The sequence below is a fragment of the Lycium barbarum genome, chromosome 12, assembly GCF_019175385.1.
Source record: "Lycium barbarum isolate Lr01 chromosome 12, ASM1917538v2, whole genome shotgun sequence".
NCBI classification, from domain to species: Eukaryota; Viridiplantae; Streptophyta; class Magnoliopsida; order Solanales; family Solanaceae; genus Lycium; species Lycium barbarum.
In genome coordinates this window covers 82,544,614-82,688,792 of record NC_083348.1, presented here as the reverse complement: position 1 = coordinate 82,688,792, position 144,179 = coordinate 82,544,614, and the positions used below count along the sequence as shown (strand labels likewise).

General features: G+C 34.8%; 8 protein-coding genes, 1 long non-coding RNA gene, 1 other non-coding gene and 2 pseudogenes across 16 annotated transcripts; 7 read left to right on the top strand and 5 right to left on the bottom strand.

Moving 5' to 3' along the window:
• The first annotated feature begins 2,236 nt into the window (after positions 1–2,236).
• On the top strand, positions 2,237–14,302 carry LOC132621137 (GDSL esterase/lipase At5g45920). Of its 2 annotated transcripts, XM_060335280.1 has the most exons (6): positions 2,237–2,480; positions 2,778–2,993; positions 5,106–5,173; positions 5,274–5,438; positions 6,910–6,952; positions 13,896–14,017. In XM_060335280.1, the coding sequence occupies exons 1-5, from the start codon at positions 2,382–2,384 to the stop codon at positions 6,911–6,913; spliced, it is 552 nt and encodes a 183-aa protein (XP_060191263.1). In that variant the 5' UTR covers positions 2,237–2,381; the 3' UTR covers positions 6,914–6,952; positions 13,896–14,017. The 2 variants fall into 2 exon arrangements, with proteins under 2 accessions (XP_060191263.1, XP_060191262.1); XM_060335279.1 differs by lacking the exon at positions 6,910–6,952 and having other exon boundaries at positions 2,241–2,480; positions 13,896–14,302.
• LOC132621138 (uncharacterized) lies at positions 9,878–13,874 on the bottom strand. The gene is made up of 2 exons (XR_009575429.1): positions 10,689–13,874; positions 9,878–10,444 (listed from the first exon to the last, which is right to left on the bottom strand). It is a non-coding gene; the product is annotated as an uncharacterized LOC132621138 (long non-coding RNA).
• A 47,012-nt stretch (positions 14,303–61,314) lies between the features above and the next one.
• On the bottom strand, positions 61,315–69,687 carry LOC132623875 (uncharacterized protein At4g18490). Of its 5 annotated transcripts, none has more exons than XM_060338683.1 (16): positions 69,115–69,687; positions 67,399–67,465; positions 66,746–66,872; positions 66,250–66,435; positions 65,294–66,112; positions 64,937–65,125; positions 64,740–64,868; positions 64,502–64,603; positions 63,875–64,054; positions 63,610–63,784; positions 63,435–63,511; positions 63,316–63,355; positions 63,012–63,197; positions 62,044–62,154; positions 61,869–61,946; positions 61,315–61,685 (listed from the first exon to the last, which is right to left on the bottom strand). In XM_060338683.1, the coding sequence occupies exons 2-15, from the start codon at positions 67,463–67,465 to the stop codon at positions 61,881–61,883; spliced, it is 2,454 nt and encodes an 817-aa protein (XP_060194666.1). In that variant the 5' UTR covers positions 69,115–69,687; the 3' UTR covers positions 61,315–61,685; positions 61,869–61,880. The 5 variants fall into 5 exon arrangements, with proteins under 5 accessions (XP_060194666.1, XP_060194665.1, XP_060194664.1 ...); XM_060338682.1 differs by having other exon boundaries at positions 61,315–61,679; positions 69,115–69,686; XM_060338681.1 differs by having other exon boundaries at positions 61,315–61,946; positions 69,115–69,686.
• A 4,337-nt stretch (positions 69,688–74,024) lies between these two features.
• On the top strand, positions 74,025–87,365 carry LOC132622322 (factor of DNA methylation 3-like). 2 transcript variants are annotated; one of them, XM_060336912.1, is made up of 6 exons: positions 74,025–74,209; positions 75,918–76,004; positions 76,121–76,888; positions 78,069–78,213; positions 86,625–86,840; positions 86,954–87,365. In XM_060336912.1, the coding sequence occupies exons 2-6, from the start codon at positions 75,984–75,986 to the stop codon at positions 87,139–87,141; spliced, it is 1,338 nt and encodes a 445-aa protein (XP_060192895.1). In that variant the 5' UTR covers positions 74,025–74,209; positions 75,918–75,983; the 3' UTR covers positions 87,142–87,365. The 2 variants fall into 2 exon arrangements, with proteins under 2 accessions (XP_060192895.1, XP_060192894.1); XM_060336911.1 differs by lacking the exon at positions 75,918–76,004 and having other exon boundaries at positions 76,063–76,888.
• A 3,062-nt stretch (positions 87,366–90,427) lies between these two features.
• On the top strand, positions 90,428–101,982 carry LOC132621564 (uncharacterized). Its single transcript, XM_060335886.1, has 6 exons — positions 90,428–90,674; positions 92,497–92,580; positions 95,656–95,871; positions 99,197–99,422; positions 100,795–101,010; positions 101,204–101,982. The coding sequence occupies exons 2-6, from the start codon at positions 92,542–92,544 to the stop codon at positions 101,386–101,388; spliced, it is 882 nt and encodes a 293-aa protein (XP_060191869.1). The 5' UTR covers positions 90,428–90,674; positions 92,497–92,541; the 3' UTR covers positions 101,389–101,982.
• On the bottom strand, positions 90,757–92,302 carry LOC132621563 (26S proteasome regulatory subunit 4 homolog B-like; annotated as a pseudogene).
• Positions 101,983–107,635: 5,653 nt separating the features above from the next.
• Positions 107,636–109,750, top strand: LOC132624850 (phospholipase A1-II 1-like). Its single transcript, XM_060339581.1, has 2 exons — positions 107,636–108,447; positions 108,974–109,750. Exons 1-2 carry the CDS (start codon positions 107,818–107,820, stop codon positions 109,589–109,591), a joined length of 1,248 nt encoding a protein of 415 aa, XP_060195564.1. The 5' UTR covers positions 107,636–107,817; the 3' UTR covers positions 109,592–109,750.
• An 892-nt stretch (positions 109,751–110,642) lies between these two features.
• Positions 110,643–112,729, top strand: LOC132624545 (phospholipase A1-II 1-like). Its single transcript, XM_060339309.1, has 2 exons — positions 110,643–111,479; positions 112,140–112,729. Exons 1-2 carry the CDS (start codon positions 110,643–110,645, stop codon positions 112,722–112,724), a joined length of 1,422 nt encoding a protein of 473 aa, XP_060195292.1. The 3' UTR covers positions 112,725–112,729.
• A 2,505-nt stretch (positions 112,730–115,234) lies between these two features.
• LOC132625290 (U6 spliceosomal RNA) lies at positions 115,235–115,337 on the top strand. The gene has a single exon (XR_009576729.1). It is a non-coding gene; the product is annotated as a U6 spliceosomal RNA (small nuclear RNA).
• A 2,227-nt stretch (positions 115,338–117,564) lies between these two features.
• LOC132624544 (GDSL esterase/lipase At1g28610-like) lies at positions 117,565–127,918 on the top strand (annotated as a pseudogene).
• Positions 127,919–130,715: 2,797 nt separating this feature from the next.
• On the bottom strand, positions 130,716–132,630 carry LOC132622776 (phospholipase A1-II 1-like). The gene is made up of 2 exons (XM_060337438.1): positions 131,838–132,630; positions 130,716–131,485 (listed from the first exon to the last, which is right to left on the bottom strand). The coding sequence occupies exons 1-2, from the start codon at positions 132,507–132,509 to the stop codon at positions 130,901–130,903; spliced, it is 1,257 nt and encodes a 418-aa protein (XP_060193421.1). The 5' UTR covers positions 132,510–132,630; the 3' UTR covers positions 130,716–130,900.
• Positions 132,631–136,061: 3,431 nt separating this feature from the next.
• Positions 136,062–138,253, bottom strand: LOC132622676 (phospholipase A1-IIgamma-like). The gene is made up of 2 exons (XM_060337328.1): positions 137,447–138,253; positions 136,062–136,810 (listed from the first exon to the last, which is right to left on the bottom strand). Exons 1-2 carry the CDS (start codon positions 138,077–138,079, stop codon positions 136,193–136,195), a joined length of 1,251 nt encoding a protein of 416 aa, XP_060193311.1. The 5' UTR covers positions 138,080–138,253; the 3' UTR covers positions 136,062–136,192.
• Positions 138,254–144,179: the final 5,926 nt, after the last annotated feature.

The window sequence follows — 144,179 nt, the reverse complement described above, 5'->3', positions numbered from 1 at the left end:
AGAAGAGTAGGAAGACCATAGAGTGATGGGGCCCATAATATAATTGTAATAAAATACTCTTTTACACGCCATGTCATATTTATGCCTCACTCATTCTAAAGTTTTTCGAAGACTAGTAAAACCAAGAGTCTGGAACCAAAATGCCCCCAAAAAAAATATTTTGAACCAAAATATCCCAACAAAAAAAAAGTTACCAAAGTACCCATAGCGCAGTATTTTATTGCGCTATAGCACTAACGGAGACGGAGCCGTTAAGTGCTATAGCGCAGTATTTTACTGCGCTATATAAAAAAATTATTGTTTTTGGTACTTCTATAACGCAGTGAAATACTGCGTTATAGAAGTACCAAAAAAAATAATTTTTTCTTTCTATAACGCAGTAAAATACTGCATTATAGAAGTACCAATTTTTTTTCTTTATATAACGCAGTAAAATACTGCGTTATATAAACAGTACAAAAAAATAAATTTGGCCAACTTTATTTTTTGCAACACTTAGTGTTATTTTTCATACTTTGACCAATAATTAGTCGTGTGTCAAGATTCCGAAACGTCAATATTTTATATAGAACCTAATATTTTTTTCTGCGTACAATAATGTAGACTCAATACATCAAGGATACGTAAACGTTGGGATCGTCATTTTAGGGGTTGGAAAGGTACCCGAAGTAAGTTTTGTTTGAAAAAACTTAGTGTTTTTTCCATACTTTGAACAAGGATTAGTCGTGTGTCAAGACTCCGAAACGTCAATATTTTATATAGAACCTATTATTTTTTTCGACGTACAATAATGTAGGCTCAATACATCAAGGATACGTAAACGTTCGGATCGTCATTTTAGGGGTTGAAAAGGTACCCGAAGTAAGTTTTGTTTGGAAAAACTTAGTGTTTTTTCCATACTTTGACCAATGATTAGTCGTGTGTCAAGACTCCGAAACTTCAATATTTTATATAGAACTTGATATTTTTTTCTGCGTACAATAATGTAGGCTCAATACATCAAGGATACGTAGACGTTCGGATAGTCATTTTAGGGGTTAAAAATGTACCCGAAGTAAGTTTTGTTTGGAAACTTTAGGGTGTTTTATTTTTTAAGATTTTGATTTAAGCGTGTTATTTTTTAATCAAGACATAACTTTATTTTGAACTTGCGTATTTTTTCGAGATCTATGCGGACAAACTGCCACAAGGCGGTTTGGCCGAGCCGATTTTTAAAAAAATGTCTTTTATCCCATTCAATTTTGATTTCCCCCCAAATTGGCGTGAAATTTTCAGTTTTATTTACTTATAAGATGATGATACGCAATAAATTTCAACGTAAAAATCCCGGGGTAATGTAGCTGTGAATGTCAATTTCACTTCTACGGTTTCAATTTTTGAAAATAAAGTTGACTAATTTTCTCGACATATAAAGTTGACTAAAATAACCTTACAGTCAAACACTAAGTTTTATCAAACAAAACTTACTTCGGGCACCTTTTCAACCCCTAAAATGACGATCCGAACATCTACGTATCCTTGATGTATTGGGCCTACATTATTGTACGCAGAAAAAAATATCAGGTTTTATATAAAATATTGACGTTTCGGAGTCTTGACACACGACTAATCATTGGTCAAAGTATGGAAAAAACACTAAGTTTTTTCAAACAACCACCTTTTCAACCCCTAAAATGACGATCCGAACGTTTACGTATCCTTGATGTATTGAGCCTACATTATTGTACGCAGAAAAAAATATCAGGTTCTATATAAAATATTGACGTTTCGGAATCTTGACACACGACTAATTATTGGTCAAAGTATGAAAAATAATACTAAGTGTTGCAAAAAATAAAGTTGGTCATTTTTTTTTGTACTGTTTATATAACTCAGTATTTTACTGCGTTATATATAAAAAAAAAAAAAATTGGTACTTCTATAACGCAGTATTTTACTGCGTTATAGAAAGATTTTTTTTTTTTTTTGGTACTTCTATAACGCAGTATTTTACTGTTTTATAGAAGTACCAAAAAAAATAAATTATATAGTTTTACTGCGCTATGAGTACTTTGATAAATGTTTTTTTATTTGAATATTTTGGTTCAAAATGATTTTTTTGGGGGCATTTTGGTTCCGGACCGAACAGAGGATGTAGCAAGAAAATTACACTTCGAAGGTGGTTGACATCAGCTTTAGGTAAAAAGAGAAAACAGTAATTGCAGCTTTTAAAGTACAGCATTTACTGCACCTTTCAACTTCTAGACCCTCCCCTACCACCATCATCTTCTTCTATATAGTCCAATCCTTTTCTGTTTCACATAATCTTAAAAGCTAAAATCTTCCTCTTTCTCCTTCTTTTATCCTTTTCACTTTAATCTGATCATTTCAAAAGGAAAAAAATGAGACCAAAGATTTATCTGTTTGGAGATTCCATCACTGAAATGTCCTTTGATGATGGTGGCTGGGGTGCTTCTCTTGTCAAGCACTTCAACCGCACGGTATACATCCAAACACCCCTTTAATTTCTCTCTTCTTCTTAATTACTCTATCTATTTCAATTTGTTTGTCTCACTTTGACATAAACATGTTTTTTAAAACTTTTGAATTTTATGATATTTAAATAAAAATACGCAAATGTACGAAAATATCTTATAATCTTTAGGTGAAAAGTTAGAATTAAAGAATTAGTAGCAAAGAAGAGACACATTCTTTTTTAAATGGACTTATAAAAAGAAAAGTGAGTATTTCTTGACTTTTTTTGATGATTTTTGTGTATGGATTTTTGGTTTATTTAGGTGGATGTTGTGCTAAGAGGGTATAGTGGATATAACACAAGATGGGCATTAAAGGTAATAGAGAAAGTTTTCCCGGAGACTGAGGAATCTCCATTGGCTGTGACAGTGTTCTTTGGAGCAAATGATGCGTGTCTTGTTAATAGATGCTCTGCTTTTCAACACGTCCCTATTGATGAATACAAGCAGAATCTTCACTCCATTGTCTCCTTTCTCAAGGTATCAATTTCTCTTACCACACGTGCACCAAACTTCATAAATCCAACCTCGTGAATCTGATCATACATTGGGATTTGCAGTTTTTGAAAATTGTTAAGAGTTTGTAGAAGATTTTTTCTACTACTATCTATCTGTTGTTTCTTTGTGCTTTGATTATCATAGTATTTTATTTTGAATATGTTGCTTTGTCTGTATTATATGCTATGGCTTGTTTGCTTTTGTAGTGGCTTTTTCAAACTGTCTTGTTTATGTGTTGCTTGAGCTCAGAGTTTTTCGAACATAGCCTTTCTATTTTTATGAGATAGGATTAAAGATTAGCATACACTCTACCAAGCTAGTGAGGTTGTTGAAGATTTTGACTATTTGTTGCTAAATAAAGTATGGTAGCGACGGCAGCTGTAATTGTGCTGGATCACGTGCGTGGGTTGATTTTTTAAAATTTTGTTATGTAGCCAGTCAATGCATTTACTGTTAAATGTATAAGCTAAGCAAACACGCTATAATACTTTTCCTTTAAAAAAACAAAAAAATGTTGTCTTCTTTGTTCACAGATAAATAAGATAATCGAAGTACAAGAAATCACATCTAGTAGCAAGAAACAAAGGGCAATAGACTATAGATCGAAACAACAACTACCTACTAGCCTCCAAAACTTGTGGTTCAAAATAAGGCTTGAAAATTTGTGTGGCTGTAAATCATTCATAAAGTGAATTTGTTTTCAAATTAGGAAAGAGGTTATTCATTTTGGCACGGACTAAAAAGAAAATAGGTTCAAACAAATTGAAAGAGAGCAAGTATATAAATTTCTGCATAGCTTAATATGGGTATTTTGATACTATCAACCAATACGCTGCATGAAATAATATGCCTTATTTCTTTAATTTATGCGTCCAACCAAACACTATATTATTTTACACGAATATGCATGGATTAATTATGCCAACACAATCAACCAAATGAGCCCTACATGACTTGAAAAGAAAGGAATTAAAAAAGTTTTAAGTGGGCCTTGGTGGATCGTTTAGTGCATGTAGTTCTCAAGGTAAAAGCACCAACCTCTCTTTTGCTTACATTGATGAGTAGGGCTTGAAAGATCAGTATAGGCATGATGCAGTGCCAAGTAAAAGTGTACGAATATGAGGTCCAGTAGTTGCTTTTGTTGCTCCCCACTTGTCTATTTTTACTAAATTTGCTGCTTCTTTATGCAATGCATTGTGCCCCGTCTTTTTCACTAGCCTTTCCATGCACTTCTTGGTGGTACTATTAGGTCGTTCGCATTGCCTAGATAATTGTGGTTTCCTTTTTACACGTCACAACGCAGTTCTGAGCTGTGCCTTTTCTTCTTTTTCATCTTTCATTGATCCGAGAAATATTTCTCTCGCAAATAATTCCGAGTCATAGACCAGTCATGAGTCAACCTGAATCATTATTCACTATATGTATCGTCATCGTTTTTGGCATGGCAATATAATAATGAAGAATTGAACACGACAGTTCATACTTTTTTTTTCTTGTTTGTTTATGTATTGTACTACGTTCTTGTTGAGATGCATCACAATATGGCCCTATATGCAATTTATTAAGCATGTAATCCTAGTCACATATAGTCAGTAGATCATCCCTTTAACTTATGAAAGCTACTATAATTAATTCTGACTATGGAATTCAATTGATGAACGCCAAATGTGTGGCTTATACCAAAGATATATATGTGAAACATTCTGAACAACATTGTAAAGATTAAGTTTTGAATCCATCACGTTTAGATGACGAATCTACCTCTACATTTGGATGAGTTTTTTGGTTGAGGTAAGATGAAATCAGTAGTTTGTCTATATCTAATTAGTCATTGACTATAACCCCGTCATAGAAATCAAATCTGAAATTGGAGTATAAACATAAGTTATCGGTGTTTGCTACATGGTGTTTGTTTAATTAGCTTAAACATGATCCCTCTCTCTCTCTCTCCATTTTCAACATTTCAGCTGTTTCAGCTTGTTTTTGATCTTATGATTTAATAGTCATCCATGTGCTATCATAAGTGTGTGTATATTCTGTACTTAAGTAATGGAGACCTATGCTCATATTGAAGATTCACTTTGCTATTTGTAGGGGCGTTGGCCGACTACTCAAATTATCCTCATCTCACCTCCTCCAATTGATGAACCTGCGCGACTCCTGTAAATCTCTTTCCATGAATATCATGATTTTTTTGACTAGTTATACTATTAGTGCACTTTGCTTGAAACTCTGATATTTAATTTATAAAAATATATGTAGATATCCTTTTACCGAGAACAAATTGCGACTGCCTGAGAGGACAAATGAAGCTGCTGGAAACTATGCTAAAGCATGTCTAGCTGTTGCAGCTGAATGTGGGGTTGTAGCTGTGGATCTGTGGACCAGAATGCAGCAAATTCCTGGCTGGCAAACAGCTTGTTTAAGGTATTAATTCCCTCCCCTGTACAAGAAAAGAAATTTTATGATTTTACTTCATCGTGATTCATTTAGTTGTCGGCTTCTGCCTAGAAATGATACATGTTAAGGCTAAAAGGATATTATTCTGATCATCTAAGCTGTTTCCTTATCATAAATTTCATTTCAATTCTTGTAATGGTGTATTTGCATCCTACATATCGGCAAGTAGAGGTGGCAATTTCAGCCAATATTTAGAAAATTAGTCCATTTAACTCACATTTTGATGAGTTAGGTCATCATATTTCTGTTGGTTAAATATGAGTTTCAAGTCTCTTTTTAACCCATAAAAATATGGGCAAATATGGGTACTCATATATGAACTCGAAAATTTTTTGTGATGGGTGAGACATGCCATGTCATAGTTCTGTGAGGCTTTTATTAATTGACAAGTGGATATTATGGGTCCCACTCGTTATGATTTTTCCTTCTCATCCTAACCCCTTTACTCATTATCTCCATTTGGCTAAGCTTGAAAAAACATATGAGTACTTTTTATTTATTTTTTAATTTATTTACATAGGGCCATGTAATTGCACAAATTTAAATAACACAGCAAAATCAAGACACGGTGAAAATTAATAATGTCCTGAAATTAGTATTTCCACAATTATTAATCAAAGTCATTTAAATGAAGAAGGATAAAAATTATAATTTACTGTTGAGTACCCCATCCAGGACAAAGTAAGTGTCTTTTGGCCTTTAGCACACTCTTTTAAGGAAATAGTATAACTCCTAAAAAATAGGTATTTTGACTAATTTATACTTAATTAATTAGTACTGATTTAATATAGATTTTTGATTACATAAAATTCACTTATCTAAATAAGGATAAATTTGAAAGAAAATAATTAAGACCTTCTTAATTATGTAAAAGGAGATTTATTTTGGACCAGAATAAAAAGACCAAAAAGACACTTATTATGAGCCGGGTTATGTCTGAGCAAAAGAGTAAACACCAAAAGTAACCTTCTTGGAATTTTGCCAACTCAGTAAACTAAAGTACCATTGCCCCCGAGTGGATGTAGTTTTTTGATATCATGTTCATCCAAATTCGGCATTTTTTTTATGATAAGTATGAATTTATGTTTAAAATCAACTAAAAATTTACAACAAAAAGTAGATATAAACTCATTGATAACTTATGTATTTTCATCAATGGCAACAGATTCTATAGAGTTCGAAGAAGAGAAATGAGAGATTTTAGAGAGAGAAAGTTACTGCTCATTTAATTATGTTAAAAAAGAAATGAATTGTACACTCAAAGCTAAGTAGATTGTATTTTCTTATACATCTGTCAACAGCTAACTAGTCTAGATATTTTATCCTCCACTAACCGACTAGGACATAATTTTAGATTTACAGTTTGGTCCCTAACTAACTAACTAACTAACTCTTTTTGCATCAATCTGCTTGATTATCTCAACACCCTCCCTCAAAGCTGATGCTTGGAAGAGATCCTTTAACCCCAGCTTGAAGATCAGGTAATCATGTTGTACTCTTTCAAGGCTCTTGGTCAGCAAATCAACTAATTGTTCCATAGTTGATACATGATGAGTTTTGATCAGCCCCAACACAATTTTCCCCCGACAAAGTGACAGTCAATGTCAATGTGCTTTGTCCTATCATGAAATATTGGATTTGTTGCAATTTGGATTGCAGCTTTGCTATCGCAAAACAAATTCACAGGCAGTTGCACTTAGGTCCCTAACTCTCCGAATAGACTAGTTAGCCAAGTTAATTCTGCAATAGTTGAAGCCATGCATCTAAATTCAGCTTCTGCTGAGCTTCTAGCAACAGTGTCCTGTTTCTTACATTTCCGGGACACTAATACATCACCAAATCTTACCAAATAGCCCCTTACAGATCTTCTTGTTTGCAAGCAACCACCCCAGTCTGAGTCACAATAGGCTTCAAGTTTGCCTGTCCCTTCAGATGGCATTAATAGGCCCAAACCAGGTGCATTTTTTTTTTATGTATCTCACTATTCTAAGTGCAGCATCCCAATATGGCTGTTTAGGTTTGTGCATGAACTGACTGAGTGTTTGCATAGCATAAGAAATATTAGCTCTAGTCATTTTTAGATATAGTAGTCTTTCCAACTAATCTTTGATACTGTCCTGGATCTTCTAGCAGTGCATCTGTTTTCTTTGATGGAGAGTATATCACTGTTTCTTCAGGTGAAGTCTCCTTCACAACTGAGTCAAACTCTATTGAAGTTAGCTTGATATTTGTTTCTGTAGGAGTACCAACAGGTTTTGACCCTCCAAGCCCTAATTCTGAGATTAACTCCAGTGCATATTTTCTTTGATTTAAGAGTATCCCTTTTGCTGACCTTGCAACTTCTATGCCAAGAAAGAACTTGAGTTCTCTCAAGTCTTTCATCTTGAACTTCAACTTCAAGTCATTTCTAGTCTTCTGAATGTGAAACAATGAGCTTCCAGTGACAATCAAATCATCTACATATACGAGCACCACCACTAGATCATCACCAAACTTCTGTGTAAAGAGAGAGTAATCAAAGTGAATCTGTATAAATCCCAGCTCAACTAAACCATCTGTCAATTTTTTATTCCATTGTCTAGGGGCCTGTTGAAGGTCATATAAGGATTTATAAAGTTTGCAAACCTTTCTACAAGACCCTCCCTGGGTTGCAAACCCTTAAGGAATATCCATGTACACTTCTTCTAATAATTCACCATGCAGAAAGGCATTGTGAACATGCATTTGAAATAGATGCCAATGCTTGACAGGCCATAGCAATGACAGATCTAACAGTTACCATCTTGGCAACTGGGGAGAAGGTCTTATAGAATAATCAAGACCTTCCCTTTAACTGTACCCCTTGGCCATCAACCTGGCCTTATATCTTTCTACCTTACCATCAGCAGTATACTTGACCCTAAACACCCATTTGCACCCAGTGGGGGTCTTGCCAGGAGGCAAGTCAACAATTGACCATGTGTGATTGTCTTCTAGCGCAATAATCTTAGATTTCATGGCCTCAATCCATTTAGGGATTTGAGCAGCTTTGGAATAAGTTTGAGGTTCCTCAATGGCTGAATAAGAAGCCAGTGCCATACCATAAGAGGAAGAAACATTATCGTACCATACCATAAGAGGAAGAAACATGATCATAACTACCATCTGATAGAGGATAGCAACAACTGGCACTACTTTTGTGTTGAGTGATATAGTCTTTCATCCATATTGGAGGTTTGACACCCCTACAAGACTTCCTAGGAGATGGTTTAGAAGGAGCAGAGATAGTAGGAGTAGGAATTGGAGGAGAAGGAGAGGAAGAAGTGGGAACTACTAAAGGATCAGAAGTTAGTGATATAGGGATCAGAAGTAGGTGAGGGATCTAAACTAACTGAGGGAGTATAGGAGACAGGATTGGGAGATGGAGCAGTGTTGGGAGAATCATTATGGAAGGTGGTAGTATCCACAATGGGAAATAAGGAAGCAGACTCAGAAATAATCATATGTTTATAGGGAAACACCTCTTCCTTAAACAAAACATCTCTACTAATGAGAAATTCTTTGGTATGAAGAGTGTACATTTTGTACCCTTTATGTGTAAGAGAATAACCAAGAAACACAGCTGGAAGAGCTCTAGGAGAAAACTTATCACGCCTTTTGAGAGTAGTAACATAGCCTAGACAACCAAACACCTTCATATGGCTAAGAGTAGGAAGATGACCATGTAGAAGGTCATGAGGAGATCTTCCTTTAAGGACGGCAGAAGGAATTCTATTAATGATGTAAACGGCAGTGATGACACATTCACCCTGAGATTTAAGAGGAACACCAGATGGAACCTAACAGCTCGAGCAGTGTTTAGAATATGCCTATGCCTTCTCTCTGCTACTCCATTTTGCTGTGAAGTATACACACATGAGCTTTGGTGAATGATACCTAAGGAACACAGCAGCTCAGTCATGAAAGAGTTAAAAAATTCACACCCATTGTCTGTCCTAAGAAATTTAACTGAGGTAGAATAAACATTCTGAACCATTAGGAAGAACTTCCTAAGTACTACTACAACTTCAGACTTAGATGGTAATAGAAACAACCAAGTATACTTGGAATAATCATCTACCAGTGTAAGAAAGTATCTTTGACCCTCATGAGTAGGAACTCTATAGCGGCCCCAAACATCACCATGAACAATATGAAAGCAAGATGTAGACATGGAATTACTCAAATGAAATGGAAGCCTTGTTTGTTTTGCAATTGGACAAACAGTGCAATGTGGTGTATTTACATCATGTGTAGCATGTTCAAACAACTTTATTTTCCTGAGACAGTCAATAGGCATATGACCTAGTCTCCTATGCCAAACAGACACGTTTATTCTACTACAGTGGCGTACGCATGATTTTTCGTAAGCAGTGTCGACATTTAAATAAGCGAACAAATTACTGATTAACAAAAGATAATTCAAATCATATTAATAAAACATAGCTCATGTAAATTAATACAACTTTCCTAGAAATATAAATTGCATAGGAGCTGTGTAGTGTATGCGTGGCTGGCTGGTATGTATATCCATTTTTTACCACAGAGTTTTAGGATAGGCACTGATAGAAACTCAAAAACAGATGACATCCGGTGCTGCGAGGATTCGAACACATGACGCATAGGAACCACAGGATGCGCTTCACCATCGAGCCAAGAAGTTTTATTTGTCAATTGAAATCATTTTAAATTACTTGTACTCTATTCTATTTTAACATATTCTCTCTCTATATATACAACTAAATTTTCCCGACCAAGGGGTGCCGAATGACAACCCTTGGTTTAACATGCGTCCGCCCCTGTTCTACTAGCATTATTGAGATAGTCTTCCTTAGTAACAACAGTCAAAAACTTGAGAACTGAGGTCTTCTCTTCTTTAACTTGAGCTGGCACCTTACAGCAAGATGTCAACACATATAAGCCACCTTCTAGTTCACCATTCCACTGAAGAGGTCCTGGAAGAGACAAAAATCAGGAAAGAACATAGCTACACACTGTAGTTCTCTTGTCAGTTTGGAGATAGATAGCAAATTGTACTTGAATTCAGGAATATACATCACATTTGAGATTTTCTGACCAAAAAAGGACAACTGTATTCCCTATATGACTAACAGTTGCTAAACCTTCAGTAGGTCGGTGTACTTTGCCAGTTTTAAAGTGCAATTGAATTGCTTCACTTAGTATACTAAAACATTTTACCATGTGGTTTGATGCTCCTATGTCAACTATCCATTTGGCTAGACTCTCAGAGAACTTGGGAAAATCAGCCATACTTGCAGCCATTGCTGATTGCTGAGTTAGTAATGCCACTTGACTTGCCTAGCATCTGCAGGATCTGATTATACTGCTCCTGTGTGAACTGAGAGATGTTGATGTGGCTTTGTTCTCCTGAATTGTGTCCTGCAAAGTTAACAGATGAGCCAGATGTGCTACTACCGGCCCCATTTAGCTGACCCTCTCCCACAAAGTGAGATGAGTTCCTTGGTGTGAACTTCTTCTTAGGTTTGTGATCAGCTGGATATCCATGCAACTTATAGCAGTTTTCTCTAGTATGACCTCTAAAATGATAGAAGTCACAATATATGTCATTTTTCCTTGGGTTTATATTGGTTCCCTGAAGTAGAACCTGAGCTTGAACTTGGTCTATATTGAGTTCTTGCGGTAGAAGCACTTGAGGAATAGCTGGTGTGATAGCCTAAACCAAGTATTCCTTTATTGTTATAGTGAGGTACTTGCACCAGGATTGAAACCTCCTTTGTGACTGAAAAGAGCCGTTCCTTCACTAATTCCTGGCACATGACGAGAGTTAACCAGTGTTCTTCTGCTTTCCTCAGACAGAACCATAGCATATGCCTTGTTAATGAAGGAAGGGTACTGGTTTTTGATTGCTAGACTAAGCATAAGTTTCATTTAATCCCATTAAGAACTGCAAAAGCCTTTGATATTCAAAGTGTTCAATGTATTTGTGGATTTGTCACAACCACATCTAGGGCATGGCATAATAGCATCAAATTCAGCCCATAGCTCCTTCAATCTAGGGAAATAACTAGATACAGACGATATTCCTTGTGTTGAAGTGGCTATTTCCTTAAGATCTGTCCATACTTTATATGCACTAGAAGCATGTATTATTCCATTTAGCAATTCAGTACTCATCGATTACATAATCCAAGACAAAACAATAGCATTACATTTTTCCCACAAACGAACTATCAAACTTTTCCTTTGGATGTTTTCCATCAACAAAACCTAATTTGCTCTTGCCTAGTAAACCAATTCGCATTGAACTACTCCATCGAGCATAGTTATCTGGTCCAGTTAGCTTAATTGAGATTAAGGAGCTACCTGATGTGTCGCGACTCTGAAGAAACAGTGGCTGATGTTGATCAATGATCAATAACAGTAGCAGTGCTCGTTCCAGCTCCAGTACTCGTATTGCTGTTGATTTCTTTGATTTCAAATCTAGTTTATATGCAAAATCTAGATAGTTTTGATCAATTGTTTCTAGGCGATTCAATCAGAATTATCAGATCTGAAATTGATCGAAACAATTTCAATTTTAAAGCGAAGAAAAAAAATTCGAAGTAAGAACAGAGAGATAATATGAACTCTTATCTGTTTCGATGAAGAACACGCAGCATAACTTGTGTATCTTCATCAATGGCAACAGATTCTATGGAGTTCGAAGAAGAGAAATGAGAGATTTTGGGGAGAGAAAGTAATTGCTCATTTAATTCCGTTCAAAAGAAAGTAGTTGTATTTTCTTATACAGCTGTCAACAGCTAACTAGTCTAGATATTTTATCCTCCACTAACCGACTAGGACATAAAAAGTGAACTCATATAATTTAAATTCTAAATTCACCTCCAAATATACCAAACATCAAATAGAGAAGATAAATATATAAAAAATTTGGGTGACGGAAAAAATCCATGACTAGAAAACTGATCTAGAAAATCGCCATGGTGTAGTGCTTCCATTACGTTTGAAGAATAAACCTCCATGAAATTAAATGAAGAAGAGGCGGGATGATAAGTGAAGAGAGGATTCAGCATCCCAAAATAATAAAAAACAAAATGTGAAGAGAGGCCAAGGAGAAACAAATAGGATGAAGTGCTAATAGAAATGGGACCCACACACTACTTTTTCGAAAAGTAATTCCCTTACATGTCAAGTCATATTTGTGCCACAACCACCATAAAAATTTTCGTGAACTCACTAGACCAATCACCGAATAACAACTCATTTTCTAAGAAAAATATTTTCCTATTTTTAAGGGAAAATGTTTTCTTGATCGATAAAAAACACACACCAACGCACCCCCCCCCCAACCACCTGCACCTACCCATTCCATCCCTGTCCTTGCTCCCTACCACCCCTCTATGCCACCCTTTACTCCCCCTCACCCCATACCCACCCCACTACCACCACTCCCCGCACCCCCTCGAATTTTCTATTTCATATATTTTATTTCACTTTTGAGAAAATTTTATTAAAAAATGAGAAAAAAAATTCTTACCTCCCACCCCGACCTTACCCCGCCTCCCCCCCCCCCCCCCCCCACCCGCCCACATTTTCTATTTCATATATTTTATCTTACTTTTATAAAAAATTATAAAAAAAAATTTTTACCCCACCCCCGAATTTTCTATTTCATAATATTTAATAATCAATATATGAAAAAATTAACTCAATTTGACAAAAGAAAAAATTATAAACATTACACTTGAAATAATATTTCACTTATATAATATGGGCTAAATCATAACCAACCCACCCATTGATCACCCAATCCATATTTTACCCACATGAAATATGGGCAGGTTGAAATCCAACTCATTTTTATTCAAATCATTTTCTACCTGCCCAAATCCAACCAAACTCACCCATTTGTCACCCCCATCGGCAAGCATTGTCCCTGCTCGTATTTAGATTCAATTTACAAACATGATTACCGGAGAAAATGTAGTACATAATTGCTACTTGATCACAATTATATTCTTGTAGCTTTTCATATTTTAAAAATTCAGTTTATAAAGTTTAGTGTGATGCAAAATGATATTTTTAGATATACTGTAAACTCTTTGTTTGATCATAGGATTCTCCTTTGCTCCGTCTCTTCTTGCATACTGGTTTTAAACGATCTTAACTTAAATGCACTTACAATGTAGAGAATATTTACAGTGATAAGAGTGAATTACATGTTGTAGCTTCTAACTTGCTTTATTTCCAGATTTACAAATTTCACTAATCATGAGTTGTTATCTATAATTAATCATGAGTCGTTATCTGCAATTATCTCTTAGATGATCGCGTAGTTTAAAATTTCTTTTACACTGTCAGCTTGTAAAAGTTAAATTTCTTTTCTAATAGTCTCGTTGCATTTATCCACTTTTGATTTTGTAGCGATGGTTTGCACTTGAGTCAAACTGGCAACAAAATTGTGTTTGAGGAGATCCTCGAGGCTCTTAAGAAGAAAGGATTGAGTTTGGAAACTCTACCAATTGATCTCCCAGACATTACTGAAATAGATCCAAATGATCCCCTCAAGTCTTTTGAAGGAATATAGTGTATTTAAACCCCTCTTCCCTTTTTCTTAGTCAATAATATATTTTGGAATAGCCTTTTCCTATATTTTGAGAAGAAAAAGACCGCGTATTGTTTATTGTGAAATTATGGATGTTCAAGTAATATTGGTTATCTCATAGTTGGAAGTTAATTTGGTTGAGGAATAACTCTTGTTTGTTGGGGGTAAAAGTTTAACGGGCTGATCTGTTTTCATCCTGCAATTTAAGGTATTTCAGTTTCTCCAACGTATTCAACTTGACAACTTGTAGGCTGTGTTGACACACTTTAGACGAAAGTCTCTGCTCTTCTCTTTTAGTGCTTTACTATTAGTTGGATCTATAAATTACAAACATAGACGGATGAGGCTCCTCTCCATTTCTCTTCTCTCCATTTTTTCTAAGTTCATATTTGGATGAGAGACACATGTTATAGTTAAGAATTAAGGGTTGAGATCTAATTACCCAAATTAAGGTTCTAACCATAGTTAGAATAACAAGTATTTTCTTTATTTTACTCTAAAAATATTGGCAATCACAAAATTCTATCTAAAACATTTTCTCACCTGCAAATTAATCCTAAAATTTTCTCACTTTTCCTATTTTATTACGCGCTCTTTGTTTTTTTCCTTTTCTTTTGAACATGATTTTTTTTTTTTGAACAGCTCTTCTTAATTTTTTTGCCCTACGTCCTCTTTACATTCTATCAAAAATGGGAGATTTGGATATGTTCCCAAAAATATTCTAGTCATAATTCATATCGTCCTGCTTCTTGCTTATTTACACAACTTATTCACTTCATGATTAGTTTATGTGAATGTTGTACATGATCCTAAATGAAAATATTAAAAACTAAAAATATTTTAAAACTTACCGCTAAACTAAAAAGAGCACCTAATAAAATAGGAAAAGAGAGAAAAATTTAGGATTAATTTATAGGTGAGATAGTATTTTAGCTAGAATTTTGAGATTGTCAATATCTTTTTAGTAACTAAAGGAATTATTTGTTATTTTAAAACTATGATTAGGACCTTGATTTGGGTAATTAGATCTCAACCTTTAAATCTTATCTATGACATGTGTCTCTTATTCAAGTACGAATTTCGAGGAAAATGGAGGGAAGAGAAATGGAGAGGAGCCTCATCCTATGTAGACGATGGAAAAAAACTTCACTACAAGATTGCCTAGTAAAATTAAACGATCAAGATAATCAGGACCTTAAGGGAATGGGATCACGTACCTGCGGAAAAAAATCCTATTACGAATGCTAAAGAGAATTGAATCGATTGTACATATAGGCTTCAAGAGTTAAAAATTTATTGTAATGATTAGAAAACAAAGCTAGAATATATGAAAATGTCTTCAAGTAACGAAGAAAAAAAAAAGGAGAAGAAGCAAATGAGAACTTGCAAAATTATATGGAAAAACACTATAGGTAACAGGTTTAAAGGTTAGAAAATGAGAATAAGAGAAATGGAAGAAAAATATGGTAAAAAGAATATTCCTACCGCCCCAAAATAAGAGTCGCTTTAGCAAAAAACTTTTTTCCTGAAATAGGTGTCGCTTCAGGAATTCAAGATAAAAAATAGTACTAATTGTTTTCAACTATACCCTTATATTGAAGGATTACTTCTTAATAGAGCCACTTCTCAAGAGACATCTAATAAATAGAGGTAATTTAGTAAAGTATACCTTATATTTATTATTTTTCTTAATGGCTGTAAAATGAGCAAAAGTCACTTATGTTGGGACTGTGGGAGCAGTACTAATACATTTGACAAAAGAAAACTAGAAAAGTTACTCCAGGTTGTAATTACCACCAGTTTTCATCTCCATCTTGAGAATTAGGGTACATAATTGCATCCCAACAATTGTACCCAATATAACTATGTGATCAAACCAACATGTCAAACTATGTATTTACATCAATTATTACACAAATTCAATTCCTATGGATGGCTTTCCAAAGAAACTCTAATTAAACAAGCATAACAAGACAGGGAAGTGTCAAATTAAATATGACGCGTTGCTTTTCTTCCATATAATCATAAGCCGTAGAGATTAAGGGGTCGTTTGGTTGGAAACAAGTTATTCCAAAATAAGTGGATTAGTTATTCTGGGATTATTTATCCTTATTCCTCGTACCAAACGAGCCCTAAGATACTCCATATCTTTTTTTTTTCATGCAGTCAAGACTTGTCATGCCTACAACTGTCACGCCCCGAACCATGGTCTGGGCGAAACATGGCACTCGGTGCCTTACTGCATGTGACCGAGCGAACTACATGGCTTGCTGAATCATCATGAGGCATAACATGAGCGGAATATAAGGTGAATGCATGATGAGCCTTTATAAAACGTAGTAAGTCATAATACTTAATAAAAATACTTGTTTAAACATGAGTGCGGAAATAACATGAATGAGCCAAAATGGCTATACGACTCTGAATGTCTGACATAACATAACTAACTTGTCTAGTCTCTGAACATGAAAAACATACTCGCTGGAACAAGGCCCCCAGCATACCTTAGATGCATAACTAATCATAAAACAAAAGTTGACTAAACCCTGAATGAGATGGGGCTCACCAATAAGCAGATACAAATGTTATCCTACTGAGCAGATGTGTCGTCCTGTATATCAGTACTTGTATCGTGAAATGCAGGCCCCTAGGCAATAAAAGGGGACGTCAGCACATTGAATGTACTGGTATGTAAAGCAACGGGATGAAATAACATGGGACATGAAATAATAATAATAGGAACTGAAACCTGGTCATGAACATGAATACATATATTTATATATAACATGGTAAAAATATCATAGGTAGGGAGAGCAATAAATTATAACCGATCCATGGTTTGGTGCTTGCGTCCCGCCAGCAGAACACTCAGTCCTTGCCAGGGAACATGAGATTTGATAAAATATGAAAGGATCCAGTCATTATGAGAGATCGTCCGGGACATGGGTGGAGCGATCCTCATCCTACGGTGGCTACGTAGTTTCAGGCTATCTGAAGCCCTCCTCGGTAATTAAAGTAACTCCCAAAAACATGAACATGTAAAATAAGTGGCACTTGCTGCCCATGGTTTTCATGAATATAACTTGCTTGTACATGGATATCATGAATTATAGCTTGCTTGCATGAACTTGTAAAACATGTATAGTATTTTCTTGAAATAGCATAATATATCATAAACTAGCATGCATGAACCCATGGAATGAGATATATGGATTTTTCATAGATTACGGATAGATTCTTAATAATCATAAAGAAATATCAAGAACTCAACGATGGAATTATAACAATTCATAGATAATATAATCATGGACATGGACCTAGGGTTATCATGAGCATGGTATAGAAACCCTAGTTTTCGTAAAGAATCATAATTTATGGATTATGAGGCGTGGGGAAGAACAATGATGTTCCTACACGTAGATAGTAACTCTACATACCTTAGTCGCTCAAAAACTTGAATTAAAGACTTGAGCTTTGAAGAAGATTTCCAAAATCTTGAATTCTTGAACCTTGAGATGGGTTTTCTTGAAAACCCTAGTTTTGGAATGATGATTTCTTGTTTAGATTACAAGGATATGTATTAGAATTGACTTCGAATAATTAGAGTAGGCTTACCTTGGTGTTCTTGATAATGGAAAAGGGTAGGAGGTCGTTCTAGGTCTTGAAGGAATGAAAAATAATGATTTGAACTGATATGGACGAATACATACTGTTCTGAAAAATTAAATTTTCGGCCCAATTAAATACTGGCCGTATTTTGAAATACAGACGGCACTGCGTCTTTTCAGTAAAATGGCCATAACTCTTTGCACAGATGTCCGTTTGACCCCCATAATATACCGTTGGAAAGGTATTTCAAATCTCTACAACTTGCATCAAGGAAATTTTCCCAAATTCCAAATAAATTTTGAAATACGGGCCGTATTTTGAAATACGATCCGTATTTAACCATTTGACATCCAAATGTCAAATTCCAGAATGCTCAGAAATCCTTGGTACCAGTTTACGACTTGAATTACGGCCCGTATACTGAAATACGGTCACTGTTCATGGGCGTAAACCCCCATCTTACAACTGAACAGGGAAATTCCAATTCCCACATTCTTTATCTGATTTTTTCTAAGTCTGGGATCATGGTCAAAGCTTAGGTTAAAGGTACGAGATGTTACAATATCTCCCCCTTGGGATCATTCGTCCTCGAATGATGGGTCATGGTTAAGAATATGGCTGGACATGGCTTGAATACGTGAACATAAAAGAAACATGACATAAAACATAAGAGCCTGACATGGTTACGTGGGAACATGGTCATGGATCATGAGAACTGAATACGTGATTACATGGAAACATGTACATGGGGAACATGAAACTGAGTAGCACCTACATGAATGAGAATCATGAAACATTTGTCCTCGATTTATGACTAGTGGTTAAGAATCGCTACTAACTCTGGAATCTACAAAATTTATGGTAGGACTTCCTTTATAATTCGGACCCTCACGACATTTCTCAAACGCCTGCCAGCTAACTAAAGTACCAACACAGAACTCACATGGTATCTTAATAGGCATGATGTGACATAACGTGATTACTGAATCTTGAATGTAGCTAACATAAATACTGAGCTAGCTTGAACACATGGATATTGGCTAAATGATTACATGATTACTATACATGGGGTTTAGAAGAAAATCCGTAGGCACGAATGACATGAGTACTGGAATAGGCACGAACATGACATGATTACCTGGGCGTGAGACACATGACGTGGGACATAAATGCATGAAGACTGGATGGCATGGATACCTGAGTGCTAAACTGTCATGGGATACGAATACGTGTAAACATGGATATCATAACATGGGATCTGAATGTCGAAAACATGATTGTTACAACATGAGGGTTGAATACTAAGCGCGGGTAGGATTTGGATACTTAGAGACTTGATCATAGACGTTCGTATGTCGCCATGGTAATATGAGATAGGAGTATGACTTAGGCTTTGAATGCAAACGCAACTTGATGTGAATGCGACAGACTTAAGTCGTATAACAAGAATATGATCCTAACATAGGTATTCATAAATGTCTAGCTTAGGCATGACATGAATACGTCGAATCTGAGTAGAATACTCCTGAGATAAGTACCACAGGGTACATGAACAACAACAACAACAACAACAAGGTACATGAAAAGATGTATATTTGAATATAGGAATGCACCTTACTTCTGATTATCTTGTTAGCTGTTAACCATGATTATGAATACCTTAGCTCATCTTGCTCATTCTTGTGAGCGAATTATAGAGGACTGGGAGAAAAGGAATTATTGGTACTATTCATATAAGATACTTTGCTTTAGAGAACATACATGCCATGGTGCATTGTACATGGAGGACGTAACGTGGAACATGCGTACATGGGAACGTGATTCATATGGCATAAAACGTGAATAGCATGACATGGGGCATGGGACCATGAAAAATATGGCGTTTATATGAGTACCTACATATCGTGGCGTATGGACTTGAGTTCATGAGTATTGAAGTAAGACTAAGGCATTAGTCTGACTTGCATAGAGCACAAGTTGCAAGCTAACTCTGGGGTACTCAGAGACCTAAGGCATGGATAAAGTATTACCTTTAGAACTTAGATATGCTGAAATGATGGGACATGATTCAACATAGCTTACTCTTATCAGCGTGAGTAAACGCCCTTGTTATAAATAAGACACATGAAAGAATGGATTATAGGCATGTATAACTCGTTCCTCGAGCATCTAAGACATGGGTAGAAAGTCACCTTGAACATAATGAGGCCTAGATACTTAGCGAAAGGAAAAAGGAATCATCTCATCATGATCGTAAAACATTAGCTAAAGAAACATAAGCACGGATTACATAGAATCATGGGTAGGACATCCATCTTGGTTCACCTTCATTATTATCTCACAAAATCGTTCTTACGATACCGCTATAAGTGGAATGCATAGCGAAATGAATCGGGGCATGAGTATGTGGTAACGTGGATAACATAATCATAGGGGTAAAGATCATCATCAGATTTGAAAAGCACTTAGATGCTAGAACATGGACATGAGTATAAAAGCATGATAGATACGTGAGACCTGAATGCGATTTTTAACTTTAGACATGAGCAAACCAGAAGTGCCAGACATGAAAGGACATTCCCTTGCATAACTTACTATCGTATGAAGTCTTAATTCTTGTATCTTAAACGCGTAGTATCAATCTCTAACATGGGCATGATATGGGTACGAAAGGCACGAGTAGAGTACGTCTGGGTATTAGTACCATATAGTACATGAATTACTCTGGAATTGGAACCGTTATACCCTTAAAACCCGTTATTCGCTCTAGAACTTTATCTTACAACATAATTACCTAGTACTTGATTTCAACAGCACGACAAAGATCACATTCTACGCACCTTATCTTGGCTACATGAAACTGTGACCCTCTGACATAATCTCCTTAACACCTATCAACTTACAAAACACATAGTTTATATCGGCACCTTATCGCACGATTTCCCCCTTAGTTCAAAAGCTGACGTTTAAAGCCTGTGGATCCATTGAGTTAGCGATAAGTGGTCATCTAGTGGTTCTGCTAATTTCCTCTAACATACTGACGACTTATTTCTTCGGTTTACTTCAAGCAAGTCTTACTTACTAGGAAAACTGGATTACTTAAATGAACGGGGTTCTAATGTACATAACTAGCATACTAGCTTTGTCAGTCTTGGGGAAAACTCTTTTCTGATAACTCTTAAAGGCTCTTCTTCTGTAGCTTGCTCTCTTACTACTTAGATGATTTTCTTCTTTCACCAATTTCTATACCTCAAATTTAAATTAAACCCTTTGGGTTCTAACACGCCTTCGGTGTATTCAGACAGTTACCCACTTAGTAGTGCTAACTTGACTAAGGAACTCAAATCGTACTTCTACTAACTCTACTGAAAATTTCTAATTCACCGTATCTATTCAAACTTACTTACTATGCTTCTGTTAACCACTTGCTAGCATCATATCTCTAATTCTTCTCTGAGCACTAAAGTGAAGCATAAGGTTATTTCTAACTTTTCCTCCTTATCTGACTCTATTCTGGGGTTGTGTACTATTTTTTCTGAACTATGGGCATGGATCACACTTAGGGAAATTTCATCTCTATCAAACAAGGAATTGGAACAACTAACCCCAAACTCCCTATACACTTTCAAAATTATATCATACTATACACATCAGGGATAAATACTTAATCACATAACCTAAGAGGGAATTGTCATATCTTTTATCTCATAGTAATATCTGCCTCTTGTAGTAACTTACTAACGTCATCTCTCTAGGTCTGATCTGAATAAGCTTAAATAATTTAAAACTAACCCAAAAAAAAATCAATATCGTCTGCTCGTGGTTTTCTTATCGCATCAGTCCCTTCCTAGTCATGTGCATAGATCATATGGCAAAAATATATATATCCTAGAAAAGGTCGAGACTTTCTAGTATTACAGGTGGTTGGCTCTTAGGCTATTTCCTGCTCAAAACTACTGTGGATAATTTATGCCTGCTGCGGTTAACTTCATAACATCCTACCTCATGGGGTCTTAAATATGAACCATCACCCTTATACTATATCTCCATGGTCAAAGAGTCCAAATAAATTTACTCTATAGGGTATATAACCTACGTGTGCTACCATACCGAAATTTGTCTTTCAAATGGTACTAACACCTGATAAACACACCATGCACTATTTGGCAAGTCTTGGGTCTCGAATTTCCTTCTTGCCGCTTACACATTTGATACGTTCAGAATTCGATGGAAAAAGAATGTTACTTACTACTCTAAGCTTCATGGCACGAGTTAGAATAATTCATGATGACTCTATCTGAAAGCAACACATCGATAATGATTAGATTTACATCTTCCTCATCTATTGAGATGAGGCGTATTCGGTAGAACGAGAAACAACACACGAGTCCGAGTGATTTCTGAGAACATAGCTCTATTGCACGATCTAAAGTTGAAAGAAGTGAGACAAACTTAAATGTCTTGGTGGTCAACTGTTTATATGTATGGCATGCACACACATATAAAAGTGACCCCACTAGATACGGTTTCATAGACTCCCTAAGACACTTGAACCTAGTGCTCTGATACCAAGCTTTGTCACGCCCCGCACCATGGCCTGGGCGAAACACGGCACTCGGTGCCTTACTGCATGTGACCGAGCGAACCACATGGCTTGCTGAATCATCATGAGGCATAACATGAGCGGAATATAAGGTGAATGCATGATGAGCCTTTATAAAACGTAGTAAGTCATAATACTTAATAAAAATACTTGTTTAAACATGAGTGCGGAAATAACATGAATGAGCCAAAATGGCTATACGACTCTGAATGTCTGACATAACATAACTAACTTGTCTAGTCTCTGAACATGAAAAACATACTCGCTGGAACAAGGCCCCCAGCATACCTTAGATGCATAACTAATCATAAAACAAAAGTTGACTAAACCCTGAATGAGATGGGGCTCACCAATAAGCTGATACAAATGTTATCCTACTGAGCAGATGTGTCGTCCTGTATATCAGTACCTGTATCGTGAAATGCAGGCCCCTAGGCAATAAAAGGGGACGTCAGCACATTGAATGTACTGGTATGTAAAGCAACGGGATGAAATAACATGGGACATGAAATAATAATAATAATAGGAACTGAAACCTGGTCATGAACATGAATACATATATTTATATATAACATGGTAAAAATATCATAGGTAGGGAGAGCAATAAATTATAACCGATCCATGGTTTGGTGCTTGCGTCCCGCCAGCAGAACACTCAGTCCTTGCCAGGGAACATGAGATTTGATAAAATATGAAAGGATCCAGTCATTATGAGAGATCGTCCGGGACATGGGTGGAGCGATCCTCATCCTACGGTGGCTACGTAGTTTCAGGCTATCTGAAGCCCTCCTCGGTAATTAAAGTAACTCCCAAAAACATGAACATGTAAAATAAGTGGCACTTGCTGCCCATGGTTTTCATGAATATAACTTGCTTGTACATGGATATCATGAATTATAGCTTGCTTGCATGAACTTGTAAAACATGTATAGTATTTTCTTGAAATAGCATAATATATCATAAACTAGCATGCATGAACCCATGGAATGAAATATATGGATTTTTCATAGATTACGGACAGATTCTTAATAATCATAAAGAAATATCAAGAACTCAACGATGGAATTATAACAATTCATAGATAATATAATCATGGACATGGACCTAGGGTTATCATGAGCATGGTATAGAAACCCTAGTTTTCGTAAAGAATCATAATTTATGGATTATGAGGCGTGGGGAAGAACAATGATGTTCCCACACGTAGATAGTAACTCTACATACCTTAGTCGCTCCAAAACTTGAATTAAAGACTTGAGCTTTCAATAAGATTTCCAAAATATTGAATTTTTGAACCTTGAGATGGGTTTTCTTGAAAACCCTAGTTTTGGAATGATGATTTCTTGTTTAGATTACAAGGATATGTATTAGAATTGACTTGGAATAATTAGAGTAGGCTTACCTTGGTGTTCTTGATGATGGAAGAGGATAGGAGGTCGTTCTAGGGCTTGAAGGAATGAAAAATAATGATTTGAACTGATATGGATGAATATATACTGTTCTGGAAAATTAAATTTTTGGCCCAGTTAAATACTGGCCGTATTTTGAAATACGGACTGCACTGCGTCTCTTCAGTAAAATGGTCATAACTCTTTGCACAGATGTCCGTTTGACCCCCATAATATACCGTTGAAAAGGTATTTCAAATATCTACAACTTTCATCAAGGAAGTTTTCCTAAATTCCAAATAAGTTTTGAAATACAGGCCGTATTTAACCATTTGACAGCCAAATGTCAAATTCCAGAATGCTCAGAAATCCTTGGTACCTGATAACGTCCAAATCCATCCTATTAATTTGGTTGGGCACGGTCGTATGCAAATATAATTTACCCAACTATGAGTCGGGGTCGAATCCCACAGAGAACAATATGTAGGTGATTTAAGCAGATTAGGAATTATCACTAACAATAGCTATGCCCGAACGCATCAATGGTTGTTTTTGATAAGGTTTTTATAAAATATGGAAATATAAATTCTAATCTACAAAGCAAGTAAATTGATCAATGGCAACAAGAATAGAAGAAGGGAAACTACTTCTCAAGTAACGATCCAATCTATTTCACGAATTGTAAATAATAGCAAGTTTATGTTATTTAGCCTCGGATAAAGACTCTAAATTAACTTCTTCCGAAGATTAACTAGACTACCCAATTGAAGATCCCTCAAGCAATTAGGAGCATTAAGAACACCCGAATATGGCTACAAGTGGTATTGCCTATTCCTAGGTCAACTTCCATTAGATGAGGGTTAACGCCCCAAATTCATGTTAATTATTCTATCCGAACTCCGTTCTTCCTCTTCCGAGTTTCAAACAAAGTAAATGGGCGAGTTCAAAGGTTAGCTAATCCAATGAAAACATTCAAGAACAAGAATAATTAAAATAGCAAAAACTTACTTGATTAAGAACAATGCAAATGAATAAATAAGCACAACAAGAGTATCAATCTTAATTGTCACCAAGAGATTTCCATCAACAAGGATTAAAAAGAAGAGAGAACATTTTTGTAGGAACCCTAGCCTCCAACTTGTGGGAGCTGCCAAAGATAATCTGATATTTTGCCCTAGTTTTCTATTTATATGAACTGGGATGGAAGGCATCGTCAAAATCCGAGTTCTGGTTGAAAATTGCCGAAAATCCTTCATCGCGATCGCGCCATGTGTATGCGCGATCGCGTGGATGACGTCAGCTTCCCCTGCTCCCTTAATCGCGATCGCGTGTAGATCCTGCGCGACCGCGTGGAATTAACAACGCGCGTAGGCGCGATCGCGTTACATTCCAGCGCGATCGCGTGGAGTACAATTCCCGCGTGGGCGCGATCGCGTGGGTACTCTGCGCGATCGCGTAGAGTAGTTTTCCACGGCTCTTTTCCAGAACTTCCAGTTGATTCCAGTTTTGCAACTTTTTTGCTTGTTTTCCACACTTAGGCTCTAGGGACCTCGTATTACCTGAAACATGACAAAAACTACGTAAAATGACATAGACTTGCTTAAAAACAAGTAAAACTTATAGTTAAAAAGCATCGATTGTGGTGTAAAATCACGCCACATCAACACCCCCAACTTAATGTATTTGCTTGTCCTCAAGCAAGCCATACAAAACCATGACTCAATCTAACACCTAGATATTATAGAATAACAATGTCTACATTGGTTTTGACTCTGAACTACCGGCATGCATATTTTCCTTTAAACGACCACCCCCAACTCTCTACTTTAAAACAATATGCATAACTCAAGAACACTACGACTAACAATGAAGCTTCAATGAATGACACTACATTATCGAACATATTATGGTGCACACAAACGCTACTTTAGGTGGTCACTTTATTTTGTTCAATTCTCATCCTTATGCCCTCACATAGACCAAAGAATGTCCCAACACACATATATACGACAAGAATGGGACGAAGACGAAAGAGAAGAGAAAGACACTCACACTCACAAAGAAATTCATATCTACACATGCAAATACCATATGCTCGCCCTTATTTTCTATGTTTTCATCCTAGGCTCGTTCGGTTGTGATCACATTAGGACTTGTTTCGGCTTGTAATGTAGGTTTAGGGACAGGTCGGATACTTTTTGGAAATTAGTGACTCACCCTCCTTGAACACTACAACATCTTGTCACCTTAATTCGCCTCTTTTCTTTCCACCCCTTTATTTTCTTTCAGTTTTCGACCTCGATGTGGTTTTACTTCTAACCAACTTACAATTCTTTTTGCGTTACAATTTTCTGTTTTTTTTTTTTTTTTGTAAACTTTTTTTTTTATTATTATTATTATAATATATATATATATATATATATATATATATATATATATATATATATATATATATATATATATATATATATATATATATATTTATACGCAACTACCACATCGAATCTCCACTAGCAAACTCCACCACCCCCCAACTTATGTTTTTAACATGTACTCCACATTTAATTCACCCCCAACTTAGGCATTTTGCCTCATCTAACTAGTAGCATCAAGGAGGGAACGGGTGCGAAGATGGATTAATTTCACAAAGGGTAAGGTTTCATAATTTGCTAGCCAAGAAAAAGGTCAAAAAGGCTCAAAAGGGAAACTAAGGGTATTTAACACTTTTGGTAAGGCTTATTTAGGCAAAGTGACTATTTCAACAAAGAAAGCCTAAGATCATTTCACAACCAAACTAACTTTCGCATTTCAAACAAGACCAACCGGGCAAGTTCTAGATTATACATGCATAAACAGAATCAAACTAACACTTCACACACACATCGGCATAAGGACAATAATTTTTACACTTGTGACTTCCTAAGTAGTAATTCATCACACACAACACCCCAATAATCACAATGTCATATAAAGAATCAATCATGTCAGACAATAACTGTTCTAAGTATGCATTTTTGAAAATTTCGAGGGGTCCAAAAATTTCAACAAAACACAATACATGCCATTAGTTGCCAAGTAGTACCAAATAAAACAAAATTACTCTATTCAACCTAAGTAACACCCTAAACATGCCAGTTTCAACAAAATAAAACCTCCCTCAGGAAAAGAACTCTGGCAAAGAAAAGCCGAGGAGGTTCCTACCCCTAACTAAAAAACTTGCAGTGTCCTCACTGCAGTACATCAACACAGATTTTTTTTTTTTCATACCTCCTAGCACTGCGTGCTATGGTCATCTCTGCTCACCCTCTGAACTGGAGCTGCTGGGCTCTGGCAGGACAAAATCGTCCTCATTTTCCTCCTCTTCATGTTGTGCGCCGCATACACTCCTCAGAATGCTCATCATTTTGTTCAGGAATTTTTTTAAAGTTTAAGTACCTACAAAACAAACACAACGCATATGAACACCTACAATGATGTATAATGAGGAGTTGGTTTAAGGAAATTGGTCCCCCAAGTTTTGAGCAGCTCTGCGCGAGCATTCTGTTTGGGCACTGCCATTTTTCCTTCAGCGCGATCGCGTAGCAACCAGGCGCGATCGCGCCAATTTGAGATATTCCTTTAGCGCGATCGCGCAAGGAACTGGCGCGATCGCGCAAATTTGAGCCATTTATTCAGCGCGATCGCGTCTATTATCAGCGCGATCGCACTGAGTCATTTCAGATTCTCAGAAACATTTTCACAAACAGGTTATGGGCATCATTTTTGGGGCTTCAATTCAATGATTTTAAGCACGTATTTTGCCCCATTTTTTTTTTCATATATCAGCACCCATCTCTCAACTCACATCACTCAACAACAAACAACCATTTATATAACAAGAAATTCAACAATTTTATCATATATTCATGCTTAAACAAGTGGAAGAAAATTTTTCTTTCACAATTTCTAACATGGAAAGATGATAAAAACAACCCTAGGATCAAGACAATGAAAGAATTACATACCTTGTGGTTGCAAGTTGAAGAATTCTTCTTAAAAATTGAAGTTGAATTTGAGAGAAAATTGAGAGAATTTTTGAGAAAAAGTGAAGGAAATGATGGGTTTCTACCGTTTTGCCTTTCTTTACTCTGTTTTGAAAACTGAAAACGCGCCTCTGCGCGATCGCGTGGTGATGTGGCGCTATCGCGTAGAGTAATTTCTCTTTTTTTTTTTTTTCTTTTTTTACCGCGATCGCGTGGGTTCTTTGCGCGATCGCGAAGAGTAAAATTCGCCCAAATTTTTCCAGATTCAGAAAATAAGCACAGAAACCAGTCTAACAAATTACAGAAACCAGCAGCTACTGATTTGTGGCTGTTCTGAAAACTCCACCTATTCAAAACAACTCCAAAAATTGTGAAATTTTGCAGATTAGTCACAAATCATAAACTAAACAATTCTAAAAAATCAAATTTCAAAAATGATTAAAAAATTTAAAAACGATGGGTTGCCTCCCACCAAGCGCTTAAGTTAACGTCGCGGCACGACGGATACCAACTTTACCGCTTTTCTCGCCATTTGGAGCTTATGAATTGGGCACCTAACTTGGAATCAAGTTTGTGACCACGAGCAGCGGGGGGTGGTAAATATCTGATCACGCCAAGTAAAATATTGTTCATTCTACACTTCTTGGCTTTCAAGTGAGGAACGTCATTTTGCCTTGTTGAAATTTTCAAATTGCAGAATATAAGGCTCTTGAACTTTTTGAACTATGGCATCCTCTTTTTCCCCCGGATTGGGGTCAACACCAACCATATTGTTCAGAACAATGGTTGACTCCCATTCATTTTTTTCTTTGGCATTCCCAATAAACTCATCTTCATGATTTACCCTTTTATCTTGAGCATTGGGTAGTTCATAATGATTTGCCCGTGGAGGATTTTCTTCTTCTTTCATCAAACCAAGTTGGAGACTAGTTTCCAAGTACTCTTCAAAGGCTTTTTGATTTTCATTACCCTCACCTAGTAGACACTCCATCATGAGTTTGAACTCACCAATTTGGCCATGCTCACAATAAAAGTCATTACTAAACAAGTTTTCATGGAAAGATGCCATTTTTTTTTTATATATAAAATAAAACACAGAAAACAACTACACAAATATTTACGGGTTCGGATCAAAGCAAGTTAGCTTATTTCCTAGATTAGCCAAAATACACCAATTGTTCCCCGGCAACGGCGCCATTTTTGATAACGTCCAAATCCACCCTATTAATTTGGTTGGGCACGGTCGTATGCAAATATAATTTACCCAACTATGAGTCGGGGTCGAATCCCACAGAGAACAATATGTAGGTGATTTAAGCAGATTAGGAATTATCACTAACAATAGCTATGCCCGAACGCATCAATGGTTGTTTTTGATAAGGTTTTTATAAAATATGGAAATATAAATTCTAATCTACAAAGCAAGTAAATTGATCAATGGCAACAAGAATAGAAGAAGGGAAACTACTTCTCAAGTAACGATCCAATCTATTTCACGAATTGTAAATAATAGCAAGTTTATGTTATTTAGCCTCGGATAAAGACTCTAAATTAACTTCTTCCGAAGATTAACTAGACTACCCAATTGAAGATCCCTCAAGCAATTAGGAGCATTAAGAACACCCGAATATGGCTACAAGTGGTATTGCCTATTCCTAGGTCAACTTCCATTAGATGAGGGTTAACGCCCCAAATTCATGTTAATTATTCTATCCGAACTCCGTTCTTCCTCTTCCGAGTTTCAAACAAAGTAAATGGGCGAGTTCAAAGGTTAGCTAATCCAATGAAAACATTCAAGAACAAGAATAATTAAAATAGCAAAAACTTACTTGATTAAGAACAATGCAAATGAATAAATAAGCACAACAAGAGTATCAATCTTAATTGTCACCAAGAGATTTCCATCAACAAGGATTAAAAAGAAGAGAGAACATTTTTGTAGGAACCCTAGCCTCCAACTTGTGGGAGCTGCCAAAGATAATCTGATATTTTGCCCTAGTTTTCTATTTATATGAACTGGGATGGAAGGCATCGTCAAAATCCGAGTTCTGGTTGAAAATTGCCGAAAATCCTTCATCGCGATCGCGCCATGTGTATGCGCGATCGCGTGGATGACGTCAGCTTCCCCTGCTCCCTTAATCGCGATCGCGTGTAGATCCTGCGCGACCGCGTGGAATTAACAACGCGCGTAGGCGCGATCGCGTTACATTCCAGCGCGATCGCGTGGAGTACAATTCCCGCGTGGGCGCGATCGCGTGGGTACTCTGCGCGATCGCGTAGAGTAGTTTTCCACGGCTCTTTTCCAGAACTTCCAGTTGATTCCAGTTTTGCAACTTTTTTGCTTGTTTTCCACACTTAGGCTCTAGGGACCTCGTATTACCTGAAACATGACAAAAACTACGTAAAATGACATAGACTTGCTTAAAAACAAGTAAAACTTATAGTTAAAAAGCATCGATTGTGGTGTAAAATCACGCCACATCAGTACCAGTTTACGACTTGAATTACGGCCGTTATACTGAAATACGGTCACTGTTCATGGTTGTAAACCCCCATCTTACAACTGAACAGGGAAATTCCAATTCCCACATTCTTTATCTGATTTTTTCTAAGTCTGGGATCATGGTCAAAGCTTAGGTTAAAGGTATGGGGTGTTATTTACGGAAAAGCACATTGTGTGACCATTGGGGGAAAAAAGAAAAGCCTCAATTTAAGTAAATGACCTGAGTTGGCCATTCGACTCAAATTAATGTCAAGCGCTAGCCCAACCCATCCACTACAAAAAAAAAATCAAACTTGTATGTGGCGCCTGAACGAAAAGTCGTCACTGATAGTTCGCTACAAAAAGAACAGGACTATTTGTCGCGACTAACGTCACCACAAAAGATCGAAAAAACTTCATATTGAGCTTTAAAAAATATCCAAAACATGTATAATTAGTAAGTATACATTAACTATATATTTATTAAACATAAATTATACATCAATGATACATTTTCTAATTATATGTTGATTGTGCATTTATTATACACAAATTATACAAGAATGATATATTTTCAGTACATATACTTTAGGGATACATATTCTATACGATAATGATACACTTTTTATACGTATGATACATTTTTTTCTATACATATACAGTTGTGATACATATTCTATGCAACAATGGTATAGTTTATATACGTATGCTATGTTTTCTATACATATACAGTAGTGATACATATACAACAATGACACAGTTTATATACATATGCTGGAACTAGTTGAAAAATTGCTAGAAAATAGAATTATTTTGAAAAGGGTAAAAAATGACTTTTAAGATTCTTGGGCCACCGGATGTCAATAGTTTCACCAGAGTGGCTATTTGTGACTTTTCCCCAAACTTTTATGTATATATACATTATAATAACTAGTGTCATTCGGCCCGTTTTAAACCTGGGCCCAAATCGTCGTTAAAATTTTAATTTGTAGATGTTTTTTAGTTTTTCTGCTCTTGTTTATTTGTTTTTGTAACATTAGTTTGACAGTTTAGAAAAACTTCTAAAATATTAAAGTGCAAAAACATATCTAAAAGTTAAAATAAAACATTTTTCTTAGTTTATATATTAGATTTAAAAAAAAAAATCCAACAATTGAAGTTCTTGTATTTTCTATTTTACTAAAAAAATTTGAGATTAAAGTCTTCGATGATCCACATTGAGCTTTTCATATGTTCAATTAATTTAGTTTATTTCTTTGAGTTGAACCCATATTGGCTAACTTATTTTTGCTAAAAGATATTACAGTATTCAATTAATGTCAAAAATATTTAATGAGAAAACATTATTGTATGATGAATTCAATAATGTTTGCTTATAATAAATATAGTTGATATTGCAAGATTTGTGGACGTTCTTTCAAATTAAATCACACAAAAAAATTACTTACAAGTCAATAAAATTAGACTGTTCTTACTTTAAGCTTTCTTTTCACTTTCAAAAGATGTATGTTAAAGAATAAAATTTTATTCCGTTTTCTTAATTTAATGAATCATTTTATGAGATCTATATTATTATAACTTTTTCATGTCGAACTTAACTATTTTATCTTAAATTATATAAAATATTGATTATCCGGTATTTTGCAATGTATATTACTATTAAAAAACTAAAAAGTATACTTTTTGCAATTGTGTAGAATTATTACTGTTTGGAGATCAAATTGTATTTTCTTTACAAAGTGTTTTTTCAAACATTCTCGGAATATATGTAAAAATAATATTTTATTGTTTCTCTTTTAATATACTGACTTATTAGATAAATTTTATGTTAAAAGTGTGCACACATAAAATTTGATTAATTAACTATCATACTTCGAAATTTATTTTTCAATTGGGACGGAAGGACTATAGTTTACATTTTGATGCATTTTTAAAGTATTTAACAATGATATAGGTAAAAATTAAGGTGGGTTAAGCTATTTACTGGACCCAAATTAGGGGCAAAATGTATGAATTTACAGTTCATTGAACCTGTTATCATTGATGGTGAACGAATTGCCCAAATCCAAGAGAGTGAAATCGAGCGAGAGACTACTAAATGGAAGATGACCTTAATTCTGTATGTAGTAGGTGATTCCCCATCAATTGGTGCTATTGCTAGGTTTATAGGGGCCAATTGGAAGTTCACATATAAACCGAAACTTTACTACCATAATGAGGGTTATTTTGTTGTGATGTTTAATAGTATTGAGGACAAGGAGGAAGTCTTATTATCAGGACCTCATACTATTAATAGCAAGCCAATTATACTTAGGTCTTGGAATCCAGACTTCAATTTTGGAGATGAAGTGTTGAGGACCATTCCACTTTGGGTAAGATTGCCAAATTTGCCAATGAATTGTTGGGGGAGTCATACGCTAAGTAGAATTGGCAGTGTCCTGGGGTGTGCTATATATGCTGATGAATGCACCACAAGTATTGAACGAATCTCCTATGCTAGAATCCTGGTGGAAATGGATGTCACAAAGCTTTACCCTATACTGTTAAATTAAAAGATCTAGAGGGAAAATTCTTTGTTCACGAGGTAGAATATGATTGGAAACCCATTTTTTGCCCCAAATGCTTAAAAATAGGACATATATGTCAGCCAGCTCCAGAAACAAAGGCTCCCGCAAATGAGAAAGGCAGAGGACCTCGTCCATGATTCAACAAAGTATGAATGTCGCATAACAAATATGTCACTCAGGCGCCTAAAGTAGGGGATAATACAACACAACCGAGCAACCTTACACAAATGACTGCAAATGCCCAGATTAAACAGCCTGGCAACACAACACAGGAGGTTAATCCTATACCAGTGCAAAGAAATGTACCAGTTACTCAGACAAGGGATGCACCTGAACCTGTTGGGCAGACAACAAAGCATAGCAATCTAGCAAAAATTCCCCAGCAGTTGAAGCTTAACATAGTGAGCCAGGCCAGTATTTTCAGTCCTTTGATGTCTAAGATCAATAGGGAGCTACTGGATATTGGTTAGATGTCTGTACAGGAACAAAGGAATAAAGAAGGTACTACAAGTTCCCAAATTCCGTACTCAATAGATAAGGGCGGTCACTTAGAATGTGAGAGGGTTTAATAAAGCACAGAAGCATAAAGAGTTCAAGAAGTATTTAGTAGATAATAAAGTAGATATTATAGTTGTTCTAGAGCATAGAGTAGCAATGAAAGATGTTGTTCCTATAATAAATAAAGTGGCAAATGGATGGGACTCAGTCTCCTACTACTCAACTACAGGCAAAGGCAGAATATGGGTACTATGGAATCCAAGGTACTGTAAATTCTCAATAGTTCAAATGCAGGATCAACATATTCATGGGCAGGTGCAAGATTATGACTCTAATAAAGTTTTTTTCTTCACAGTTGTTTATGGGTTGCACACTGTAGTAGATAGAAAACCCATTTGGGATGACCTAATCACTCTTTCTCAAAAAATCACAATCCCATGGTTAGTAATGGGTGATTTTAATGCTAAGCTTGATATTGAGGACAGAATTGTAGGGTATCCTGTACAAACCATTGAAATAGTAGACTTCTCAAACTTTATCCTAACTTCTAGTATAATGGACTTGAAGGCTATTGGAAGGGAGTACACATAGACAAATAACCATGTTTTTAGTAGAATTGATAGGGGGTTAGTGAATGCATGTTGGGCTCATATGTGGGATACTTTAGAGGTCATAGTTATGGAACCTATGTTCTCTGACCACTCTCCTTTGAGTGTGACACTGGATGAGAGGCAAGACAGGAGAACTAGGCCTTTCAAATTCTTTAATTGCTTAACAGCACATCAGGACTTTAAAATGATTGTCCAGCAGAGTTGGCAACAAAGATGTCCTGGTCCTCCTATAGTGAGGGTGTGGAAGAAGCTAAAAAGGTTGAAACATAGTCTCAAATTGCTGAATACAACAGAGTTTAAGGGGGTGGAAGACAAGATAATATTGACAACACAGAAGTTGAGGGACATACAAACTCAGATGCAGATGCCTAATGACCATCAACTGTTGTTTGATGAACAAGAAATCCTAAAAGCTGAACTTGAAAAATGGTACAAGATTCAGGAAAGTGCACTGAAACAAAAGGCTAGAGTTAACTGGTTGAAGCTAGGGGACTCTAACACAGCCTATTTCCATGCATGTATAAGAAACAGAATGGATCAGAATCATATCAAGATTCTAACAACTGGAGATGGCAAGCTTATACAAAGTGCTGCAGAGGTCCAAGAGGAGGTGGTTGGCTTCTATAAACAGTTATTTGGAATAGCTGCTTCACAACTCCCTATTGTCAAAACTAAGGTAATGCAATAGGGTAATAACCTATCCAGAGCACAACAGCTGAATGTGATATCCAGTGTTACCTTACCTGAAATAGTTGAGGCTATTAAGGATATTAAGGACAATAAATCACCAGGGGGTGATGGGTATAATGCACTATTTTACAAAAAAACTTGGGATATCGTTGGAGAGGATATAATGGAAGCAATACTGGATTTATTTAATACTACTTCTCTCTACAAGACAATCAATTGTACATCAGTAACCCTTATTCCAAAAGTGAAACACCCTACCTCTATTAAAGAGTATAGACCTGTATCATGCTGTAATGTTCTATACAAGATTATAGCCAAGATCATTACCAAGAGGATGAGTCAGGTACTTGAAGATCTCATTGATGGGAGTTAGTCAGCATTTATCCCTGGAAGGCTCATATCTAATAACATAGTATTGAGCCATGAATTGGTAAAAAGGTACTCTAGGAAAGGAATTTCGACGTGATGTATTTTGAAAATAGACTTACAAAAAGCATATGACTCGATTGAGTGGGTGTTCTTAGAGCAAGTACTGATCAGTCTCCAGTTCCCTGATACTTTTGTCAAATGGATGATGGCCCGCCTAACTTCTGTATCCTATTCTATCAACATTAATGGTGCTCCCACAACACCCTTTGCTGCTAAGAGAGGATTGAGACAGGGAGACCCCATGTCTCCATATCTCTTTGTCATTGCCATGAAGTACTTAAACAGGCTGCTTAAATCCCTCCATACTGATAAAAACTTTCACTTTCATCCAAGATGTGCTAAAATGAAAGTGATTAAACTAAGCTTTGCAGATGACATGCTTTTATTTAGCAGGGGGGATGCTCTTTCAGTGCAAACACTGTTCCAATGTTTCAATCAATTCTCTCAAGCCTCTGGCCTTAAAGCAAATCTCCAAAAATGCTCTATCTATTTTGGAGGTGTGAATCCAACAGTTCAGACTCAAATCCTAGAAGTTCTTGGAATTCCTAAAGGGGATCTGCCTATTAGATACTTGGGTGTGCCATTGAGCACTATGGGTTGGGGAGATGAATTACAATGGTGTGTGACTAGGTACAATGGGAAGAATAGTGCAGCAACTCTGTTCAGAATAGTGCTGGCAACAACGACATACCACATTTGGCTGGAGAGGAACCAAGTTGTGTTCCAAGGTAGAAGAAGTTCAAGTAATCAACTTGTCAAAATGATCATCCAAGAGGTCTATGTAAGAGCTAGCACACAGACAAGATTAGTTAGTCGACTTAGATCTCTTAATTGGTATCCTTGTTAGCATGTCTTAGAATTATATATGAGTGAATTTCTAGCCTGTGAGTAGTGAAGAGAGCTAACTGGGCATGTCCAGTTAGTAGAGCTCAATCCTTTCTCTTTTTTCTTTAAGTCTTTGATTTGTAATTCTCCACTTTGGTAATAAATAAAAAGTTTATTTACCAAAAAAAAATGATATAGTTATTTGTATTTATTCTTTTTACTTAAAACTTAATCCTACCTTAAGTGAAATTTTGTTAATTACTTATGTTTGCCAGCATGTATGACACAAAATTACAGGAGAAAATAAAAAACTTTACACTTAATTGGACGAATAAGAATTTACAATAGCAAATGATAAATGGTAAATTATAATAATAAATAATATTATAAGAATAATATTTTAATTCAATAATTAAGCCTATATTTAAATAGAATTTAAATGAGAGGATAATTCTTTATGTGTCTATAATAAACTCTTAAGGAAAAATATAATTTGAAACAAGTGTAATAAATTTTCACATAAAAAGACTCCAAAAGGAGTATGTATGAGTATGCTTTGTGGGACCATCATATCCTTTTTCATGACATCATCATTTTTAGTGGCATGAAAAAAGTACTTAGGAGTCATTTGGACATGGTTTGAAATCATGTTTGGACATGCAATTTGGATATTTTAAGTTGTATTTTCTCTTATAAACATAAAAATCTCACAAGTTGTGAAAATTATCAAAACATTTTCAATTCTTATACGATCTTACCAAATGAGCAAGTCATAGCTCATAATAAAATTAATACGTTACTAGAAGGTCTTTCTAAAAAATACTACTCGACCGTCCTATTTCGAAAAATCAACACGACCCTCCGTACGTATGTCTTGTTGTCACAAGTAGATATTAAAATAGCAGTCAAATTATTAGGAGTATACCGTGAGAAAGAAATTGATGTGAGAAAAAAGAGTTAAATTTTCCCAAGAAGCATAGAGAAAAAAATATATTTTCATCCATATATTGATGGAAAAATACATCTATTGAAGGCCAAGTTAGATGATACAACTTCACATGTGCATTCACTGAGACAAGATTCAGAGGCTGTCTGCTAAGTGCTAATGATGTTGAGGATCTGGTCCTCCAGGTGCCACTCTCTCTGTATTCTTCATTACCCTTCTATGATTTTGCTCCATATTCTTTCCAAAATTATTCACTAATTCGCTTAAGATTTGTTTGCTATCTATCTGTCTCCTGATGTTCTCAAGTCCACGATAACTCGTAGCTCTTGAAACTGAGATATTTACTTGTGAAACGAATATTAGTACAAGGACTAAAATTGAGCTTAGCATAGAATTGGATTTGGCCATATATATAGGCTTGATCAGAAAATTCAAAGAGTTATGGGAGATACAAGAGAGCTTGCAAAGGTGGCAAGTTTGATCAAGTAAGAAATCAAGAAATATTATCCATATATATAAGGCAATCCAAAGTGAAGTGTCCAAAAACAGTATTCTTTCAAATCATATAAAGGTATACAAAAAGAATTTTGGATCTTTCCATCCTGAGAGATTTGGGATACTACGTTTTAGTGTAATGATATTTTGCACTCAAGTTAAGTTGATTACATGAAAACTAGATATATAATCATCAAGCACTACAAGAAAAAAGATATTTGGCAACAAAAATTTTTATGTTACCATAGATTAATTATTGTTGCAAAAAATACTTTTGGCAACAATTTTTTTTTTTGTTGCATAAACTTTTCGCAACGGCTGTTATTGCAACGATGTGACAAATTTTTTTTGTTGCCCAAAATACTTTTTTACAACAATAATGAATACTATAGCAACAAAGTGAAGTTTTCGTTGGACCCCACTATTACATTTACAACTTTTGTTGATTCCATAAATAGTTGCCTCTTTATTTTCCCTCTTCCACTAGCTAGCTACCACATTGGTTTAGGATGACTAATCTCTTTGTCATCATTTCTTGGATGGTTCTGAACATAATTTCTAGCACCCACAATTCAACATTAACAATAGAACGTTACAGAAAGAAAACTGGCCAGTCCAATAGTAGAGAGTGTTTGTTAATTATACGAGACAAATGGTTCTTAATCCACCAATATCGACTCGGTGTCTAACTTCCATTAGTCAACACTAACAGAAGTTGAGGACTTATTCCTTTAAGATGCGCACACAACCGTGAATGGAGTTAAACATGATCGAAATTAGTTATTCCTAAATTAAGTCGCTAATACGATTGAATTTTAAAGCTAAGGTTGTTATGTAGAAGAACGACTCCTGAACCCTGAAGCCCTTAACTTGTTTTAACTAGTTGATAGCAACCCCCAACTGGAAAGGTAAAATGGTAATTGTTCATCCATCTTTAAACATAAAAGGTTTCGAATTTAATTCCTGAAAATTAGGGAGAGCGGGGTTTTGTCCGGCATACATACCTGACTATACTTCATTTCCCACTTTGGTCCAACAAACTCAGGGATTTGTCTTCGGACTATCTCACATCAAACCTAAAAGTATGCATACAATATGAATTTGTGTTATGTCTGTTATATATCTTTGCACTTGAATTCTCTCTTTTTGAAGTGAAATTTGTCCAAAATGTCATATTATTCCCTCAAAAGTTTATAAACTGAGAAGTCTTTCAGTTCTTCTTCTTGGCCCGGCTTTTATTAGCTCACCTTCTGTCATAAGCGTCACACATATAGCCTACGATATGGACTTCTCCTGAGAATGCCTGACTGTCAAAAAAATAGTTCGTGTGCTTTACATACAGTGAGCGCCATACCAACTTGATGCTCTAATCATGTAATAAACAATAAAAAAGAAGAATGCATAAGACAATGTTTACTTTAAGTCATAAGACAAAAGGTATGCGTAGGCCTAAAAGTTTTCCTTGTCATATTGTTCTTTGCATTTTCATTCGAATCGCCGCTCCGCATTTAGCAATGCCAAATAGACAAAATGAAGAATCTCTTGGTCATGGGATACCTTTTGAATATTTTAATAACAGTCATCATCCAGGTACCTAAATAGGCAAATTGTCGGTAATTGTTTTTTCTTGAGAATGTGCTTATCCAACTAATAGTTTTTGGGGTTCTAATACCTTTTTAATAAAGGACACGATGATGAAGCCTTTTGTTGTCAACAAGGTGCTTGAGGACATCGAAGAAAGACGAGGAAGATTTAAAAATAGCAAGTGGATATGGAGGCCAAATGACATATCGTACATGATTTACTATAACCTTTTTTGTGAGTCAACATTGTAATCCGAAAGAATTACCATAAAGTTTAGACCACATAACATTATCTTTCTGATGTGGAAAGACAAAAAACAAAATGACCAGATTCCTGTCGTGTTCTTCTAAGTATCTTTTCTTTTACGATATTATCATCGGTAATATTATTAAAATTTAAAGCACTTCCTTTTGGTTATTTGCCGGTTGCCTCGTCCGTTTATCATTACACGGGCTGTTGGAATGTCTTTTATTTTTCATATAATGCGGAATGATGCTTTGGTTTTTGTACAATTTCTCATGGAAAATAATATAACGATCACCTAAATTTTTGGTGATCATAATTCTTTGACGATGTTGTTCTGTGAAAATCGCCATGAATTTTGGAAAAAGTAAACTCTCAATAGATTCCCAAAGAAGTGAAAACTTAATTGATTGGGATTTTCTACGACTAATGCATCTGAACAAAATCTTAAGAATGATATATAAGATCCGAAATGATAATGAAAATGATTATCCAGAATGATTAATACTGTGCATATATCATAATGCTCCAATATTGGATGAAAATTCCAAACGTCATTTTTGAACTCAACGGTGGAGATTGTGTTTGGAGGTTTTGAGCAGCAAATTATGAGCCAGAAACAGTAGCTCATTTATGGTGATTAGATCCTCGTTGTAGATCACTTGTTTTGTTGATGGTATTTTTTTCTTCTTGTTTGGCACTTGTACTGTGACCATTTTGGAAGAATTTTGTGACCCTCTCAATATAGTGGATTTTTTTTTTAATCCTTTTAAATCCAAACTGCCAAAAATACAATGGATCAACACATAGATCCCAAACAAAAATCATTAAGAAAATACTTACCATCATTAGTTAAATTTTAATCAGAATAAAATTACTTTTATAGTAGATTATTTGTGACATTTTCCTTATGTAAAAGATCGTGCTAATCCATCTCACACTATATCCTTCATTCGCTGCTTTTTGACACTAATAATGTTAATTTGTTGAGGTCAAATAGTCTTGAGCCGCAATTGTACCATCAACTTGTTTAAATGAAACAGATTAAATGACTACGCACAAAAAGTGAAGAACTTTAAGTCCCACTTGACAAGTGACAACTAACATTTAATGTGTACTGTATATATGTTTGACTGATTAATTGCCTGTTGTGATACGAAAAACTTTATGATGGGTGAGACATAAGTATTACTTGGCATGTGAGGATAATTTTTTATTGAAAAAAAATATATGGGTTCCACTTTTATGACCCTCCGTCGTCACTAGTGCTATTTCTCTCTTCAACCTCACCTTTCATTCATCATCAGCCCTCCTTTTCTCTATTTATTTCACTCTCATTTTCTAAATTAGTTTTCTAGTCATTTTTTTTTACCCAATTCTTTTTGTATTCATGCATATATTTATATTATTCGTTTGATGCTTGGTACATGTAAATATATCTGAGTTATTCAGGTTTTTTATTTATTAAATCAAATCAATTGTGTTGATTTTTTTATATCTATAAATAAAATTAAATCTATAAAATCAAGTTTTTATTGGTCTTTTCGATTTTTTTTTGAATTATTTGATTTTTTTTTCTTGGTTCGATGTGAAACATTTTATAACAAAATTAATTTGCTTTTTGTTATCAAGGCCAAATATGGTGTTAAAATGTTAAGAAACAAAAACTATGACAAAGTTAAGAACAAATATTTACAGAGTAGATTATAATTTTAAGAAATTGAATATATATAATGTTGGGTTGATTTGTCTTAATTTGGCCTCTTGTTTTTATTCAAATCGAGTCAAATCAGTTACGATTAATTTTTTTCCTCTAAATCATTTTTTCTTTTCTTTTTTCAATTAACTAATTCATCAATTTGGTTCTGTTTATCGATTTCCTTTATATACCCCTACTTAGTATAATGGCATTTTTTGTGCACTGTGTTAGCAAAATACCGGGAAAATTACTTTATATACCGTCTACTTTGCCAGTAAGATCCTGTTCTTTTTATTATTTGGTCTTTTAGGATTTAGCTATCTCTCACAGACATACACCATCTCACACATACACACACTCTCATCTTCCCAAATCAATTCTAATCCATTTTTTTTGTTAAAAAGGGAATCTTGAAACTAAGCACAAAGCCACCCTCAGCTAGCCAAAACTCCAACCATTATCCACCTTAGCACCAAGCAATATAAATACAAACAAAAAATTCCAAGACAATATGAAACTCCAAACAAATTGCACTTTGTTTCTAAGATTATTCAAAAAATTGATTTTAAGACACTGAAAAAAAAAAGAATTAAAATATGTTTATCCATGTTAGGAAGCATGAGATGATGAGAAAAAGTGCTACTACTAATGAAATCGAATTATACATATAGTTATTCTATAACTTTTATGTATGTATAAATCTATATAGCAAAGAAAACATCAGCAAACAAAATGAAAATAAATAATTTAGTGTTTTTTTCTTTGCGATTCTGAAATATTAGCAAAAAAGAAATTGTGAGATAGGGTTTGGTTAGTATATGGTGGAACACCGCTGGGGTTTTTGCTGGGTAGGGGGTGGTTTTTAGGTGAAGGAATAGCTACAGAGAAAGAGAGAGAATAATAGTTCAGGTGGGTCATGGGTGAATAATATTTGGCCACTTTTGGGGCCCACACTTCACATATTAGTCCTCACACAAGTATTACGTGGCATGTCTCACACATAATAAAATTTCTCGAGTGATACTTATCAAAACAGTGCGGCTTTGGATGCTATTGATTAGCAGCAGATAACACCACTTTGCAGTTAGTAAAGTAAGACTAGGTGGAACGGCAAGTTGACATTAATTTCCACTTTTTTTTTTTGGAACACAAGAAAACCATAATTATATATCTGCTTTTATCCTAGTGTCCCTTTCCTCATGAAGAAATTAATCTTATCAAACTAAAGTATGATGTGTTTTCAAGATCGGCTCTGCTGGATTGTGAAATTTGAGTAATGAGCTATTAGTTGTTTGCCTTAGCTAGATTTTCTGATCTACGTTATTCAAAATTTGCTTTGTTAGCTTTTACCTAAATTTGATTATTTCGATCCTAATGGCAATGGGAGTTATGACATTTTGGAAAAGGCACAAAACCCTGCTTAATTATTAGCCTTCTAGCGTACCAGGGTGCACCATTTCTTTTTAACTTAAAATTTCCTATTACAAAATACCTCACTACAAATTAATTAATAAGTATTCATTGAGTACGCAATACTTACAAAATAAAAGAAGAGGATGTTTTAGAGATAACTATAAGAGCAAAATAAAATTTAAAGTTATATCCCAACAATACTATGTTTAATGCCACATGCTTTATAAGTTTCCAGTAGGATGAAAGCAAAGTGCTCTGTCGTGCATCCGAAATTTAAAGAATGAAACACTCAAGCCTATCCTTAGCCTGGTTTGGTAATCACCAATTAACTAAGTATGATCTTCCACAATAATCTGCAAATTTTTCCTTGGACAATCTTCCTGAACTAGTCTTCCAATAGGATCTCAATAAAATAAGTACATATCAACAAATTAAAGTGCTTAACTTATACAAAGAATCTTTGAGGAAATGGCCACTTGTTCCACCATTCATGGCCCTTGGATGCTTCGAAGGAACCCATCTCTCGGCCATATATTCTCCAATAAGAGGGTAAAAAAGGCCAGGAATTTTGATGAAGTGGCCTTTTGAAATGCGGGTTTTTTATTTTTGGCCTCCTCATAGAAAAGTTGTGCAAATGCATATATTTGTCGGGAATTTCTCTTCTTATGTGGAGTCAAAAATTGAAGATTCATTGCTTTATTTATGATTATTTTGGATTGGTTTTGGGTTGAAGAAACTTGAAAAACATATTAATTGTTGGGTTTTATTAAGCTTGTTGTCGAAAAGACAAAGTGGTTCTATTGATTTTGAATATTTGAATTGAACCTAATTAACTGAAAATTGTCAGGACTGATATTAGAAGTTTGGGTATCAAATTTGGAATCATTTGGAGTTGATTTAAAAATTTGGATCAATTTTAAATCAAAACAGTTAGAAATTTCTCCATTACAAGTTATGGTGATCGTCAGAATTTTGGCCATAAATCCTGACGAGTCGCTAGGATTTAAGCCACAAATGTCAAGATGGCGATCTATTAGGATTTATGGGCAAAATCTTGACCCTCACCATAGCTTATTATTAAGGCAAGTCTTGTGACCGAAATCTTGACGATTTGTCAGGATTTGTGATCAGAATTCTAACGATCACCACAACTTGTTGCTAAGGCAAGTCTTGCATCAAATAAAAAACCATCGCGACGCGCCAGGATTTAACTCTAGATTCTGACAAAACAGTTATTGTTGTACCCTTTTTTTTAACGAGGCCAAAATTAAAAGGTGGCACTCAAAGATCCTATCTGTTCAAATCACCTGAAAAAACTAATTTTGATCCTAAAAGTGAATCGTAATAGAATTTGCGGAGGGGTAGAGTGTACGCAAGCAAGGTCCATAAGTGGGGTCTGGGGAGGGGTAGAGTGTACACAGACCTTACCCTACCTTTGGAGGTAGAGAAGTTGTTCCCGAAAAAACCTCGACTTAAGAGAAAGCATGACAAAAAAGGTCAGACAAGGATTGATGAAAGTAAAGAAGCCATGGCAAAATACTATAGATAAGCATTATGAAGAAAAAGTAACTGTAACTGCAGCAAACTCATATGATAGTCGAAATACAAGAGACATCAAATAGTAACATGAAAACGAAGACAAGAAACTACAAAGATAATACTACGCCTACTTGTATGAAAGGATATACAAGACAACGCTCTACTACCTACTCCTTCTACCTTAGTCGGTGTCAACCCTTATCTAAGGTCATGTCATCGGTAAGCTGAAACTGCGTCATGTCCTATCTAATCACTTCTTCCCAATACTTCTTCGGTCTATCTTTACCTCTCCTGAAATCATCTATAGTCAACCTCTCACACTTCACTGTTATTTACTTTGATATATTTTTAGTTATAGATTCCATTTTTATTATGGGCAATTACCTAAAGTTTCTTGATACCATAAAAGTTTTTTTTTTATGCTATTAGGGGTCCTTTGGCATATGGTATTAGCTGGGATATCCCAGCACTAACTGTGGGATTAATTTTGTATCGTGTTTGGTAGAAGCTATAAATTTATCCTGGGATAAATTTATACCTTGTACCAAACAAAGTATAAAGTGCATCCCAAATTTAAAGATGGGATACCCCCATCTTATCCCATTAATCCTAGGATTATTTTATCCCATCTCCTAGATGGGATAAATTAGTCCCAAAATTATAATCTTGGGATAATTTTGTCTACGTACCAAACGACCACTTAGTAAATAGCACATTTTAATTAATATCAGATAATTAGAACTCCCTTGTTTTATTTGAATTCCTACTTGGATACTGTTTCAAGACAATCAAAAGTTAGGCCAGACAAAAACTTTTCGTGAACACCAAAAGTTTTGTGATCCAGATGTTTCCATTATTTAGCTAAACTAGTTCCTGGGCACGTGTTTTGCAAGTGAACCCCGTTTAATTGGTACAAACTTTTTAAAACGACATACATTACTACTATATGGAAGCACCAGTTGGGACACTTTTTCGTCGTCCGTTTGTGGGCCCAAAAAAAAATTGTGGGCCCACGTATTTTAAACAATAAACAACTACTAATATTTTTTTTTAAATTGTGGACCCCATATTAAACACCAACTAGTAATTTAAAAAAAAAAAAATGGAACCCATCACATCCAAACTCACGGGAAAAAAAAAGTGGATCCCATATTAACAAAATCAAGCAATATTAAAAAAAAAAAAGTGAATCCCATATTAAAAAAACGAACAATGTTAAAAAAAAAAAAAAAAAAAGCACCAGTTGGGGCACTTTTTCGTCGTCCGTTTGTGGGCCAAAAAAAAATTGTGGGCCCACATATTTTAAACAACTACTAATATTTAAAAAAAAACTACAATGCTATAGTAATCGTGACTACTATATAGAAGCACCAGTTGGGGCACTTTTTCGTCGTCCGTTTGTGGGCCCAAAAAAAATTGTGGGCCCACATATTTTAAACAACTACTAATATTTAAAAAAAAATTGTGGGCCCCATATTAAAACACCAACCAGTAATTGAAAAAAAAAGAGAAGAAAAAAAAAATGGAACCCACCACATCCAAACTTACGGGGAAAAAAAAGTGGATCCCATATTAACAAAATCAAACAATAATAAAACAAAAAGTAAATCCCATATTAAAAAAATGAACAATGTTAAAAAAAAAAAAAAGGCACCAGTTGCCAGTTGGGGCACTTTTTCGTCGTCCGTTTGTGGGCTCAAAAAAAATTATGGGCCCACATATTTTAAACAACTACTAATATTTTTTATTAAAAAATTATGGGCCCCATATTAAACACCAACCAGTAATTAAAAAAAAAAAGAGAAGAAAAAAAAGTGGAACCCACCACATCCAAACTCACGGGAAAAAAAAAGTGGATCCCATATTAACAAAAAAAATAATATTAAAAAAAAAGTGAATCCCATATTAAAAAACGAACAATGTTAAAAAAAAAAAATCACCAGTTGGGGCACTTTTTCGTCGTCCGTTTGTGGGCCCAAAAAAAATTATGGGCCCACATATTTTAAACAAATACTAATATTTTATTTTAAAAAAATTGTGAGCCCCATATTAAACACCAACCAGTAATTAAAAAAAAAAAGAGAAGAAAAAAAGCGGAACCCACCACATCCAAACTCACGGGAAAAAAAAAGTGGATCCCATATTAACAAAATCAAGCAATATTAAAAAAAATGAATCTCATATTAAAAAAACGAACAATGTTAAAAAAAAAGTGCTTAGAAAATCAAACAATTAAATCAATAATGATGGATTCATTGCCACATGCGTATCAACCCATTAGAGGGAGCAAATGAAATTATTGTACAGCAACATACTTAAAATACAAAAATGCTTGGAAAATCAAACAATTAAATCAATAATGATGGATTTATTGCCACATGCGTATCAACCCATTAGGGGGAGCAAATGAAATTATTGTACAGCAACATACTTAAAATACTTATATATTAAATCAGTTTTCCAATTTTTGAAAAAAAAAATTGTGGGCCCATATAGCCTGATGGATTCATTGCCACATGCATATCAACCAATTAGAGGGAGCAAATGGAATTATTGTACAACAACATACTTAAAATACAAAAGTGCTTAAAAAATCAAACAATTAAATCAATAATGATGGATTTATTGCCACATGCGTATCAACCCATTAGTGGGAGCAAATGAAATTATTGTACACTAACATACTTAAAATAATTATATATTAGATCCGTTTTCCAATTTTTGAAAAAAAAAAATTGTGGCCCCATATATATTAAACAACAACTAATATTAAAAACAAATGTGAGCCCCATATTAAACACCAACCAGTAATTAAAAAAAAAAGTGGAACCCATCACATCTAAACTCACGGGAAAAAAAAAAATGGATCACATATTAACAAAATCAAGCAATATTAAAAAAAATGAATCTCATATTAAAAAAACGAACAATGTTAAAAAAAAAGTGCTTAGAAAATCAAACAATTAAATCAATAATGATAGATTCATTGCCACATGCGTATCAACCCATTAGAGGAACCAAATGAAATTATTGTACAACAACATACTTAAAATACAAAAGTGCTTAGAAAATCAAACAATTAAATCAATAATGATGGATTTATTGTCACATGCGTATCAACCCATTAGTGGGAGCAAATGAAATTATTGTACAGCAACATACTTAAAATGCTTATATATTAAATCGGTTTTCCAATTTTTGAAAAGAAAAATTGTGGGCCCATATAGCTTGGTGGATTCATTGCCACGTGCATATCAACCCATTAGAGGGAGCAAATGGAATTATTGTACAACAATATACTTAAAATACAAAAGAGCTTAGAAAATCAAACAATTAAATCAATAATGATGGATTTATTGCCACATGCGTATCAACCCATTAGTGGGAGCAAATAAAATTATTATACAGCAACATACTTAAAATACTTATATATTAGATCCGTTTTCCAATTTTTGAAAAAAAAAATTGTGGCCCCATATATATTAAACAACAACTAATATTAAAAGAAATTGTGAGCCCCATATTAAACACCAACCAGTAATTAAAAAAAAAAAAAAGAAAAAAAGCGGAACCCACCACATCCAAACTCACGGGAAAAAAAAAAGTGGATCCCATATTAACAAAATCAAGCAATAAAAAAAAAAAAAAAGTGAATCCCATATTAAAAAGACGAACAATGTTAAAAAATAAAAAGTGTTTAGAAAATCAAACAATTAAATCAATAATGATGGATTCATTGCCACATGCGTATCAACCCATTAGAGGGAGCAAATGAAATTATTGTACAACAACATACTTAAAATACAAAAGTGCTTAGAAAATCAAACAATTAAATCAATAATGATGGATTTATTGCCACATGCGTATCAACCCATTAGTGGGAGCAAATGAAATTATTGTACAGCAACATACTTAAAATACTTATATATTTAATCCGTTTTCCAATTTTTGAAAAAAAAATTATGGGCCCATATCGCCTGATGGATTCATTGCTACATGCGTATCAACCCATTAAAGGGAGCAAATGGAATTATTGTACAGCAACATACTTAAAATACAAAAGTGCTTAGAAAATCAAGCAATTAAATCAATAATGATGGATTTATTGCCACATGCGTATCAACCCATTAGTGGGAGCAAATGAAATTATTGTACAGCAACATACTTAAAATACTTATATATTAAAATAAGATAAAATTTAATTACTTTTTCATTTTTTCCTTACTCTAATAAATATGAAAAGAGATTAATGTCATAAAAGAAAAAATAATATTAAATGGAGATCAAATAATTAATAAGGTAAATTACTGAAATTATAATTCTAATTGGCGTTTCCTTAAAAAATCGTGTAAAAAACAACATGACAAGTAAAATGTTCCCATGCTTCGTCATCCGTTAAGCATTTAAAAAAAAAGTGTGGTCCTCATATTAAACACCAACCAATATTAAAAAATTCAAAAAAACACCAACCAATTAAGCATTTAAAAAAAAAGTGTGGTCCCCATATTAAACACCAACCAATATTAAAAAATAAAAAAAAACACCAACCAATATTTTTTTTAAAAAAAGTAAATAAAGTGGAACCCACCATCTCCAAACTCACGGCAAAAAAAAGGTGGACTCCATATTAACAAAATCAAGCCATATAAAAAACAAGTGTATCCCATATTAAAAAAACAAACAATGTCAAAAAAAAGAGTGCAGACTTTGTATTCATAGCAAATACTAATATAATAAAGTTTTAGATACGGAGCACAAACTACAATGTTATATTAATCGTGTTTTGAACATAGTATCCCATATTGACAAAATCAAGCCCCGAGCCACCAGTGAGATACCACTCTAGAAGGGCTAGAATTCTAACCTTGTGTCAGGATCTACGGGCCAAGGGACAGTCTCAGGTAGACAGTTTCTATGGGGCGTACACCTCCCAAAAGGTAACGGAGGCGTGCAAAGGTTTCCTCAATATAATGTCAAAAAAAAAAAGTGTTGGCTTTGTATTCGTAGCAAACACTAATATAATAAAATTTTAGATACGGAGTACAAACTATAATGTTATATTAATCGTGTTTTGAACATAGTATATGTATATATATTATATGCATAAAAATAGTACAAACTAATAATGTCCAAAAAAAAAAAAAAGTGCACCCCATAAAGGGTGGACCTCATACTAAACAACATCAAGCAATATAAAAAAAAAGGTGGAACCCACCATCTCCAAACTCACTGTAAAAAAAAGTGGACATATATATATACATATGTGTGTGTGTGTGTGTGCGCGCGCGCGTGAATAGTGCAAATTAATAATGTCCAAAAAAAAAAGTGCGCTCCATATTAAAAAATCAAACAATATTCATGTAATTTCTAAAGTATCTCATTAAGTCAATAAGTAGTCAAACCATACAATTTTCTTTCTTTTTTTATATTAGCCTGAGATCTAATCTAGATATTAAACTGTTGTATTTGCTATTCCGCCATGTCATTTATTTGTTATATTCACTAAAATAAATATACTTAAAATATTTATATTTTAAAATAAGATAGAATTTAATTACTTTTTTATTTTTATTTTTACTCTAATAAATGTGAAAAGAGATTAATGTCGTAAAAAAAATATCAAATGGAGATCAAATAATGAACAAGGTAAACTAGTCAAATTATAATTCTAATCGACGTTTTCTTAAAAAATCATGCAAAAGACAACATGACAAGTAAAATGAGCTAAACCAAGAATATTTACCAAAAATTAAAAAATAGTATTTCTTCGTTTAAATAGAAAATCAATTTCTACTTTGTTTCGTTTTAAACATGCAAAATTAATTTAATAATTTGAATTAGAATTATCCAAATCAAAATTTGATAAAAAAATAATAAGTATTTTACACCTTTAAATTAATCGAATTAAAATTGAAAGTATCAACTGGTGCTTAAATATTGCTATTGTTTTATCTCAAAGAGAAAAAATAGTTTCCTTTTAAATAAGTCTTTTCTTTTAAAAAATATTAATAAATTTGCCGATTTTGTGTTCATAGCAAACATTAATATAATAAAATTTTAGATACGGAGCACAAACTACAATGTTATATTAATCGTGTTTTGAACATAATATATATATATATATATATATATATATATATATATATATATATATATTCACTATTCAAAAATAACTACATACACATAAATGCACTATAATCTAAAGTGTTGCACGGGCATAAGCGTCTAGTATTATTTAAATATGTGTACGGCGATTAACTGAGATTTGAAAAAGAGAAAGACAAGCTCAAAATGTGATGATCAATACCGAGAACTAAAAGGCATCAATCTTATTGAACCATACAAAAACGTTAGTTTTAGGAAAACTATGCTCTTAAGGCTATGTAATTATGAATTTTTAATTGCTTACGATTTAAGATTAATATAAAAAGAAATGATTCAAGAAATAAAATAAGAAAAAAGCAGAGTTACAAGCATGAAAACTTTCAGTAACAATGTTGACATGAGTATCAAAACAGTGTGATAAAAATAATATTTGGCAGCTTCTGCCTCTGGATATTCAAACACAATTTCTCCACATCAAATATGATAATAAACTATCAAGTGCTTCATGCTCCCTCCATTTCATAATAAGTGACTTTTTAAGCTTATGCACACCCTTTAAGAAAGTGCTCACTCCTAAAAAATTAGGAACGTTTTTACTAACTTACCCCTAATTAATTGCATAGAAAAAAAAAAGCTTAATGATTCTTGATTATGTAAATAAGGGTCATTTTGGAAGAAGATCAATTTCTTCTTGAAATCCTAAAACACCACTTATTTTGAAACAAAATGAAAATCCTAAAAATCCACTTATTATGAAATGGAGGGAGTATATCACTTGTTACTAGATATGGTTACACAAAAAAACAAAAACAAAAAAGAAGGGGGGGGGGGGGGGGGGGGACTATTTCATGATACTAAATTATAGTAGTAGAAAATGTTTTCTAGTCAAAAGTTTCAAGATTCCAATCGGGCTACCTCTGAAGGAAGGTGGCGGCGAGGAAGGGTATTTCGAATCTCGCAAATAGCGTAGCATGGGACCGCGCCAAGCATAGCGAGTTAGGTATGGGCTTTCTTTCACTACCAGAATCACCATTTGGCAGGGCTACTAGGACTTGGGTCTCTCTCTTGGGCGGGACATAAAGTACATCTATCTTTACCGATGTTGCAATTTCTAAAGGCTGGAGTAAATCCTAAAGAGCTACCACTTCCTCATGAATTTATCTTGAATCGAGATCTTTTGGCTCAACTTTATCCCACCGAGGGAGCAACCCCATTTGAATAATAAAACTATACATTTTCACGAATGTTTGTAGAAAAATAACAAAACGAAAAATGAACTTATTTGAGTTAACACTTGCAAAACATTGCTGAAGGTGAATATAGAGGCCTAATTAATTAAAATTTACAATATATTTATGGAAGTAAGATATTCCAACTGATTTCAAGCTCACTTGTATAAGCTGATAGTTGATCAAAATTTAATTGAGTGCCTAATGATTTTCTTCAACGGATAATCCCATTCAATAACAATTTAATTGTATACCTGTTGGTTTTCTTTGACAGATTATATACATGAATAGCCTTTTTTTTTTTCCATTTAACACGAGTAATTGCTATATACTAATTACAATCGAGTTGCAGTCTTAAGGGGTCCCACATTTTTCTTTCTAATTCAAAGGATCAACATAAATGACGCATAATTGCTATCCATTCAATGTACCAACATAACTGATAGGAGTATATAAACCCGTCAACCGGTTCAAACCGGACCGGACTGATAACCGGTTACGGAACCGGCCGATTTCCGATTAAAAAACCGAAACCGGCCACCGGTTCCGGTTTACCTGTTACAAATCTGAAATCGGAACCGGTCCGGTTCAAACAGTCCAAAACCTTTTTTTTTTTTGGTTTTTTGTATTATATATATATATATATATATATATATATATATATATATATTATAGTATTTATTAGTATATTGTAGGTATATTTACATATGTTATATAAGTTTATAAGTAAAGTTTAAATATTTACTGACTAACAGGCTAACGGCAAGTCAGCAATACAGCATATACGTGTATATATATATATATTAAGTTATATGCTTAAGTTATAGTGTTGTACTACATATACCTTAAATATAGTAAGAATATACTTATATATACAACTTAAACATATATATATATATATATATATATATATATATATATATATATGTTTAAGTTATATGTATACTATATATTATAAGTATATTCTTAGTATATTTTAGTTATTTTTCAAGTATATAACTTTCTTGTTTTTAATTTAAGTAGATGTATATCATAAGTATATTTGTGCCATTTATTTAATTCTTTAAATTGTAATGTTTCTCTTACCGCTGATTTGGGTCTTAGTCTTAACAAGTTAGATGTTTTTGCTATTACATGTCATTGGGTGATTTTATTATTCTACTATTTCTTTACAACTCATGTATTATTTGCAAGTTAAAAAAAAACTACAACTTGCAAATAAATGTTATCCAAGAATGAATAAAATATATGGCTCATTGAGCTTTCTTCTATTTACTTGTGTTCATATTTTTAGTTATATTAAGTTAGGAATATACCTAATATATATATATATATATATATTTTTTTTTTTAAGTTATATGTATACTATATATTATAAGTATATTCTTAGTATATTTTAGTTATTTTTCAAGTATATAACTTTCTTGTTTTTAATTTAAGTAGATGTATATTATAAGTATATTCTTAGTATATTTTAGGTATATTCCTAACTTAATATAAGTAAAAATATGAACACAAGTAAATAGAAGAAAGCTCAATGAGCCATATATTTTATTCATTCTTGGATAACATTTATTTGCAAGTTGTAGTTTTTTTTTTTAACTTGCAAATAATACATGAGTTGTAAAGAAATAGTAGAATAATAAAATCACCCAATGACATGTAATAACAAAAAAATCTAACTTGTTAAGACTAAGACCCAAATCAGCAGTAAGAGAAACATTACAATTTAAAGAATTAAATAAATGGCGCAAATAAAATCTATATTTTTATACAAATCTATAACATCCGCTCTACAAGTACTTCTAGGAATACCCTCAAATAACGGATTATAACAACGTTGAATGTAAGTAACAAACCCCAAACCCGAAGGAAAGGAAAATGGTAAACAATCATGAGCTACCATTTTAGCTATTTCTACACGCTCTTTTTTCTTGTCATACTTAAAATTTCTACCGGTTCGTGGGTCTATCGTCATTTGAATACCCCCCACATTTGAACCCGTTTGCTCTCCCCAAACATCCATATGTTTCTTTCTCATATGACCATTTAGTGTACCCGTTCCATCATCCTTACTAGTTCCTTACCTAAAAGCAAATACTTGTCCACATAGGGTACATGTAACTGTTTGGTTTTCCCTTCCTTAGTCATAAATTTCCAAATTTTAGCGGTTGGCTTACGAGTTCTAGGCGGTTTGTCTTGTGTATGTGATTGTGCAGGACATGTATCTCCTATGAGATTTTCGGGAGGTTGTGTTTCATCATCAATTTCATTAAAAGTGTCGGTAAAATGTTGTTGCATTGCCTCATGACCTAAAAGTGGATTATTTCCACCAACATCAATACCTAAATTAGGTGTTTCTTCCACAAATGTTTCCTCATTAAGCCCACCCCTAACAATACCACTACTGCTACTGACACCACGTCTAAATCTCTTTGCCATTATTAAAAAGAATTAATTTAAATCACACTCAAATAAATCACAAGAAAATAAATTGCAACAAATTAAATTGCTAGAATTAAATTGCGAAAAATAAAGATATAGTTGGAATGAAGGTACCAAATTGCCGGATTAATTTCCAACAAAGTGAAGGCGGCTAGAATTGCAAATCCACCAAAGCTAATTCGGATTGTTGCAAAATCACTACCTCCACCAACAATATTATAATTGCAAAATTAATAATTGAAACTATAATAAGACTTTATAATATTTATTTGAGAGAAATTTAAAGTGGCTAATTATTGCAAAGTAACTATAATTGAGAGATTGAGATTTGAGAGAAAGAGAAGAGTGAATTGGTGTGGATTAAAATGAAAATGAAGAAGGGTTTATATAGGGGTAGGGGATGGGTTAAAGTGTTAGAAAAAAAAGTTTGGGGGGTTGGGGGGGCAAAAAATGAGTTTATGGCCGTTTGGCAACGGTCATTTTTGCAAATGGACCGTTGCCAACGGTCCAATAACGGACAGCCCAACGGCTATATTTTTTTTTTTTTTAATTTCACCAGTTTAACCGGTTTAACCGGTCCGGTTCCGGTTTTACTGGTTTAACCGGTTCTGGTTTCAAAAAAATCAAAACCGGACCGGTAAGAAATATACGGTTAACCGGTCCAACCGGTTCCGGTTTTACCGGTCCAGTTACCAGTTTGAACCGGTTAAACCGGACCGGTTGACGGGCTTAGGAGTATAATTGAATGATAGATTCTTGATTTTCCCTAGAGTTCACGTTATGTTTACGTAAATAAAATATGCTAATTTATTAGATTTGCTATTATTTAATTAGAAATTTAATTAGATTTTAATTTAGTATAGGGGCAAAATGATAAACTAACTTTGAAGGTAGAAACCTTTCTACTTTTAGTATAACTAGCTCTCGGTTTGCACGTGTATTCTATGCTATTTAATGCTACTTGCAAATGTGAATTTAAGTTCAAAAGGAAAGAAATAATAATTTGTCTCCATGCCTCGTCATCCATTATTTTCTTATACAGTACCATAAACTGTGTTCTTACACACACTTTTAGAGCATTAGTAAAAGGAGGACTTCTATTTTCCTTCCTTTCATTATTTATTTATTATCAAACAATTATAAATAGATAAACATAGAAATTGTCGCGTGTCAAGTAGATGGAGAAACAATTTGAACAATAGAAATACAAGAGTCGAAAGAGAAAGTGCTCCAAAAAGAAATACCATAACAGCTGCAAATTATAAGATATCATCTTTGCTAGCTTCAGCGTAAATGAACATAAGAAATTTTATTCGATACACAATAGTAAAGAGAAGAAACCGCAAAAAATAAAAAAGCTAACCTTTGATTTGTTGCACACTGAGTAATTAGACAGTTCATTGTGCATTTTTATAGAGTGATCTATATATAATATAAAGCTAGGCATAGAAAAGGTGATGTGACACCTCTCTATGACCTAGAATGCTATTTATCTTTTTTCTCTTTTTTTTGAATTTTTCCTATGTATGAATTATGGTAATAAAAAATCCAAAAGACACTCCTTTAACTCTCTTAAATATTTGTGATTAATTTTATCCAATTGATGGAATCATTAACTAAAGGTTATAATTTTAGGCCAGTTACAAACTTTTCAACTTCTATCCTATAGGATATTCCTGAAGGGAATGTAACGTTGTTTTAGAAACTAATATTGTCTTCTCTTTAAATATGGGTAGTTGCCCAGCTCCTTCTGTTGTAAGGTTGTGTTTTTAAGAAAATACGCTAAGGAAAATTTCACTCAGATGAAATAGTGAATTTGTTATTGAAGACTCACCAGTTAAAATGGTGAGTGCCATTTTTACGTTATTATCCTTCTCGCAAATCTCCAAGCAATTTCATTCAACTCCAAAAGGTTTGTTTTAAAATTTCAATTAACTTTATCAAGTACAGCTACAAATGAAATTCATAAACTATAATTGTTTATTCTTTTAATTCTCTTCCACTATGCTTGACAAAGAAAAGGCACGGCTTGGAGTCTCAATAGTTGTAACTACACAGTATTGTTTTCTTAATTTTTGTTAGTTTGTATGGGTTGTAAATTTTTGAGATTGGTTTTCAGATATCTTCCACGGAGTTAGAGGCCAACAAAAATGTGGGTCCTTACGTTTTATTATCTTTTTTCTTGTATTTATACCCCCTCTTTTAATATTATAACATGTCCATTCCATAGTAGAATATGCTATGCCTTTGTTTTACTTATCAACAATAAAAAGTTACTATGTGTTTTTCCTTACTGATACATTCAATGTGTTTTTTCCTTCCAAAAGGACGTGATGTTTAGGTACATCAAGTAAGGTTAGTGTACATTTTGTGATAACATAATTTTTTGTCCACGTTTTTATGATTTCACGTGGAAGGTCATCCAAAATTTGTTGTGCTCTTGTATTGTTGGTATATTGATTGAGCTCTCACATAATTATGCTATTTTTATAGTTTGAAATTTGCGTGAAGTCATTAATCTGAGGCAACATTGACAACATGAAAACAATGAAATCTATTTCATGCCTCACCAAAAACAAGGCTTATGAGTACACTTTGTATTAATTATATTTTGTTAGTCTAATCATCAGTTCTTTCTTGAGTTTTTTTTTTTAAATGTAAAAGGATTAGAGGTGACGTGTAAAGTTTCCACCTCTTGAATAAATTTGATTTGGTGTGAAAAAATCTAGGTAATTATTTCTCATTCTTTTTCTTTATTGTGGTGTTTTTCTTGATTTTATTATTTTATTTTTTCTCTAATGATTCTAATGTGATTACATATTTAGGTGAATTGACGGAAAGATATAAGAAGACCGAATTTTGAAATATTTTTCATGTGAGTCTTGTGGATTCTTTCTGTAATTTTTTGTGTGCGTTGAATTCATAGGATAAGCTTTCAAATCGAACTTAATATATTTGACACTTTGAGCAAGTTGAGTATGAACAAGTGATTTTGAGGATGAAAAGAGATTATTTTAGAGTGAAAGGGGAAGTATTATGGAAGATGATAAGAAGATAGAGAAAGACGAAAGAAAGGGAAGATAGACATGAAAGAAGAAGAAAATAGTCAAGGGAAAAGGGATGAATAAACAATGACGAGAATAATGAAAGAAAATTAACACAATTAGATTTTGAGGATTTGGTGCAATTTCATCCTGAGCATTTTTATTTTGATTATTCTTTATTTTGTAGTCTTATTTAGATTTTAATAAAAAAGAAAATTATGAAATCAATCACCTTTATTTTTTAATGAAAGGATAAAACTAATACTCATATACACATAGTATTGAATTTACAAAGTAACAAACGTATTTTCAAACTGTATCCATATGCACGTAAACAGATCAAAATCTTGAATCTTTCATTCTTTACATGCTTATTTAAGAAATATAAAAAAGTTAGTTAGTAAATTTATGATTATCTAATTACCGCGCGAAGCGCGGATAAGTTAACTAGTTATAGAATATAAAAAGACTGCAAAATATTCCTATTACCATGGAAGATAGAAAAAAACAAAACTGATATATGATTTATATACATAATTATGAAGAGTTATAGTTGAAATTCAGTACCTTTTTTCTCCAAGGATTATATGTATAACTTAAAACAATTATGAGTTATTATTGCCATATCAATATTTGACTATTACTATTTGGAAGATGTAAGGGGAAAACTGAAATGTAAAATCAAAGACAAACGTGGAAGATGGGAGGATAGTAAATTAATACCATATTCAACCTTTATGTTACTTAGTACTATTTAAATAATATTAAATTAGATTTTGATTTAGTGTAGGGGCAAACTGGTAATCCAATTTTGAATTATGGGGCTTCCCACTTTTAGTATTATATATATATATATATATATATATATATATATATATATATATATATATATGATGATATGATTATAGTAGGACTATAAAGTGAATTAATGTAAGAAGAACGAATTGACACAAAAGAAGCAAGAACATGATTTTATCAGCACTGTTATCAAACAGCTCTTCGTTAAATGCTTGAATGTATTACTCCACATAGTAGAGAATAGTTCAGAATCTGCTGAAGAATATTAAACTGACCAAAATAAATAAGCCGTCCCAGTCACAAAAATCAGAATTAATTCAGCAAAATAAAGAGAACCCATTGGGAGTCTGGCGTATTTAACGAAAACGACAATGTAAGAGTTTACTCTGATGAAATATTTGCCATAACATCTGATAAGTTCATTACAAAAAGGTCGGTAATGTACTGATGTTTTTTGGCCTTTACCTTTAGACAAGGTTTGAGGTGATCACATGAGGTCTTATCTATCTTTCACTAAATATGTCTTCATCTCCATATTGTCAAAAGGGAAATGTCCAAAAAGCATCAGATAACATTATTGAAAAAGGAAAAAAAAAAACATTAGTTGCTAACTAGTACAGACAGAACAGTAGTATCTAGACACCAACTTAGCCAAATTTTGTCTACGTTGCTCGGATCCTTCAAAACTGTCGTCACACCATGTCGGATCCTCCAAAAATGCATTACTTTTGAAGAATCTAACACATGCTTGATAACATCTTTGAAGGGATCCGAGCAACATAGAATTTGGTTACTAGATGAAGGACCAGGATTCTTGATTTCCAATTCCCTAGTTTTACTCCTTGGTCTTGGCAACTGGCAAGACAATTTAACTTTCTGATCAGAAGTGTTTAAAATGGTGATGAGGGTCAGGTCCTCCTGGACTCACTCGCTGAGGCCAATCTTGGGCGCCATAAATCTCCTTCTCTCTTTCGAATTGTTCCTCCAATGCCTCCCTGGCAATCCTAATAGACCTAAAGGAGCGAGCTTCGACTAATGCAGATGAAAACAAGAGCAAAATAATGCAAGCTAAATACTTGAACCTAGACATTGTATATCATTCAAGAAGTTGTAACTAGCCAGCTAGACTCAAGTGTTTCAGAATAGCTAGAGAGTATCCTTATATACACTTCTTGCTGTGACTACTTGTAATGTTCGATCATTTTTTATATGGTTTGTAAACCTTTAGTTAGAGGAAACTGATTCAAGAAGCACAAAGTTTTGTCTTTACTAGAAAACTAGAAAAGTATACTTTTAACGTCCTCATTTGCAGTTGATTCCAAACATATTTCACTATCCAGTCATGTTTAGGCATGAGGTCTGCAGAGACCATTTATGTGAATTTAAGTTAATTCTGTGAGATACTTAGGAAAAAGTCAACCCTCTTTGTGTCAGCATAATGAATTTTTACTATCCAGTAATGTCTAGGTTTAAGTTTGCTTTCTAGCCAATGCATAAGGATTTGGTGAGGACCACATCTAGGAAATGACATGGATAGATGATGGAGGATGACTTTGATAAAAATAGTGAATTTACAGCAGGGAATTCATCTAATCTGAATAGATGCTGATGGGGATGGAAGTTCATTGGTTGAACGGTTCATTAAACGTCAACAGACAATTGATCAGCAGTTATCCACCTAATATATTGCTCATTCTGATAGACATGAAACTCATACAGTGACCAAGCAAAAATAAAGAAGAGTTTTTCTAAAATGCAAAAGCCAATAGGAACTAAGATGAAAACAGCATCTCAACATGAGCAATAAAGTTGAGGATAAGAACTAAGTTTCAAGATTTTGTACCATATTATCCAAATTAAGTAATCAAATAAACTTCTTGTCAAAACTTAAAAGACCGATTTTTCTAACATTTCATATCCAGAAAGTAGAAAAGTTAATTACATGCCAACACTTAAATGCAGCCAAAATTAAATTACTATATCAGCAGAGTATTGCCTTTTCAATTAACATAGATTCAGCAAAGCAGGGGAATGTAAATGCAATAGGATTGCAGTTAGAACCTTTCACTATAATATGCTCAAGAAATTAGCATGTTCACTAATTTATGCATTTATGCTTCAATAAAATAGGAAAGTAGATATAATTCACATTCTTGATAACCCTGTTTCTCTTGCAAGCAGCTTATAATCCCAGTTCAAAATAAAAATAAGGAGCTAGATAATTAAGGAAAAAATGAACCCTTTGCGACAAAGAACGGAAGAAGCAAAAGTCAATTCTTATAGTATGTCTTTTCTGCCCAATATTTCCATAGCTCACTGGGAGGCGTTCTCGTACTATGAATGTTCCTTGTCTTGAACTTGGTTGAACATAATAAATATTCATATCAAGAGAGAGAGAACAAAATCATGAAAAAAAAAAAAGGAGAGAAGAACTGTCAATTGCCTTAATCCTACACGTCCTTTTCATGCGAAGCTGGGAATAGAGCTGAGAAATCCCTACATGTACGTGTATCCATGCTTGCTGTTACTAAAGACATTAAATGATCACATAGGTGAATCCAAGATCTAAAGTCACTAGGTTCAGAATGAGTGTTGTCTTATTATATGTATACATTTTAAATGGTTTTTGCATATGCATATTTAATTTGAGCAAAAACATGGAGTTCTGTGAACTTGCAAAACTCGCCTTGAATTCGCCTCAGTGTACAGAAACAGCCTATCGGCTCAATGATACGATCAGAGGCGGATGGAGCACTATAACTTGGGAACCCCAAACTTTCAATGCGGGTTATAAATTTATATGTAAAAATTTGCTAAAATTACACTAAATAGTAGATATGAACCCATAACTTTAGAAATATAATGGTTTAGTGCTAAAAATTTAAGATGTTGAAGCCCTAGAATTTAAATCCTAGATCCGCCTCTGGATACGATGGACAAAATCCTCGTGGCTCCAGTTAACTTAAAAGACCAGGCATTGAAAATTATGTTTACCTAATCTATCAGTTGTGTCCACTCTTTCTGACCTAACAATGAGAAACCAACTTTAGAATGCTTTAACTGCACCTCCAGTTGTAGTTATCTGATTGACATCAGACTCTAATACAAGTGAGAATTGGCATATAATTCACTCACCGATGCAAGGGTATATAGAATCCCTCAACTCAGAGGAGACATAACTTTAAGGTTACTGAGGTGACAGAGTGGATATGGCTCCACCAGTTGATTTATTTTTGCTTAACCCAGTGTGCCGCACTGGTTCTAACTCAACGACAAGCTTAGGGCCATCGTATTGTTCTCCATTTCCTTACTTTGTTTTCCCTTTGTTATCCATAACTCGAGTAATTACATAGTAGAATTTTGCGTTACAAAGCACTGGCCCTTGATGCTTATAGGAAACCCTGGGAATCTGAGAAGGCAGATGTGATCTTTAATAACCATATCTACACAAAAAGAAAAAGAATCCATAGGGAGCTATACTTTCATTTTTCAACCTTAAGAGCAGACCAGCTACTTTTAATCATCAGTCTCATTGCAAGAGGTTTTTCTATAATCTTCTCCACTCTTGTTTCCTTCATCTCTGCAAAGGAAACATCTTTCTCCTGCAACAAGATTTAGTAATGTCTGATCCAATGTCATGCCTTAGGTTGCCTCTTATTTCTGTAATAATATGTCCCACCTAGAGCTTCACAATGTGACTAGATGGTCACCTAATGAAAAGATTCCTCAATAATGCCAATCATACTCGATAGTTTAAAATTTTCTAGAGTTTCCTCCGATTCCACTTTAAATAATTTCATAAAATTTATGCCCTAAAAACACAGTTATCTCCTTTCCCAATTGTTTAATCTGTTACTCGTTACTCATTATAGAATTTCAACTTTCAGCTCATACTATTAAGAATACTTCAGATCTTGGGCAGTCGACCTATATTTGGATATGAATAACAGTCATATTTAAAGAAGACAGAAATATCTCATTTGGTGCTGCTTTATAAGGTGCCCAAGAGGGAGAATCTGTAAAGAAGCACAAGACCATGGTGTAAAGAGTATAACAAAAGGTTCAATATCTTCAGGTGCTATAAGCAAACTGCCAACACCTGTACATGGATAGTTTCTTAGAATGCCAGAATTGTATGGGATACTTGAAATTTAGTAGAAGTTTGATTTCCCCTTCAGCCAGAAATCTGCCTCCGGTAGTAATCTAGCTCAAAATCACTTTAATTTGTTGTTAGCAACGTTTTCTTTTACGCTTGCGTGGTCAATGCTTCTTCACCCGAGGAATGCAAGGAAAATAGATTCTTTGCAATTGCATTAGAACATGCAGCAGCAAGCTCTGCCTGAAACTACATGGCATTAGTAGTCATGCATACTTAACAAAGAGAATGTCTTTAGAGTTTACACTGGGAAATTTGGAATATACAGAACTGGAAGCATGGATGACAAACAAAGCAGTATGATGTGTGTGTTTAATATCTTTACTCAAGTCTTTTCAGTGGTGTGTACACACATAGAGAGGAGAAAAATACCTCTATGTTGTCTTATTGTGATCCTATTTGGTAATTCCTTGTCATCAACCCAGCAGCGAATTTCTGAACCCTGTGTATGTTCTAGGTGGTGAAGGCACACACAGCTTATTTTAAACTAAAGAATTGAAAATTATGAAAAAGAAGTGATGCGACAGTAGTTCAGTAATAAGGATATTTTCTCTTCACAAATGGGATGGTTAAGCAGCAGCAGCTTATTGTTGTTCACAACAGCTCGAACTAATAGTTCTTTTGCCTCCTCCTGCTTTTTCCTTAGCATGTTGCATATCTGCAAATACAATAAACTATGATCAGCCAGCATGACAGTCTCCCATTTCATGCGTCAGGTCCAGGCCTCAACAAAGAACAAATACTTGTTAGCTCAGAGAACAAGGAGCTAAGTTGAATACCTATAGAATTCTTGCACCCCTGTTACCTTTGAACTTTCAGTTATCGGCTTGAAAGCATTAAGAAAAGAGTAGGCTAGGATCCTAGGACACTAATTATTCCATCAACCAATTAGTTTGGGAACCCTATTCTGTTCCGCCAACATAAGATATATATTAACTTCCACCAACAAAATCAGACATAACAAGGCAAAAATGTCTGGTAGTTCTCGTGTCTCTTTTTCCTTTGTTAAATTTATGGATGCTTCTTGAACTACTGAGCTGCAGTGAAAAGGAGACCCTGGTTTCAAGCATACTGAAGGTTTTCACTAAAGTGGAACTCAGTAGCTAAGCCTAAGATTGATACAATGCAAAGGATTTTAAGAAAAATTTAAATCCCAAGACATAAACTTAAAAGGAACTACTGTAACAATTTCTAGGACCAACAAGGACATGTCTAAAATCAAAATTACCAACAGAAACCAAGTTGAGAGAGAATGCAGTTTTTCTTGTTCATGTAGCCAAAATAAAACGGGAAGGTGGTATCATGCATTTCTAATTCCCAGAGAAACTTAAAATGTTAAGTTTATGCTGTCTGGTTATTTGTTTAGAGTAGAAAAATACTGGCTGAAAAAGCATTTATCTTTTTTCAAAATTTGTGGCAGGAATTACTTCAAGAGTTTTCAGAATATTTGAAAAGATACTGCACCAGAAAGCAGAAAACGAGGAAGAACGAAAAGTAGCAGGAAGCACTCCTTACATCATCAAGATCCTTTGACAAAGCCTGAGCCTTCTTTATGTTGTCATCATCACTGTCATCTTCTATCGCAGAAGGGCTTCCTAAATCTTTGAAGTTGATCCTTACAGGAACATTGCATAAAGAGATCTGACAATTTTCATATTCGCTGGTCTTATTACCATTTCCAGAATGTTCATGATCATGAACCTATCAATGAAGAATGATTAGAAAATTTTAAATGTTGACATGCTTCTAGATTCCCATGTAGTGAAACACCTGGGAAACTATGTCAAACATATATGTCTGTCCCTTTTCTACCAATCACCTGTTTGTCGCATATCCTTTCTGTTCCTTCAGAGGAGCCCCTGTAGAATTTTGAGGAGTAATCATGCCTATGTTCAGCATTGATGAAAAGTTGTACACAAACTAATTTTATAGAAAAACCTGCTTCCATTGGGTGATTGCGAAAGACGCTTTGATGGAAATAGGATCATCAAATCCGAATTTGTCTGCGTTATTGGCTATCACAAATGTCAAAGATGTCCCATAGTGGTTATGTAACTACGCAGAAAAGGTACTCTTTTTGTAAGAGAAAGTGGTGGAGAAAAGGAAACCAGACCTCTGGTATTTTCCTCTTCATAGACAAGTTAACAGGCATTTGCTTCAGCGTCTCTGTGGAATTGTCTTTGGCGTGTAAAATAGATTTAAAACCACCATGCTGGTCCACAGTTTTTGAGGACTTCATATTTCTTTGCAACATTGTCCGAGGTATCTCAGGATTTGTACCAAGTTTTCTGCATTAGAAGCATGTGATTGACTGATAGCTTACAGAAAAATGAGAAGATCTGCATCATTGAAGAATTTAAAAGAAAAATAGTATATACGCTGAAATTTTCAGGCTAGATGTCTCTAGAAGACTCCTGTCAGCTTTAATAGGCAGTGTTTTTTCTCCATTGAGAGTGTTCTTTGCAGTTGGAATAGGAGCTATGTTCCTTGGAATGTCAATGCTGCGTGGGGTGGATGTAGCTGTCTGTTGAGTTTTGCCAGGAATATTTACCCGAGAACTGAAGGAAAACATGCCAAAGATTTTAGGTTAGAAAATATTTCTATTTTCATAGATCAACAGAGGCACTTGACTGGAATCAAGCACAATATCAGAGTGCTGTATATATGACCTAGAAATATGGCAGTATCATCCGTAACATATAAGATGACTTCTCATCTACTGAGAATGTCAAACAATTTCTTATATAACTAATCATTTTGGGTGAAATGATTTTCGTATGCAACAAACATGACTAGCTTAAGAGAATAAATTCAAATAAATCAGATAAAAATGTGATATATTTTGAGTGCAGGCATCCAAACAGAATAGCTGCCAAAGAAACTAAGAAACAAATCAGCTAAAGTAGTCCATGCATGAGGAGAATAGTTTTATATGCATGTTAAACATTTTACAAGGTGAATTCAATGGCATATCTGGTTGGAAGCATCTATCAGAGGGGCAAGACCTGAAAGTAAAAAAATCTTTACTGCTTGCTTTGCTTTTCTCAGGACCAGATTTGCCAGTCAATGTTCTTATGTTTTCCGCACCATCCAACTGGGAGCCCTTTCTAAAGTATTATTATTATGATGATGGATCATCAACAACAGAAGTTAGTAAAGGAAACTGAAACTTGAAACTTTTTTTTTTTTGAAACTCAACTTGAAAATTAAGCATGATACAAAAGTAAGTTACCAAAAACTTACATAGTAGTCCCTAAAACTTGGTGGCCCTCCGGACTTCCAGTCTGAAGAGGGTTAACCATTGGTAGAGATCTAGAGTCTGGGGGAAAACCAGCTTTGGTCCCAGTTTTATCATCTTTGTTATCTTGAGATCTGCATTAAATTGTATCATATACACTGTAAACAAGAATTTGACTAGCTAGTTTATACCATCAGCTTACATTATTTCATCTGGATGACTCTGTGGTACGGGACCAATTCTTTTGTTACAAAATGCAGAAACTTTTGTCTCAGTCAATGATGTTGTCATCTGCATCTGTGCAGGCTTAATTGATGGCATAAAAAACTTTGACCTAATGACACCAGTCTCCCTTCTTTTCTCTGCTGTCAAATTTTCAGCTACTATTCCCCTGTGACAATTTCAGAGAAACCAAGTGCACCACAGTTACAAAAGATGCATGACAGATACTTAATTTTACATTATTCTCTACGGAAGCTAAGCTCTGCAGTTTCCAAGTTAGACATCATGGATAGTAATGCTGAATGAATCGAAGGGAGATGGGTCTACATTGACCTACTTGTTTAATGAGGATGCAGAATGCTCCGAAGTCTCATTATCGACTTTCATGTCTTGCATATTGTCTTCTGTAGCATTTGACATACTGTTGGAATGTGTCTCAGTCCTGTCCTTATTGGTCTCCAAAAGATGCTTATCATTTTGAAAGTTTCTTCTTTCACTAGCATTCTTCATTGGGGTTGCAACATCCTCCAAAGATGGACTTTTTAAAACTGACTTATCATAGTTTGTGTCAGAGTCCAAAAGCACTTTTTTATTAGCGTCTGTTCCTACACCTAAGAAACTAGCATCCGCAGCCACAGAATTAACATGATCCTGTAAACATGGAGTATCCCTCCTTGATTCACTCTGTGATATCAAAGAAGATCCTTCCTCTACTTGGCAAACTGTTTCTTGAGTGCTAGTGGATATTTTTTCCTGTAACGAACTTTTTACTTTCTCCAGTGCTGCTTCATCGCTAGCAGATTGCAATTTTGGAGTTTCATTATCGCTCATAGTATGGTTTGATGGTAAACTATGTTTTGTTGTGTCATGAATTTTATCTATGTCAATATGAGAATCAATAGTTAAAGTCATCCCAGCCTCTGATGCAGTGTGTTTCTGAACTGCCCCGTCCTGTAACGAACCAATGTTTTCATTCAGATAACTTCCAGAGCCTTCATTACCACTTCTCTTAGAAGATGAACATTCCTTTTCTTGGTCGTTCTTCGCTTCTTCTCTACTCTCCTGGGTTGACCCAAAACTGAAAGAATCCTTTTCTTGATTGTTCTTCGCTTTTCCTTTACTGTCCCGACTTGACCCAAAACCGAAACTATCCAACCTGAACCAAACACAGGAGGGGTTACTTCACTTAGTTACAATGGAACTACTGGGTCATGTTTTGATGAATGGAAGCACAATTCATGCCTTAGACAAATACAGAGCAGAAAATAAAAGATCACCAAAGGTAGTACGTACTCAAAATCAAATGAAAAATTGAAGCCATCTCCTTTCTTTTTGTTGACAGCAACAGTGGATTCTTCTTTTGATGTCTCCTTTGATTTTCGATCCTTTTTACATGGGGAAGGTATATCAAGATCTGACATGTCAATGTTGAAGGACGATATCTTGCCGAAATCAGTATCAAGAGTGAAATCCATATCCCTGAAAAAAGTTCAATGTCACCATAAGTAAGATATCATTTCTCCGCTATTCAACATTCATTAGTTTGTCCTGAATCAAATCTGGAAAATTGTACAAAATACTACAAATTATAACATAGAGAAACACTGTAAAAGATAAGCAGACAGAGGACTTGCCAGTTAATGACAGAAACCTTAGATACGAGTACAGGAAAAAAGGTGATAGACAAGATACATGAAAATCATGAATGCAGGTATTTTGATACACAGTAGCTTAGCAAACTAAATTAGTTATGCAATCAGAAATAGCAATAAGGCTATGCAGGGTTTACTCATTGTCAAAGTTGAATGTCTTTTTCTTATTTTTGGAGATAGGTCCAAAGTCAAAATCCATTGCATCATCTTCTCCCATAGACACTGATTTGAATGACTTAAGAAAGTCATTTCCAATATCCAGATCTGTCACAACATAATGTAAACAGTAATTATCCAAGTGACTAGGACATTAACAAATTACTACTGGTCCAATAACTACTGGTCCAATAACTGCACTACTGAAGATGCATAAAGAAAGACGTGGATAAACAAAAACTTATTGATAATTATCTTTTACGGAAAATATACTTCAATGTATTTGAACATTATAATCCAGCAAATAGCCATACTTCAATGTAGCATTCCCATTTTGAAGGATGTCATTCAATTTCTGTTGTTCCTGGCATTCTCATTTTCAGAAAGCTTTTTATCTGAATGTCTCTTGTATACCAAGTACCACTGGATCAGCATAGTGAATCTCATCTAGATTATATCTTGTAATTTTGATTAGAACTGATTTGGTATTACATGACATTACCGTTAAAGGAAGCTATCTCTTCTAGTTGGTATTTAATGTTGAAATCAGATTTTTAAGAAGTGCACTTTTCAGTTTCTAATGGTAACAAATAGGTTAGAATCCTGGTAGGAACCCAAAAGAAATTGTAAATACCACCAAGTAATGAATTTTTGTCTTTTGATTTGGCAGTCGAAGATGCTCCCTTTGGTGATTGTGCCATCTGCACAGAAAGATTGGATTTGTAACTGCTGAAGGCTCTCAAAGGCAAAAAGAAGGCAGGTAATGGAGCAATAATAGAAAGATAAAATGTTACAGAACTACAAAAGTAGAAGCAAACCAACAGCTCTTAGTTAGTACTCTGACAGTTTAAGTTCAGACTATCTTTGTAATAACCGTTTGATATAAGACTGTTATCAAGTCATAAAATTTAAATGGATCTTTCAAAAAATTTGGACGACTCAAAGCATCATCTCTTAGCAAGGATGACCAGACCAAGCACTGAATTATTTGCAAAGGAGTCACATAGACGGCAACATCTCTTGTAAAGCTTCTATACTCGTTACAGAAAAATGTAAAACTGCCTAAACCAAAATAAGAACAATGAAAAAGAAGTAACATCAATTCTAGATCTTACATGCTTCATGAAGAACACAAATAGAAGGGAATAAAAAGAAGTACACAAGCAAAACTTCAAGCACACTCATTGTATGTAAAACTTCATTAAGTTCACTCTGCCCATCACAAAATATTTGAATTAACTGCCAAAATTTGGAAGCAAACTTCTCTAGGAAATATCTTAAGGAGTCAAAGAAGCGTTTGTAGAATGAGCATATTTTCAATTCATAGGACAATTAAGTGCTTAGATATCTAAACAAACAATAAAACAAATATCTCAGAGACTACTTGAAGGAGGAATGATACAAAAAGAGAACATGCATATATTTTCTTAGAGTCTTATATCTCTTCTTTTCCAATCTCAGAACTACTATCAGAGTTCTGTTTAAGGCCTCGAAATAAATACAAAAATTAAGTTCCCTGCCAATTAAAAAGCAGATTCTAAATGCTATTGCTTTTCTGACAAATTTTACCGAATTCCTGAAGCTAAATAACATGATTAACTCGTGAATGCACAAGAAAATAGTGAATAAATTGAAAAACAGAAGATAAATGCGATTTTAAAAACTCTCCAGCAATGCTATGAGAAAATAAAATTTACATCTAAAAAATATCAAAGCATACTATATTCATGCACTTCAGCAGTGCAACAAATATTGGAGCATCACACAAATGGTATATGTAATTAATTTACTCTCCTAAGCTAATCTATATTGTACTTAATAGATAGCTCGTGTTCGCCTCTCTCTCCTGAGCTATTCAAGTAGATAAAGTTTCATATTCTAGCATGAAACATACTCAAATTGATGACGATGCCACTAAAATCAATGTCTCAATTAGAACGACTCGATCTCTTCACCAATCCATCAAAACTACAAATTGAAATAAATTCACAGCTCAGGTTATGGATAATGAATCACCAAAATTTCCTCGATTAAACACTTCACAGTTCGACACTAACGGAAGGAATCCAAGTAAAAAGCAAAAACAACATGAATCTACGAAGTAAAAGCAAAAAAAATACGAAATTACAAATTAAAAGCAAAAACAATGGGAAACTACGAAATAAAAGCAAAAAAATACTAATCTACGTAGTAAAAGCAAACACAATAGGAAACTACTAAGTAAAAGCAACAACAATACTAATCTACGAAGTTAACGCAAAAAAAAAATACTACTAATCTACTTAGTAAAAGCAAAAACAATACTAATTTAGGAAGTAAAAGCAATAATAATGCTAGGAATCTATGAAACCTGGTGAATTGTGTAGGAAGGAATGAAAAAACGAATTCAATTTCGTTTAGCGATGAATTCAACAATTTATGCTTTGCTTGTGTGTGTGTATATATCATACATGGAGTGAAGAGAGATCACACAAAATGCGTGCGTCCAAATGATAAGCCGTTCGCGCCTAAATTGGGTTTTATATACACGGACATTGCAAGGGTATTATTGGTACTACATAACTATGGAATTCTATTCTGGAATCTAATAAGCTCTCGTTTGGCCATTTCAAAAAGAATTTGAAAACATTATTTGTCCATGAAATTTGATCAGTTCTTGAATATATATATATATATTTCAAGTTATAACCGGCTTGGACCGGTGTTTGGGTGAAATTTTCTACCACTCACAAAACTTTAATTTTTCTTTTTTCCAGTAAAGTTTCACAAAATTTATGATCAAACGCTAGCTAAATTGTCTTTGAGCAAACGTGTTTAAAATTTGTTTTTAAGGAACCATGAGAATAAAATATTGCCCTCCTCTTTTAAAACATAACAAGAAAATTGATATTTTTTATTTTGTAATTTTAATCACTATAAACATTAGTATAAAAAGGTAGGAAATAATAAGAATTTCTTTCCTCAAAAGAGTTCATTAACAAAGAGACGTGTTATAATTTACATATCTGATATATGGATTCCACATTAAATTCAAGGCATAATATCACTGCACTTCTTCTGTTACATATTAGTAAATTTTACTTGACATATCTTACTATGTTACATATTTATGGAACATAACTATACTTTTTAATAATTAAGTTTAGTAGCTATAATATTATATTTTTACAACTTATAGCTATCCATTTTTCTACCAATTAACTTACCACTTCCCACACCCCTATTTTTTAGCTGCACACTTTCTCTCTCCCCTTTTCCTAAATATACACGTTTCTAACTCCCCATCTCCCCTAATTTCGTGCTTTTCAAATCAGTTTTTGAGTTCTTTCACTTTCTTTTTTTACTCTGTATTAACTGCTCATTAATTTCAACCTTTTACCCCCAAAATTCAACTCTATTTCCTAAAATATGTAAGATTTTCTGTTATTTTTGTGTCCTCCCTCATCATCTTTGTTTCTTTTTGGGCTTTACTAAGCCACAGATTTTCATCTTTTCCTGTATTCTGTGGAAGTTTAAAGGTTTTTTTTTGTTTTGTTTTGAGGGATCCATGTATCATTCATTTTTAGACCACCGTCTTCTCCGGCGTGATCTGACCGGCGTCAGTCGTCTTCTCTTTTCCGATCAAATCTGTAGCAATTACAAAGACCAGCCTATTTGACACGGTCAGATCTGTAGCAATTAAAAAGATCAGCCTATTTGAATAGAAAATATTAAAGACCAAATCATTTAACCGCCATGACTTTTCCTAGATGCCCTCCGCCGCCGACCATCGAAATTTTTGAATACAGATCTGAAGTTTTTATTATTGGACAAGAGTAAAAATATTCATGTTCTCCAAGAGGTATTTTTTCTTATTAATGATTCACTTCACCAGATATGTATTTTACTTGCATTTTAAGTATATTTTTATCGTATTTTTCGATGAACTTCAGTTAATTTCCGTTTTTTCAATTCACCAGATTTATATTTTGCATACATTTTAAGTATTATTTTGTCGTATTTTTTATTATTTTAATTAGTCTATGTTTTGAACTTCAGTTAATTCCTATTTTTTCAATTCACCAAATCTGTATTTTGCATACATTTTACGTATATTTTTGTTGTATTTTTTATTATTTCAATTAGTTTGTGTTTTTAATTGTGTGTGATATATCTTTTCTACCTAATTTTTTACTTGTAAATTTATGTGATTTTGAATTTGTGTTTACTTTTTATCAAAGTATATTTTGTAGTATATATTCAGTGTATTTGAAGTGTATTTTTACAGCAAGTCACACACTGTTGTAGTGACAATCACAGTGCATTTGACATTGATATATTTGCATTATATTTATAGTATATTTTCAGTATATCTTGAATGTGTTGTTATTTATTGTGGTTAATTTGTTATTTTGTTATTTTTTCATGTTTTGTTAATGTAAAGTTTCAGTATATCTTGACGCATTCCAGTTGAAATTGATGCAAAGTTTCTCCGTATGAGATACGACGTAAATCGACAAGGCAACCCTGAATGCATTTATTGATAACGAGCAACCACCAATGCCTGCCAAGGCTACTGCTGATTATGATGCAGTGATTTTAGTAGATGTTGGAGCAGATTTGTAGACAGAACAGTTTATGTTTTAAGTTGTTTTTTTTTCTCCAATTTTTTTTTTTATGTATAACATCACTGTTGCGACATTATTTTTATGAAGATTTTAGAAGAAGTTTTATGTATTTTGGTAATGATCCCGCTTGTTGTATAGTCTAATCGTAGATTTGAATTGTGTTTTTATTACATTTATATTTTTCTTGTATAGTTACTGCTAAAAAATTACAAAGTGCATTTCAATATCAAGTTTGTATTTCCTACATGTTTTCACTATATTTTATTGATGAACCAGGAAGAGTTCTATGCATTTTCTCTATATATTCATGGTACACTTGAATTCATTATTGAACCATAAAATTCATTTTTCTGTACAATATACTTCAAAAATTAAAGAACAATTTTAATACTTCTAAATACATACAAAATACAAGTGAAATATATTGTAAATATATTCATTATGATTCAAATCTTACGGATCAATTAGAATACACTAAAAAATACAATCATAATAATACAGATAAAACACAGTGAATCAAAAGCCACCCTTAGGGATTAAAGTTTTTTTATGGAGTCAAGTTTTCCATCTTATTAAAGTTACTAAATAATATTCAATATCAGCTTATTGCACTCAATAACTAATATTTTTGATTTTTAATAATGTAATTTCATTGAATATTTTTAATAACGAACACAAAACCGATGGTCATAGCATCAGGAGACAATCTCAATTTGTCACTATGCAATTCAGTTGATGAACAAATCAAGCTTTGCATGATTTATGAAACATTAAAAAGAGATTTTTTTTTAGTTATATTTTGGGAAAAAATATAAAGAGAGTTTTTGAATTCAAATTTTATGTGAATGATTAGATGTTGAATGAGATATGTGATTAGATATGGAAGAGAATGAGATTTGCATGATTTATGGAACATTAAAAACAGATTTCTGTTTAGTTTGAAAAAGATTTTTCCCCCTTAAATAGAGGCATTATTTGCTCAATAGTTCCGTGTATTTAGTCTATATTTTGGCTATATTTATGCGACGCGTCCAGGACCTAAATATAGAAAAAACCAGCTACGAATTGTAAATAATGAACTTGTAGTTCTAGCTTGTTAGAAGCAGCTAAAAGGTAGTTATTTGTGAAAATTTTACTACATATTATGTGACATTATAAGCTTGTTTGGATTGTCTTATTTTAGGTGTTTTTAAGCACTTTTGTCATGTTTGAATAAGATAAAAATTAACACTTTTTTTATAAGCTAAAATACTAAGGATTGGCTTAGTTTATGCGTTTATTGGCTTTTAAGAACTTTTCTAGTTTTAATTTGTGGTGTTTGAGAAAAATAAAAAATACTTAAAAACACTTTTAGGCATAAAAAGTACAAAAATAAGTCAAAAGCGATAAGTTGAGTGGCTTATAAGCTACTTTTTAAAAGTTAATCCAAACGCCCTCTAAAAATAAGCCAAAAGTCAAAAGCCAAATTATGACTTATAGCTTATAAGCCATAAATTATGAGTTCATCCAAACATGCATTAGGAGCCCGTTTGAATTGATCAAACCAGCTTATACCTAAAACAAGTTTAAAAGTGCTTAAAATAAGCCAAAAGCAAGGAGTTGGAGAATCACAACTTTTTCTTTTTGGCTTAAAAGTTATTTTAGTTTGAACAATAATTTTACTCTCTTATGCCTTATATATTTTTATCTAATTCCAATATAAAAGTCTTAAAGTAGGATCTTTCTGTTATAAAATAAATATCATAAAGTAAATAACCTAAAATAAATGTATAGAGAGAGACTCATATATTTGTTTACCCCGAATTTGGTAAATCAATTGAATTTGTACGCGGGTATAGGATATGTGTTTGAATCTCGATATATTTGATGGATACAAGATTCGTATGGTTAAGATGTGAAGAAAACGACGATGCTTAGAGGACCACTGTGGATTTATACATCTACTAACATATAAGTATTATTTGTTTGAACAAGTAATAGAGATGAACACAATGATTCCGGACCAAAATCTAATATTGAGAGAGAGATTTGTATATATCTTCTAGTACAAAAATGTTGTTGATCTCAGGGAGCCAGCCCCTACAAAGGAGAGGGATGTGCTCTATTTATAGTGTGATCTCCACGGGTCTCATATGATGTGAGCTAATAAAATAATATCAACAAGGACAGCTCTGCACGGATTTGGTGGGATTAGACTGACGGCGCCGTCTGACACACGCATAGTTGGTAGCCGACCATGATGTGACACCACTGATGCGCTTCAGCAACGGTCATAACGGACCAACGGATACACGGGCAAACGGCTGTCCGGATCAACGGTGATGAACCCTCAGGAAGAGTCTCCGAACCATCGGTGGCATAGAGACTGGGCCAAAACGGACTAACGGCCAGGATTTCCCGGACTAACGGCCACGATTTCCCGGACCAACGGCCACAATCAGTTCGGACCAACGGCCACGATCAATTCGGCTATGGAGGAACCAGACCAGATGACGATATTCCCTCTTTTCCTTCGATCTCTGGTCTTACCAGTTCTAACATATGTCCGATTTTTATCGTATACAATATTATTTAATTTTGAACTGATATATAAATGCATATGTGAACGTCCTATTTATGGAAGAGAAGTAACTTGGTGGCCAAGTAATTAGCTCGGTCACCAAGCCACTAAACGATTCTGCGTATTAAACTTGGTTTCCAAGTTAAGGGACAACCATTAAATATTTATAACACTTTCCCCTTTTCTTCAGTTTATCACCGTAGCTCCTCCACTTCTCCTCTTCCTTTCCTTTGTCTTTGCATCAATCCTTAAAGAGATTTCACTTCTATTAGCTTGTGGTAAGTTTTATCCATCAATTTCTCTGCGATTTCAGTGGTATATATATATTAGTTTTGTGCCTTTTACTTTTTTATTTATTATTATTTCTGCCCCCTGTTTGGATGGTTGTTTTTCGTGGTTCATTAATGTTAAGTATGGTATGATACAGTATGATGTTGTATTATATTGTACTGTATTAATGAACACTATGTTTGGATAGACTGTATCGTTTGTTGTGGTTTAATAACATTTATATTGTTTGGTTTGACTATATGGTACTGTATAATAACTTATAGCTTTACTAAAATATATTTAACTCCTAATTAGAAATTAGTTTATATATATATCAATAAAACTCAGGTAAAGTATTAAACATGAACTTTAAAAAATAAGTAGATAGTGGGTGGGGGTGGTCATTGGGTGGGTGATGGGGTTGGTGGAGGGGTGAGTGGTGTGAGGTGGGTGGTTGTGGGATGAGGGTGGGGGTGAGTGGTTGTGGGGTGGGGTTGCGTGGTGGTGAGGGGTAGTGGGTGGTAGGGTGGGGTGGGTGCAAAGGGGTGGAGCGTTTAGTTGGGGGTGGGATGGGGATACGGTGGGGGTGGTAGCGTAAGGGTGAGGTATAATGGAGAAATGAAATAGGTAACTACGCAAAAATCACCAAATCCGTGGTTATAAAAATTGAACTTTTTCATGATTATATAACCACGAAATTACAATGGGTTTATAACACCATATCACATAATTTTAAGAACAATGGGTATGTTATTGTTGGATACAAACATGGTTTCATAGAAAACCATACATTAATGAACCACGGGAAACAACCATCCAAACAGGGTAAATCTCCAAATAGATTATGTCAAGGAGCAAATTTGAAAACATCAATTCTTGCTGAAACTCAAAATGAAACTACAAGAAAGGAGATCCGATATAACGCTCGACAAAAAAAGAATAACTTTTTCCATAGATCTGAAAGAAAAAATATACTAAATTGAATCAATCAGTTGCCATCAATGATAGAAGTTGAAAATGCACAAATCCTTCGGATAGATAGAGAAAACATAGTTCTAATCAAGTTCGAACCTAACAGAAGCTACAGTAAACCAATCAATCAACTACATAATTCCTCTGTCCATTCAGTCACAGTAAAGTAGACACATGCCAATGGATTCAATATTCAGTGGTTGTAGTGTTAATTTTAATTTGAATCAATTTAGAATTAAAGATCTTATAGTAATCAGCTTTTTTAGTGTTAACAACTGTAAGGGTATTTCAGTCATTTTGACAGAAAAAAGTGCTTAACAGCACTTGTGTACCAAACGCATCAACAACTTATTTTCAGTTTCAGCACTTTTATCCAAATACGTAACTGCTTATTTATAAAATAACTTTCAGCACTTATGCTTAAAAAATCACTTTTTTTAGCTAATCCAAACGGGCTCTAGGTTGTCCTTGATTTGGTTGTTACTTTTATCCATCTTGTAAATTTTGTCCATGTTGACTTTTACTCAACTACACTTTTATAAAAATTTGTGAAATTTTACTTATAGAAATTTAAAATCTAAGAGTTTCTTATGTAGTTACTGTTTTACATAGTTCGTAAAAAGGTTTTGAAATTTAATACTGAGAATGGCAATGGCCGGTTTGACCTATGAATGTCAAATTTGCACAAAGAATTTGGGCCAGAGGTGCTAATATCTTCTCTGATTTTTTATACATCTCTTACAGGCTTACACACGGCTAGATTTCCTTAATTGTGCCTGCCCTCGTGGTTTAGCTGTTAACAGCATTGGAATGAAAGTTGAAGGTCTTGAGGTGTGTCAATGCTGCTGGTCCTAATTTTTAACCACTTGATATCAAATATTATTAGCAGGTATATCTTCATTTCCTATGTGGTTTAGCTTCTGATGCATAGAATACCTGATTTACAGAAGGGGAGTGAATCAGTATCAAGTAAAATGGCTGAACTTGAGAAGGAGAAAGAAGCTGCATTGAGCAAGATAACTCAGCTTGAGAAGGAGAAAGAAGCTGCATTGAGCAAGATAACCCAGCTTGAGAAGGAAGGAGAAGCTGCACTTAGTAAGATAGTTGCGGTAAAGAAGAAGAAACAAGCTGCATTGTTTAAGATATACGAGCTTGAGAAGGAGCAAGAACGTACAGTGAATAAGGTAGCTTTGCTTGAGAGGGAGGGAAAAGCTGCATTCAGTAAGATAGCTGTGCTTGAGACGGAGAAACAAGCTGCATCAAGTATGATAGAGGAGCTTGAGGAGGAGAAAGAATTCACAGCCAGGAAGATAGATTTGCTTGAGAAGGAGCTAAAAACTAAGGAAGAGAAATTTGGAAAGTATAAGAATGCTCAGCTTCAAAAGGAGGAGGAGCTAAGAACCAAGTTCGAGGATTTGAAAACGCGTACAAATGCTGAGCATAAGATAGAGAAGGATGCTGCCATGAGTAAGATAGCTATGCTTGAGAAGGAGCTTGAAACTAAGGAAGTTAGAGCATATAAGCAAGCCGCAAGAGCTTTAAGGGAGATCCAAATTGAAGACAAAGAACCTAGGGAAAAGATGAAAGAGTTGACAATAACTATGCAAAAGCTCACTGAGGAAAGAAACTACTGGGAAACTTTAGCTAAGCAGCTTAAGGGCAAAGAAAGCGAGACTGCTCATGAGCTAGTAGAAGCTCAAAAAGAGATGATTAAGGTATAGGTCTTTCAAGAGTGTTTGAAGCATATGTTTTCTACAGCTACAACTTAAACATTACTCATTCAAAACTGCTAATTAGATCAGATATCAAGTTACTGTGGTCTCTTTCTAAGAAAATGTGCTTTCGATGCTCAGAATTAAGCCAACCTTCAGCATCTAAGCCGCCAACTTTCTGTCCTCTGTGTCCTCCCTTTCTCATTTATCTGCATATATATATGTGAAACTGGTGTCTACCATTCTGCTTAGAAAGCACTTTGAAAGCATTTGGTTTAGGATTTCATTCTAAAAAGTTCCATACATCGAAACTCCTAAATCATCATTGATAACGGACATAGCCTCATGTATTTCCCATGAACCATCTAACTCCGTTCTTTCTGAAACTTGGTTTAATTTGTATAAACTATGCATAAAGTAAATTCTACAGAACTGGTGATTTCTCAGGCATGTTGCTAGCGTTATTGTCAATTATCTGACAGTCTTCTTCAATTTTGCCAACGATTAAATTACTACTTGAGAAGAATTGATTTTTATTCTTTTTAGTATGTTTATGTAGTTGGATTGTAGTATATATTTAGAAATTGTTACCTGTTTTGACCTTCTACATATAAGTACATCAACACTCTGCAACAGGTGTACTTCATTACTGATGGGCATAAATTAGAGGTCCCAGATCAGAATTTTTATAGGTATTTGAGTGTAGAAAATGGTGGCTCGATAGGCACTAACAATTGCAAAATATCTGTTTATTGGCCTGTTACCCTACCACCATTTGTTTGTGAGAGAAATGTTTCCCCTTTTGCCTGCCTGTTGGATTCTTGTGTAAACCATTGAGGTAGAGATATATGCTTCTGTGCTCTATTCCTCACTTTAGATGGATGATGTGGTGGAAATACTTCTCACCAGTAGGAAAATGTGTAGCACGAAATATATGTATAAACTGTCACCACTATATGACTATGTTAAAATCAATAGGCCTATCTGTTTATCCAATGTGGGTTCTATTGATGACTATATTAGTGGAACACTTCTGGATTGTGTAGGTTTGCTGGATGTAACTTCTTCAGACACACGGATTACTAGTGTTTGTGGTCGTAGTTGATATGGAAAACACCTTACTCTTTCACTTTCCACGCTGAATTTATGAGCCAATGACACAGATGTTTTCTTTCTTTTCCAGGTTCTTTCTGACCATTACTCACATATACCGGGCAAAACCATGACTTATAAGCTTTGGAATTGCAAGGATGATAGGAAAGCTACGCTAACAGAAGCCATTTGTTTAATGGGGGAAAAACTGAAGGAGGCAAAGATCAAAGATACAGGTATGCTTTGAGTGTCTTATACTCTTATTTATGCTGCAACTGCTTTATTCTGTCTGGAACAGAGAAAACACGAGCGAAATTGAAGAATGATTGTCTCAATTACTTGATTCAAGTACATTAGAATACATTGGTATTTATATACAAGAGAAATAAGAGAGGAAATATCCTACACTAAATGTAAATCCTACAAAATATTCTCATAATATTCTACCACTAATGTTACATAATATTCTACACTTAATGTAGAATATCCTTAGTAATATTTCATATATTCAGAGTATCTCTTCATATTCACCATATCGAGAATATCTTAATGTAGATATTCTACAATCTATCCATTATGCTAACATCCCCCTCAAATTGATGCCGGTGGATCAACAAGCATCAATTTGCCTACTAGAAACTGATGATGTTGTTGTGTCATTGATTTTGTAAACACATCAGATATTTGAAGATCACTGGATACATGTGGAAGAGTAATAACTCTTCTATCTACAGCTTCTCTGATAAAATGACAGTCCACTTCAATATGCTTGGTTCTTTCGTGATAAACTGGATTGGTTGCCATTTGAATGGCACTTGTGTTGTCAGCATGGAGAGCAGTAGGACTAGATTGAGGAAATCCTATTTTTGCAAGTAAACCACGAAGCCAAATAATCTCGGAACAAGCAGTAGACATTGCTCGATATTCAGCCTCCATTGAAGATTTTGAAACGCGTTCTTGCTTCTTGCTCTTCCAAGATATCAAAGAATTTCCGAGAAACATGCACCATCCTGTGACGGAGCGGCGAGTATCAGAACAACTAGCCCAGTCAGAATCACTAAACGCTTTAAGCTGAATAGGAGAGCCACTAGGAAAGAATAATCCATGAGTAGATGTTCCTGAGAGATATCGAATGATGCGACGAACAACCACTAAATGTGATGACGGGGAGTCTGCATAAATTGACTGACTTGTTGAACGGCAAAAGAGATATCAGGCCTAGTAATAGTAAGATAATTTAGGCTCCCAACTAATTGTCGAAACAAAGTTGGATCAGGAATAAGATCTCCTTCATTACGGCGATACTTTACATTCAATTCCAATGGAGTATCAATAGAGGGTGATTCTTGAAGATCAGCCAAAGCAATCAAATCCTGAGTATATTTGTGCTGGTTTAAGAAAACACTTAAAGAATTATAATGAACTTCCAACCCCAAGAAATATGTTAGAGTACCAAGATCTTTCATATGAAAAGAATCCTTAAGTTGTTGTTGGAGGCTAGCGATTAATGAAGAATCAGTTCCTGTGATAATTGTCACGCCCCGAACCATGGCCTAGACGTAACACGGCACTCGGTGCCTGACTGCATGTGACCGAGCGAACCACATGGCTTGCTGAATCAGCATAATACATAACATAAGCGGAATATAACGTGAATGCATGATGAGCCTTTATAAAACATGGTAAGTCACAATACTAAATAAAATACTTGATTAAACATGAGTGAACCAAAATGGTTATACGACTCCAAATGTTTGACATGACATAACTGACTTGTCTAGTCTATGAAACCTCTATCATGAGTCTGTCTGGAAAACATACTTACTGGGACAAGGCCCCCAGCATACCTCAGATGCATAACTAATCATAAACAAAAATTAACTAAACCCCGAATGAGATGGGGCTCACCAATAAGCTGATACGTGCAGATCCTAATGAGCAGAGGCGTCGTCCTGTAAGTTCGTACCTGCATCGTGAAATGCAGGCCCCCGGGCAATAAAAAGGGGACGTCAGCACATTGAATGTACTGGTATGTATAGCAACTGAAAGAAATAACACGGGACATGGAATAACATGATGAGAATTGAAACTGCAAACCTGGACATGAACATGAGTGCATACATATACATATAAAAACACGGTAAAAATATCATAAGTAGGGAGAGCAATAACTTATAACCGATCCATGGTCTGGTGCTTGCGTCCCGCCAGCAGAACACTCAGTCCTTGCCAGGGAACATGAGATTTAATAAAATATGAAAGGATCCAGTCATTATGAGAGATCGTCCGGGACATGGGTGGAGCGATCCTCATCCTACGGTGGCTACGTAGTTTCAGGCTATCTGAAGCCCTCCTCGGTAATTAATGCAACTCCCAAAACATGAACATGAAAATAGTGGCACTTGCTGCCCATGGTATATCATGAATCATAACTTGCTTGTACATGGTTTCATAAAATAACTTGTCATAATCTTGCAAAAACATGTTTTTCGTTCATGAGTAATAACAATAGTTCGAAATCATATATATATATATATATATATACTTGTCTTGAAAACATGCTTGTAACTTGCTAGATGAAATCATAAAGTTTCATATAAACATAATGAGAACGCATGAGGAAGAATTCATGATTCACGGATTTAGCTAGGATTCCTAATAACCGTAATGGAAGATTAGGAATACAATAACGAATATGGATACAAACTTCATGTACATAAATACATAATTACGGGCTACCAATATTTAGGTTTAATGCCCTAGGATTTGAACTTCATGGATTTTACGAAACGGATCATGGGGAAGAATGTAGAGATTCCCACATGTGGATGGAAGTTCTACTTACCTTAACCTCCGCCTTTGAGCGTATCACAATGTACTTCAACCCCTTCAACTTCAATCTATAGCAATACAAGTCATAGGGATTCTATATTAGCAATCATATCCATATTTTGTTCATCTAAGCATTTTATCAAACACTTGGTGGGCATGAAGCTCCACAACCTTCATTAATGGTGATTTCTTCACCCAATTCCCATTCTATTACTTCTAGGTGATTCTACAATCTTAATTAGATGTAACTAACATCATCCTTCATCACCCATATGAATACAACAATCCCAAGTCAACAATCCAAAACTCTAGCATTGTTCATATAATTCTCTTTATCAAACCCATTTACTATTCTCCCAAGAACTCATCAATTCACAACTATAAATGTTCAGAGAGTAGAAACATTACCTTTTCGAAGTCCAATCCTCTTGAGTTCGGGTTCTAGGGTTTTCACCTCCAACTATAATGTTCCAATCATAACTCTATAGATTAGAAGGGTTTACTCAAGTTAGAACGAGATTAGGGACTTGGATTCAATCTAGAATCATGATAGAAACTTACCTTGGAAGATCTTGAGATTTGGGACTTGTTCTCTATGAGTTTAGAGAGTATTTTCGTGAATGGGGAGGCTGGGGAAATAACCCCAAGTCCTAAATATAGCTTAAAACGCGTAAACCCGACTTTTGACCCGAAAACGTACTTAACGGACCAAACGACGGTTCAAACGACGAACCGTCGATCAGATCGACGGAGCGTCAATCTGCTCCGTCGAATTGGTCAAATTTCCAGTGAACAATGCACAATCGACGGTTCAAAGGACGAACCGTCGATCAGATCGACGGAGCGTCGATCTGCTCCGTCGAATTGGTCAAATTTCCAGTGAACAATGCACAATCGACGGTTCAAAGGACGAACCGTCGATCAGATCGACGGAGCGTCGATCTGCTCCGTCGAATTGGTCAAATTTCCAGTGAACAATGCACAATCGACGGTTCAAAGGACGAACCGTCGATCAGATCGACGAACCGTCGATCAGATCGACGGAACGTCGATCTTCCCGTCGAAGTCACCCATTTTCCAGCGAAGACAGGCTTCAGTAAAATGGGCATAACTCTTTGCAAAGATGTCCGTTTGACCTCCATAATATACCGTTGGAAAGCTATTTCAAAGGGCTACAACTTTAATCAAGGATGTTTTCCCAAATTCCAAATTAATAATGGGGTTATAATCGTTGGAAGTATGTCCTTCTATAAACTCTCTTGCAAACATGCTCCGTAGAGTGGTTTTCAACTTTGCTTTGCCCAAAGACATTTCTTATGACTTAATTGGTTTTCAAAACACTTCCTATAACCCTCATATTGGTTCCATTATATTATCATCTTATGAGTCAAACTTTCGTCCGAAGTTACGAGGTGTTACAATAATGATGTCATCTGCATTTACCAAAAGAAGAACACAACCTGTAGATGTTTCCTGAGAAAAGAAAGACGAGTCATACTTACTTTGTTCAAAAGAGAATTGAAGCAAAGTAGATCGAAACTTGTCAAACCAAGCTCTGGGAGCTTGTTTTAATCCATACAAAGATCGCTTTAACTTGCAAACATCTGATGTGGGTGATGAAAACAAACCAGGTGGCGGTTTTATATAAATATCTTCTTTCAGATCACCGTGGAGAAAAGCATTTTTTACGTCCAGTTGATGAAGAGGCCAGTTTTGTGATGCAGCAATGGCAATAATAGTTCGCACCGTAGTCATTTTTGCTACTGGTGCAAAAGCCTCCACATAATCCACACCATACTCCTGTTTGTTACCAAGGACAACCAAGTGAGCTTTATACCTATCAAGAGTTCCATCAGAATGAAGTTTAATTGAATAAACCCATTTACATCCAATTGGCCGGACATTTGAAGGACATGAAACAATGTCCCAGTGTCATTTTCTTTAAGAGCCAAAAGTTCTTCCTCCATTGCTTTCTGCCAACATTCATGCTTGGAAGGTTGTGAGTAACAAGTTGGAACAGAAATGGTGGATAACGTAGAGGAAAAATCATACCAATTAGGAGTACTTCGCAGTCTAGTAGATCGTCGAGTAGGATCAAGAGAAGCAGGCCTTGAAGAAATCTCAGATTCTGGTTGTGGAGCAGTCTCAGGTGGCGGATCAGTTTCGGGAGGGGTAAAGCTGGCCAACGTCGTTCATACATAAATTCAGGTTTGAACCGCTTAGAAGAAGATGACAAATCCTCAAAAGTAGGAAGAATAGGAGAAATAGAAGATGACTCAACATGAGTAGGAAAGAAATATTGATTCTCAAAGAAAACAACATTTCTAGAAATACGAAATTTGTTAGAACTTGGATCATAGCAAATAAACCCTTTCTGAGAAGTACTATAACCTATAAAAGCACATTTAGTAGACTGAGCAGAAAGTTTATTGCGTTGAAAAGAAAGCAGATGTACAAAACAAACACAACCAAATGTATGAAAATTATGATAGCTAGGATTATGATGATAAAGGCAATAATATAGAGACTCAAGATTTAACATTTTAGATGGCAGCCTATTAATTAAATAGACAGCAATAGACAAAGCTTCGACCCAGTATTTGGATGGGATAGAGGACTCAATCAATAAAGTACGAGTGACATCTAAGAGATGACGATTTTTACGTTCAACAACCCCATTTTGCTGTGGCGTATATGAGCGAGAGCGTTGTGAGACAATTCCTTTCTTAAGCAAGAAATTATTGAATTCATGAAACATATATTCTCCACCAGAATTAGATCTTAATATTTTGATGCATGTAGAAAATTGATTCTCAATGTAAGCCAAAAATGTCTTGAATATGGAAAATACCTTAGATTTGAAACGGAGAAAACATACCCATGTAAACTGACTATAATCATCTATAAATGTCACAAAGTATTTGAAATGAGCATGAGAAGTAATTGGTGAATTGCCCCAAACATCACTATGAATGACATCAAAACATTTTGTAGCACGACCGCCAAAATTAAGAAAAGGAAGAGTTTTACTTTTGCCTAATTTACAAGTTGAACAATCAAAGGAAGCAGCTGAAAATTGATTTTTATTTCCCAATAAACCAGAATTCTATAAATGAGACAACACAATAGAATTTGGATGTCCTAGACGCTTATGCCAAACCTCAATCTTACTAGCAGTAGAAGTACAAGCAAAAGATAGAACAGGAGGAATGGAAAAATGTATAGGAAACAATCTTCCAACTTTAGGCCCCTTCGCGATTACCGTCCCCGACACCTGATCCTTGTAATCCCAAAGCCGAAAAGGCTGACACGATCATTTGTTGCACCATTTCAGCAGTAAGAATTTGTCCTGCAGAAGATGAGTTATCAGTAGTGGAACCATTTACCTCAGCTTGAAAAGCATTGACCCTACGATTTTGAGGGCGTGTGGGACACTCTTTGATAATATGTCCATGTTGTTTACAATAGTTACAAAACTCCTTGCCACAATTGCTAGCAATATGACCATATTGCTTGCAGCTATAGCATTGAGTTCTAGTCATATCCCTGCCCTTTCCTTTTCCTTGAGCAGCAAATGCAACAGTGACATCATTTGCTTGCTTGAAATCATTTTGTGTGACAAGACGCTGCTCTTCACGAAGTAATTACCTAAAACAAACATCCAAAGAGGGAGACGGGTCACGATTTATCAAGTTAGAGCGAACACTCTCAAAATCGTATCGCAATTTTATCAAAAATTGGTTTCGCTTGCTTTGCTCATGATCTGCTTGAATTATAGAGAGAGATTCAGCAGGTATTTTAGCATAAACAATATCAGTAAATTCAGCTCATAAATTCTGAAATCCAGAATAATAATCTTGAACAGAAAGACATCCTTGAGAGTAATTAGCAATTTCATGCTCTAGTTGAAATCTTCTAGCGCCATTGTCTTGATTGTAAACCTTTTGTAAATAATCCCACATGGCCTTTGCAGTCTTGTACGACCTGAGATTAAGAACAATAAGAGGGTCAATTAACCCTAAAATCCATGTCATCACCCAAGCATCCTTGACCTTCCACTGACCTAACTTTGTAAAATCAGTAGGAGCAGGATCACTTCCATCAATATGGCCCCATAATTCTTTTCCCGTGACAAAAAGTTGAAACTGAAATTCCCAAGCTGAATAATTTTTTCCAGTGAAACGAACATTGAAAGACTCAAATTGATGTGAAGTCATGTTTCTGAATAGAGAAAATCAAAAACACAGTGATACGAAAAAAATAGCTAGAATAACCAAGACCAAAACCAAAAGCCCGAGATTCTTAGGACTGCTTATTGACGAACAGTCAAGAGAACTAAACTTTCAAATTTTTTTTTTTTTTTTTTTGAAGGAACCACAAATGAAAGACACTATGAATCAAAATAATGAGAAGAAGTCTCTAATACCATGTCAGGAACAGAGAAAACACGAGAGAAATTGAAGAATGACTGTCTCAATTATTTGATTCCAATACACCAGAATACATTGATATTTGTATACAAGAGAAATAAGAGAGGAAAGGAAGTAAAATATCCCACACTAAATGTAAATCCTACAAAATATTCTTCATAATATTCTACCACTAATGTTACATAATATTCTACACTAAATGTAGAATATCCTTAATAATATTTCATATATTCATAGTATCTCTTAATATTCACCATATCGAGAATATCTTAATGTAGATATTCTACAATCTGTCCATTATGCTAACATATTCTTCTTCAGCTTGTAAGTTCAAGTCAACCTTGCTTTCAAGTGTTAAAGCTCAAACACCTGCAATGTGATTCGTTGAGGTCAATGAAGCATGTAATGATAGGCTCTGAGTGACTGTTTACTTGCCAGATAAGATTAAAAGTAACACCAAAACAGATTTTGTATATTAGAGTAAGTATCTAGTCTAGTAGTAAATAAGAAAAGTGTATTAAGCTTTGTATTGCGGGGAAGTTTGATTGTTCAAAGAGGGCTATTATACTATCATATCTTTTGCAAATAAGGACAAGGATTTTGGTGAAGGTTCTTCCCTCTCCCTCTGACGTATAAATGAGAACCTAAAATCACTTATTTTTAGATCATTATTATTCTCACAGTTCAAAATCTGCTTCTATCATAAAACTTCAACCTATCTAGGAGCAGAATTCTAGGCCAGAACGATCTACAGTTTAGATTGAGTTGGTTTCTCTTTGTTCTGATTGTACAACTGGAGGAAAAAAAAAACGAGTTAGAATTCTTACCCTATTGAACGTGTTGTATTTTGTTTGTTGTTTGATTGCCCTTATATATATATATATATATATGGGCAATTTTTTTTTTAATTGTCCGTTTTTATTGGATTACTACAGCGAAAGGGAGTACTATGTAATCAGATAGATCAATAGTACCGTGTTTAATATTTTCTTAATTGAAGACCCTCAAAGACCAGGTTTGGGTCCTAATAGAGACAAAAAAGGTAGGTAATTTATTCTCATCTGCCTAAGCTTTGGTGACCAAAGTTACAGCGGTAGTTGTACTAGTGAAAGGATGGAGATACTCAGTGGAATAGACTAGGTGCACGTAAGTGAACTGAACAGTCACCACCACCATAATCAATTTTTTTTTTTTTTTTTTTTTGAAATGTACATGTTAACTCCATTCCCTCCATGTATGTGAACATTTTAGGTGCCATCCAAGGGTATCTTTGAAAAGAAATAGTATGATTGATAATGCTTTTGAAAGATATGATGAGAAGTATGCATTGGTGAATAGAGATTATATGAAACATCTCTGTAATAAGTTACACTTTCTCCACTTAGGATTTGTCAAAGTGGATCAGTTGACGCCAGGAACGGAGGACATCAATCTAATTGTCAAGGTCCTAAATACTGCTATGGTGGTTAACAAGAATCAAAAGACCAGGCAGCAGTCCCGACGACCATACATATGTTCTCGACCACAAATCACACATTTAGCTGAGAGCCTTGTCGGAGATGAAACCGGAAGTATCTTATTCACTGCTCGTAATGAACAAGGTAATGTCAATCTTGTTCTTTTTCTCTTTTCTTTTTGCTGCCTTCATAAGTTCATTTTTTATGAACTGAGACCTATTGTTTGTGCTTATGATAGCTCTGGTTTTATTATGTAGTTGACTTGATGGAGCCAGGTAACGTCTTACTTCTTTATGGTGCGAAAATCCAAATGGATCGAGGTTCCATGAGGTTAGCTGTAGAGCATCGTGTACAAATCATAATCGCAGAACCTGCGGAATTTGCTGTAAATGAAGAAAACAATTTGTCTTTGGTTGAGTATGAGTTAGTAGATGTTGAAGAATGATGATGAAGAAAGAGTTCCACCTTAGACCTGCAGGATGACTCTGCCCTAAGAATGCCTTGGTGTATAGTTTTGGATTTTCTTGGCACAAATCACTTGGTTGCCCAAAAGGCTATTCGCTTGTAGCGTTTTATAAAGCTTCGAAATTGCATACTGTTCTCAGCAGCGTGCTTCCTTCATGATGTCACTCTTATATCACTCTTTTAATTCGAAAAGTTTTGGTGCCTTATGTGTGTCAAACGTAAATCAAAAGACTTCAGTCTTCGTTTTGTTTAATTTCAAATGTCAATTGGAGTTAAAACGTTTCAACTTGTGGTTTACTTTAATGAGTGATCACTCTTTTTTCAACTATTGAATGAAAAAGAGTCACTCAAAGTATCTGAGTTTTCCTATTTTTGTGGGTTACTAATGAACGATCACTTTTTTTTTCCTACTATGGAATGATCACTCACCTCTCATTTTACTGTACAAAAGCTCTTAAATTATTTTTTCAATGCAAGAATTATTCAATTTTATCGAAGTATTAACATTTGAGGCAAAAACATGACAATGAAGTGTTTATGCGTGGTATGTTGTTAGAAGAGTTCTTCAGTGTTAATGTAATGTTATCTCCGTCGAGTTCAAAATAAAAGTTCACGTGGCCTTTTTATTTTGATTTAAAATAAATGTTCACTTACATTATCAAGAACAAATTAATTATTTTATTCTAAATTTATCTCTATTTAGATAAGTGAATTTTTTATGTAATCAAGTAACTATATAATTAGATAGTATTTAATTAAAGATAGTTTAGTCAAATTACCTAAATATTTTTAGAAGTTAATATTTTTTTAAAGAATGTGTTAAAGACTAAGTGGACACTTATTTTGAACCGAAAGGAGTAGTGACTTTTATATATAAATTTTATCCTAAAATATTTAAAAATTCTTTGGCCGAAAAAAGGTCAAAATTAATAGATTTACTTTCAAAATTCAAACTGTGGCAAAAATCAGATATGTAAAATAGCTTCCTCTCTCTCTCTCTCTCTCTCTCTCTCTTTTTTTTTTTGAAATTCTGTATTTGAATTCACAGCTTAAAGTAAAGTAGTTTGATCGTGCGCTCTGACGTAAAATAGAACCGATGGTGTACGTCAATTCAAGCCTAGCTATTGTTGTGATTATTATTAGTAAAACTTACACAAATAACTACCTTTTAACAGCTTCTAACAAGTTATAACTACAAGTTGAAGATTTACAATTCGTAACTGTTTTTTGCTATATTTCAGTTGTATTTCACTTTTTTTAAATACAGTGAAATACAGCGCGGCTGTTGAATAAAAACAAAGGTTATATTTATGGCAATAAAAATCTTTTTCAAATTATATGGTAATTTGTATTAATGGTTCCATGATTCACGCAAACCTCATGAATGAGGTTCCATTACAGCTAACGTCTCTCTATCACAATTACTCTAATTCAAAAGTTTTTTGCTGATTTTTGTTGTATTCGCTTGTATTTCGTGTTTTTGAAATACATGAAAATACAAAATTTGGCAGAGCAGAGTAAAAATAGGCTGTATTTATGGAACATATTTTCTTCTTTCATTTTAAATGGTAAGTCAAATTAAATCAACCATGTATCACGCATAACGGCTGAAGATCCATAACAACTCACGTTTCTCTCTCCAAATTACTCCATTCCAGACTTTTAGAAATACTTCCAAATATAGAAAAATATACACTAGAATACAATTAAATATGGTTGATTGTATAAGAAATATAAAATTGTAGTATGCGTATATACAATGGAATACAATGAAATATATCAGAAACTATTTCGTAAATTAGAAATACATTAAAATATAGCGAAATATACTGAAACAGTACATTGAAATACACTAAAAAAATGACGAATATACATTTTCTCCTTCGAAATACAAAGCGAATACAAAAAAATATACTATAACAAAAAAAAAAATACAACCTCCACAACCACAAACCCTACCGAACCACCACAACTCTATCTTGATACTTCTAAAAGCTATGTGCATTGCAGTGTACTTTTTCTAACATGCTGCTGGGATAATTACTTATCACTAGCTTTACATCACATGCCAACAAAGAGGTTTCAATCAGATAGAGGAATAAAGAAAAAATTCAATCAAGAAAGGGGAATTAAAAAAAAAAAAGTAAACAACCATGAGGTCCATAAATCCTATGTTGTTGTTGTTGTTGTTGTTGTCGTCATGTTCAGGTAAAACGAATGATGATGATGAAGCTATAGGGTGATTAAAGGTGTTATCAAGTGGGGAAGGAATGGCTATCTTCGAAGGCCATTGATGTAAATGGAGTTGCTTCTAAGTTTGGCTATTGTAGACGCTATTTTCGCAAAAATGGAAGCTTAAGTTGCTGAGGTAGGAGAAGGTTTCACATATTGAATCTGAATTTGAGAAGGGATGGAGGGGTGCGTGAGGGGAAGGAGAATAGAGGCTGGAGATAGAGAAAGGGAGGGAGAGAGAGGTGGCAGTGAGGGGGAGGGGAAAGAGGAGAGAGAATGTTTTTTAGGATTTGGAGAAAATGATAAATCTTAAATGTATAGTGAGGGAGAATAAAGAGGTATATGCATTTCAAAAGTTACTGGACCAGTTATGAAATGTAATTTTGAAAAAATAAAGCTACAAAAATTAAATAAAAAATAAGGTAATTATTATTTATAAATAAGTCTTAGAAGTAGCTTTGACAGGTAAATTTTCCTTATTAATACACCCTCCGTCTCTAAATAAATGATGTTTTAAGTTTTTTTATTTTATTTTAAAACAAGTGGGACTTTAGAATTTTAGGAAGAAATTAATTATATTCTTCTAAAATTACCCTTATTTATACAATTAAGAATCATTAAGTTGATTTTTCAGAACAGAGATACTCCCTCCAGATAAAAAAAATTATCCATTTAGTTATTTGCATACTTCTTACGAAAATACTATCTCCTAGACAAAAATAAGTAATTTGACTAAATAATTTCTAATTAAATAGGCATTAAGATTTGATAATATAATACTTAATAAGAGCAAATCTGAAAAAATCAGATTAATTTTTTTTTTATTTGATAAATAGACACTCGTTTTGATCAAAAAAGAAAAGGTTAAGTAAATTTTTTTTTTTTTATTCGAAGGGAGTAACTTAGAAAGAGTCAAAGTTTAATTAGAGATAAATGAGTAAAAACGCTTTTAATTTTTTGAAAAAGCAATTTCTTTTAAGGGTATGCATGAACCAAAAATACCTCTTATTATTATGAAACGGAGGAGTAGTGCATGAAGTAATACAGCCGGCAGATACTCTACTACTGTCTCTTCAATACAGAAATTAATAAAGACATTAATTCAAATAATACATTATAACAAATGCATGTACTAGTACTTTGATGCACAGGGAATAAAAGTTTAGGGTTTGCGTTTCAAAATTCAACAGGTTTTCTCCTTTTCTTTCCTTGAAATTCTCCAAGCTCCACCTGCTGATGAAAAAGGTGACACTATAGACGATTGCTTCTTTGATGATAAATGTCAGTCAACTTTCGTTTAGTTTTTTTTTTTTTTCCTTATTGTGGCTCACACTTTTTTTTTTTTTTTTGACAACCAACCAGAGGTTCTCAATGTACTAATGTTATGTTTTCGCCAGGAGACCAGAAACATCAACATGAATAAAGCGAACTAAAGTTTTAACCGAAAACAGAGTAATCAAGTCGAGGACAAAGATGACCAGAAGTGATACATTATGATTACATATAAAGTCCTTCTGGCACTCCCTCTTTCTTCTTGAACATGACCTTGTCCTTGGCCTTCTTGAAATCTGCATGAGTAACCTTCATACGCCGCTCTCTTAAAGCGAGCAATCCAGCTTCAGTACATATTGCCTTGATATCAGCACCCGAAAATTCATCCTTAGTCATAACAAACTCTTCTAAATTGCATCATCAGCCAATGTCATCCTTGCTGTGTGTATCGTGAAAATGCGCCTCCTTGTTTTAATATCAGGAAGAGGGAACTCAATTTTCCTGTCTATCCTACCAGGCCGAAGCAGGGCTGGATCCAGACTCTCAATCTTATTTGTTGCAAGAATCACCTTTACATCTCCTCTGGAATCAAAACCATCTAACTGGTTCAACAGTTCCAACATAGTCCTCTGAATTTCTCGTTCACCACCCGAGTGTGCATCGTACCTTTTTGTACCGACTGCATCAATTTCATCAATAAAGACAATTGAAGGTGAGAGATCATCAGCAACCCTGAAGAGCTCCCTGACCAATTTAGGCCCATCTCCCAAATACTTCTGAATCAGTTCACTTCCCACAACACGTAGGAAAGTTGCTGAAGTGGAGTTTGCAACTGCCTTGGCAAGTAAGGTTTTGCCCGTTCCAGGCTCTCCATACAGAATGACCCCTTTAGGAGGTTTAATACCAATGTCTTCGTATAACTCAGGGTGAGTCAAAGGCAGCTCAACAGCTTCTTTGATCTCCTGAATCTGGGCATCTAATCCACCAATATCAGCATATGATTCCAATGGAGCTTTCTCAACTTTCATGACAGACACCATTGGATCAACGTCGTCTTGTAGAAGCCCAACAACAGATAGAACCTTGTTATGCATCAAAATAGCACACCCAGGTTCAAGTTGATCTTTATCAACAAACGACAATATTCCAACATAATACTCAGGTCCCACAGAAGACGAAACAATAGCATGATTCTCATCAATAAGTTCTTCCAAATTCCCAACACTCATAGGAGATCCACGTAGATCATCAACTTTAGATCTATCTTCTTCAGTTTTCTCTTCTTGTGGTTTTAACCTTTCTTGATTAGCAACAAATTCTTCTTCCATTAACAAGTAATCCTTAATTCTCTCAAGTTTAAGAAGCCTAAGCTTGCATTTTGTTAATGGCGTTACGGTTGGGAGCCGAGCCGCAGCTTCGGGACCTTTTTGTTTGCGTTGTTTGCGACCGACACGTGTAGGGGGTGCAGGTTGTTCGAATTTCTTCTCCTTTTTGTTGTCACCGTCGTTTTTCCGGTCACCGGGTAGTTGCCGGTTAAGACCACCGGGCGTTCCTTGACCCATGATTTTTTGCTGTGAGTGAGAAGAGAGTAGAGAGGAAGAGAGGTTTGGAAATAGGTTAAGGATATTTTGGGTTTTTGTTGTGGCTCACACTTGGTTAGTGCAAACTGAAAAAAAAAAAAAAAAAAAAAAAAAAAAAAAAAGTAGCTTCACACAGAGAGGTTTGGAAATAGGTTAAGGATATTTTGGGTTTTTGTTGTGGCTCACACTTGGTTAGTGCAAACTGAAAAAAAAAAAAGTAGCTTCACACATAGCTCTCCGCATAATTTCAGGTTGCATTTTGATGATTGACATACCAAAGAGAAGGTTACCCAGAAATGGAGATCATCACAATGTCTGAAAGTTCAAACACCAATGTAAGTACTGATAAAGTTAACTGACACACAAAAGTACAACAAGAAAACACTTGGTGATTTATTTCCATGTGTATTAGCCTTAGTGGACAAAACTACCTCGTACCTCTAGTAGGCGTACCCGTTGGAAGAGTGGAGGTGCACTGACATGGGTACCACAGAACAGATATAGAAAAAATGGAAACAACCCCATTTGCAATATTATGTACTATATAGTGGTCTTAAAATAATATGTTCTTTGAATGAAAATAGAGTTTAAAATGTTAGTTTGACTTGTATATCATATCAGTGATAATCGAGAAAAACTATTGAAGTAATTGTTGAACATTTAGTTTGTCACTGAAATGTATCAGAATCAAAGTTTGAACTTTCTTTAGTTTAATGAATTTGACTTATTAAAGAAATGTATTTCTTTTAGACATTTTGGTGGGAAAAAAAGTGTGGAACAAATTGGAAAAGGGGAGTAATATTCTTCTTTGAACTCCATCAAATTCAAATTTGCGCAAAGAATTTGGAACAAGGGTGCTAATGTCTTCCCTGGATTTTTCTAAATCTCTTACAGGCTAACACAAGACTGGATTTCCTTAATCACGCTTGTACTGATGGTTTAGCCATAAACAGCATTGGAATAAAAGTTGAAGGGTTTGAGGTGTGTAAATGCTGCTGGTCTTAGATTTTTAACCACTTCAAATTGAAGATCGCTAGTAGGCTATATTGTCATTATATGATTTAGCTTCTGATGGCTTTGATTATCTAATCTACAGAAGGGGAATGAATCTGTATTGAGTAAGATGGCTGAGCTTGAGAAGGACAAAGAAACTGCATTGAACAAGATAACTCAACTTGAGAGGGAAGGAGAAGCTGCATTCAGTTAGATCGCTGCGCTAGAGAAGGAGAAACAAGCTGCAGTGACTAAGGCAGATGAACTTGAGAAGGAAAAAAATCATACAGAGAATAAGGTAGCCTTGCTTGAGAGGGAGGGAGAAACTGCATTCAGTAAGATAGCTGTGCTTGAGAAGGAGAAACAAGCTGCATCAAGTAAGATGGAGGAGCTTGAGAAGGAGAAAGAAGATGCAGCCAGGAAGATAGCTTTATTGGAGAAGGAGCTAAGTACTAAGGAAGAGAACTTTGGAAAGTATAAGAGGGCTCAGCTTCGAAAGGAGGAGGAGCTAAGCACGAAGTTTGAGGATTTCAAAAGGCATACTAATGCTGAGCTTTAAGGCAGAGAAGGAAGTTGCAATGAGTAAGATCGCTATGCTTGAGAAGGAGCTTGATACTAAGGAAGAGAAATTTGGAAAGTATAAGAATGCTCTGCTTCGAAAGGAGGAGGAGCTAAGAACTAAGTTTAAGGATTTCAAAAGGCATACTAATGCTGAGCGTAAGGTAGAGAAGGAAGTTGCAATGAGTAAGATAGCCATGCTTGAGAAGGAGCTTGAAACGAAGGAAGTTAGGACGTATAAGCAAGCTATTAGAGCTTTAAGGGAGATCCAAGTTGAAGACGAAGAACCCAAGGAAAAGGTGAAAGAGTTGACAATAACTATGCAAAAGCTCACCGAGGAAATAAACTATTGGGAAACTTTAGCTAAGCAGCCTAAGGGCAAAGAAAGCGAGACTGCTGAGCTAGTAGAAGCTCGAAAAGAGATAATTAGAGTATGGGTCTTTGGACATTCTTTTGGAGCATATGTTTTCTACAGCTACGCCTTAAAATTCATTTTAAAACTGCTGATTAGATCAGACATCAAGTTACCATGGTTTCTTTCTCAGAAAATATGCTATTGATGCTCAGAATAAGCCAATATACAGCATCTAAGCCAACAACTTTCTGTCCTGTGTTTCTTTATTTTCCCTTCTCCTCTGTTTGCTTATATATGTAAAAAGTGTCTATACCACTCTCCTTAGAAAGCAAAAGAATTTGGTGTAGGATTTCATTCTGAAAAATTACCGATGTCAAAACCCCTAAATCATCACACAATGGTTATAGTCTCATGCATTTTGCATGAACTATCTATTCTTTCTTTTTTCTTACTGAAACTTGGTTTAATATGTTCCTGATGTAACTATGCACAAAGTAAATTCTAAATAACCGGCGATTTCTCAAGTATGTTGCAAGCTTTACTGTCTGTTTATCTGACAGGTGTTCTTGATTTTTGTAGCAATTAAATTACTATTTGAAGAAGAACTTATTTTTCTTCTAATTGATAAAAAAAATAAAAAAATTGTTCTTCTTTTTACTCAAGACTGTGCAACTTTGAGGAAGTCCATTTCCTAGGATGTAGGTTAATTCTCTTTCTATTTCATGGTTGGAAGAAGTACCGTGGCTATTAATTCTAGAGACTATGGGCTGAGGTAACTTTTAAAATATGCACATAAGGTTTTAACTATCTGAAGTTTGATAGCAGCATTTATATTGAATCTAATACACGTTAATGTAGTATAATAGTAGCATATATTTGGAAATTTTTACCTGTTTTGACCTTCTGCGTATAAGTTCATGAACACTCCGCAACAGGTTAACTTCATCAGAAATGAGCATATATAAGAGGGTCGCATGTCAAAAATTTATAGGTATTTGAGTGTAGAAAACTGTGTCGCTCTTTAGGCTCTAACCATTGCAAAATACCTGTTCATTGCCTGTTTCCTTACCACCATTTGTTTGTGATAGTAATGTTTCCCTTTTGCTTGTCTGTTGGATGCTTTCGGTTATAGTGTGGAGAACATCGAGGTAGAAATATCTCCGTCTGTGTTCTATTCTTCAATTTAAATGGATGATGAGGTTAAAGAGATACACGAATTGAGTGTCACCACTACGAAAATGTGTTGCAAGAAGCATATGTATGAACTGTCACCATTATAAGATTGTGTTAAAAGTCAGAGGGCCTATCTGTTTATCCAACATGGGTTCTATTGATGACTATATGAAACACTTTTCTGGCTTGTGTAGCTTTGCTGAATGTAATTTCTTCAGACGCATGGATTAATAGCGTTTGCGCTTGCAATCGATCTGAAAACCATCTTATTATTTCACTTTCCACTATAAATTTATGAGATAATGAATGAGATGTTTTCTCTCTTGTGCAGGTTCTTTCTGACCTGTGCAACAGTAACATGGATATTGGCATAAAGAAATTTGGTGTCATTGATAGTTATCCTTTACGCACTGCATGCAAGCAGAAATTTTCGCGTCAAGTTGCCGAGGAAAAATCGACAGAAGTGTGTTCTATTTGGCAGGCAGCTGTTGAAGACGCCAAATGGCATCCTTTCAGAACTATCACCTCAAATGGGGAAGTTAGAGCAGTATGTATCTGAATCCTTTCTTCTTTCCTTTTACCTGTTTAAATTTCATCTTTTGAAGAGATACAACAACAACAACAACAACAACAACAACCCAGTGAAATCCCAAATCTTGGGGTCTGGGGAGGGTATAATGTACGCAGACCTTACTCCTACCAAGGTAGGATGGCTGTTTCCGAGAGACCCTCGGCTCAATAGAAGCATAAAAAGGGGGTCAGATAAGGTTAAAAGATTTAAAACGATATTGCAATGAAATAATGCAAGCGACACAGTAAAACAGGATAATCAAGGAATTCAAAGCGATATGGAAATGCAAATCACGAAAGCGGCACAGATAAAATAGAGTAATCAAAGTACAGAAAGTAGCAAATAATAACATAAATCAAAGCACAAGAAATTATAATGTGCCTACTAATAAGGAGACTTAAATACTAGCCTTCTATCCTAATGTGGGTCCTCCACACCTTCCTATCTAAGGTCATGTCCTCGGTAAGCTGTAACTGCGTCATGTCCTGTCTAATCACCTCTCCCCAATATTTCTTTGGCCTACCCCTACCTCTTCTGAAACCATCCATGGCTAACCTCTCACACCTCCGCACTGGGGCATCTATGTCTCTCCTCTTCACATGCCCAAACCATCTCAGTCGCATTTCCCGCATCTTGTCTTCCACCGAGGCCACTCCCACCTTATCCCGAATAGCCTCATTTCTAATCCTGTCGCTCCTAGTGTGCCCACACATCCATCTCAACATTCTCATCTCGGCAACTTTCATCTTTTGAACGTGAGAGATCTTAACTGGCCAACACTCCGCCCCATACAACATAGCCGGTCTAACCACCACTCTGTAGAACTTGCCCTTCAGTTGTGGTGGCACCTTCTTGTCACATAGCACTCCTGAAGCTAGCCTCCATTTCATCCACCCTACCCCAATACGATGTGTGACATCATCGTCAATCTCCCCGCTGCCTTGCATGATAGACCCAAGGTACTTGAAACTACTTTTCTTTTGGATGGCCTGAGCACCAAGCCTAACTTCCACGCCAACCTCATGGGGTGTCTCACTGAACTTACACTCTAAGTACTCTGTCTTGGTCCTACTCAGCTTAAATCCTTTAGACTCCAAGGTATGTCTCCAATCCTCCAGCTTAGCGTTAACTCCGCTACGAGTCTCATCGATCAGGACTATGTCGTCCGCGAAAAGCATACACCATGGCACCTCACCTTGAATTTGTCGCGTCAATGTATCCATCACCAAGGCAAATAAAAACGGACTAAGAGCTGATCCTTGATGCAACCCCATCACAACTGGAAAGTGCTCTGAGTCCCCTCCTACTGTCCTTACTCTAGTTTTGGCTTCCTCATACATGTCCTTGATCACCCTAATGTATGCTACAGGTACACCTTTAGCCTCCAAACATCTCCATAGGATTTCTCTTGGAACTTTATCGTAAGCCTTTTCTAGGTCGATGAATACCATATGCAAGTCCCTCTTCCTCTCCCTATACTGCTCCACCAGTCTCCTCACAAGATGAATGGCTTCTGTAGTTGAGCGTCTCGGCATAAATCCGAACTGGTTCTCTGAAATAGACACGCCTCTCCTCACCCTCATCTCCACCACTCTTTCCCACACTTTCATAGTATGGCTTAGTAGCTTGATACCTCTATAGTTTTCGCAACTCTGGACATCCCCCTTGTTTTTGTATAGAGGGATCATTACGCTCGACCTCCATTCTTCGGGCATCGTTGCCGTCTTAAAGATGACATTAAACAACCTAGTCAGCCACTCCAAACCTGCCGAGCTCGCGCTCTTCCAAAATTCCCCAGGGATCTCGTCAGGTCCGGTCGCTCTTCCCCTGCGCATCCTACGGACAGCACCCTTAACCTCCTCGACCTTAATACTCTTGCAATACCCAAAATCGTGACGCCTCCCTGTATGCTCCAAATCTCCCAACACGATGTCTCTCTCCCCTTCTTCATTCAAGAGTTTGTGAAAATATGACTGCCATCTCTGTTTAATGAGAGTCTCCTCTACCAATACTTTTCCATGCTCATCTTTAATGCACTTCACTTGATCCACATCGCGCGCCCTTCTCTCTCGCACCCTGGCTAGCCTGAACAATTTCCTATCCCCACCTTTCTCTTCTAGTTCAGCATAGAGGCGTTCAAAAGCTGCCGTTTTTGCCGTCGAAACCGCCGACTTCGCCTCCTTCCTCGCTATCTTATAAAGTTCCCTATTCGTCCACATCTCCACCTCATCCTTGCTTTCTATCAGCTTCGCATACGCCATCTTCTTTGCTTCCACCTTCCCTTGCACTTCTCCATTCCACCACCAGTCCCCTCGATGCCGACCACGACTACCTGTCGAGACTCCCAACACTTCCCTTGCTACAACCCTAATACAACTAGCCGTCCTATCCCACATACTGGTCGCATCCCCACTACTATCCCAGGCCCTCATATCCTTCAATTTCTCTTCCATCTCCAGGGCACTAGCCGTGGTCAAACTCCCCCATCTGATCCTAGATCGATCATCCCCGACCCTCTTCTTCCTCGTCATTTTGATCCCTAAATCCATCACCAAGAGCTTATGTCGGGTTGTAAGGTTGTCTCTCGGAATGACCTTACAATCTTTGCACAAACCTTTATCATCCTTCCTAAGAAGTAAAAAATCTATCTGAGTCCATCTTTTGAAGAGATATTATCAATATATTGTCACTTGTCCAACTGAAACGGAAAATGTTGGTTTCTTAATATCAGAACATAAGCTCTTGAAAGTCAAGTAATTCACGTAGTCGAATGAAGCAATAGTGAAACGGTGAAACAAAATTTTTATGTTCAAACTGATTTCTCTATTTTCTATGGTCTAATTAACTAAAATCAAGTCATTGGTACAATTCGTTCTGTTTGAATTTCTCTCCTTCTTCTCTATCTGAATCCTTTCTTCTTTCCTTTTACCTGTTTAAATTTCATCTTTTGAAGAGATATTATCAATATGTTGTCACTTGTCCAACTGAAACGGAAAACTTTGGTTTCTTAATATCAGAACATACGCTCTTCAAAGTCAAGTAATTCACGTAGTCGAATGAAGCAATAGTGAAACGGTGAAACAAAATTTTTATGTTCAAACTGATTTCTCTATTTTCTATGGTCTAATTAACTAAAATCAAGTTATTGGTACAATTCGTTCTGTTTGAATTTCTCTCCTTCCCTGGAATTCCAACTGAACTGTTTACCGGATGTTCCCTCTGGGACATCAAGTGAAGTCTTTCTATTTAGATTTCATGATTTCAAATTTGAGCCTCCTTAATACCATAGTTTGTGCTTCAGCAAATGATAGACAAAGAGGACAAGAAGCTCCAGCAGCTGAGGAAAGAGTGGGGATATGAAGTATATTTAGCTGTTGTTATAGCCTTGACAGAAAACGAAGAGTATAATATGAAGGGCAGAACCATGACTCATCAGCTTTGGAATTTTGAGGAAGGTAGGAAAGCTACACTAAAAGAAGCCATTTGTTTAATGGGGAAAAAACTGGAGGCAAAGATCAAAGATACAGGTATGCTTTGAGTGTCTTATACTCTTATTTATGCTGCAATTGCTGTATTCTCCTTCAGCTTGTAGGTTCGATTCAACCTTCTTTCAAGTGTTTTAAGTCTTACAAACACTTTTTTAATCGGCTCTGAGTGACTGTTAACTTGCCAGATAAGATCAAGAGGAACACCAAAACCAATTTTGTATAGTAATCGAGTCAAGAATCTGGTAGCAAAATAAGGAAACTGTATTAAGCTTTGTACTATACTTGGGGAAGTTTGATTGTTCAAAATAGGGCTATTATTCTACTTTTTTTTTTGGTGGCAAATGAGGACAAGAATTTTAGCTAAGGCTCTTCCCTCTGCCTCTGGCATTATGAATGAGAATCTAAAATCACATTTTTTTAGATGGTTGATATTTTTGTTTTATGACAAGGGAACCCACAACCGCTACCCTTCGGGTGCCCAACAGGGTAAACCCCGCTCCAGTGTAATAGCCCCAATCCACGCAACAAAGGTAAATTGCACTAGGCAAGCTGACCGAGAAAGCGTGTAGGGGGTTTCAAACCTGAGATCCCCATATGGGAGATCCTTTGCGCAGCCAATTCGACCACCCTTGCTAGTTAGATGATTGCTATTCGCACAGCTCAAAAGCTACTATGATCATAAAATTTCAACCTATCTAGGAGCAGAATTCTAGGCCAGCACGGCCTACACTTTGGATTGAAATGGAAGAAGAAAATAAGTTAAAGATTCCTTCCCTAAAGAACGTACCATATTTTTGTTGTTTGATTGCCCTTTTTATATATGAATCTTTGTTGGCCATATTATTTATTGGATCAATGGGATACGAGAAACATGGGATCAATGTTGTTGTAACTGGGACACTACAGGGAAAGGGAGTACCGTGGATGAAATAGATGAGTAGTGCCATGTTTAATTTTTTCTTAAATAAACACCATTGGAGACTAGGATTCAAGTCTCTATGGAGACAAAAGAGAGTAGTAATTTATTGATTATTCTCATTTGCTTAAGCTTTGGTGGTCAAAGTTACCTGGTAATTATACTGGTGGAAGGATGGAGGTACCTAAGGAAAGTCGAGGTGCACGTAAGTGACCTGAATAGTGAACACCACCATTATCATTTTGTTTGTTCATAAAGCTCATGCAGCTCCTTTCCCTCTATGTAGGAAGACCACTGGCCTACAATTATGTATGTGTGGATTTTAGGTGCCATCCTTGGTACCTTTGAGAGAAAATAGTATGGCTGTGTTAAATGCTTTAGAAATATATGAGAAGTATGCATCTCTCTAGTAGGAATATGAAAAATATGTGTTGATGTAATAGAGGTATATGAAAAGTATGGACCTCTGTAATAAGTTACACTTTCTCTACTTAGCATTTGTCAAGGTGGATCAGCTGAAGCCAGGAACCGAGGGCAGGAATCTAATTGTCAAGGTCCTAAGTACTGAGGTGGTGGTTGACAAGAGCCAAAACACCGAGCAGCAGTCCCATTCACATGTGTATTATTCTCAATTGCGAATCACACGTGTAGCTAAGAGCCTTGTTGGAGATGAAACCGGAACTATCATATTCACTTCTCGTAACGAACAAGGTAATGTCAATCTTCTTTCTCTCTTTTCTTTCTGTTGCCTTGGCATAGCTCATTTTTAATGAGCTGACTGCAGTCCGAGTCCTAGATTGCTCCATCTAGCTCTCTACTATCAAGGAAGAATAAATGATAGTCACAAATTTTGGTTGCTATTAGCATAATTTGTGTTGATCATAGTTTTGGTTTTATTATGTAGTTGACTTGGTGGAGCCAGGTAGCATTCTACTTCTTTATGGTGCAAAAATCCAAATGTATCGAGGTTTCATGAGGTTAGCTGTAGAGCATCGTGCACAAATCATAGTTGCAGAACCTGTTGAATTTGTTGTAAATGAAGATTGCAATAAGTCCTTGGATGAGTATGAGGTAATCCCGAAATATTGATAATGAAGAATGAGTTCCCCACTATTCATCACCTTAGACCTGCAGGATGGCTCTGCCTTAAGAATGCCTTGGTGTATTAAAGTTACCAGTTTCGAAAAAAGAATGCCTTGGTGTATATTTTTGGATTTTCTTGGCACAGAAACTTACTGTATCAGTTTATTGCCCAAATGTTACTCAAATACAAAAATTCAACAAGAATTCTAGGTTTGAGTACTTGAATTTGACAGTTCAATGTAACCAGAAGAATTGGAATAGAATAGAAGAGAATAGAAGTTTAGAGAGAGAATTTATGAATCTGTATATTGATGATTGGAATCCTTCAATTACAATGCTTTATAGTTGTTGAATACAATGAAAATATCTACTAACTACTTGACTAATTACAGCTAATTGACAGCTAATGAATCAGCTACTGAACTAACTTGAAACTGCTTAACTAACTTCTTCTAACCAACTGCTGACATGGCCAACTAACTTTTAAATGCTAACTGATTCCTGGACTTCACTAACCAACTGCTGACATGGCCAACTAACTTTTAAATGCTAACTGATTCCTGGACTTCACTTCTAACTACTATAATTCTGCTATCAATACTCCCATCCCAAAAGAGATCCTTGACCTCAAGGATCAACTGAGTCAAACTGTGGAAATCTGATCTTTAGAGCATTGTAGTATTCCCATGTAGCCTCATCTGATGGTAACCCTTTCCAATGAACCAGCACTTGTGCAACAGCTTTATTACCTTTCTTAACCATCCTCCTCTGAAGAATAGCTTCAGGTTCAGGACAATGTGGATGAGCAATGTCAATAGAAGGAGGATAAGTGATCAAACTAGGCACCTCATGACATCTCTTGAGCAAGGACACATGCACAGTAGGATGAATCTTCACAGAATCTGGAAATAGGAGAGTATAGGCTACAGGACCCACCCTCTTGATGACTTGGAATGGACCATAGTACTTGGCAGATAGCTTGTGGAAAGACTGATTTGTAACAGTCCTCTGCCTGTAAGGTTGAATTTTGAAATACACCCAATCACCAACCTCAAAACTCCTGTCACTTCTATGAGCATCAGCCTGTTGTTTCATCCTCAACTGAGCTCTTAACAAATGGTGTTTGAGTAATTGTAACTTCAATTCCCTGTTGAGTAGTGTGTGATCCACTTCTGCAGAAGCAGACTCCCCCGGTAAGTATGGCAAATGTAAGGGAGGTGGTCTGCCATATAGAGCCTCATAAGGTGTAGTGTGAATGGCTGAATGATGTGATGTGTTATACCAATACTCAGCCATAGCTAGACAAGAGAACCAATCAGTAGCATCTTCATTACAAAAACACCTCAAATAAGTCTCAAGACATCTGTTCAGCACCTCAGTCTGACCATCAGACTGAGGATGATATGCAGAAGAAGTGTTTAGTTGAACTCCTTGTAAACTGAACAATTCTTGCCAAAAAGAGCTCAAAAATACAGCATCTCTGTCACTAGTTATGGTATCAGGGAATCCATGCAACCTTACAATAACATCCATGAATTCCTTGGCTACAGATTGAGCAGTGTAAGGATGTTTCAATGGAATGAAATGTCCATACTTACTCAATCTATCAACTACCACCAAAATGACTTCAAAGCCTTTGGACTTAGGCAAACCATCAACAAAATCCATGCTTATTTGTGACCAAACAACATCTGGTATTGGCAAGGGTTGTAGCAGCCCAGGGTAAGCTGCCAAATCAGACTTGTTCTTCTGACAAATGTCACACTTCAACACAAAGTCCTTGACATCATATCTGATGCCTTTCCAGTAAAACAAGGTCAATAATCTCTTCAGAGTTGCTTCAATGCCAGAATGCCCACCTTGAGGAGATGAATGCCAAAGAGTAATGATCTCCCTTCTCAAGCCTAAATTTCTTCCCACCACCAGTTTGCCTTTCCTCCTGAGTTGTTGGTGTTGCCAAGTGTACTGTTTATGAGAACCAGCCTGTGTTTGCAACTGGTGAATCAAGTATTTTAACTCAGTATCTGAGTCCCAACTATCAGATATAGCCTGCAACAGATCAGTATTATTGGCAGAAAGAACCAATGACATCAATTCAGCACCAGTTACTCTAGAAAGTGCATCAGCAACCTTATTTTCCACCCCTTGCCTGTACTCAATTGTATAGTCAAATGGCATCAACTTAGTGAGCCAAGACAATTGAGAGTTTGTGTGTAACTTTTGTTCCATTAAAAACTTCAAAGCCTTTTGGTCAGTTCTGATAATGAACTTTTGACCAAGCAAATATTGAGACCATTTAGTCACAGCTTGGACAATAGCCAATAATTCCCTGTCATAGACAGACATAGCAGCATGTCTTGGTGATAAGGCCTTGCTGATAAATGCAATAGGATGACCTTCCTGCATCAAAACAGCTCCTATCCCATAGCCACTTGCATCAGTTTCCACAATGAAAGTCTTTTTTGCATCTGGTAAAGCTAGAACAGGAGCTTGAGTAAGCATCACCTTCAATCTCTCAAATGCAACAGTTGCAGCATCTACCCATTTGAATTTATCCTTCTTTAACAAGTCAGTTAATGGCTTGCTAATGACTCCAAATCCTTGTATGAATCTTCTGTAATAACCAGCTAACCCCAGAAAACCCCTTAACTGTTTGATGGTTGTAGGAAGTGGCCATTTCCTAACTGCTTCAATCTTTTGAGGGTCAGTGGATACTCCCTCTTGAGTGATGAAGTGACCCAAATATTCTATCCTTTGTACTCCAAAGAAACACTTACTTTCCTTTGCAAAAAGTTGATGTTTCTGCATTTCTCCAAATACCGCCTTAAGATGGACTAAGTGATCATCCATTGACTGACTATATATCAATATATCATCAAAGAACACTAATACAAATTTCCTAAGAAAATTGTGAAAAACAACATTCATGAGGCCTTGAAATGTGGCAGGGGCATTTGAAAGGCCAAAGGGCATGACCAAGTATTCAAAATGTCCTGAATGAGTTCTGAAAGCTGTTTTTGGTACATCTTCTACTGCCATTCTTAATTGATGGTAACCTGATCTAAGATCAATCTTAGAAAAGATTTTTGAACCTCCCAACTCATCAAGTAAGTCTTCAACAATAGGGATAGGAAATTTGTTCTTTACTGTGAACTTATTGAGGTCTCTATAATCTACACACATTCTCCAAGACCCATCCTTTTTCCCTACTAACACAACTGGGGAAGCAAAGGGACTGCAACTGGGCTGAATAATTCCCTGATCCAACATCTGCTGAACCATTTCTTCAATGATGTCTTTCTTAACAGAAGGATATCTATATGGTCTCTTATTGACAGGTTCAGTACCACTTTTCAACACAATTCTGTGGTCAAAAACACCTCTAAATGGGGGTAGTTGTTTTGGTTCTTCAAACAGTTGTTTAAACTCATGTACTAAGTCTAATAATCTAGTATCAGTAGTTGGATCAGTTGTAGACTCTAAGGCATACCATTGAAATTCAGTGTTCATAGATGGGACAACTTGTATCATGCATAACTCAGATTGATTACCTGATATTTTGGCTATTTTTCCAGCTCCTGGAGAAGTGATTTGGTTTCCAGATCCTCTAAGACAGTGCTTCTTCCCTTCATACCAAAACTCCATAGTAAGGTTCTTAAAGTTCATCTTGATATCTCCTAATGTCAATAGCCATTGGACCCCCAATACTATACTGCAAGAGCCTAAAGGTAAGAGTAAGAATTCAGCTGAGAATTCCACTCCTTGCAGCAACCAAGAAATGGTGCACATCTGATCCACCTTCATTGCATTACCATTAGCTGCTGACACCACATTTGGTAGAGTAGGTTTGATTTGACACCCTAGCTTCATAACTACATTAGGGTCAATGAAATTATGAGAACTTCCAGTATCAATCAAAATGTGGAGTGGTTTCTTTGAATGATAACCAGTTACCCTCATAGTCCTATATCCCAATGTTCCATTCAAAGCATGAGTTGAAATCTCCATTTGCTCCAATGTGTGTGGTAATTGTAATTGTTGTTCCTCTAACTCCATTACCTCATCTTCACTTGGTTCTTCCACTACTGGTACCACTTCTTCCACTTCTAGCAGATACAACTGCTTCAAATTTTTACATTTATGACCAGGAACATATTTTTCATCACAAAAATAACAGAGTCCCTTAGCCCTTTTGTCATTCATCTCTTCCACACTTAGAGTTCTTCTATTAACCCCTTTATATGGCATTGTATTTCCATAAGTTGGAGTTGGTAATAATGGGGGTTTGGATTGAAACTTCTTATCTCCATACCTTCTTGTGTTAGTTTGAGTCTGAACTCCAGTGCCACCTCCTTGCCTTATGGCTGCAAGATAAGCTTCTTGCATCCTTGCTGTCTTGTAAGCCTGAGACAAGGTCTGTGGTCCCTGCATCTTTACAGCCATGTTAAGTTCATGTTTCAACCCTCCAAGGAAACAACTGATGGCATTTTCTTGAGATAAATTGACCCTTGTCAAATTTTTCTCAAAAACAGCCTGATAATCCTTCACATTTCCAGTTTGTTTAACCTTCTTAATCTCCTCCATTGGATCATCATAATCTATCCCAAATCTTTCTACCAAAGCCATTACATACTCCGTCCATGTTGGAGGTTGTAAGTACTGTCTATACTTCATGTAAGAAATGTGCCACTGCACTGCTTCTCCTTCAAACTGCATTGATGCAATTTGCACTTTATCTTCCCTAGAGATATTATCCATGTGGAAAAATTGTTCAATTCTGAACAACCAAGAACTAAGATCCTCCCCAGAAAATCTCAGAAACTCCAATTTTGACCACCTTGAAAACTGAGAACTGTGGTTTGTGTAGCTGCTAACACTCCTTTCTCTTTGGAATCTTTCCTCAAACTGTCTAGTAGGTCCTTCAAATTGTCTTCCACCTTCAGCTTGCCTCGAGGTTCCTTCAAACTGCCTTACCCCTTCTGGAATTTCCTCTCTTGCCATAGGAGATTTATCCCTCAAATTGACCACTGGATTTGTCAATTTCTCCTTCATCTCTAGCACTACCTGATCAAGTTTCTTTAGTGTTGAAACTTCACCAGCTAAGGTGCTCATTTCTGCTAACATTTTCTGCATCATCTCACGAAGTTCACCCACTTCACTGTTAGAGTTCTCAGTTGCACGAGTTGATTTTGTCATTTTGATCCAAGGATTCGAAAGCTTTGATACCAATGTTACTCAAATACAAAAATTCAACAAGAATTCTAGGTTTGAGTACTTGAATTTGACAGTTCAATGTAACCAGAAGAATTGGAATAGAATAGAAGAGAATAGAAGTTTAGAGAGAGAATTTATGAATCTGTATATTGATGATTGGAATCCTTCAATTACAATGCTTTATAGTTGTTGAATACAATGAAAATATCTACTAACTACTTGACTAATTACAGCTAATTGACAGCTAATGAATCAGCTACTGAACTAACTTGAAACTGCTTAACTAACTTCTTCTAACCAACTGCTGACATGGCCAACTAACTTTTAAATGCTAACTGATTCCTGGACTTCACTAACCAACTGCTGACATGACCAACTAACTTTTAAATGCTAACTGATTCCTGGACTTCACTTCTAACTGCTATAATTCTGCTATCACCAAAAGGCTATTAGCTTGTAGCGTTTTAATTATAAAGCTTCAAAATTTCATACTGTTCTCAGGCTCTCAGCAGCGTCATGTTATTCTTATGTTGCTCTTTTTATTCGAAAAGCTATGGTGGCTATTTGTGTCAAACGTAAATCAAAAGTGGACTTTAAATCTTTATTTTGTTTCATTTCAAACGACAACTGGTAGCGTGTCAATTGAAAAGAAAAGGTTTCAACTTGTGGGATTTCCATTTTCTCTGAAGGCAATAAAGATTCACTCAAAAGTAACAACTATTCAAAGTATCTGATTTTTTCTGGGTTAATTTAATGGATGGTCCACTCATCACTTTTACTGCAACTATTTTTTGTAAAGCAAAAATCACTTAAGTTTACTTGAAGATTAACATTCAAGAAAGGCTAAAACATAACATGGCAATGAAGTGTTTATGTGTGGTACATTTGTTTTCAGAAGAGGAGTACTTCAGTGTTAATGTAAAATTGTCTTAATACTCCGTATTGGTTGAAAGAGCTGTATGGCGTGTGTGGTGGACGGGTGGGGGGGGGGGGGTGGTGGGTGGAAATAGTACTTCTCGGTAGTCGTGGCAAGACTCAGATCACCCATTGTAGCCAGTTGTATTTCTTATAATAATGTAATACTCCGATATATTGTACCCCACATAATTTTGAATGCCACGTTCTTCAGTAGCAGCTCGAATCTCGAATAGCAAAAAACTATAATTTAGAGGACGAAAACAGAGGTTCATATTTACTGCATATTTAATCAAAAGAAGAAAAATGGCATGCATTAACAAAGGATGGGAGGTTCTAAGTAGAAAAATCAAGAGCTGCCTCAAAAGGAAAAAGGGGATCCAAAACACAGACAATATAGCAGAAAGATGGGAGCTTTTGAGTGGCAACAACAAATGGAAGGGCTTACTTGACCCTTTGGATTACGATTTTCGACGATACCTTATTCACTATGGCCAAATGCCTCAAGCTATCTACGACTCATTCAATAATGAGAAAGCTTCAAAGTACAGAGGAACAAGTCGATACTCGAAAAAGAACCTCTTCACAAGAGTGGGGCTCGACAAAAACAACCCCTACAACTATGAAGTGACCAAATATTTGTATGCAGCTTCAAGTAAAACTGAAAAGATCAAAGAATCAAATTGGATTGGATTTGTTGCTGTTGCCACTGATGAGGGTAAAGTTCCATTAGGGAGGAGAGACATTTTAATTACTTGGAGAGGCACTATATGTTCTTCAGAATGGAATGATGATTTTAAAGTATCCTTGATCCAACCCACAAAAATCTTTGGAGAAAATACGGGTAACGTTCTTATACACAAAGGTTTTTACTCGATTTATACTTCTCTTAACGAGGCTTCAAAATACAATCGGACAACCAGTGCTAGAGATCAGGTATGACAATCTTTTTATACGCTCCCTCGGTTACAACTTGTTTGTCTGGTTTTGACTTGGCACGGAGTTTAAGAAAATAAAAGACTTTTGTATCTTGTGGTCTTAAACTATAGATATGTACATTGTACCAAAATATCTTTTAATCTTCTAGTTTTAAACATGTCATGGGCAGGGGCGGAGCCAAGTGTAACCGAGGGGGTTCATCCGAACCCCTCGACAGAAAATTACAGTGTATATTGAAGGTTAAAATTATTTTTTTATGTATATATGGTAGGTGTTGAACCCCTTGGCTTCTTCGTATGTTTACCTCTTCATATTTTTGAACCCCCTTACTGAAAATCCTGGCTCCGCCACTGGTCATGGGAAGTTGAAATTAAAGAGTTGTTACAAAAAGAAAGAGACATTCTTTTTTAACCTTACTAAAAAGAAAGTAAGACAAACAAATGGAAATTGAGGAAGTATATCTTAAGCAACTTTCCAGGTGATACTCATTAAAATTCCGTTTTGTATTTTTACATTCAAACAGGTTCTTGATGAAGTTAAAAGGTTGTTGGAGCAATACAAGAACGAGGAAGTTAGCATAACTGTTACAGGCCACAGCTTGGGTTCAGCATTAGCCACACTATGCGCTATTGACATAGTTGTCAACCAAGTCAATAGGGAGTTCCCAGTGACGGCATTTGTATTTGGTTGCCCACGAGTCGGAGAAGAGAATTTCAAGAAAGCTTATGAGAAATTGAAAAATCTTCAAATATTGCGCATTTGCAATGCTCCTGATCATATTTCGGAGAAGCCAGATCGCGGACTCGTCGATGGTTCTGCAAATGACTGGAGAGTGTATGAACAAGTTGGCTCTGAACTTTCAATTGATACTACTAAGTCGAAGTATTTGAAGAAAAACGTAAATGGTCATATTCTGGAGGTTTATTTGCATGGAATTGCTGGAACACAAGGACCAAAAGGAGAGTTCAATTTGGAGATAAATCGGGATATTGCTCTAATGAATAAGGCAGATGACGCGTTAAAAGATGAATATGGTGTGCCAGTGTCGTGGTGGATCGAGAAGAATAAAGGAATGGTTCAACAAGAAGACGGATCTTGGATTCTCATGGATCATGAGGATGACACTGATTTTTTACTCTAGATTTCGATTTGTTATCTAATCTCAGGTTGTTATCGTAAACCTATTACATTAGGTATTGTCTGCAGTGGGTCATAGCCCTTTATGTCTTTGCTTTTATTTTCTTGTTGCAGTACAATGGATGCTTTTAATTCATTCAGATGTACTTGTCCTTCTTCCTTCCGTGCTGACTTGATGAATTTATACGCATGAAATACGACCATATGTTAAGCTTGAAGATAAGATAAGATAGTGAGAAGATATCGCTTGAAAAAAATATAATGCATTTGAAAAATAAGTAAAACAGAGAGCTAGCCAGTTAGCTATACCAATAAATCCGATGTGTGAGGACTAACGACAAAGCTGCTGCCCAATTAAATGGGTTGATTTAGGTATTCCAACTTCAGCTTTTGTAATTTCATTGTTCTATTTTTTAGCTCAAATGACCATTTCTTTGTTCTACGTGAACAAAAAGTATGTATACATAATACAATATTACAAGTTGGAATGCTCATACATATCACTGGCTTGCTACAATTTATTTTCTGCGCTCTTGATATTATTTAACCGTAATTACGTTATATTGTACTGCGTATATTATATGTTCTAATTGCTTCTCTGGAAAAAAGAAAAAATTGGCTATGGAGAAGAGGAAAACAAAAGAGGTAGAAAGAAGCTTATTCATAATACATTTGGTGGTCCAACTCCGACCTCCAAGTATAAGCAACTACTATGCTTCAAAGTTCAAGGCAATGAAAAATGCTGACTTTTTTACAAAATAGTACTGTATCATTTGTTACCATCAAAATAGAGATTATTGAGTAAAATCTTTTGGACGAAAAAGAAAACGAGGGTAAAGCTTTTGAATGTCATATAGTGACGCTCAATATTCTCCACAGAAATAACATGAGTGAGAATTGTTCAAAATGAACATATGGGATTCATGCATTGCCTTTTGAAAATGTCAAGCATTTCCTTTCAATTTTCCTTAAAATTTCTGTTACGCAATGTCAGCGTGACAGCCTGAATTTGGAATGGGAAAAACGAAAAGCAACACCAAAACTTCAAAAGATAAATGAAAGATGCAATTTGGTACTATATGACCAATGGACTCATCAGTCATCATACATATGGGAAGAAGATATCACATTTGTACACAGAAAAAAGGAATTTAAAAGCAAGGAAGTTAAGTCACAAGCTTTGCCAACCTTCAGGATATTTAAAGGTCCAACAAAAACAAGAATACTATAAGAGGAAAATGTTCAACTGCTTCAAACCAAGAAAAAACCCAAGGGAAACAATAGAAAAGATGCAAAATGCAAACAAGAATAAGGGCAATATAGCACAAAGATGGAGCCTTCTTAGTGGGAGTAACAATTGGGAAGGCTTATTAGATCCACTTGACAATGATCTTCGTCAGTACCTCATTCACTACGGGGAAATGGCACAAGCAACTCGAGACGCCTTCAACAACGACAAGGCCTCTAAGTACGCTGGAAGTTGCAGATACTCTAAGAAGAACCTCTTTTCTCAAACGGGGATTGCAATGTCGAATCCATTCAAGTATGAGGTAACCAAATATTTTTACGCGACATCATCAATACATGTTCCAGAAGCATTCATCATAAAATCATTGTCAAGGGAAGCTTGGAGTAAAGAGTCAAATTGGATTGGTTTTGTTGCTGTGGCTACTGATGAGGGGAAAATTGCATTAGGAAGAAGGGATATAGTGATTGCATGGAGAGGCAGTGTTCCGGCTTTGGAATGGATTAGTGATTTTGAATTTTTTAAAGTCTCAGCCCCTATAATATTTGGTGAAGAATCTGAACCTAGGGTTCATCAAGGATGGTATTCCATTTATACTTCAGATGATCCACGATCACCATTCAATAAAGCCAGTGCTAGAGATCAGGTATATTCATCTTCCTCTAACAAGAAACAAAACTTTTTGGCATGAAGGGCTAGCAATATAGTTTTTGATTCGTATTAATCATGTGTAACAAAAGTATGAGTCGATATCACTCTCTCCATTCACTACAAGAAAAAATACATTTGGTAACATTTTTTTTTTGTTGCCATAGATTCATTATTGTTGCAAAAAGTACTTTTGGCAGCAAAAAAAAAAATTATTGCATAGACGTTTCCCAACGGCTGTTATTGCAACAACGCGCAACAACTTTTTTTGTTGTTGCCAAAAGTACTTTTTGCAACAATAATCAATACTATGGCAACAAAATAAAATTCTTTAAAACTAAGTTGTTGCCAAATATTAAATTTTTTGTTGCCATTTCTATACTTTCTTGTAGTGATTCCTGTTTATGTTACCTTATTTTCTTATTAGTCCGTTCCAAAAAAAAAAAAAAAAAAAAGGACACAGTTCTATATTAAAAATAATTTAACTTTCGACCTTCTATTCGATCCACAATGAGAAGTTTTTATAGCCATACAAAAGTTATGTCATGTTTTAGACTATAAGTTCCAAATTTCTTCATTAATTACACCTGACGAGTCAAACTGTCATGTCACTTAAATTGGAACGACTGGAGTAATAATCTTTGAAATCCCTTTTCAGGTGTTTGGTGAAGTTCAAAGATTGGTGGAACAATACAAGAATGAAGAAATTACCATAACTGTAATAGGGAATAGCATGGGGGCAGCACTCGCGACACTAAATGCAGTAGATATTGTTTTCAATGGAATTAACAAGGGAGTTCCAGTCACTGCATTTCTATTTGCAAGTCCAAAGGTGGGAGATGAAAATTTCAAGGAAAACTTCTCAGAACTCGAATATCTTCGAGCTCTGAGAGTCCGAAATATTCCAGATATAATTCCAGATTGTCCGTTGATTGGCTACTCAGAAGTTGGTATCGAATTAGACATTGACACTAGGGAATCGGGCTATCTAAAAGATCCTGGAGATGATAACACTTGGCATAACCTGGAATGTTACTTGCATGGAATTGCTGGAACGCAAGGATCCGAAGGAGGGTTCAAGTTAGAAGTGGAACGCGATATTTCACTTGTTAACAAGTATTTGGACACGTTAAAAGATGAATATGGTGTACCAACTTCATGGTGGGTTGTGAAGAATAAAGGAATGGTTCAACAGCAAAATGGATCTTGGATTCTCATGGATCATGAAGATGATGATTTGTAATTCTTTTTCAAGGAAATAGATCCAGAAGTTTAAATGTTTTAATATTTTTCTACCTTAGCTAGTATTAGAACTCGTGATGCGTGGATAATATTACACAAGTAATCATAATTACATTAGATATATCTAGGGGCGAATTTATGCATAAATTTTGGATCACATGAACACATGGTCACTCGACTAAATTCGATATATTATGTGTATAATTCTGAAAATATATCTAATATTAACTAAAGAAACACATGGTCAAAATAGGCTGATTGGAGCACTGGGTAGAGGCTATGTTTACATCCTTAAGATCACGGGTTGTGTTAACAATGTTTTAATTGTCATCTTGTTTCTTTGGATAAGGAAATCTTATTGTAACAAATTTCTAATGAAATTAAAGAGAATGAATCATATAGTCATTCAATAACTTGTTTGATCCCTATTTTCCTGATGATGAATGTTAATTCTTTTTCAAGGAAATAGAACCTGGATTCAGGGAGAGGAATCTAAGGGGTTTTGATTATTCTTTTCTACCTTAATTATTTGAATTTAACAGAGCCTTATTCATGAGATGTCAAATGCAGTGCTATATATTTAATGTTGGGGTGATTTAGAAGTTAAATAAACACCCTTGACCTCACCGTGTTTTTTATTGGAAGACGACTTAATGCATGTGAGAACCTTAAAACACGATTTAGACATTGATCATATTTTATGCGATTATTATAATTGATTGAGTATATTACAAGTTCAGTTGGTGAATGGTGATAGTATTGACGAATGAAATTGTTCTTTGGTTTCGACGAAAACAAAAAAGGGTAGAATAAGGGTCCCATATATACATTTAAGAGATAACATTTAGCAAAGAAAAGTTTACTGGTAGAAAAGAAATTACAAGTTCTGTTTTATTTCTTTCTCTAAAACGTTGCAAGCATTGCCTTTCTTGAGGGACAAGATTTTCTTCTCCCGTAATTTCTTAGAAGTGCATGAAAGCTCCAAAATGATTTTGTATTTTCAAGAGCGTGTTAATTCCATTTCAAACAAGAATAGGGAGTAAGGGGTCGTTGGTTTGTAATTGACTTGTTCGAATAAGTTTAAAAATCAACTTATATATTTTAATTTCTCCAAAATAGACTACTCATACCAATAATGTAAAAAAATGTCTTAATAAGTAAATCCTTGCTTACAAGGACGACCCATAGTTTCGCCTCGTCTATTAATTGTTATTAGCCTAGTTGTCCCTACGTGATTGGTCACATTTTTAGTAGCTTAGTTGGCAGTAATTTCATCGTTATAAGAATGTGCATTTTTTGCTTAGGGGACAAAAGCCATTTGTCTTTGTCATAGCTTCTTCTTCTTCAAAATTGTATACTTGGAGCAGCACTGCAGTTGCCTTATTCTTTTTGGTCCTAAACCATAATTTTCAAAAACATTGAGGGGTGCCTCAACTCCATTATTAGTTTCGGTGATTCGCTTGCTGACACTGAAAATGGATTTCATCTCTCAAACAAAACGCCTCTTCCCCATTTTGCCGTGTCACCTTATGGTGTCACTTTCTTTCATCGTCCCACCGGTCGTTTCCGATGGCCGTATTGTTATAGATTTTATTGGTATGTGTATACAATTTTTTAACCATGTGGCTTTAAGTTCCAACTGTCATCTTGTTTCTTAAGATAAGGATATCTTATAGTAACAAATTCTTATGAAATTAAATAAAATGAATCATATAATCATTCAATAACTTGTTTGGTCACTATTTTTCTGATGGTGAATTTTAATTAATTTTTCAAGGAAATAGATCCTGGAATCATGGAGAGGAATCTACGAGGTTTTGATTATTCTTTTCTACTTTAGTTATCTGAATTTAATGTCACGTGAAGTATATTTAATGTTGGGGTGATTTAGAACTTAAATAAACATCAAAGATTGTGGATCTCGGATCTCTTCTGCTACACCTGGTGTACCATTGACCGTACTGTGCTTTTTAAAATGTGAGAACCTAGCTTGAAACAAGATTTAAAAATTGATCATATTTTATACGATTAATATAATTGATCGAGTACACTTTAAGGACAGTTGGCGAATGATGATAGTATTGACCAATGAAACTGTTGTTTGGTTTGACGAATACAAAGAGGATAGAAAAAGGGTCCCCATACTTTCGTGTGTTTTATACATTTTTTGAGAGATAAGATTTAGCAAAGGAAAATTTACTGGTAGAAAAGCATTTACAAGGTTTGTTCGATTTCTTTCCCTAAAACGTTGGCATTACTTCCTTTGAGGAACAAGATTTTCTTCTTACATAATTTCTTAGAAGTGCATGAAAACCCCAAAATGATTTTGTACTTTTAAGGGCGTATTAATTTCATTTCAAACAAGAATAGGAAGTAAGGAATAGTTGGTATAATTAAGGTATGTAAATGACAGTTGGTATAGTTAAGTATGTAGATAATTTTTTCGAATAAGTTTAAAGATCAACTTATATGGAGTAATTTTTTTTTTTCAAAATGAACTACTCATCATTTGTACCTTCGGGGACACCCGATAAAATTGGAATAATACAGAAAAAATTAGCATGACTCCTGATCAAGGATGATACTCACAAATTGAGATATGAAACTACTCATCATTACAGAACCAATAATGTATAAAAATTACTATCTTAATAAGTAAATTTTTGCTTACCTAGGCGACCTATAGTGTTAGTAACCTGTATTCGAAAATATACTTAAACAGAAACTAAAATAAATTTCAGAAATGAAAATCAGAAGAACAGTATCTGAAAATATGTGTAGGAATTAAATCGAGCCTACTGAATGCACAGTGTGTCCTTAAGGAAATTATTCCCCTCAATATACCTAAGATTGTGGAATATATCCTACCATGATAGAATGATTTACTCACCGTAGTAGCGGTACTGCAAACTTTGGTGACAGCGAACCATTCGAAGGATGTGAAATCAAACGAGAATTTTATGAAGTCCAAAAGAAGAAGGTAGAAAAATTCAGAATTTTTGTCAGGAAAAAATCAGGACAATCGAAATTTATAGCCATTGAAGCACTAATTCTGAAAAGGTTTGCAACCTTTCAGAAAAGCTATGTAATAACGGGCGGGAAGTTCAAAATAATCCGGGAAAGAAAATGAGTCAGACGCGTCGATCCGGGTCACTAACTGGGTCAGTACTTGGATAATTAATTAAAAATTAAATAAATTTGGTCCAAAAACAATAATCAATCAATCAGATCATTTGACCAAAGCCAAAGCCGAGCCCAGCGAGCAACGATGACGGCGGCGAGGCTTGCCTTCCTCTCAACCCTTTAGCAACTAGAAAGAATGTTTTTATATTTAAGTAGACAGATTTTTCTTTCCACCACCTATATAGGAGAAATGCTTCTTCCATAAATCAAAAGAGAACAATTTATTTTCCCTCCATTTTTCCTTCAACCAATCATTAAAACCCAACATATAGTTGATCGTCTCATATGTCAATTGTTATTAGCCTAGCAGTCCCTACGAGATTGGTCACATTGTTAGCAGCTTAGTTGGCATTAATTTCATCATTATAAGAATGTACATTTTTTGCTTAGGGGGCAAAAGCCGTGTGTCTTTGTCATGGCTTTTTCTTCTTCTTCTTCTTCAAAATTGAATACTTGGAGCATTTTGATAACGTCCAAATTCACTCCTCAAAGAGAAAGTGTACACGGTTGTATTCAATATAATTTACTCAATTGTGAGTCGGAATTGATCCCACAGGGAATAATATACTAGGCGATTAAGAAAGTAAGGAACTTTCACTTATCAAGCTAAGTCAAACGATAGATAATATTTTGATTTTTTGAGAAAATTATAACTAATGCGGAAATATAAACTAACCAAGAAAGCAAGTAAAATGATCAATGACCACAAGCATGGATACAAGACACTCTCAAGTAACGATCCAATGTATTTTATTAGCCGGTTTGTGTTGATATATAATGATTTCTAAAATCTCATTGAAAGTCTTCCAACCAAATCAATGAATTTCACTCTAAGCTTTTCCAAGCCTTAGAGTGTGATATTAGGCACAATCAATTTAACCTCAAGTAAATATCTTCTTCCGAGCTTAAGTTATTAGATGGGTTTAATGACCCAAATTCTTATTAGTTAATCTTTCCCAACCTAGATTTCCTCTTCCGAGCTCAATCAAAGTGAATGGGCGAGTCTTAGGGTTAACTAATTCCTTAAGAAACATTAAAGAACAAGATTAATTAAAATAACAAAGACCCACTTCAATAGCAATAAAGATCATTCAATACATAAGCATAACAAGAGGTTTCATCCAACTTAATTTGTAAATGCATATTTTCATAAACAAGATTAAAGTTATGGAATAAAATTCTACACACTTAGATATACAATACAAATCAAGAAATTGAAGAAATGAGTGAAGGGTTAAGAAATTTCTTATCAAAACTTCAAATCTTCAATCCCCAAGTGTAGTATAGGAATCCTAGTCTCCAACTTGTGTTGAATAGTCAAAGATGATAATGATATGCCCCAAGTCTCTCTTTTGTAGCTTCTCAAATTTCCCAAGTCAAAGAATGACAAAATAAACCCCAAAGTTTCAGTTTTGCAAATCTGTCCCGTTTTTGCAAAACTGTCCAGTTTTGCAAAACTGTCCAGTTTGGCCTCTTTTTGACTTTGTTTTCACTTGGTTTCTTCCGATCACTTCTAAATCACATAAAAATGAATAGAGCACCAATATTATACAAAAATACACCTGCGTGCGCAAAGTGCGTCTCGCAGGTTGTATCGCATGTTCAACCTGCGGTTCGCAGGTTGTACAAAACTCTCGCAGGTCTTGCAATGTACAGAGATGACTTGCAGCACATGCGGTCATGGATGCGTCTTGCAGGTGATGCTCGCAGATGATGCATCCAATTTCTTCAAATTTCCAAAATCTCTGTACAAACTTGCTGCAGAACATGCGCCTCGCAGGTCATGCTTCTTCTATTTTGGCTTGTTTTGCTCTATTTTGCTCTATTTTGGTCCATTTTTCTCTGTTATACTCTCCGGACATCTTATCCTACAAAACGACGTAAATACACGAAAAGTAACACCAAAAATGCTTGAAGAGTTACAAAAGCTTAAGAAATTAGCATCGAATATCCCGTAAATTCACGGCACATCACAGTGCTGCAGTTGCCTTGTTCTTTTTGGTCCTAAACCATAATTTTGAAAACATTGAGGGGTGCTTGAAATCCATTATTAGTTTCGGTGATTCGCTTGCTGATACTGGAAATGGATTTTATCTGTCAAACAAAACGCCTCCTCCCCATTTTGCCGTGCCACCTTATGGTGACACTTTCTTTCATCGACCCACCGGTCGATTTTCCGATGGCCGTATTGTTATAGATTTTATTGGTACGTATATACAATTTTTTAACCATGTGCCTTTAAGTGCCCTATATTGATTGATGGGTAAAAGTTTTGTCTTACAGAATTTTGGATGATCATCACTGAGCTAGTTTTTTTAGTTTAGTTACGCTCAAAGAATCGATCTGGTCCATTTTTGTGATTGTGTTTTCCAATATTGGGCACCATGTCATGTTATTGTCGCACATCGATTAATTATGAATGAGTTGTTTGTATCCTTGTGTATTGTCTTGTGCATTTCTTGCTACTTTTTGACGTGTATACTAAAAACTCACCAATAATTTTTGTTTCCTACGCTATTTTTCTGATGACTGGTTGGATTTGTAGCTGAGAGTTTGGGGCTGCCGTTAGTACCAGCATATTTGGGAGGAAAAGACGAAAGGAATAATGTAAAATTCAGGCAAGGTGTGAATTTTGCAGTAGGAGGAGCAACAGCACTTGATTATGCCTATTTGTTGGACAAGGGAGTAAAGCCGAGTAACAATGTGTCTTTGGGGACTCAACTGGGTTGGTTCCAGTGTTTTAAAAGGCGGGAGCGTAAGGCGGGGCGTTTTACATATGCCTCGACGAGGCGTAAGCCTCGAGGCACGGGGCGTAAGCCCCATGGGTATTTAATTTTTAGTATTTCTTAAAATAATATAATTACAATAAATATTTTTAAATAGGTAAAATTACATAAAAAATAAAAGATAACTATAAATAAATGAAATATATATATATATATATATATATATATATATATGTATGTATGTATGTATATGTGTGTGTGTGTGTGAGCGCGTGCGCGCGCTTGATCCTCACAAAAAAAATGATCAAAGCAATCCATTATACACCGCTTATAACTTATAATTATATATAACATAATTTTACAAGTATAAACAATACAATGAAATAAAAGCTATTATGAAATGCAAAACAATTCTAACATTTTAACTTTCAAACACGGAAAAAAACACAGTTTCTTAAAACACTATTACTATCATACTATTCATTTTATCTCCCTATAAGCAAATAATCAATAAAATTTATCAATATTACAATTAAAACATAACTTCTTCATGTACAAAAAATAAAATTATATGATAATTCTGATACATAGGACTTATGACCAATGACAAGTGAAAATGTACAATTCCGCTATGTGTTTTTTTAAAAAAAATTAAGTGATATTCACCCTCACGACGTTCTCAAATAGTAAATATCCAATACTACGACTTGTTATATGAGTTACACCCAATCTTCTATTTCTATAGATGAAAAACTATTAAGTATCATTATTTTATTAAACAATTATGAGGGTGAATGATTTTAATTAAGGAATTTAAAATATAATTTGTGTAAGAACTGTTAGGCGAGCCCTGGGCGTTGGGCGTTAGGCGTGTTTAGGGCGTACAATTGGGCGCTTAGGGCGTAAGCCTCATAGGAACTAAGCCCCGCACGTTAGCCCCAGGGCGTTTTGTCACTGCCCTGCCCCGAGGCGAGTCCCGGGGCGAGTCCTGACACTGCCTTTTAAAATAATGGTTGGTTCAAAGAAATGCTGCCTTCTCTTTGTAAATTTCTTTCAGGTAATATTATAATTTTCCACTTGCCTGCTTTAGTAGGCGTTTGGACATGCGATTTCATCTCATGAGATAAAATTAGCGTTTGGACATGCAATTTCATCTCACGATGAAATGAAATCCCAAATCATCCAAAAAGGCATGATTTGGGATTTCAAATTTTTCAAATATATAAATTGACCCATAAGTTTATATTTTGTAAAAAAGATTCATAAGTTGGTAAATATATTTACTAATCATGTTTACTAGCCATTTATATAAAAAATTAAAAGATCTACAAGTTGGTATTATATTTATAACAAAGTTACTCTTACCAACCATGTTGGAGGATTATATTAAAGAGTAGTTACATTACAATTCATGTTCAATTTTTCATTTTATTGAACTAAAATTTGATCAATTGTTCTTGTATTTTTTAGAAAGGCCTTCTAGTAGCGTATTGATTTTGTTATGAACTATGACTTGCTCATTTGGTAAGATTGTATAAGAATTGGAAAAGTTTTGATGGTTTTTATAACTTGTGGGGTTTTTATGTCTATAAAAAAAATACAACTTAAGAAAATTCAAATTGCATGTCCAAATATGATTTCATCTCGTGATTTCATCTGAAATCATGTGCAAACGGCTCCTTAAGACCTAAGTTAAGACAATCAATCAATAGGTTCTTATGATTAGTATCACTTTAGAAGAAATTCAAGTAGTGCTAGGGGTGGGCATAAATACCGAAAATTGAAAAACCGAATCGAACCGAATGAATTCGGTTTTTCGGTGTTTCGGTGTTTCGGTTCAGTTCCGATTTTTTTAAATAGCAAATTCGGTGTTCGGTTTTGGATTTTCGATTTTTTCGGTTTAACCGAAGTTTCTTTTTTTTTTTTTTAAATTTACTACACGAATACAACTTTTTTTTTGGGAAAAAACATAAGTAGACAATAATATTATAATATTTACATACTCTTAGCAACTAAATGTTATTAAACATTACATGGCAGGTTAAGTGTTTTATAGTAAATCAAATTGCTATATATAAGGAAACCCTTGAGACGTGAATAACTCCAATACCTATTTGTTGGTCATAGTATAACTGCTTTTATACAATTTCATACTTCTTCCTTATTCTACAGGATTTTTGTCCAGCGTTTTTTTCTTTACCTTTTCTACTTCGTCCTTATTCTCAACTTCTTCCGTTGTTCCATAAAAAATAAAATCTCAGTTTTCATTTAACACTACAGGATATTGAACACAAGTAAAATAATAATTTGAGTGTTGATTTTTACTATATATAGTATAATAAAAATGTTATATATAGAATAATATTCATATAATTTATTTCACCTATTATAATAAATTAGATATAACTCACATAATTTGACTATACACTATATAAAATTTTATACCTCGTATGATTTTATTATACGCTGTATAATACATTATATTTTGTATATAGAAGATATTATCTTGTATGTGTGAATGATCACTATGGTTGGATTCTAAACTCATCAAACCTTCAAACATTTAGTCTAGCGTAAACCTCTGTAACTCGAAGCAATCAAGAAGGAAAAATGGAAATAAATGGAGAGATGTGTAATTGCTAAAAAAAAAAAAAGCAAATTAGAAAAATCGAAACCGAACCGAACCGAACTTCAAAAAACCGAACCGAACCGAACTAATTTGGTGTGGTGTTCGGTGTCCACTTTCAAAAAACCGAAACTGAAAAGCCGAACCGAACTTTAAAAAAACCGAATCAAAAAACCGAACGCCCACCCCTACACAGTGCAGTTGTCTTTTTTTGTTTGTTTTTTGTTTAGTGAAAAGAAATCATGATCATAGGCGCCTCCACCAGAATATTGCAATGGAATGGGAAATGTTTATTCTATGCCAATGAAAACTGAAAGAATATCATATCCATCATAAAGAGATTCAAGATCTGTGAAGAATTTTAGTTTAAGGGTTTTCTTTTTAATTTTAACGGTTAAGATATGATATTGCAATGACCAAATTGAAATTACTATCCAATATAAATAAATATTACTACTAATCTCTCCAAGATAGTCATGGCATGAAATATTCATTGTTTAGGAATGATTGGAGATGTTAGCAATTCTTTTGAATTTTTCTTTCATCAGCTTGCAACGGATTACCTACCGTAAATAAAAAGAGTGACGTTCTCTTATATTTTCATTAAAACTAAAAAAATCCAAATTTGCAAGAATAACCCACTATGTTGAAAAACTTATCATAGATGACCATGAGGGATAGTGTCGTTTCCCATTTGTTGAGAAAGTAGAAATTAAACGGTAATTAATGCACGTTAACAAAGAACTATTTGATTTAGTAGTCCTTTAAATATTTATTATTAGTATTTTTTATAAGAAGTTTTTACATAAAAGATGAAAAACTAACACAAGAGATCTTTGTAGGATCATTAAAAGGTTACGTTTACCATTTCCACTGTAAGTATGATTTAGAGCTTAAACGCTATAAAGAATAGAAATGCACGAATTTTGATCAAAGATTGGGTGGATATATGTGGTAGTAGATCTAATTAATGAATATAATGGCCATCAATGAGGATTAGTTCACGGGTCATTGTCAAACAATATGATTTAGCTTACCCACTCAAAATTTACCTTAATAAATAAATGTATATATTATATTTACGTGCGAATATGTCTTTATCGGTAGTCGGTTGAGCTTTCAACTTCCTATGATGGAGATTTGGAGTTCAAGTCTTTAGAAAAAGACAAGGCACAAAGTGGTCAAGGTCATGGATAGGGACGTAGGATAAAAAACAGGCTAGCTTTTAAATTTGATTTACTTATATTATTAATACTAGTTTCACGAGGCCCGTGCTAAGGCCGGACCCAAACTTAAAATATAAAATAGATATTAAAATTAAAAAAATAGTTCATTTTACGCCTTTTTACTGTATAATAATTAAAATTTCAAATAAGGATATTTTCAATATATAAGCAAAACTTTCATTTCACTCCTTTAACATCTTAACTTTTATTTTTAATGAAATTATTTACTTGAAATTAGATGCTGAGTCAAAATTTGAAGTTTATGGATTCTGAATCTAATTATTTTAAGTTACTTGGTTCTAAATTAATAATCTCTACATAATCAATGAGCTCTTAAGATAAATAAAGAGTTTGAACCAAAACGCTACTGAATCCGTCCAAACATGTAGCTAGTTGACACTTAATTTCGCCCTACTTCAAACTCATTTTGTGCTTATCTTGCAAAATTTCGCCCTGCTTCAAACTCATTTTGTGTCTATCTTGAAATCATCTAAGATTTAATGATGTATTTTATTTTCATCCGCATTAGACACTCATATTTTCATTTTGTAGAATCATCTAACACATCATATTTTCATCTTCTAGAATCATCTAACACAACAAAAAAATTCAATAACTCTAGATTTATACTACAATTTATAACCTAATTTTGAGTTTTTACACATATTAACCTGATTAACGATCTTACAAAAATATGAATAAATAATAATTAAAATACATTGATAAAGTAAAGATATAAAATTATACCTAAAAAATAATTTTAGGACAAATCTTTATAAGCACATATAAGCTCACTAAAGAAGTAAAATATTGGAGGTTTAACAAAAGATATAGTATGACCTAATAAATGCTCCAGTTGTAAATAAGGACAAATAATATATTTCCTTTGTCCTAAAATATTTTTCACGTTTCGTTTTTTGAAAGACAATTTGACTGATTTTCGGAGATAAATTAGATTAGATTAATTCAATGTTTTAAAATTAAAAATTGGATATTAAAAAACTATTTGAAATATACTATAAATTGCAATTCTCCTATTAATATATTGATTTTTTTTTAAAATATTAATTAATATTTATTTAATTTGACCCTCGAGAAGTGAAACGTGATAAATATTTTGAGATGAAGGACTAAAAATTAATTTAATAAGGAGCAAAATAAGAGATTCACAAAATGTACTTATGATATTAATATATACGAATAACAAAGGCCCGTGTGGAAATGCTTTAAGAAAGAGAATTTGTGTTGTTAAAAAAAAAAAAAAAAATGCAAGCAAAAAGTAATACTCCAACGTATGCAACTACCCCTGTGTATTGCCCAAGAAAAAAAAAAACTACCATTGTGGGGCCCTTTGAGCTGTGAGGACGACAAATTTTATGAATTCTTGCTTATATAGAGTAGTAGTATGTGAGGTGTATATACACACAATGCTACAAGTAATTTATAAAAGTTTACTCCCTCCATCTCAATTATTTGTCATGATTACTAAAGATAGTTGTCACAATTCATTCATCAAGACACAATTACTTATTTCTTTTTCATTTTACCTTTAGTAGAATTTTATCATTAATAAATATGAACATAAATAGAGTAAACATTAATTGGAGAGAGATGTTAACTTAGATATAAATAAAGATAAAAGTAATCAAATACCCTTTTAATTAATACTTATTTCTTAAGCAACGTGTAGAACAAAAAGAGGACTAATAATTTGAGATGGAGGAAGTAATTAAATTGTTAGAGCGAGAAAAAAGTTTCACAATTGAGGATAGAGGCTCAATTAATTTGGACGAACCAAAAAGGTTGCGGTGTCATTTACTGAGATAAAAGTAGTATAAAATTAATTACTGTAATATCTAAAGTAAAGCAATACTAAGAAAGAAGAACAGTTTGCTGTTTGCAGAAGAACAGAGAGAAAAAATGTCAACAAGGCATGTATAAGTATCCAATCAAAGACACTTATAGTGGTCGTTTGGTGCATGGCCAAAATTATCCCGGAATTATAATTTCGGGACTAATTTATTCCATATCTTGAGACTATTTTATTCCATTTAGGAGATGGTATAAAATAATCTCAGGATAAGTGGTATAAGAAGGTATTGTATACGGTAAAAACCGGATGCGAGGCAAACCGGTGGAGCGAGGGGACCGACTGATCTGCCTTCTTCGTCATTGGAACGACCAAGCCCGGTGACCCGAGCATTCGTGACCGTTGGTCCGAATTGATCGTGGCCGTTGGTCCGTTTGACCGGGGCCGTTGGTCCGAATTGGTCGTGGCCGCTGGTCCGTTTGATCATAGCTGTTGGTCCAAATTGATCGTGGCCGCTGGTCCGTTTGATCATAGTCGTTGGTCCGAATTGATCGTGGCCGCTGGTCCGTTTGATCATAGCCGTTGGTCCGAATTGATCGTGGCCACTGGTCCGTTTGATCATGGCCGTTAGTCCGTTTGATCGTGGCCGTTAGTCCGGGAAATCGTGGCCGTTAGTCTGGGAGATCCTGGCCGTTAGTCCGTTTTGGTCATGGCCGTTGATCCGGGAGATCCGTTACGCGGTTGCCACGCATCGATAGCGTCCTGTCATGGTCAACCACCAACCATGCGTGCGTCAGATCGTACGGCCAACCTAATCCCACCAAATCTGCTCAGAGCTGTCCTTTTTATTATTATTCTAATCATTTGTATTGGAAGAGGCCCATAGAGCACATCCCCCTCCTTTGTAAGGGTTGACTCCTTTACTTTCCAAGAACATTTATAATAAAAGAGCTCATATACACAATCTCTCTCCCTCGATATCTGATTCGGCCATGGCCATTTGTTTCCATTTATGTTGTGCTTCTTCCATTAAGTATTGAACATAGCTTCTAAATGTTCATGTCCATAGCAAATCGAGCAAATTATCGTTATTAGCCGTTTTATTACTAAATACTCACACACTTATTTTCCACTATCAAACATATATCAAGATCCAAGCACATATCCTATACCCGCATACAAATTCAATTGATTTCCCAAATTCGGGGTAAACAGGTATATCCCAGCTTATACCATGAGATGCATTTTATATTTTATTTGATACAAGGTATAAATTTATTCCAAGATAAATTTATACCTTCTACCAAACATGATACAAAAATTAGTGCTGGAATATCTCAAATTATACCTTCTACCAAACGACCCCATAATGTGTTAGAATGAGTTTTATTCAACATTTGTCAATCACTAATTAATTTTATTGCACATAGAATGCAAGGAATTTCTACAAAAGTCATTGATACTGGTGGGAGAAATCGGAGGCAATGATTTCAACTATGGTTTCCTTGGAAATAGCACTAAGGAAGAGGTTGAAGCATATGTTCCCTGTCATCAACTCTATTAGCTCAGCTATAAAGGTAAAACAATATCAAAACGCTTCATATTGCATCAAAATAATACACCCTCCTCCGTTCAATTTATGTCACACATTTTGAATTTCAAAAGTAACACGAATTTACCTTAATCATAATTTTGAATTTTATTATTATAATTTATAGTACTATTTACGTAGTTATCAAATATGTAAATTTTAATTCTAATTTTTTTTTTAAAGATTCCATCTCCGAATTAACGGTCAATTTTTTTTTTTTTTTTTTTAAAAAAGACTATGAAAATTAAAGTGGTACCACATAAATATGAATCAACGGAGTAAAACATATTCTATAATGTCGCAGGAACTAATCGAGTTAGGTGCAAGCACACTAGTAGTTCCAGGGGGTTTACCAATTGGATGCTCAACAGCTTATCTGACAAAATTTATGCACTCAGATAAGAAACGCTACGATCCAAAAACTGGTTGTATTAATTGGCTAAATCAATTCTCCCAGCAATACAATGAGCTTCTACAAAAAGATCTTCATCTTCTTAGAGAGCTTCATCCTTCTGCTACAATCATCTATGCAGATTACTACAATGCAGCCATGCGATTTTATGCATCTCCAAGGGACCATGGTAATTATTGATTTCCTTTAATTTCTTTATTAAGTAAGTAATATTTAATCTTTATATTCAACAAATTTCAAATAATTTTAGTTGAGCTTGAAATGTCAAAAAGTTGACTTTTCACTTTGGACCACTTAATTGTTTTCATATTTAAGGATTTTCACTTGTCTATATACAAATGCATATATTAGATTGAAACAGCTAAAATTTCCACCGCTAAATTAGGTAGAAGATATTTAATGGCTTCATGCGTACATGGTTAAAAGTCGATGGGTTATTTGTCATATAATGACAATTGTATATGTTACTCTGTTCTTAGCCTGAAATATAGGGGTAACAAAATTATCCCATAACACTATGATTCCGTCCAAGTTTAAGCAGGTTAATGACCTGTCCATTAAGTGCTTTAGCCCATCGTGACAGGCCCAATTCAACTCATCTAAAAGTTGAGTTGATTTAGACTAATAGCCTGTTTGGCCAAGCTTCTAAAATTAGCTTATTTTAAATAGTGTTTTTTTTCAAAAGTACTTTTGGCTAAAAGCAGTTTGTGCTTGACCAATTAATTTAAAAAGTACTTTTGAGCAGCAATTAATGTTTGGCCAATCTTTTAAAAAGTGCTTCTAAGTGTATTTTTCTCAAAAATGTTTTTCGGGAAAAACTATTTTTTTAGCTTCTGCTACTCCCCAAAAGCACTTATTTTTTCCCAAAAGATTGACCAAACACCTCACTTCTTTTTCTTTTTTTAAAAAATAAGCACTTATTGAAAAAAGAAGTACTTTTGAGGGAAAAATAAGCTTGGCCAAACAGGCTATAAATATATAGCCAAATTGACCATGAAAAACCTTATTAAATATTAATGTATTTTTATTTATTTGATATGTAATATATAGCTTTAATATTTTTATTACTTTTGTTTGGTAACTGAACTAATACTAATAAGAAAACAACGAAAGAAGATAGATTTGATAAGAGTTGGGCAGGTTGAGTTATGACCCAATTGTTCATTTCATCTTCACTCAGCCAATCTATGCCCAAGTAACTTTTAAACGGAACTGAACAATGACTCATTTATTAATTCAACCTACTTTCACCCGTACGAATTTAACACAAGCCGTTCATTTCTCAGCCGTACTTGTGTATGCATTGATATAGAAGGAAGCGAAATCTTATGATTAATTACAAAATTAATTACCACAGGGTTCACAAAAGGAGCTTTGGTTGCATGCTGTGGAGCAGGAGGGCCATACAACTTTAAATTTTCTGCAATACGTGGGAATCCACCAGCAAGAAATATTTGCAATGACACTTCATTATATGCTAGTTGGGATGGAATGCATTTCACAGAAGCTGCATATAAATGGATAGCTACAGGTCTTTTGGAAGGCACTTTCACTTTTCCTTCCCTTGGTAAATTAATATCGTCATGTTTGAATCCAAATGTAAATCATTTCGACTCTTAAGTACGACTAGTATCATCATATCATTTAGTGTTTGTCTATACTTGTTTTGATAGTTAAATACATAATTATGATTTATATTGTTTGAGCTCTAATTCGTGTAGCGTCTAAATCATCCTAAGCTATGCATCGGATGCACCTCCAATGTGCCCAAATTCACCCATAACAATATTTAAGTTAGCGTACTATTAAAATCAATAACAGAGAAATACAGAGGAAACATTAGACAATATTCTTAACAAGATTACAGAACTAATGAAATTTTATACATGATCTTGAATGAATAAAGTTAAGACCCATGTTGAAGCATTTATGTACAGTAGTTGCCTCGCCAAACTCGCAACCCATATTTAATTCCGTGGTTACTTTTTATTGGTTTTACTTGAATGCAAGAACATCAGGAGTTAAAGTTAGAGCTCCAACCCTAAAGAAGTTTGCAGCAAAAAGTATAGGCCAAACCCATCGATAAACACTTGTGGCCGTCCACTTCTTTCACTTGAGCACCTAAAGTGGCCCTTGTTCCATTTAGACACTTCAGGTAGGCCATTCCTATTCCACTTAGACACTTTTTGCACCGTTATCGGAGCAAAACCAACACCAGTCGTCTCCTACGTGGATTAAGTGACCAATTAAATTGTGTCAGCTCATTTAAATTGTGCCAACTCAATTAAATTGTGTCAACTCATTTTAATTGTAAATTCACTAATTTGTAAATTCGTGGAGTTTTGACCATTAAAAATTGGGGCTTCTGGGCTGGTTGGATGTGCAATGAGGTGGCGCCCCCTTTGGTGTTAGTTTTGCTCCGATAACGGTGCAAAAAGTGTCTAAGTGGAATAGGAATGACCCACCTGAAGTGTTTAAATGGAACAAGGGTCACTTTAGGTGCTCAAGTGAAAGAAGTGGACGACCATATGTGTCTGTCGATAGGTTTGGCCAAAAGTATATTTAGAAGTGATCACGAAAAAAAGTATACCCTCCGTCCCCAAAAGATTGACACTTTTTGCTTTTAGAGAGTTAAACTTCTTAATTTTAACCGTGTGTTTGAACATAAAATTTTTAATTTTTTCGAAATAAAATATACATATTTGAAAACTACGTAAAAAAAGTATTATAAGTCACCATAATTATTAATTTAAAATATTTAAAAGACATATGAAAAAATTACGATCAAAGAACAACTAGTTTGACTCTCGAAAAGTGACAATCTTTTTGGATCGGAGGGTAGTAATGTACTTTTACCCTGCCATAGTTCAAAATAGAAGGGTTAGGTTTCCATTTTACTTATGTTTAACAAAAGCTTCTATAAAGAACTAATTGCACTTGCTACAACAAATTCAATAGAAGATTCAAGAAATTCCTCTTCTCTGCTTGTGGATTAAGATAAAAATGCAATTAATTAATGTGCACATGATATGGTAATGCTCAAGTCCTCAACTATTGAGGGGTAATGTGTTTGCTTTCAATAATTGAGATGTACTCAAAACCAGTATATCAGCTCCTTTAGAAAAAAGTATATTATAATTCTTTTGACTGTCCAATAAATACCTATATCCACTATCCTTTCATGGTGATATGATTCTCATTAGCTCGAGTGCATTTATAGAGCCTATGATTCGTGGTGAAGCTCAACTTAGAGTCTATGATCTTCATTGGAGCTTATTCACCACATTTGGAGCGTTTCAAAGGGCCTCAAGTGTGTATTTCCACACTACACACTTGATGATGATCATTGATGAGAGCCAAGTCTCTACGAACTTCATAAAGGTGGAATCCTACAAGGTTTGGAAGATTGCTTGGTTGGGAGATTTAGAGCCTAAGGTGGCTATTTGCGCAAAGGGCTATTTGTGCAAGTGGCTACTTGGCGCAAGGACGGTTATGCTTGCTAGAAGGCCATGCATGCAAGGTTGATTAGAGGGTCATCTATGCAAGGAGGGATGTGTTTGGTCATTGAAGGCCAATCTTTGAATTGAAGACTACACTAAGAAGACTAGCCAAACAAGGCTCTTACTTCATTAAGGGTAGCATTGTAATTGCCTATTAGTCTTCTTTGCTTAGCTTGTATATATAGCTTGTCTTTCATTGATTAGATTAGATTATGTTGAATTGAGATGAATACTCTAAATTGAGTGATAGTTTGTTTGGTAGTTTAGTGTAGTGCTAAGCTAGTGATTAGTGATAGTTAATCATGGTGGATTCCATTGTTGGCTATGAAACCCTTTTCCATTGATTTTCAATAGAGTTGTTCATTTGTGGATTCATTTGGATTACTCTTGGTTGATTATCAAATAGTATAGGTTCATTAGTAGGAATCGGTTAGGAGGGTTTAGGTTTCATATACCTAAGTTTACCTATAATTCCTTTACTAATTGGGTCTTGCTCTTATCCTTTCTCTTCTCATCTAAAATTCTTCACTTCTCATCCCTTAATTTCCTTATTATCTTTGTTTCCGCGTTTTTATTGTTTGAATCAGTGTCTTCCACAAGCCGGATCCTTATCACGTGGGAACGAGATAATACTAAAACATTTTGTATTTCTTGTGATTGAGGTGAAACTTTTGATGTGGGCTCCGCAAGAGTAGTCATCGTTATATCTCTGCGAGACTTTAGATGATTCTTTTGAAGAAAAAAATAGTAATGGGAGTCACGAGTTTTCAAGCAAAAAATGTACTGTCATTTATTGTTTCGTTTTCATAGTAACCAACAAACTTGTCATTCGTCAATTCAAGCATCACTCGTCCAATTTGTATACTGAACCAAATTACATATAGTAGCGTATAATATGATACTGTTACTCTGTTCATCTTATGTCAAATGTTCTTATATTAAGTCCAAATAAACCAAGGCCAATGCACACTTCATTGATAGATATTCTTGCATGCTTACTGATCAAATCAATCATGAAATTAAATCGCGCTAACATTTAATATATCTAGTTTTATATTTATCCTCACAAATCCAGGATCTATTAAAAATTCCTTGAAAAAGAATTAAAAATCATCAACTTCATGATCCATGAGAATCCAGGATCCATTTTGTTGTTGAACCATTCCTTTATTCTTCTCAATCCACCATGAAGCTGATACACCATATTCATCTTTTAACGCGTCCAAATACTTGTTAATAAGTGAAATATCGCGTTCCACTTCTAGCTTGAACCCTCCTTTTGATCCTTGCGTTCCAGCAACTCCGTGCAAGTAACAGTCCATATTATGCCAACTGCTCTGGTCTCCAGGACTTTTTAAATAGCCCGATTTCCTAGTGTCAACAGCTAATTCGACACCAACATCTGAGTAGCCAAGCAACGGGTAAGTTGGAACTATATCTGGGGCATTTCGGACTCTCAGAGCTCGAAGATTTTGGAGTTTGGAGAAGATTCTCTTGAAATTTTCATCTCCCACTCTTGGACTTGCAAATAGAAATGCAGTGACTGAAAATCCCTTGTTAAGTCCATTGAAAACAATATCTCCTGCATTTAATGTCGCCAGAGCTGCCCCCATGCTATGTCCTGTTACTGTTATGCTAATTTCTTCATTCTTGTATTGTTCCACCAATCTTTGAACTTCACCAAGTATCTGAAAAAGTAAGTCAAACATTATAACTCTCTTCATTCCAATTTTTGTGACATGATATATAGTTTGACTCATCAGGTTCAATAAAGAAATGAAGAATTTTGAATCAACATGTTGCGAAACATGTTATGACATTTATATGACTATTAAAGCTTCTTGTTATGGATAAAAAAGAAGTCTAAAGTTAATTGTTTCTTGACATTTAAAGGTGTCCTTTTTTGGAATGGGATAATAAGGAATTATAATGTTAACATATATAAATTGGAAAGGAAAGAGTAATATCTTACTCATATTTTTTGTTTAACATGATTCATGCCAAAAAGTCTCGTTTCTTGTTAGAGGATGATGAATTTACCTGGTCTCTAGCACTGGCCTTATTGAATGGTGATCGCAAATCGTCAGAAGTATAAACAGAATACCAACCACGATGAACTTTGGGAACAGATTTTTCACCAAAAATTGTAGGGGCTGAGACTTGAATAAAATCAAAATCATTAAGCCATTCAATTGTCTGAACACTTCCTCTCCAAACTATCACTATATCCCTTCTTCCTAATGCAATTTTCCCCTCATCAGTAGCCACAGCAACAAAACCAACCCAATTTGACTCTTTACTCCAAGCTTCCCTTGACAATGATTTAATAATCAATGCTTCTGGAACTTGTAGAGATGAAGTCGCGTAAATATATTTGGTCACCTCATACTTGAACGGATTGGACATCTCTATCCCCGTTTGAGAGAATAAGTTCTTCTTAGAGTATTTGCAACTTCCAGCATACTTTGATAGCTTGTTGGTGTTGAAGGCGTCTCGAGTTGCTTGTGCCATTTCTCCATAGTGAATAAGGTATCGACGAAGATCATTGTCTAGTGGATCTAATAAGCTTTCCCAATTGTTACTCCCACTAAGAAGCCTCCATCTTTCCGTCATATTGCCCATATTTGTGTACGCACTTTGCATCATTTCTAAGGTGGGAGAAACCATAGAAAAGATGCAAAGTGCAGACAAGAATATGGGCATCTTTTCCATGGTTTATTTCCCTTGTGTTTTTTTTTTCTTTTCTTGTTTTGAAACAGTTGAAGATTTTCCTCTCTCTCGTAGTATTTGTTAGTTATTCTTCTTTTTGTTGGACCTCAACATTCTAATTTAAATACTATCATAAAGGTTTTGGCAAAACTTGTGGTCCAACTTCCATGCTTCTAGATATCCTCATTGATTGGGCGGCCATATATATTCCAGGGGCGGAGCCACACCTATTCGAGGGTGGTCATATGAACACCTTTCGTCGGAAAAAATTGTCGGATGTCTATATTAAATATAGAACTTTGTGGATATATACTAGTAATGAACAACCTTGACATAGAAAAGAAGAATAGCTCAGCGGCTAAGGGTGTGCAAACTCTCGCTGAGGACGCGAGTTTGAATCTTGGCTGTGTGTTTTCTTCATGCGCTCTTTTTTTTTTCCCTCACACATCCCCTGTCCTAAAATATGAACACCCTTGATGAAAAATTCTAGCTCCGCCCCTGATATATTCCCATACCTTTTGAACGTAGGAGCGGATGTACCTTGTCCAAGCAGTTTTTCTCCAATTTTTTTTGCTAAATATGTATATTTAGATGATAATAAGAAAATAAAAGTATTGGGTATAAATATAAAAATCAAGCTCCGTATTATTATAGTAGTAGTATTTTAGAGGGTATTTGGCTAAGCTTATAAGCTGGTCAAACCAGATTATAAGCATTGTTCGGCTTATCTACGCGTTTGGTAAAAAATAAAAATGCTTACAACTTACGTGCTTATAAGCCAAAATCAGCAATAAGCCACCAGTTGGTCATCCCTAACTTATAGTTTTTAAGCTTATAAGCACTTTAGTTTGATCAAAGTTTTTACTATTCTATCCCTAATATTATTTTGCAATCTCTCAAATATCCTGGCGAAATAAAACCCCTAACCAATTTCGTGATTTGATTGCTGAGAGTGTTTATTATAGTTCAATGTTTTAATAAATTAGCCACAACCAAAATTTCATTAGGCATTTGTTCATTCTATACAAATATTTTTGTAAGTTTTAAGTGTGTTTTGCACGATTCAAATTATTATTTGTTATATCATACATTTTGATTATCTTTTAAATTATCATAAAAATGATATATATATATATATATAAAAGATAACCTAAATTTTATATTAAAGATAATGAGACATAAATGATTTTATATTTGAATCAACCTGAAATTGAAAATCACATTTTTATTAGTATAAACAAATTTAAGGACAGTTAAGTGATTTTAACAGAAATCCTGCTTATCAGCACTTTTTCTGTCAAACATTTTAACTGCTTATTGTAAATTTCAGCACTTTTATCCAAACACGTAACTGTTTATCTATTAAATCAGCTTCAGCACTTAAAAATACTTATCAACACATAATGCTTATTAGCTATTTTAAATTTGTTAAGCCAAATAGGCTCTTATTCATTTGTTTACTTCTTCAAGTATTGATACCGCTTAGAAAAAATACCGCCATTAAATTGAACATTTAGATTATTATTATTTTTTTCCTTTTTTGCCAACCAACCCTAAGTCCGATCAGTTTTTTTTTTTTTTTAATTTTGAAAGAGCAAAAAGATAGCGGAAAGAAAATATTTTAGAAAAGAATATTTGTTAAAAATTTATACATTAAGTATAACTGACAACATGACCACGAAAGTTGTGGTGGTATAATTTGATCTCTTCATTCTTATTAGATGTCTCAGGTTCGAATCCTGGATATAAAAAAATCATGATAGGATTTGCTACCCCCAGGTATGGAAACAATAATGAGAGGAAGTGCATATCATTTTATTAAGCCTTATACGATATAAATTTAAATTAATCGAGACATAGCTTGAATAGGAAAGAAAAGAACAGACAAAATGGTGGTTGGATCAAATAAAAGCAACCCATGAAAACAGAGTGGGAAATCCTTGCCGTTTTCACACGGCAAGTCAAAGAATTTCATACTTTTTGTCAATCAAGATATATCTTGTTAATGCCTATATATAAATTGTCAATGATTCTCGCATTTAACGGAAACGAATTTGCGGCCGTTACTTCTTTAATTTGGAGAATGAACGCGTCGATATTTCACATTCAAAAGTCTTTTACTACTCAATAATGCTAAGTCATTATCATGACGATATAACAAACCACTGTACTGGAAATAGACAGGTACTTGGCATCAGGTTAATGAGCTCTTCGGTGAATCCATGATAGTGGCTTGATTTGCTAAAGTCAACAAGTTTGTAATTGCTTTGAAGCATAGTTGCTTATACAACTTGGAGTATCCAATGATTAAGCTCCTAATATTTTCGTGTTCTTCTTCGTCAATTTCAGTTTTCTTTTTAATTCCAAAGAAGCACTTAGAATATACACAACTAGCCATTTATACCAAAAGATAGAATGAGATTTTACTAAGTGTATAACTATAAACTATATATTGATGAACACAAAATGTAAATAATGAACTTAAGATCTTGGAGTTCTCTTTTTGGTAATTAAGATTTTATTAACCAAAAGTAAGAGTTATGTACAAAGCTCAAGGATAGAACTCAAAAACTGGCGCATGGACACAGGAGATAGTCCCATGGTCCAGAATCAGCAACAAAAACAAAATGTCAAAAAATGCAGCTACTTAAGGATAGAAATCCAGACTACTCAATCTTCTGGCAAGTTTAGGCTGCATACTTCCTCTCACCATAGGTTCTTGAATGATCAATCTTACGAGAACCAGGAGACGTTTGTTTGCCTTGGAACACCCTATTGTTTCTCTCTTGCCAAATGAAATACACACTGCCTGCAACCACCATTCTAAACACCTGCGATTGTGCAGCTTTGCCATTAACTTGTCCCGTCAGCCATGTTACTTCACTTATCCAGTCCATTGCACTTCTGTGACAGCCTTGCCAAGTTAGAAGTTTCTCCCTGACTGTAACAGAAAATGTACATTTGAAAAACAAATAATCCAGACTCATTTTCAGTTCCACAGAGATGGCATAATACTTGATCGGTGATATCCCATTGCTTGAGCCTGTCCCTTGTATATGTAGACCTTCCTGTTCGGTGCCAAATAGAGGATGAAGATCCACTTTGGTGTACCATATTTATTACAGATAAGTCTTCTCCGTATGATCTTGGATTTTTTTTTTTCACCTAGCTAACTTTAACTAAGATGTTACAATTTTATTTATCTTACCACATTAACGTAGGATTTGTTGTATGCTACCCTCCTAAGTAAGGGTAATCTTGTCTTTTGCAATTATATATACTTTTATATAACTAAGTACAATGATAATGTAATTGATGGTTGATCCTCAATCTTAATGTATCACTTGCCTTTCTTCCATATAATATGCTCGTGCTCGACCTCTTTTCAAGTTAAATTTTCATGGAAGGAAATCAAGGAATACATTCTACAGCTTTACCCCTTTTGTCCTAGCCGCTTCTAGTGCACAGACCCAGCCCTGCATTTTCTCACCTACCAACCACATGATCAACAACCTACATTACTTCACTGCTACCAACTTAAATTACTAGCAAAGCAATTAGAAGTCATCATATCACACTTATCATATACCGCATTACAACGCCCAATACTACAGAAAAGCGGATCTCATTGACCAGATCATTCCGAATATATAGTTTCTCAAAAATGTTTTTGAAAAAAGAAACATTTACTGTGAAAAATCACTGTCATCCTCACGATCATCGAGAGTCCAAGATCCATCTTCTTGTTGAACCATTCCTTTGTTTTTCACGATCCACCACGCTACTGGTACACCAAATTCTTCCTTCAATAAGGGCGCTTCCTTATTCACAAGAGCAATATCCCGCTTTATTTCCAACTTGAACTCTCCTTTTGGTCCATGTGTTCCAGCAATTCCATGCAAATAAACCTCCAGAATATGACCATTTATGTCTTTCTTCAAGTACTTTGACTTTGTAGTATCAATTGGAAGTTCAAAGCCAACATGTTCATACACTCTCCATTCTGTTGGAGAACCTTCGACCTGTCCACGATCTGGCATGTTCGGAACTGGATCAGGGGCATTGCTAACGCGCAATATTTGAAGATTTTTCAATTTTTCATAAGCTTTCTTGAAATTCTCTTCTCCAACTCGAGGGCTAGCAAATACAAATGCAGTCACTGGAAACTCCTTATTGATTTGGTTGACAACTATGTCAACGGCGCATAATGTGGCCAATGATGAACCCAAACTGTGCCCACTTAGAGTAATGCTAACTTTTTCCCTCTTGTATTGCTCCACCAACCGTTTAACTTCTTCAAGAACCTGTTTGAATGTTTGAAAGCAACAAAATTTAATGGGTCTCTTAGAGTAGTTTTACTACTGGAAAAGGACTTATAGCACGTTTCAAAAGTACGCTAGAATTTATGGTTATATCATGATAGTTTTACGACTATAAAGGCATGCTCCCTCGGTCGCAAGGTCGCAATTTATGTGACATCGTTTTGTTATCCGAGAGTAAATTTGACTAATCTTTGAAACTAAATTAGATTATATCAACTTAATATATTAAAAATGAAAATTATATATTCAAAAACTATATGAAAAATACTATAAATCACAATTTTAGTCATGTCAATATAAAGAAAAAGTACATTATAAAGTGTTACATAGTTTATGTTGGGCAAAATCAACCACAAGATGTTTTTAACATTGGCGTCATATTGTACACTTTGTGCCAAATCGACACAGTTTCCTAAAAAGACTTCAAACAATTAAGAGATCATACACCTTATATCAGCTTCCCGATCTTTTCAGTTACCTACGTGGGATTTTGTTTGCACACCAAACAATTTGGCTCTCGAAAAAACTAAAAATGACATAAATTGATGAATTTTCAAATACAGAACAGATTAAAAAGTAAAGAATGTTGATATAAAAGAAAACAGTTAGATTCCTTACCTGATCTCTAGCACTAGTTGTTCGATTGAATTTTGATGCCTCATTAAGAGAAGTATAAACTGAATAAAAACCTCTGTGAACAAGAATGTTATCCTTATTTTCTCCAAAGATCTTTGTAGGTTTGACCAAAACCCAATCACTGTCATCATTCATTTCTGCAGGACACATAGTCCCTCTCCAAGCAATTAAAATATCTCTTCTCCCTAACGCAACTTTACCTTCATCAGTAGCAACAGCAACAAATCCAATCCAATTTGATACTTTAATCTTTTCAGCTACATCTGAAGCTCCATAGAAATATTTGGTCACTTCATATTTGTGAGGGTTGTCTTTGTCTAGTCCCACTTTTGTGAATAAGTTCTTTTTTGAGTAACGATTTGTACCTAAATTCTTTGAAGCTGTTTCACTGTTGAATGAATCACAGATAGCTTGAGGCATTTGGCCATAGTGAATAAGGTATCTTCGAAGATCATAATCCAAAGGGTCAAGTAAGCCTTCCCAATTGTTGTTGCCACTCAAAATTTCCCATCTTTCTGCTATGCTGTTGTCTCTGTTTTCGATTCCTTTTTTCCTTTTGAAACAACTCTTAATTTTTCTTCTGAGGACTTCTAATCCTTTGTCAATGCATGCCATGGAGATATATCTGGAGTAATTAGTAGTGGTAATTTCAAGATTAGAGTTTATTCCTCTTCTACAATATTAGGACTGAACTAAGCTAAGAGGAATAATTAGGAAACAGAGAAAAAGCCAAAGAATAGGCATCTAGTAGTAGCAATAGGGGGTAATAAAGCAGATATCTTAACAAAAATATCTTTAAGAAAAGACTTATACAGTATAATCAAGTAATCAATAATCCTCTGTTTCAAAACTTGATTGGCTTACTTTTCTTTTCGGTCGGCGTAAAAAAAATGTCTCTTTTGTTTTTTTGATAATTTTTTAATTTTAACTTTCACATGTTTTGGATCATAAAATTAAATGATATTTTGGTACATTCAATATATCTTTAATTTAAGTTTACAAAATTTAAAAGTCTTTTTTTAAATCAAACTCAGACAAACAAATTGTAACATAAGGATTTTATTCTTTTTCCCCTTACCCCATTTAGAACAAGTTGGTTGATTTTTTGGTCCATTATAAAAATTAGTTTTATGTTAATTTTTTTAATAAATCATTATTTTATATATTAAGAATTTCCATAATAAACATAAAAAAATCTTGTTAGAATCACTTTATTTCTATTCAAATTATAAAAGGTACATATTCACCTATTTTTAGTATATACTTATTTATGCAATATATAAAGACTGTAGAATAAGAACACAACGGAAACATACAAGTTGGTGGCGGCTTTTGGTGAATCAGTAATTCATTGAATATTGTATTTTACTTTCCCAATGAAAAAGACTTGTTGGCAATATAATAAGCGACACCTGCATAACAAGAACATAACGGCTTTCTTAGGCATGCATTATGGGTGCAGAGTGCAGACAAGCATTTTGATTTGAGCGTCTAAAATGATAGCCCCAATACAGCTGATAGATTATCAAGCTTCTTTTTTACTTCAGAAAATTAGGAGTATAAAAATTTTACAGTGTAGGGTTAATTTGCAAAGGTAAATTCTTTTCTTTGTATGATAGAGAGAGACAATAAATAATTGAATATGTTCGATGAGAATTAAGGATTTGTACATTGAAGCCCTCTTTGAACCTCTTTTTTTTTTTTTTGGTTCTTTGAACCTCTGGTAAAACAGTACTAATTGAAATGGATAAATTGTGTATGTGGACTCTAAAGCATCACCTTGGAATGAAGTAATTGTCCAATAGTCTATATTTGGTCTAGAAAGCCCAATAGTTTGAATTCGGTCGAGGAAGCCTTATAAGACCTAATCTCATATACAACAATAATAACTAGGTCTTAGTGCTGAATAAGTTTGAATCAGCTATGTGAATCCTTACTAAACATGCTTCTTCATTTAAAATCATCTCAAGTCAACAATAGGTACAGAGTCTTATATGCCTAAGTAATAAGAATCCACTATCAATGGTGAAGCCTGAAGCCGGAAGTAAGGAAATAGTGACCCTTATCGTACATGAAGTGATAAGCCCATTGAGAAAAAATAGGAGGAAGTGCACATATAACCGCTTGAAGGACCCAGTTTTACAAATTGTTTAAATTTTAGACTAGAGATCTGAAGTTTCAAAGTTATGTCTTTCGGGTCTGAGGTTGGAACTGGCCAAAGTCTAACTTCAGTACCTCAGGCCTATGATAATTATTACCAGAAGGTAATGAGGAACATAAAAATGGTGGAGAGAAATAGCGGGCATCAGATTACACTAACAAGTAACAACATAGAACAGCCCATTAGAAGGGCAATTTGCACGATTGCCCTTATTCGGCGGTGGTCTTTAATTTTTTTGCTGGTCTTTAATTTTTGTCCTTCGCCAAAAATACCTCGAGGTTCTGGGTTTAAACCCTGATTCAGTAAAAAAAAATCGCAAGATAGAGTTTCGTAGCAAAATTAGGCCTATTCAGGCAAGGCAAACTTTGTAAAATTCAGCCTTGTAAAATTTCGCAAGACAACTTTGCCTTAAAATTCTGCCTTGTAAGGCAGAATTCTGCAGTTATGCCTTAAGGAAGACTTTTAAGGCAAATTCTGCCTTACAAGGCAGAATTTTGGCGAAGCCTTGTCTTGCGATTTTTTTTTTTTTTTTACTGAGCAGGAGATTCGAACGCAGAACTTCAGAATATTTTCGACATCTTTTTTAAGCGAAGGAAAAATAATTAAAGATCGACAATTTGAGGGACAAAAATTAAAGACCAGCGCCTTTGGAGGACAATCCGTGCCAAAAACGCCATTAGAATGGTATTGGGCCATTGATATATGCTACTATTTGATTATCCATTTAGCCTATTAGTCTTACTCTCTCCATTGGAAAATTGTAGATTTAGTTCCCATTTTTTAGTTGAAAAAGAAATGTTCAATTTTTTTAAAGAGAATTGTAAGATTGTTTGGGAGTTTATGTAACTATAAAGAAGAGACAAGATCATAAAATAAAGGTAAAAAGTGTTGTAAATATTAATGATGGATATCCATTTAATATACTTGAAAACCATGATTACTTGGCCATCAAGTTCATTACATGGCCTTCAAGCTATTATCATGTTTTTGGCCACCATTTTCCTCGTATAAATAGGAGGTTCATTCATAGAATTGAAGAGCAATAAAAATCTCTCTCTCTCTCCCAACTTCTTTGGCTATATCTCTTGTGTCATGTACTTTTAATATTATTTTATAACACGTTATCAGCACGAGACTCTGTCATTTCGAGCAAATACTTTAAAAGCCTCGAAGATGCAAGAAGAAATTCAAAGCTACGATTTCATTATTCATGATGAATCAGTTGAAGTAGAAGTAATCCTCCGTTCTTCTATTTGGATTATAAAGCTACGGAGAAAGCAGCCCATATATTGGTCACTACTGTCAGGTAATATCTTTCATTAGAAATCATGGTGCTTTACTTGATATGCTAAAGATTAACATATTCTGATAAGAGCTAATCGATGAAACTTGTTTTAAGTGTTTGAATGATGTAATCAATATTTATTTTTATATTCCATTCCACACTTACAAGTTTTCAAAGACGTGAAATTTGCTTCCCAAAAGCAATAACGCAAAGGGATAATAAAGTGAACAGCAAGAACAAATTCACTTAAATTCCAGCAGAATTGGTGATATAACCATCGAATGTGGTAATTATATTTACTTATGTCTATAAACACCAGAAGTGGTAATATTTTTACAAGCTTATTGCGCTTTACGATTGAAGATGTGTTAGAGAAAAATTCTCCACATTAATGTATGTCTCGATTTGCTCCCGAAGTAGCAATATCTTAAAAGAAATTTTAAGCTATCACAATTTGATATGCTTAAAGCCTGCACGTTCAGATGATTGTGTTCCATTTCTGAAGAATGAGAACTTTTGATATAAGCTATAAATACAGATCCATTCCCTGAAGTGAATGTGATAATATGTAATAAAACCTATAAATATAAACGTGCATTTAATTGTGAAAATATTATGATTCATCTCTAGAAGAGGTAGGATAATTGAAAAAAAATATTTTGAATATTATATGATTTACTCTTGAAGTACTAAACTCATAAATTTGCTCCTCGAGTAGCAAACTCTGAACTCTACTCCCGAAGTAGTAGAACATTGAGCTCTACTCACAAAATAGTAAGACTCTGAATTCTACTCCAGAAGTAGTAAGACTATGAATTTTACTCCTGAAGTAGTAAGGCTTTGAATTCTACTCCCGAAGTAGTACACCTCTGAAATCTACTCCAGAAGTAGTAGAATTCTGAAATTTACTCCTGAATTAGTAAACCTTTAAACTTTACTCCTGAAGTGGTAAAACTTGAAACTTTACTCTCGAAGCAGTAAAACTCTGAAACTTTACTCCTGAAGCAGAAAGAATTAGCAAAATATATGAGAAATACTTTGAAGCAATGTTTTCTTGTGTTTGAGCAAAATAACGAGCTATTGATGAGCGTCGTATTTCAAGCACATTTAAATAATCAGGTTTCGTTCCCCGAAGTGAATGAACAAATACCGCAACTTATCTCCTGGAGAGATAAACTACAAGGAATATACATGTTATTTTTGTGGTATGAAATTAAGACATAGCAACACGTACCTGTCGTATGCAGAAACATCTTTAATAATTTTATCAAAGTATCTTTTTAAGAAAAAAGAAAGCAAAAGAGAATGTTTCTACTATAACTACATTGATACATTATGGTTAGTTGTTATTGATTTCCTTGAAGGAAATAACAATTAATGTATCTCTTTATGAAGGATGTGATTATTATGTGGTTGATGCTTAGATACAAAATATTCGGTTAATGATGAATCTCCCTGAAGGAGATGTTTGAAATATTGATGTTTAGAATTCAATGTTTATTTCGTGACATCAATAGTGTCGAAATTTGCTTTCATGGTACTAGAAGTATTTAAGAAGTATTTCATAATTGAAATTAATGATCAATGGCTCCGGAAGAGCTAATTATTTATTTACAAGTATCATGACACTAGCAGTGTCCAAATAATATCTGATTATGATAGATAAATTGAAGTCTCTCGAAGAGGTTATATGTGATAGCACCATTTATCCGAGATCGTAATTATTACGTTCGGAAAGCAAACTGTGGTAGACTTGAAGTTTGCTAACAATAAAAATGGTTATCATATTGAGACTACAAATGATCGGAATATTAAATATCTTCAAGTTACTACGGGTAAGAAATACACATGTGAAATGTTACCTGAGCATGATGAGATCACATACCACGATAAACCAGAAGTTTATTGATATACAATTTCATGCAATAGTAAACCAGAAGTTTATTAAAATAAATAGCACTCGTCATGGTGAACTTGAAGTTTACGGGTACAGATAATTTTATCAGTTGACAAGACCATTTTGATCATCCTGATTTAAAGTTAATGTGCTAATTGATTATTAAAAACATACTGAAGATTTAGAAGATTCTTCAAGAATTTGTTTTTGTTGCTTGTTCTCATGATAAGTTGATTACACCAGCTAATGTTGGGACTGAATCCCCTAAATTCTGAAGAATATAAATGGTGAATGTGGGCCTGTTCACCTGCAATGTGATGTCTTAAATAAATGCATCTATGAGACAGTCACATATGCATTTATTGTCAACCTGCAGTTTGACATTTACGAAGTTGCTTGCTCAAATAATTGAGTTGGAAGCACAATTTTCAGAACATGTAATCAAGACAATTCATCTTGATAGTGCTGGTTTATATCTAAGCTGGTTTGGCATTGGATGCCTCCATAATATAGCCAAACCATTGCTTATGAGAACAGAGCTTCAGATGTTGGTTTGAGATATGATATATTGCATACAACAGCACTTGTATGCTTTAGATCAATAAATTAAGACAAATTCTCTCTTCATAATTGGTTCAGGGTCAGGAACTAGATATTTTCATCTTATAGCTTTTGATGCGCAATATATGATTAATGGATATACCATAATGCACACAGATGGATTTTCCCAAAGAAAATGGGGACATATGTCACTAAAATAAGGGGGAGAGAATAAGCAGCTAAGAAATATGTTGTGAATTATCATCAGCATGATCCTCAGATAATTCAAGTCAAATGCTGGAAGCATTTGCTGACCCTAACTATTTCATATTTCATTTGCAAATGCTCTTAACGTCCCTGAAGGACAGAGTCTACAGCATGCATGGAGTTTGGTAGACTAATCGGTTCCAAATATAATAATCCTTGAAAAAAGGGAGCAAATGATCATAATAAGGAGGCAATGTGCTCTTGAAGTGCTACGACATAACACTTCATAAACCTTATGAGAGGTTCAGGTACCTGAAAATATGAGATCTCAGTAAGTTATTGCGAACCGATACAAATTATATATCGTCGACGATATCTTTGATACTATATAGCGTGCAATATAGTATAAGGTTGTGAAGATCAGAATTCTAGTCTCTTAAAGCATGTTGACATAGAAATAATTAGCAAGTGAAATGATGCATCTTGGTAAGCGATTGGACCTGTAGTCCAGACATTAGAAGATGTCACAATTTATAATGATGGAAGTTGTCACAGCCTATATGGCTTACTTGACAAAATTTATAAGAAAATTTCTGAAGGATTCAAAATGCCCGAAGCATATACA

Excerpts from the sequence above, each read along its gene's own strand:
- LOC132621137 (XM_060335279.1), top strand. The coding sequence starts at position 2,382 with ATGAGACCAAAGATTTATCTGTTTGGAGATTCCATCACTGAAATGTCC. Across the intron at positions 5,174-5,273 it reads GATGAACCTGCGCGACTCCT|ATATCCTTTTACCGAGAACA; the intron begins GTAAATCTCTTT and ends AAATATATGTAG. Across the intron at positions 5,439-13,895 it reads TGGCAAACAGCTTGTTTAAG|CGATGGTTTGCACTTGAGTC; the intron begins GTATTAATTCCC and ends TTGATTTTGTAG.
- LOC132623875 (XM_060338683.1), bottom strand. The coding sequence starts at position 67,465 with ATGGCACAATCACCAAAGGGAGCATCTTCGACTGCCAAATCAAAAGAC. Across the intron at positions 63,512-63,609 it reads TGAAGAGGAAAATACCAGAG|CCAATAACGCAGACAAATTC; the intron begins GTCTGGTTTCCT and ends CATTTGTGATAG. Across the intron at positions 61,947-62,043 it reads ATCCCATTTGTGAAGAGAAA|ATACACAGGGTTCAGAAATT; the intron begins ATATCCTTATTA and ends ACCACCTAGAAC.
- LOC132622322 (XM_060336911.1), top strand. The coding sequence starts at position 76,097 with ATGCATAGAATACCTGATTTACAGAAGGGGAGTGAATCAGTATCAAGT. Across the intron at positions 76,889-78,068 it reads CTCAAAAAGAGATGATTAAG|GTTCTTTCTGACCATTACTC; the intron begins GTATAGGTCTTT and ends TTTCTTTTCCAG. Across the intron at positions 86,841-86,953 it reads CACTGCTCGTAATGAACAAG|TTGACTTGATGGAGCCAGGT; the intron begins GTAATGTCAATC and ends TTTATTATGTAG.
- LOC132621564 (XM_060335886.1), top strand. The coding sequence starts at position 92,542 with ATGGAGATCATCACAATGTCTGAAAGTTCAAACACCAAT. Across the intron at positions 99,423-100,794 it reads GGCAAAGATCAAAGATACAG|CATTTGTCAAGGTGGATCAG; the intron begins GTATGCTTTGAG and ends TTCTCTACTTAG. Across the intron at positions 101,011-101,203 it reads CACTTCTCGTAACGAACAAG|TTGACTTGGTGGAGCCAGGT; the intron begins GTAATGTCAATC and ends TTTATTATGTAG.
- LOC132624850 (XM_060339581.1), top strand. The coding sequence starts at position 107,818 with ATGGCATGCATTAACAAAGGATGGGAGGTTCTAAGTAGAAAAATCAAG. Across the intron at positions 108,448-108,973 it reads CAACCAGTGCTAGAGATCAG|GTTCTTGATGAAGTTAAAAG; the intron begins GTATGACAATCT and ends ACATTCAAACAG.
- LOC132624545 (XM_060339309.1), top strand. The coding sequence starts at position 110,643 with ATGAAAGATGCAATTTGGTACTATATGACCAATGGACTCATCAGTCAT. Across the intron at positions 111,480-112,139 it reads AAGCCAGTGCTAGAGATCAG|GTGTTTGGTGAAGTTCAAAG; the intron begins GTATATTCATCT and ends ATCCCTTTTCAG.
- LOC132622776 (XM_060337438.1), bottom strand. The coding sequence starts at position 132,509 with ATGGAAAAGATGCCCATATTCTTGTCTGCACTTTGCATCTTTTCTATG. Across the intron at positions 131,486-131,837 it reads AGGCCAGTGCTAGAGACCAG|ATACTTGGTGAAGTTCAAAG; the intron begins GTAAATTCATCA and ends TTACTTTTTCAG.
- LOC132622676 (XM_060337328.1), bottom strand. The coding sequence starts at position 138,079 with ATGGCATGCATTGACAAAGGATTAGAAGTCCTCAGAAGAAAAATTAAG. Across the intron at positions 136,811-137,446 it reads CAACTAGTGCTAGAGATCAG|GTTCTTGAAGAAGTTAAACG; the intron begins GTAAGGAATCTA and ends ACATTCAAACAG.